Source organism: Hetaerina americana, unplaced genomic scaffold (genome assembly GCF_022747635.1).
Source record: "Hetaerina americana unplaced genomic scaffold, ioHetAmer1.1.p SCAF_4, whole genome shotgun sequence".
NCBI lineage: Eukaryota > Metazoa > Arthropoda > Insecta > Odonata > Calopterygidae > Hetaerina > Hetaerina americana.
The window spans coordinates 19,008,600-19,122,468 of NW_027286985.1; the positions used below are offsets into that span (position 1 = coordinate 19,008,600).

The 113,869-nt window shown below is 36.0% G+C and overlaps 5 protein-coding genes across 13 annotated transcripts; 3 read left to right on the plus strand and 2 right to left on the minus strand.

Annotated features, from left to right (window-relative positions):
- Positions 1-4,981: 4,981 nt before the first annotated feature.
- Positions 4,982-41,710, plus strand: APP-BP1 (Nedd8-activating enzyme E1 regulatory subunit APP-BP1). 3 transcript variants are annotated; one of them, XM_071590545.1, is made up of 11 exons: positions 4,982-5,062; positions 5,315-5,479; positions 5,614-5,796; positions 5,901-6,247; positions 9,977-10,128; positions 18,958-19,091; positions 22,049-22,251; positions 25,323-25,459; positions 29,958-30,075; positions 40,124-40,138; positions 41,493-41,604. In XM_071590545.1, the coding sequence occupies exons 1-10, from the start codon at positions 4,995-4,997 to the stop codon at positions 40,132-40,134; spliced, it is 1,518 nt and encodes a 505-aa protein (XP_071446646.1). In that variant the 5' UTR covers positions 4,982-4,994; the 3' UTR covers positions 40,135-40,138; positions 41,493-41,604. The 3 variants fall into 3 exon arrangements, with proteins under 3 accessions (XP_071446646.1, XP_071446645.1, XP_071446647.1); XM_071590544.1 differs by lacking the exon at positions 40,124-40,138 and having other exon boundaries at positions 41,493-41,710; XM_071590546.1 differs by lacking the exons at positions 40,124-40,138; positions 41,493-41,604 and adding an exon at positions 31,692-31,862.
- Positions 41,711-41,713: 3 nt separating this feature from the next.
- On the minus strand, positions 41,714-45,719 carry Vap33 (VAMP-associated protein 33kDa). The gene is made up of 6 exons (XM_071590548.1): positions 45,064-45,719; positions 44,422-44,574; positions 44,244-44,347; positions 43,997-44,161; positions 43,820-43,918; positions 41,714-43,738 (listed from the first exon to the last, which is right to left on the minus strand). Exons 1-6 carry the CDS (start codon positions 45,119-45,121, stop codon positions 43,571-43,573), a joined length of 747 nt encoding a protein of 248 aa, XP_071446649.1. The 5' UTR covers positions 45,122-45,719; the 3' UTR covers positions 41,714-43,570.
- Positions 45,720-45,837: 118 nt separating this feature from the next.
- On the plus strand, positions 45,838-69,765 carry Vps4 (vacuolar protein sorting 4). Of its 2 annotated transcripts, none has more exons than XM_071589699.1 (9): positions 45,838-46,094; positions 46,324-46,367; positions 46,467-46,578; positions 49,377-49,515; positions 49,604-49,838; positions 49,951-50,218; positions 59,300-59,513; positions 64,991-65,219; positions 67,258-69,765. In XM_071589699.1, the coding sequence occupies exons 2-9, from the start codon at positions 46,344-46,346 to the stop codon at positions 67,357-67,359; spliced, it is 1,323 nt and encodes a 440-aa protein (XP_071445800.1). In that variant the 5' UTR covers positions 45,838-46,094; positions 46,324-46,343; the 3' UTR covers positions 67,360-69,765. The 2 variants fall into 2 exon arrangements, with proteins under 2 accessions (XP_071445800.1, XP_071445801.1); XM_071589700.1 differs by lacking the exon at positions 45,838-46,094 and adding an exon at positions 46,128-46,218.
- Positions 69,766-73,851: 4,086 nt separating this feature from the next.
- Pdp (pyruvate dehydrogenase [acetyl-transferring]-phosphatase 1-like protein, mitochondrial) lies at positions 73,852-76,542 on the minus strand. Its single transcript, XM_071590845.1, has 3 exons — positions 75,910-76,542; positions 75,664-75,805; positions 73,852-75,583 (listed from the first exon to the last, which is right to left on the minus strand). Exons 1-3 carry the CDS (start codon positions 76,138-76,140, stop codon positions 74,421-74,423), a joined length of 1,536 nt encoding a protein of 511 aa, XP_071446946.1. The 5' UTR covers positions 76,141-76,542; the 3' UTR covers positions 73,852-74,420.
- Positions 76,543-76,598: 56 nt separating this feature from the next.
- DEF8 (differentially expressed in FDCP 8 homolog) lies at positions 76,599-99,471 on the plus strand. Of its 6 annotated transcripts, none has more exons than XM_071590846.1 (7): positions 76,599-77,105; positions 77,441-77,756; positions 88,367-88,531; positions 92,303-92,347; positions 93,513-93,751; positions 96,999-97,220; positions 99,067-99,471. In XM_071590846.1, exons 1-7 carry the CDS (start codon positions 76,890-76,892, stop codon positions 99,274-99,276), a joined length of 1,413 nt encoding a protein of 470 aa, XP_071446947.1. In that variant the 5' UTR covers positions 76,599-76,889; the 3' UTR covers positions 99,277-99,471. The 6 variants fall into 6 exon arrangements, with proteins under 6 accessions (XP_071446947.1, XP_071446949.1, XP_071446948.1 ...); XM_071590848.1 differs by having other exon boundaries at positions 93,516-93,751; XM_071590847.1 differs by having other exon boundaries at positions 92,306-92,347.
- Positions 99,472-113,869: the final 14,398 nt, after the last annotated feature.

Below are 113,869 nucleotides of genomic sequence, written 5' to 3' on the forward strand. Positions count from 1 at the left end.
AGTCTTGGAGGAGAGCGACGGTTTGGTGGGCAACATGTGAGTGAGCGTTGTCGTGGAGAATGCATACGCCCTTGCTCAACATTCCTCTTCTTTGGTTCTGAATTGCCCGTCTGAGTTTTTTCAATCTTTCACAGCACCTGTCAGCATTTATTGTGGTGCCAGCAGGCTTGACGTTGACCAACAATACCCCCCTACGATCCCAAAACACAGTTGCTATGACTTTACCGGCAGACTGTGTTAGTTTGAATTTTTGTGACATGGGCGAAGAGGGATCACCACTCATGTGATTGTCGTTTGATCTCAGGTGTGAAGGGGAATGCCCAGGTTTCATCACCCACGACATTCGAGTCCAAAAATCTATTCTTTTCACCCGCATAGCAGCGAAGAAATTCTCGTGAAGAATCAACTCGTTCATGGCAGGGAGCTGGTACGACATGGGCATACAAAAACTGTCACAGCATTTACAGAAATGCATCGACTGGAATTGCGATTATGTAGAAAATTAGATAATTGATCAATCTTTAAAATGATGTATATATCATAGAAAATAAATAGTTTTTTTTATTTCTAAAAAATTGTAGACCTTACTTTTGCAATTACTCTTGTAGTTTATTCCTTAATGCAAAAACAAGTGCATGATATTCATTAATGACCTAAATTTAGTCAGGCCATTTCAATTCTCAATTACACGATAATTGCCATGCCACCCACTTTAATTTCCAGCTCAAAAACTTTCCATACCACCTTAATTTACTCAGTAAATATATTGAAAAGTACATATGCACTATGAATAATTAGGAGCCCTGTTTCAGTCACCTGTGTATAACTGCTTATACCAGCCCTCCCTCCTATTTCCATTATCTGTGTCATCTGATAAGCATACTAATTGCAAAGAATCTCCTCTCCCTCCAATCTAGTTCTCAAATTTCCCGTCAACATCTACTTGATTGAATGTCTTCACAATATCCACAAAGCATACACAAACATCACGAATATATTTGTTTCCTTTTCCTGATGTCATCATCACTTTAATGACAACAAGGTGTACCTCTTTTTTTTTAAAGCAAAACTGATCACCACCAAGTTTGCATTGTTTGTAATGTTTGCATTATTCTGTTAACTTCTGATCATCCTCAGGACTGCCTTCGCTGGATGTGAAATTTAACTTATAATTTTAGAGTCAATGCATTCCACCACTTTACTCTTTTTCAGAATGTGGATCAAAATTGATCCAATGAACTCCTCAGGCAAAATTCCTTCCACCCAAATATTCTTTAGTACAAAGAATCTCTTAATTTCATTTTGCCATGAAATCTTTAATTATTCTCAGTTATTTTATATATTCCTGGTGAGTTTATTGGCTTAATTTCCCTTTTCACCTTTTTCTATCTCACTATCTAGTATTCCTGACCCCATGTCATTCTTGACTACATAGTTTTCTCTTTTTACCACTCAACAGGACTATGGCTTGGCCTAATATCTTTACTGCAATACTATTCTCCATATTCTTTCAACCTTCCCTGAATCTTTTCTGTCTCCATTAACACATTGCCTCTCCATTGTCTTATCTCACATAGTTGGTTTAGTTCTTCCCTTGCTATATCCTGATAATTCCCTTTCCTTTTCATGTGGTGTTTCTCCTTTTCCATATCCTTGCCCTGGTTGTTCCACCATTTTACCTTGGCCTTATTAATTTCTTGACTAAGTTTATTAATTAGCTACCCATATTTTCTTATTTCCATTTCTTCAGTTATCCTTTAATAATTTCTTCCTTGATAAAATTAGGAGAAACTCAAATTTGTAGAGTGTTTTAATGACCGGTTCTCCATGCATTTCTTATTTCTCCTTAACATTCTAATTCTCACAGTCATGAAAATTCTACATATGAAACTAATATTTACAGAAGGTACTAGTAGCTTCAATCTTCATACCATTTCATATTTAGTCTTTTGTGTCTGTATTTTGTTCTTCTTTGGGTAAGATGAATTTAATTAACTGTGACTATATGTTTTACCAAATTTAAGGAACACTAACATCTTAGTTTCATATACTGCATTTTTATTACTTCCCAAGGATCCATTACTGATTGATGGAGGCTGAGAGTCTTAATTATTTGGTAATAATGCTCACAGCAGGATAAAAAATAAAGTTTAAAGGGGTGGTTCTTCAGCTGCATCCCAGAGTGAAGTTATTAAGATTGCCCCAAATATCAGTCCATATATTGAGATTTGAAGAAGCCCAGAGTATATTGTCTCAAAATCTTGATGACAAAACATTATTTTTGAAATTATATCATCTAGGTCATTTTTCAGATATTATATGTATCTGGAAGAGTATGTTACAAATTCATCAGATCTTGAAATAGCTTTCATCATGATTTATCTAGCGTAGATTATATATCCAAGTATTCCTTTCAGTCATCCAGCACTGCAAGTCTTTCAGCTTCCAGCAAGCCCAAATGCTGCTGATTCATCATTGGCCTAACTAGACATAATAAGGCTATCCTCTTCCTTTCCATTTCTCAATTGCCCAATGTACTCCCCTCTATCACAGTCTTCAACATTCCATTCCCATTCAAAATGTTCTGCATCCATATTTCCTGTCACATTGTGATTTTTCCAATCAATCTTCTCTCCTCCCTCTCCATGCTTAATACTTCATCATTCGTTTTCCATCCAGTCCAGTTCACCTTTTCCATCATTATCCACACACACATTTCAAAAGCCTCCAAGCTATGCCCATAATCCTGCTTCAAAGGTAATATTTCTTTTCCCTACGAAATCTCGCACCATATCAAAATGTTAACGAACCTTTCCTAGGCATCCCCACTAAACGTCTAAGGGGGCTAGAGAGTGGAGTCACCCCGTCAGGGGGGGTTTACTACTGCCATAAAAGAAACTCCGCTTGCTGTTCATATGAATGCAGGGCCGGAAGACTCGCCAGCCGTCACTGTGTTTACTTAGGGGCCAGAGTTTTATTGGTAACCGGAAGCTTTGTATATATGAAAATTATAGCGTTCATACGGTCAAAAATAACATAACCCAATGGTGATTAACAGTTCAAGTTGCAGACGAAATCTTCTACAGAAGCTATTAAATAATTACTTACATGCATAATAATTATTTATTATGTAAAAATGAAGAACGTGACTACGAATACCAAATTAACAAGTGTAAAATTATTGATCAACGGGCGTGGTGGAGAAGAGAGTAAAATGCATTGACTTCTTAGACGAGAAAATATAGACAACCATTGAATGCAGACGAAAGAACCAAATAAGCCAAACTTAACTAAGATCCCGCAACAGCAATTATCACTTATATGGTTCATAATATGAATTTCGCAAAGCGAATTTATCTGAAGGAAATAGATCGTTTTATGGAAGCTTATCTACTTCCGTTGATGCCGTGAATCAATAAAGACAAAAAATCAAGTACGGTTTATGAAAGATTACTTGGACTTACGGAAAGATTATTATGCACGTTTTTTCCTTATGATTCGATCAATCAATCACAAAATTTCGGGTCAATGATGAGATTAGGTCTTACGCAATGGTGTCGATTATTAATCCTTACTATGGTTTATTATTTTTCATGGTTAATTTATTTACGAATAAAGCACAAACATTTACATAATAGATATTAATAAGTGTTAAATAAATAAAACAGTGGAGACAAATACGAACCTAAATAGATACCCAAAAACATTCAGATATATAAGGCCGCATACTGAAAAAAGACAACCTTAAGTACATCGAGGTCACACATAGATCTCATGAAGGTTTCAAAGTAGACCTGTTGGAATAATGCAGAAGTTACTTTTTCGGTTTCAGTTATTCCCGTACTTCTTTTGCCTTTAATTCCCCATATGCATGGATGTTGAGAATCACAGGTAATAATGGACAAACCTTTATTACTCCTCTTCCCAACACTGCCCATTCGGACTCTCCATCTATCATTGCCACCTGAGCAGTCTGCGGCATGTAAAGGTTGCGAATAAGTCTCCTGACCATCCTATCTATTTTTATTTTCAGCGATATATTTATTAATTCTGCCTAATTCACTGTATCGAAATGCCTTTTGCCTATGCGTGAGTTCTAAGTTCCTGTCTATCAGTAATATCATTACAGTAATGAAATCACTAATGTCTCTCGCCTTCCTGAACCCAAATTTATCATCTCCTAAGTATTCATTTGTGCTTCTCTCTATCCTTCTGTTAATGATCCTGAGGACCACTTGAGGAGGACGTGAAATCAAACTTATTGTCCTGTAGTCTTCACATCTGACGAAATATTCTGGCCCATTTACTCGCTAAAAATACTTAGAATTAGTACAGAAAAACTATTTCTTACAGTTTTTCCTAAACCTTTCAATAATTCCTATGGAATGTTGCCGATGCCTAAGGCTATATTGCCTTTTAGGTTCCTCAATGCCCTTTCTATATCACCGTCGATTAAGCCTTGTAGATTTAATGCATATATTTTTATGTGTTGCAGAATTATTTATTGTTGTGACCATACAACAAAATATCTAAATAGAATATCATAATAGAGGCTAAGAGATTCGCAAAACGGATAAAATATTTCCCTCTAAAGTATGGTGTATGTTGCAAAACAATTGGCTGTTATTAGTGATTTAATAGTGAGAGTAAAAATTACTTTAAATATTACCCAGATTAATTCTCATTTATAATAATAATCCTCTAAAATAGGTAATGTGTTGGCTTTCTTCGCCCTGTAGCCCACGGTAAAATATATTAGGTCACGGCAGTGAGGATCATATCTACCTGTCTACAACGGCTAACTTTGTATTTAACTTAATGAAGAAAACATGTATCTCAAATGTAACAGAGAGGTCACACTTAGAGGCTTAGATGTATTTCTATATTTACATGGCAAGGTTGAGGCAGTTTACGCATGCTTAAAATGTCCGCCATGATTGCCGTAATTATTTTCGCATCTTCATTGTTCGTTGCTAACGTAAAGAATATAAAGCATGGCGTCTCCCTCCCCGAAATCTCCCGAGCAATCGGAAAAGGCCAAGAAATATGATCGCCAGCTTAGGTTTGTGGTATTTGAGATTTAATTACTAAATTTCTATGTAGCCGTTACAAGTTCGCAATTTAGTGAAACTAGTGAGGAATTTCATTTAATTCCTCTGAAGGGATCCTGGGTCTAAATTTATAGTTTTTAAGAGTTTAATGTTGTTAAAATAGTGTCACTGCGGAAAGTGAAAACATAATAAGAAATAAATTTGACAACGTATCCTTCTTAGAATGCTGTATAAATTAATACAAAGCTTGTTTTCGAGTATAGGCTTTGGGGTGATCATGGTCAGGCAGCTCTTGAAGCCGGGCATGTATGTTTAGTTAATGCTACTGGCCTTGGTACTGAAATTCTCAAGTCATTGGTACTTCCAGGAGTCGGATTCTTCACGATTATTGATGGAGCTAAAGTTACTGACGAAGACTTGAGTACCAAGTAGGTGTTACTTAAATTTGTACAGTGACTGAAAAGTTTGTTTAGAATTTTTTCTGCTGGTTAATTTGTGTATTTGTTGTGGTTCTTGGTTTTTAAATATATAGTACACCTAAGTTTTACTATATATTGCATAGCTTTTTTGTAGAACCAGAAAATATAGGGAAATCTCGAGCTGAAGCCACCACACAGCTCTTACTGGAGCTGAATCCTGATGTTAAGGGAGATTACGTTGATGAAGATGTGGAGCAGCTCCTGGAAAATTCACCAGACTTTTTCAATAATTTCTCCGTCGTAATTGCGACTTCATTAACAGAAAGGTGTGCTGCTTACTGAATTTTTTTTTATTCAAGGGAGTATCCACTTAAAAAGTATTTGAGAATTAAATGAAGAGTGATTGCCAAATAGCATTTTTTATTTTCAGGAAGTTGCTTCCTCTGGCAAAAAAGTTGTGGGAAGCAGGTGTTCCGCTGTTATATTGTCGAAGTTATGGAATGGCCTGCTGTATTCGAGTGCAAGTTCCCGAGCATACTGTTGCAGAGACTCATCCTGATAATATAGTGCCTGATTTGAGAATAGATCGGCCATTCCCTGGACTTATGTCACATTTTGAATCCATTGACTTTGAATCTCTTGATCAGAAGGACAAAGCACATGTACCCTATGTTATAATTTTGCTTCATTATCTCAAGAAATGGAAAGAGATGCATTCAGATACTCTGCCGTCAACTTATGATGAAAAGAAGATTTTCAGGTCTATGATAAAGGAAGGTGAAGTCAATTTTAAATTTTCATTAAGAATAAGCTTTTTGAATATTTTCTCCATATCACGCAAATATTATATTACTGAGTTACTGATCTTATTAAATATTAACAGATTTGGGAGGATTTTACGCGTATAATTATGTATTACACTCATTACTGTGATTCGCAGTAAGGTGGGTTTGACATTTATCCACTCAGTTGGTGTCATTTCTGAGTAATCAATTCAAATTGGTTAGCTCCCAGCCATCCATACTTGACCCCCTACTAATTTTCTGGTTTATTAATGATCTGCCTGGATATTTCAATAGAAGTTCATCTCTATTATATGCTGGTGACACTTACAGCCTAATATATACTTGTAAAAATTCTAATTCTAGCAATTTATGTGGCTACAGCATATGATGAGATGCTGAAGTGATGTGGGTCTAATTACACCATTTCAAACAATTATAACACTTCCTGTATTCATTTTCATGCTAACATGGCTAATCCTTTGGACGATTGAACTATTCGTGGGCCTTTCTGGGTATCAAGTTCTGTAAAAGTTCTTGGGATCAATTTACATGAAACAATGCATGGGTTTATTCATGTGTCAGAAAAGGCTAAGAAACTGGCTGTCAGTATCTTCATAATCAAAGAGTTTGCTCTTTTTGTGTCTGTGGTGCACTTAAATGTATTTTATAATGCTTAAGTTCATGCTCACCTGGAGTATGACAGACTGAGACATTTAATTGGGAAAGCCAGAAAACTCTTTCATAATTATTTATACTATTCACATTTTCTGGTTTGATATGGTGGAAAGATTCAAAATAAATTCTAAAATGCTTATTTATTTTATTGATATATGGATGTGGTAGCTATCAACAATTAATATTCAATTGTTCCTGGCTCAACTTTGTGGGAAGTCATGTTAATTAAATGAAGAATACAATGTATCCTTCAACTGTCCTTTATTCACGTACAACTAGTTTCAACGCTCAAGCGTCATCATCAGGTACAAATTAATCAAGTCCCAGTCCATTTATATACCATTCATGAGGGAGAGGAGGGGTGGGTGAAGTAGGGGAAAGAAAGTGGGGTTGCGATCGGCGTTGATGGGGAGGGGTGTTAAGCATCAGGAAAGGTGATTGGTTGGTTTACAGTGGGGTGGGGGGTGTGTCGGGTCTATCGGTGAAGGAAAGGGATACTTCCAGGATTGGGGAGAGGAATTCAAACGATAAATCGTTAACCTAATGACCCGTTTTTAAATTCTTCCTGATTTCAAGCTCTTCTCACTTGTCCATCCTCATTCCTTTTTCCATCTGGTGTAAGAGTTCCGGGTTGAAATCACTCCCATGATTTTTTTCCCATAGATACTTGGCGAAGTGTGATTGGTTGAGGTCACAGTTCCTGAAACAGCGTTAGTGTTCCTCCGCCCGTATTTTTAATGATCTCTCCGTTTGACCTATATATATAGCACTACAGTTCCCACAAGTTAACTTATAAACGCCACTTTTATTTTGTGTACGTATTTTGTCTTTTGTAGTATTCAAGAATGATTTTAAGTTATTCGTATGGTAAATAAATGAAAGGACTAACTTTGTAGTTCCACACGATAACGATTTATTCACACGACCCGGGTTTCGAAGTAAAACTTCATCATCAGGTGAGCTCTCTACATTTGCAGCCCTTCTTATATATACAGCCAGGGCGGGGGTGGGGTGGAGATAATCAGGAAGGTTTGGGAGGGGTAAAGTCAGGATTGGTTTGAGTGCCGGAGGGGAGGGCAGTTTGGCGTCCCCTCCGCGATGTTGATGGAATGTAGAGCGGGAGGGAGAAGTCTACATTGTAGAGCTCTCATGAGTCAGGGGATTAGAGAGGGTTAGATGAAGGGGAGGGGGGGTGTCATCGGCCACCGTGAGGATTGGGACTTTAAGGAGGGGAGAGTGGGAGGCATACAGAAATTCGTTAACAATATTTTCATTTAAACAAACACTATTTAAAATTTCTAAATGTTCTAAGGCGTCTAATCTATAGCCTTTGCTTTCAACATGTAAAATTTCGAAATAAAAATCACTTTTGTGAAAAAAATTTTGTGAAATTTCACAAAAAGTATGTAAGAAACTTCCAAAATGTAGAATTAAGATACCCCATTATAACAAATCAAGCCTCAGGGGCCTGCTCTCCCACACAAAGGACAGAATCCCATGTAAGGAAAAGAGTGCAGTATATAAGCTAAAGTGCGATTGCGGGGCAATATACCTCGGACAGACAGGGAGGAAATTCCAAGAACGAGTGAAGGAGCATCAAGCATGTGCAAGAAATAAAGAGATGAACTCTCAATTCGCAAAGCATTTGATTGATAATAACCATAAAAGTGATTTTGATTTCAAAATTTTACATGTTGAAAGCAAAGGCTATAGATTAGACGCCTTAGAACATTTAGAAATTTTAAATAGTGTTTGTTTAAATGAAAATATTGTTAACGAATTTCTGTATGCCTCCCACTCTCCCCTCCTTAAAGTCCCAATCCTCACGGTGGCCGATGACACCCCCCCTCCCCTTCATCTAACCCTCTCTAATCCCCTGACTCACGAGAGCTCTACAATGTAGACTTCTCCCTCCCGCTCCACATTCCATCAACATCGCGGAGGGGACGCCAAACTGCCCTCCCATCCGGCACGCAAACCAATCCTGACTTTACCCCTCCCAAACCTTCCTGATTATCTCCACCCCACCCCCGCCCTGGCTGTATATATAAGAAGGGCTGCAAATGTAGAGAGCTCACCTGATGATGAAGTTTTACTTCGAAACCCGGGTCGTGTGAATAAATCGTTATCGTGTGGAACTACAAAGTTAGTCCTTCCATTTATTTATAATGAATCAGTTCCATAAAGTTACGCCAGAAACCATTAATTATTCGTATTGTAAAAAGCTATTCGAAATTTCTCCCTAGGAAAAAGGCTGGCTAACTTTGGTGAAATCAATTCATAATACAGGAGTTTGCATCATTTGTAACCTATTTCCTCCACATTAATTGGTTTGAACAAAAGATTGTATGCTTTGAAGGAACATTTTCTTTGCAGTATTTTGTCAGTTAAATTTTCTTTGTAGCCATTTTTCATTGCTAATCCTTCAATCGTTTTGAGTTCTTTAACAAAATTAATATTGGAAAGTGGAATGGCCAGCAGTCTGTTTAGTTTTAACAAAATTACTTTTGGAAAGAGGAATGGCCGACAAAATGGCATTACAAATGGTGCAAACTCCTGTATTATGGATGTGCACTCAGGATGTTTACTTAGGAAAATTATTTCATTTTGACTTATTCATATTTAAAAGTAAACTTCTATTTGCCAATCAGGAGTGTAATCATTTTTCACATTTACTGAAATGTCCATAATTTAATGCATTACCCTTTCGGTGCTTTAAAAGATATACTCTATATTTACTCTGTATTAAAAATGAAAGAGTTAATAGTAACCTTGTGTTTTATGGTAGTAATTAATATAATTTTGGTCTGGAAGCAAAATGAGTTTTGGAAAGTTCCAAGAATGTTTTATGATGTTATGCTCTTCAGCATGAAAGTCTCGGAATATATAGGTATGTTCATTCTGAAGTTTTAAGCCAGTATAGACATACTGTGGTACTCATGAATTTTAATAGAATTAATTTAAGTATGGGTAATCAACAGTTGGCATCTGTTATGAAAAGCTGTTTTCTTAAATATAATAACTATGATTTACCTTACCCTGGCAGGCTGTGGTGAAAATGATGAAGGAGTGAAACTTCTAGAGGCTAACCATGATGAAGCAATGAAAGCAGTTAACTATGCTCTCTGTCCGACGACCATTCCTCAAGTTGTTCAAGAAATTCTCGATGATGACGCATGTATCAACTTGACATCCAAGGTAATTTTTTTCATTCCATTTAACAATTCAGTCTGAAAATTTAATTTTTAATTCGAGTAGGGCCTCTGGGCATGAACTAATTTAATGGCTTGGCATCATTATGGTGTGATTCAGAGTTCCCAAGCTAAACACATCATTTTTGTGGTTGATATTGCAATATATAATGATGTGTATATGCATATTTTATACATTATTAACATCATGTTTATATACATAGATGGAAATGTGCATGTATGTGTATGTAATTGGCATGAGATTGTTAGTTTTATGCTAAAATTTTCTTTTGGGAATGATTTGCATTGTAAAAGAGGTATTGAAAAATGTCACAACTTTCAGTTATACTTGTCATCATGCACTAATAAGTAAGCATTTATTGGTCTCAAGGACATGCTGTTTGCAAGTTTAGGGAAAGATATATGCCAACATTATGTACTACTTATCAGTAAAATGTTGGGGACTTTTTACAATCTGCAGCTGATAATAATTTTTAACCCTTTCTCTGCAGCTCTCTCTCTCTGGAAACTTGCTCCTCACATGCAGAAAAAAGGGGGGTTATAATGTCTCCAAAAGCTTTATCTTTCTCGAAATGATAAAATAATCTCAATAATAAAAATATGGATTTGATAACATTAATAATCTAAATTCACTGTCTATTTAATGGTAAATTTTGCACTCCACAGAAAGTTGAAAAGGCACATTCACAGCAGCCTATCATGCAAACGTAATAGGTACATTCACAGCAGTGGTAGGGTTAAAATATTCAAAATGTCATTTTCTTTTGTCTTTAGATTATAACTTAACATATAATGTTAATCCCATAGGAAGGACTTTGGGATCACTTTGTAATTGGCTGTGATTAGAATAACATGACACCAACACATTGTATAGGTCTCTTTAGATATAAGTTTAGATGATATTATTTTGGGTCTCTGGATTAAATTTTAATCTAGATGCAGAGATCTATTTTTAATACCCAAAGCGTAGGAGTAATGTAAGGGATAAATATGTAAACTGTTCTTCATAGACATGTCTGCAGCTGTTGCTTGACGAATTTTGCCAGGGTTCTTACTGCCTGTTTTTGCTATCTGAATTGTTACCCTTATCATTCCTGAGCTTTAAAAACTTAGTGGGAATATCCTAAAAAAACTCTATTTTGGATTTTTTATGTGTACATTGCTTCACATTTGTGCTATTCAAAATTAGAAAAAATTTGTCCTTGTCCTCATATTTGTGTATTACTTTTTATGCCTGTGATAGTGATTTTTGACTGCCTCTGTAATGTTTGCTCATTTTATTTTATGCTACCTTATAATCTCTGATTTTGATATTACTCCAGGAATTACTCACTATTACTTGGAATTATTTTAATGCCTGACAAACTGGAGTGTTGAACACACAAAACTAAAATAAATGGATTTCTGAAGTTTTTCATCTTACAAGTCTTTGAGTCCCAAGTCTTCCTTTTCAGTATGAAATGAGAATAATTATAAGGTCACTGAATTAGAGATTGTATGAATACAGGTGACCTCAGAGCAAGAGCAGCTTAATGGATGGCCTCCAATGTAGTTACTGTGTTACTTTGGAGTTACATTTCTCGGGAGACTAGAGATGAATGTGTAAATCAATTAGTTTGTTATGATAATAAAATGATAAATAAATACATAAATAATTAATTGTGGGTTTAGGAAAATTATATTTTCTACTTTCATAAATTAAATTATTTAGTTCACATTAATCCGAAAACAGTGCTTCAGCATTACAGTGGGTGTTTAATGATAATATAATGGTAGACAATTACAAGCACCCGAGCCCTAGATGGAGAATAACCAACCTAGGCGGGAATTGAACCCGTGCCCTCTGTGTTGGAAGGCGAGCACGTTACCCCACCACCACTGAAAATCTCACAATGTTGAGAATTACTCACTAGGTTATGACAAAACATAGAATATAAATCCACCATTTGTTTAAACAAGCAGTGGCAATGAATTAGCTAATAAAGGCCAAATTCCAAAAAAAATGCGGGTATACCTTATCATATAGGAGTTATTATTATTAACAGTAGTCAGCTAGCTTAGGGAAGGTTTTTGATAGATCATTGAAAGAAAAAGGGATCAGTGTTAGAGATAGGTAAAGGTAGCAATACCATTTGTTCGTCATTGTGTTATTCAATAATGATAATATATACTAATGATAAATTCCAAGGCAATAAGAACTCCCATTGTTAGAGCAAATTTGTATGTGGTAATTTTTCACCTTCACTTGTCCTGTTACATATCTATTAGGATCCAACAGATCTTTGATATTATTTAATGGCTTAGCTGCTTTCAAAGCCTGTGTAAATAGCTATGTAATGTGTAAAGCAAAGTTCATGGTTATTGATTTAACTGTGTTCTTTTCTATATTTAAGATTTGAAGCATGATTGATCAACTTTGTCAAGTTTTCTGTATTCGCTCATGATTACCCCTTGAAGAAGTTTCCATATCTGCTTCTTCAAAGTATTTATTTTCTGTTATCCTTTTTAAGAATGAAAGAAAATGAAAACTGATGTCTTGCCCCAATGGTGGCGGGGTTACATCCTCGTCTGCCAATCCTGAGGTTGCAGGTGTGATTCCCGCCGAGGTGGTTTTTCCTCCACCTAGGGCTTGGCTGTATGTAATGGTCAAATTGTTGTATCAATGTTCAAAGTCCGATGTAATGGTCAAAGTGCTGTTTTCTGATTAATGCAAGATAAATAAATAAAGGGAATGTTGAAATGAAATGTATCTAACTGCCATCTGTTAATGTCTGTGATTTTTTTAAAGTGGTATAAAAAACCACTCACCCATTGAAGCAAAAGGATAATATGCATTTCATGCTACCATGCTGTCAGAGAACAGATCTGATGATTACATTTGAAATTTAATAATATATGCTTTTGGTGGGTCGCGGTAGTCCAGTGGGTAGAGTGTTGGGCTGCTGACCGGAGGGTCCCGGGTTCGATTCCGGGGCAAGGCACTCTGGGCACCTGCAGCTCCACCCAAGCTAAAGTGATTTTTCGGGTACCAGATCTTCCTGGGAAACCATAACCGGCACAGGGAAAGGAACTGGCCCCCCTACCCTGATTTGTGAATTTCACATGCCGTCGGGCTTAATACTGGGTGAACTCTACCATCACCTACTAAACCGACCTTCGGGTTGATTACTGTGTTTATGGTTTTTATATGCTTTAATAACCAGACTATTAGCAATAACCAATTTTGATGAACTAATGTTTACTTTAAGCATAAACACCAGGAAAAAATGCTGTTAAATTTTCTCATCATCTGCATGGAGAAATGAGATTTTATTATTATTATTATTATTAAAAATACACATGTGCTAATAGACATTGTCAGGTGGCACACAAGTCCCAAATAATTGCAAAAGATAATACATAAAACCAGACAAACACAAATCTTTTTAACAAAACAAGTGAATCCTCATCCCATTTACAACCATTAATCAGCAAGAAAAAAAAGATACGTAAAAAAAATTAAGCTATAACATATAATACCATACACCACACATAAATCAAATTTTGACATATATACCTTACATCTATTCTTAAAAGTATACACTCTGTTAGGAAAGGGCTCGAATATTTTTGCAGGTAAGGTGTTCCACTCAACAATTGTTCTATTTAGAAAAGAAAATTTTTTTTTATTTGTCCTCTGTGCCCGGCATTTTATCGTAAATTTGTGATCATTTCTGCCTATAAAATTTGGGTTCCCCGCCTCTTTCCTAAGATCTGCCCAAGCTTTCTCCCCCTTCAAAATTCGGAACATTCCACAAAGTCTGCTTACTTTTCTTCTAGATTCTAGAGGTTCCCAGCCCAGCATTTTTAGCATGTCAGACACACTCTCCATCCTCCTATGCTTCCCCAGTACATATCGGGCAGCCTTTCTTTGCACCTTTTCCAGTTTTTTAATATGACCTTCTTCATGAGGGTCCCATACAAGAGAAGCGTACTCTAAAATTGGTCTTACTAGGGTCTGATAAGCCTTCTCCTTGGTTGCTCTAACGCTCCCTTTGAGGTTTCTCATTACCCAATGAAGAGTTTTGAAAGCTTTCTTATAGATGTACTCCACATTTAGCCCCCACCCTAAGTCCTTAGTTAAATATACACCTAAGTATTTGACAGTATCACTTCCAGGAATGACATTTTCTGAGAATTTATATTCCCTATTGTTTCCATTTACCTTATTGCTAAAAGTGATGGATTTGCATTTGTTAACATTAATATCCATCCCATTTTTTGTCACCCAATCTGCCATTTTATTAATGTCCCTCTGAAGTTTGTCGCAGTCTCTGTCATTTTCGACTTTCCTGTAGGTAATACAGTCGTCTGCAAAAAGTCTTATCTGAGAATTAATATTTATTGGGAGATCATTTATATATATTAAAAACAATAGCGGGCCAAGTACGCTTCCTTGTGGGACTCCCGATGTTACCCTTGCTTTTTCAGAATACACTTCTCCTAATTTGACCCTTTGTGTTCGACCTTCCATGAAATTTCTGACCCAAGAGATTACTCTTCCATCTGTGTGTAGTGGCAATTGGCCCATCTTAAGCATTAAGCGATCGTGGTCTACTTTGTCAAAGGCTTTTGACAGGTCGACTATGATAGCATCCACCTCTATTCCCGCATCCATAGAGTCGAACATTTCTTGGCAGAACCCTAATAGCTGAGTTTCACAAGAGTGTCCTTTTCTAAAACCGTATTGGCAACTATACAACCAATTCTCACTCTCCCACAGGTCCCAGAGATAATCAGCCATTATCTTTTCTAATAGCTTGCATACCACTGATGTCAAGCTTACCGGTCTATAATTATCAACTAGTGCCTTATCTCCTCCTTTGAAAATTGGCGTAACATATGCCTCCTTCCAAGCATTTGGCAGGGCATTATTGTTTAACGTAACATTGAATAAATGATTTATATAATTTGAAACTACACTACCGCCCAATTTAAGGAAGTCAATTGAGATACCATCTGGCCCTTTTGATTTATTTGCCCTCATTTTCATAATTTTTTTATAAATTTCTGCGCTCGTCGTTTTAATACTTTTGGTATTTAATATTTTTTCGCCTCCTTGTTGACTCAGAGATGAATCTACAGGATCCTTTTTATTTACCATAACCTTAAATACACTAGCATACCAATTATTAAACGTATTAGCCTTTTCCTTATCATCAACGATTAGTGTCCCATCCTCTTTTTTTAAAGCTGTTATGTTTTCCCTGTTGTCTTTCCTCCTCCGGAGGTACTTGTAAAATTTATTTCCATTATCTATCCCGATTATTTTCTGTAGAAAACTATCTTTGGCTATTTTCTTTTCTCTATTCAATTCACAAACTAATTTTTTGTAAATTATGAGCCATTCCGAGCTCTCGTTCCGTTTTTTGTGAATCACTCTCAGTTTTTTCTTCAAGGATCTAATTTTGCGGTTGTAGAACTCTGGATTAGTATTTTCTTTAAGAATTTTTTTCGGGACAAATTTATTTAATCCCTCCTCCATTATCCCCTTAAATGTTTTCCAGATTTCTTCTACATTCTGCCCACCACTTACCCATTGCGAATACTTTTCCCTTAAAAAGGTCTGGAACCCTTCCCTATCACCCCGTTTATATTGCCAAACTATCTTTTTGTTTACTAGCCCCTTATACTGAGCCCTCTCCCAGTTTAGATATATACGCACAGCTGAATGGTCACTTATTCCTGGAAGGACATCGACTTCCCCTACCCACTTTTTCGGTCTCACAAGTATGACGTCGAGGATTTTTCCCCCGCTCGTGGGTTTTTCCACCATCTGTACAAAACCCTCTTCGTTTATAAGACAACTAACGATTTCTTGGGACTTCCCACCCCCCACCGTGACCTCGTCTGCCGACCATTGAATACCTGGAAGGTTCAAGTCCCCCGCTATGAGGGTGTGATCCTCAGGGTTAGCCGAGTATATGTCTGCTAATACCTCGACTGCGTACATCCCTTCGTTGGGGCTTCTGTACCGTGAATCTAAGCTAATGAATGTGAAGTTGATGTTTTATTTGCATTGATTTTCATCTATAGAGAGCAGATCAGTTTGTAAAAAAATATGTTAATTTAAGTTATGCAAATTAGGTTTCACTGTACTTGGAATATGTAGTTGGAGGGATGCTGTATGTGATTTATGTTGATATGTAATTTAAATAAAAATTGTTATTTAATAATAAATATTTTTGAATTTGGTTCCAATTTTTTAAGTGATTCTATTAGGCTTTGAAATTATAGGTTCAGTATTAAATACATAAAAATGACTGATAACTTTCTGTTTTGTTACTGTGTTGAATTTTGCACCGATAATGAGCAATTTTTCTTCCTTTGACAATTTAGACAACATGGATTCTTAAAAAGTCTCTTTTTGGGAGGTAATTGCCAGAGCTCAAATTGTTAAATGTAAAAGTGTTCAAATAGGTAAATTTGGGAACAGCATGATCAATGCGGACTGTTTCCTGGGAAGAACCAGATTCAGATCTCAATTTATTTAGTTGGAAATAGAATTGGATTTAGTAAATTTAAAGAGTAGTATCTGATTCGGAGAGATAAAAGGGAAGACAGTTTAGGAAATGAATTGTAAAAGCAATAATATGATCAAAAAGGAAGGAGTGTCAGCTGGCTGTAGAGAAAATAGTGAGTTTGGAGAGAGTTGGGTGCTGTAAAGGAAAAATGGGGACATGAAAAAAAGGATATGGAAAGCTACCAAAGAAACTATAGGAATATTAAATAGGGAAAGGGCAAAGAAACCATGGATTACAAATGAGTTGATTAGAAAGATGATAGATGGACATGGAAGAATGTAAATACAGAGTTAGGTAGAAAGAAGTACAAAGATTTAAATAGTAAATTAAGATGGGTAACAAATAAAGCAAAAGAAGGGTGGTGGAGGCATAGTGTGAGGGTATAGAAAGTTTGCAGAGAAAGGGTTAAATTGGTGCGATATAGGAGAAGATTAAAACACTTCGGGAAGTAAAAAGGGAAAAGAATTGCAAACAATCAATGGTAACTATAAACACATTAATCAACCTGAGGGTCGGTTTGGTAGGTGATGGTAGGGGTCACCCAGTACCAAGCCCAATGGAATGTGAAATTCACACATCAGGATAAGGGGAAGGGGGGGGGGGGCAGTTCCTTACCCCAATCAAAGGTAAGCCAGGAAAAACATTAGTTGAATCAAAAAAGATCCAGAGAGAAGGAAGGAATGTAAAATAAGGATGTGGGGGTATGCAATATTCCCATAGATGTTTGTTTTAAGGGTGGGAGGAAGAGTTTTATGGACTAATTCATAGCATTTATGAGGTAGGGATTTGCTGGAAGACTGTCATCAGTTTTAGTTTCTATCTAAAAAAATGGAAAAGGCTTAATATTTGAGGAATGCAAAAATATAAGTTTCATTTTACACGCAGTTAAAATGTTTCTCAAATCATGAATAAGAGGATGGAGGACAGGGTAAATGAATACCTGAGGGATAATCACTTAGGGTTCAGGAAGGGGAGAGGTGCATGTAATGGCATAGCGGTAATGAGATCACTAGTAGAGAGAAACAGAGGATTCATTCAGGGTGTATTTGTCTGTTTTGTAGATTTCAAGAAAGCGAATGGAGTGAATTGGGAGGAACTAATAAATGTGTTGCAGAAAGTAGGAATTGATTGGAAGAGCAGTAGATTTATCTGCAATCTGTACTAGTCACAGACTGCACAGTTGTGAGTTGTAAATGGAGTGACTGGATGGGCAGAGTTAAAAGGACTAAAGTAGGGGTTTCCATTATCACCTGTGGTTTTCAAAGTATTGTGGAGGCAATGGTAAATGATGCATGGGAAGAACTGAGGGTAGGGCTGAAAAATGGTGGGGATTTAATACACCGGGCTTGCCAAGTCAGTCAGTCAGCCAAAAGGTTGCAAACTCAGCTGAGTACATTGAAAGGTCAGCACGATAGGTATGGACATTGAGTGGTGATATAAATGGGCCGGGATGTTGATTAGTAATGGGATGAAAAGTCTCGTTAAAACTTTGATACAGGACACAGTTTTGTATAGTGCGAAAAGATGGTAATGGAAGCAGGATGATAGGGATAAATTGGATGCTTTTGGAATGTGGGTGTGTTGAGTGTTGGGAAAGGTGAAGTGGGCTGAAAGGAAAACAAACGAGGAAGTGCTAGGTATAATTAGAGAGGAGAGTGGATTGTTGGGAGAAATCAAAAGTAGGCAGGAAATGATGTAGAGCATTTTGATAAGGAATGGGATGTTGAAGATTGTGATCAAGGGGGAAAAGCATTGGGCAATTAAGGAAGGGGAAGGAATAGAATAGGCATGATGGATTGAACGAAAGGAGGAAAGAAGCATGTGGAATTTAAGAGGGACTTAGCGTAGTGTTCAATCAGGTTGTTTTTATTGTTAGTAGAGGCAAGTGAATGTTTTTTTGTACAATTGTACAGGTTGTGTCCATACGAAACCTACCTTAACCAGTAGGATACATATAGAAACGTAAGCTGTAGTGTGGAGATAGAGTAAAGAATGATATCCAAACCTACCTAAGGGATTACTTCATGGTATTAAAGATTAATTAGAATGTTTTTCAAATATATTTTAATAAAAGAATTTTTTATGATTATGTTAACATTGTTTTAATTGTAAATTATATTATGAATATTATATAATTTATATTGCATGTAGTTATATTTCATATGAATGTGATGCATTTATTATTTCCTGCTTGTTGATATTTCTTATGTAACAAGTTGATCAATGTCTATTTCCCTTAAATTTTTTGGTAGAGTAAACCATTTTGGATAATGGCTAAGGCTGTTCGAGACTTTGTGGAGAATGAGGGAGGAGGATGTCTTCCACTTTGTGGCACTCTTCCTGACATGACAGCGCAGACATCCAAATATGTTGCCCTTCAACAAGTGTAAGTTTTGGTGCATCCTCTATGAGAAACTGACTGTATTTATCTTTGAGCATAACAGAGGTGCCCTGCCATCAAGGGGTGATTGAAGTGTTTTGGAAGTGCAAAATCAGAATTAATATCCTTAAATGGCTTCATTGAAATTATGAAACATTTAAATTATTTCTCCCTGAATTTTTAAATGAAAGTTAAAATAATTGTGACTGAATTCCAATGTTTTTAGCATATAAATAGCTGTTTATACTCAGGAAAACATGTTTAACAAGATTAAAAATAGAGTGAAGGAAAAACAGGCCATTATCACTCACGCTTTCAATGGTTATGTGGAGGAATTGCATAAAGAGGCATGAAAAGAGCTAGAAATGATAGTCTGAGAAATTTGTGACTTTGTTACAAGGGAGCTTCAGTTAGCCAGTCAGTCTATGGGTTGCATTCATGCTCAGCACATTGAAAAATCATTGTGATAGTTATGGTATGAGAATCAATTTAAACAAAATGAAGTGATAGGGTTTTTGAGAAAGAGAAGGCTAATGTAAATGTAATTAGAAGGCATAGACCAGAGCTGTTGGAACAGTTGACCCATCTTCAATGTATTTTAGACTAAAATGGTCAAAGTAGTAAGATCATCAGGAGAAAAATTGCATTAGGCGAAGGAGCTTTCACAATGGGGGTGGTGCTGATGCCAGGGACATTGAGAAAAGATTAGGGAAAGTTTTTATAAGGCATCAAAGCTTGTTCATTAAAGCAAAATGATATGCGTGCTTTTGAGTCTTTTGAGATGTGGGTGTAAAGCAAGATAAGCAAGATTGAAAAGGTTCAATAAATGGAAAGGGAATGAACTGAAGAGGCTAGACATAGAGAGGGGAGAGGAAAGAGAGGATTGTTGAGATAAATACAAAGGAGGTAGGAATAGTAGATGCAGAGCATTTTGATTAGTCATGGAATGATGGAGACTAGGGTGAAAGGGGAACATTTGGCAATTTGAGGTAGGGGGTAAAATATTAGGCAGATTGGATGGAATAAAGGGTGGTGATGCCAGGTAGGATGCAGGATTGCCCACTGGCAAGGATTATGGATGGTGGGGAAAAAGAGGTTTGCTGAGAGAAATGTAAAGGAGATGGTCAAGTTGGATGCAGAGCATATTGATTGCCATTGGAGTGTACAGGGTATAATATTAAGCAATCGAACTAGGGAAAGGAAAAGGATAGGGATGTTGGATGGAGTAGTAGTAGTAGTTTTGAGGGGAGGTGACCGACAGCTAAGATCATTTGCGCCATAGGGGATGGACAGGAAAGGATGAAGGGTGGAGAGAAACCCGGCGTCGGCATTAGCCTACTCTTTACGAAAGGCGCCAAGGGGTCCGCAGTTCAACGTCCCATCCGACAGACGGTGTACTCACTCAAAGTGCCCTCCACAAAGCACCTCAAGTAGGGATCGAGATACCTCTGAAAAATATTCAACACTGCTGGGATTTGAACCCGTGCCCTCAGGGTGGGAAGCCAGTACGTTAGCCACCGCAACATCTCGATCCCCCATGTTGGATGGAATGAAGGGAAGTGGAATGTATGCAAAATTGAAATAGAGCTTTTAGTGTGGGTTGCATTGTTGAGGTTCAATTGTTAAGGATGAGATATGTATGGGTAGCTAATTTTTTTGTCAATCCAAAAGCTGCTTTAAATGATAGACAACCTAATGATAATAATATATTTTGAGGATCAGTGGCACAGACATGTTAGTTAAAAAAGAAACTTTTAATTTGTTTCTTTGCTAAGAAATACATGACCATAATAGTATATTATTTACTTTCATTTTGTCTCTCTTGTGTGTATTTAAATTGTAAATATAGAAGAGACTGCCTTGGGTGGTGGTTTATTGGTTGAGTTAGAAACAACATCTTTCATTGATCATCAAACTAAATGGCATATTCAAACTAATCATCAAACTAAATAGAACTAAAGGGTACATATATTGCTAGTATGTATCTGGGTCACGGTAGTCCAGGGGGTAGGACTACCAGAGGGTCCCAGGTTCGATTCCCGGGCAAGGCACTCTGGGCACCTGCAGCTCCACCCAAGCTATGTGATTTTTTGAGTACCAGGTCTTCCTGGGAAACCATAACTGGCACATGGAAAGGAACTGGCCCCCCTACCCTGATGTGTGAATTTCACATGCCGTCGGGCTTAGTACTGGGTGAACTCTACCATTACCTACTAAACAGATCTTCGGGTTGATTACTGTGTTTATGGTTTTTTTTATATTTGTATCGTTAAGTACATAGGTACTTTAAATGGATGTACCAAGCACTATTTGATATGTCAAAGCCACATCTCTCCTCTCAGCCTATAAGGTAGAGTAAAATACATCAGTTAAATTGAGAATGTACGTATGTAAAATCAACCCAAAGGAATTTCCTGTTGTGTTATATTTTAGAGTTTTTGTAGCATTTAACAAGGTTTTTCTTTAGCCCGAACCAGAAGGATGTAGTCCAAAAGTACGGTTTGCAACACTTAAAATCATTGTCTGTAGTTTTCATGATTTTAATAATCTTGAAAAATACAGTAAGATATGGGTGCAGAAGTTTGTGACCAAATTTTCACAAATAAATTTTTTTTCTGCATCGATAACTTAATTAATCGTGATTAAAAATTGTTATTGTTTCTGTAGTGATACCTTAAAAAATTAATTTTATGTTTTCTCTATTGTCTGAAGCTCGTTTTAAGTAAAGTGTTAAGTAAGCATTCCATGATATTTATCAATGGTGTACTTAACTGTTATTACTTTTTGTATTTCTCATGCTATCACTAAATTCTTTCAAATCGTTACTCGTAGTTATATTAAGGTAATGTTTTGACATTGCCTATCAGAAAATTGTTTGCAAGTCACCATTTCAAAAAAATAGTTTGCTTAAAAGCTGGAAAGACATTTTTGGTTAATTTTTTCACATAGTGTATTTCTTCCAGGTATCAGGAACAAGCTGCCAAGGATGTAGAAATTGTATATCGTAGAGTCCAGCAGTTATTGCATCAGTTGAATCAACCATCTGACACCATCCTTGAAAAAGATGTAAAACTTTTCTGCAAAGAATCCAGAAATTTATATGTTGTTAGAGGAAGGCCAATTTCAGATGAATATGATCCTAAAACTGCCAATGTTCAGGAAATATGTAAGTAATTGCAATTATAATTAGAGTAAATTTTTTATGTATGGAATGGAGAATTATGTAGAATATATATTTTTATATAGAGAATAGGGAGAAATCATAGCAACCAAGCAACAAACTATTCATTTCAGGTAAACTACATTTGTTAGGATATACAGGGTACGGAGCTTATATCCAGACATTCGTTGAAACTTACGTTTGAAAGCAAATTAATTTAAAGAAATGCAAGTCAAAATCAAAATCCTTTTGTATGCAAGTTGTGATACCTGTAAAGAGTAACTCAATTTAACCCCTTTCGGTTGCAATGACCGCCTCCAATCTTGTCTTGAATTGATCGCGCACACTCTTTCAAACAGCGCTGTTAATATTTGCAAATGCTGCTACGATAGCGGGTTTTAGAGATGTGATATTAGGGTACCTCATTTAATTGGTAACTCTTTCGACTATGCTGCGAACATAATAGTCGAGGGGGTTCAAGTCCGGGCTATTCAGGGGCCAGAACTCCTATACCCAGAACATGTCAATGTAATCTAAGAGTCAGTTTTGGACTAAATGACTCATATGAGCTGCTGCATCGTCCTGTCGAAAGACATATTGTTTCCCCAAGGCCACAGTTAACGTCCACGGTTTCGCAACATTCTTCAAAATCTGCGGATAGACTTCTTTTGTGATAGTTTGTTCCTTTTTAAAGAAATTTGGTGGCATAATATCACCCTCACTGGAAACAACACCTAGGATGTGCACACTAGTCAGAAATTTTGTTCGAGCAACAATCTCAGCTTCATTTATTAAAGAACACAATAGCAGGTTGCAGGGAGCAATCCACTTTGTTCTGGCAGCCGCATACAGCATGTGTCGCACCTTTATTGTGTACCACTTGTATCATAGGTCCTTCTCTGCCATCCAATGCATTGTTCGCTCGCTAACATTCAACTCTGACCCCAGTTTCTTCAGCGATCGCCCTGGGTCCTCTGAAATGAGTGCCTAAGCCCTCTCCATGACTGCCTCAGTTTATGACACGCATTTCCTCGAATGAAGTTTCTTCGCCATGTTAGTGAAACCCTCCCCAGACTTCTCCAATACATCATACTTTGCCACAATATAATAAACAGGGTACCCGAAGAATCGAACTATTTCACTGGGTGAACGCCCAGAGCGAACACTTTCCATAATAGCAGCTCTTCGATTGCCCTCCACACTTGTACATAATATCTCGGCCATTTTGAGGTAATGACTGTTAACTAGATGCCTTTAGATTTCAAGAATGCCAATTGTGACCTTCAGTGGAATTACAATATGGCAGGAAATTCAAATTGAAATTTGTCCAGAGATGACCGCCGCACCCTGCCGGTGCATTAACCATATCATCAGCGACATTATAGCTACATTACTGTCAGTTATTAGTCACAAATATTATGGAAAATTAATAAAATAACTACATTCTTCTTAAACTGTGTAGGTATGCTTTATTGATCATAATTTTTTGTTATTATTTGTTCATGCTGAATCTTCATGCTGGCTTTCGGTAATGGTTGCTGAAATAGTCAACTTGCTAATTGACCTTAAATTATGTTATTTCAATATGATGTTCATGCTGGGAAGTGACATAAGTCAAGCATATATGCATGACTTTTCTGTTCAGTTTTCAAGAAGGGCAAAAAATTCCCTATTCGCTCCAATATTTCTAGCCAGCCATTTAGTAATTATTTCTCTTCTTATTTTTTTCATAGTGATTGTGTAAGCACATTCTAGCCCTAATCTACTGTTATTCCTTTTTTACAAAATTGCCCCAGTGAAATGTATGCATGGCCTTCCATTTGAAGCTATTACTGCGTGTATCCTATACTATGTGTACAATTTTTTTGTATGATGCAGTCTCTGGACAAATAAAAATAATAATTATTATTATTATTATTATCAATGGGTCTTTCCCATGAGCTACATATTTTCAAGAGGAGGCAGCAAAGTTTCAGCAAGGGTCAGGGAGGGAGAGAGTGATATTTGAGTCAGCAAACATCTCGCATGACCCCCTCTTTCTCTAGCTTCCAAGAAGAAGGGCTAGAAGGAGAATGATTTTAGCAGGTCATCAGTCATTTACTCTGTAACTTCAGTCATCATTCTGCCGCCTTCACTGAAACTATTTCTGATGTTAAATTAGTTCCCTCATCTCTATCTCATGGATGAAGTTGTTTGTTTGTGCAGCAGAATTTAAAGACCTTTTCACAGAATTTTCAAATGTACTCACCATTTATTTTTTCATTCCATCCAAATTGTTCAAAGTTATCAGTTCAGTAGAGCATGGCCAGAGAGGGTCAATGTTCAAAGGAAAAGTCTAAATCATAGGTCATGCTCAGTAACTTGGCCATGCACAGTTAGTGTCAGTTGGGTTTCTCACTGACAGTGTGCATAGTGTTATGTTCCAAACTTGTTTTTCTACTGCTGCTTAAATTCTTTCATATATCCCCTGCACCAAACACAGCCTCTTCTTGGGTAGTTTTGAGATCATGCTTCTCTAGGTCTTCAATCTGTATATCCTACTTTGCTGTGCTTTAGTGCAGCACTGCGATTACATTACTTGTGGTCATAATCATCCGCACCCCCCCTTCCAATATTGTGGTCAGATTTTACTAACTAAATGGAATTACTGAAACATCAAGTCTTGGGATATGCTTAAAGACATGTGGTCAGAATCTCTTGAACCTAGGTAACTGTAAATTCTAGTACAAGTATTCATGTAAAAATTTGTTGAATGAATAAACTGTTGTGCAAGCATCTCTAACATAATTCAGGGATTTCATGTTTCAAGTGCTCAATCATTGTAAAATGCCCACTACTAATTTTGACTCAGAATTAGTTCTCTTTATATTTTTCATTTTTTTTATTGTTCCACTATGTAATGGGTGTGATTTCAGGTAATCTCTTCATCTCTACCGGTATTTATGCTTCAGAGTATTTGCATCATGCCGCCTAGGGACTGCATTATTTATGTATTTAGGAATGAAGCGTGGTTACAATATTGCAGCATGATTCTGAATTTCAACTGCAATGACAATAACAACAACCTCTTGTTTCAGTGTCCAACCTTGAAGATCCAGATAGTATTATGGTATATTATGTATTGTTTCGTGGCGTGGATAGATTTTATAGCGAATACAATGCTTACCCAGGAGAGCTGGATGACCAGGTGGAACCAGACATTGTCAAATTGAAAGTAAGTGAACAATCACACCAGCTCTGTCTGAAATTTAGGATTAATAATTAAAATAATAAACGTTCAATATGTTTTGTAGGAAGATATTTTTTCATGAAACATATTTGTCGTTGATTTATTTCAATTTTTAAAAAATCTTTTGATGTTGAATGTTATGGTGTGAATTGAAAATGAACATACCTATGACTGTGAAATAATGGAAAATGAAATAGCCGAGGCCGTAAACTTGATTGGCATCAGGTTTGTTTATGGGGAGGAGGTAAAAACAAAGTTACAAGTAAGGGGAAGATAGTAAACACACACCTAGGTCTCTTGGGTGTGTTTGGGAAACAGTGACCCATGTGTACCGCAATCACCCACAAACAATGCAAAATTAATAAAGAAGGAAAAAATAATAAAAGGAAAGTTGTGTGTTTGCTTTAATCTTTTTTGGGATGAAATTAATACTGACATAATGATGTGTTATGGCCAAATTTCTTCATCTTAAATATAATAAGCACATGAAAACTTTTCATTGCATATCTCCCTAAGCCATAGAGTAGCTTTGCAGGGATGTTATCAAAACTTCACAGCCTTGTTTCAAATTTTTTCCTTAAATGTCTTCTCAATAACTTAACAAAAACAATTTGAGTTGCAGTAAGTAACTTTTAAGGTGTGCAAAGTGATAACTTCCATGGTATAAAATCATGGCAATTTTATTAAAATTATAAGACAACTAATTTTTCTGAAAAGAAAACCTGGATAGGAAATTCTTTATTTTATTATTTGTGGTATTTTCAATTATGGTAGTTTCAAGCGCAAATGGTCTCTGCGACATAATTCAACTTTAAATGAGTTGGTAATTTTCCACAGACTTTATTTCACAGTACAATGCATTTAACCGACTTGCGGCATCATCAGGTACAAGTTACACGCACAGCTGTTGAATATATATTAATAGAGACATAAAAAAATTCTGCGAAGTGAATCCTGAAAGTTTAAAGTATATTTAAATGATTCTTTCAATAATACCATGAGTCAACCAGAAAACTTATTGCAGTGTATGACAATCCAAATATAAAGGCATTGAGCACTGTAGCATATGCTTGTGTTTTGAAGAGGAAATATAATCATTTATTGATAAGAGATGAACAAAACTTTCCTGCATGTAGTGAAATAATAAGATTCCATAATTGCCAACCTACATTTAAAATAAAAGGGGGAGGAGAAGACAGACCTTAAGAGTTAGAATAAATTGTATTGATTAGATATAATTGACCCATCATAGCTTGCACAAATTACTATTCACAATTCGACCAAATTTCATAGGTACTGCAAGAGGTCAGTATGTTCCTCCTCACTCTTGTGTTCAAACCTGACCACAGATGTCTGGTAGGCTGGTCAGTAGTCCAATGATCTACCCCTGGATTACTGCAATCCACGTTAGAATGAGTTGTAGTGCTGATGTACTCCAGAGGAGTGAAGAGAGAAGCCTGTCATAGGCACTTTTGGAAGGAAGATTGAAATTAATTGAACATATCTTGTGGCAAATAGCTTAATAAAGACCATAATTGAAGGAAACATGAAGGTGAAGAATTATAGAGAGGGGTAAGGATGAACTATAAGAAGCAATGAAAGGGCTGAAAAATATTGGTGCAAGAAGCTATGAGGGAATGAAAAGATTGGCACGGAAGTTTGGAGAGCTATCCTTGAATCAATTGTCAAATTGATAACCCATGGTGTCATTGTTCAAGTATACATGCCCCTAAGCAATCATATGGAGGAAGAAGGCGATAGGATATACAATCACGTGGCACGAGGACAATGACGTGTGTTCCTGAAGGAAAACATTTGGTAGTGATGGGGGGGATGGAATGTGATGGTAGCTGAAGAAAGAGATGGCGATGAGGTGGGGGACTACAGTTATGAGGAATGATCGCAGGGATAAAGCAATTGAATCCTGCTGGAGACAGGGGTAAGCCATCACAAACCCTTGGTTGAGACCTCACAAAAAGCATAAGTATGCATGGAAAATGCTGGGTGACTCAGAAAGGTATCAGTAAGATTATATTATGATTAGGCTTTGATTTAGAAATAGCGTCATAAATTTGCACAGTTTTCCGGAATGGGATGCAGACTCTGATCACAATAGCTCATTATGTGTAGCATTTGTTTAAAAAATAAATATCAGCAGGCTGTAGAGAAAATCATGGACGAGGGAAAAGGGCTGAGTACCATCGAGGAAAAATGGAGATATAATAAAAAGGGGTACTGAAAGCCGAAAAAGGAACTATGGGAACTCTGCATGGGAAAAGGACAAAGAAACCATGGATTATGGATGAAATGATTAGAAAGATGGATGAGAGAAGGAAATGGAAGAATGTAAACACAGAGTAGGGCAGAAGTACAAAGAGTTAAATAGCTTAGGCTGAGGCATATTCAACGTTGAGATGAAATTAAATAAGGCCGTGAGGTTAGACAATTAGCACAGTGTGAATTTAGGAAGGTTAGAGGCACAGGCAATGCCTCTAATATAGATTACAATGAGGACATATTTGCCTATTTTGTAGATATCAAAAAGGCACTTAAGAGAGTCAATTGGGAAAAATTGACGAGTATATTGCAGAGAATAGGAATAGATTGGAGGGAGAGGCTAATCCGCAACCTGTACATGTCACACACTGCTCAGGTGGGAGTGGGGAATGGAGAGTCTGGATGGGCTGTGTTAGGAAGAGGTGTAAGGCAGGGTTTTCCATTGGCACCGGTGCTGTTCAACGTACATGTGGAGGAAATGATTGAAGAGGCATGGGAACCACTGGAGGTAGGAATGAAAGTTTGTGGGAAATTCATAAAATCAGTTAGGTTTGCTGATGACCAAGCTCTAGTTTGTCAGTCAGCCAAGGGGTTGCAAGCATTGCTGAGTGAATTGGAAATTCAGTGCAAGAGGTATGGCATGAGAATCAATATTAACAAAACAAAAGTTATGCGATTTTCTAGAAAGAAAAAGGCTAAGCTTAACATTAAAATAGGAGGGCAAAAATTAGAGCAGGTAGAACAGTTCACGTATCTCGGAATTGTTTTGGATCAACACGGTCAAAGTAGTAGGGACCTAAGGAGAAGAATTGCACTAGGCAAAGAGGCTTTCACAAAGAGGAGTGAGTTGATGACAGGGGCGTTGAGCAAGGAATTAAGAAAAGACTCATCAAAACTTTGATATGGAGCGTAGCTATGTATGGTGCAGAAACATGGTCATTCAAGTAGGAGGATTGACGTAGATTGGAGGCTTTTGAAATGTGGGTGTGGGGAAGAAGGGGAAGATGAAATGGACCGAGAAGAAAACAAATGAAGTACTTGGTATGGTAGGCGATGAGAGGGGTTTGTTGGGAGAAATCCTATCGAGGCAGGAAAAGTGGATGAAGGGGTTATTGATTGGCTTTGGGATGTTGAAGATTGTGATAGAGGGGAGAATGTTTGGCAAACGAGGAAAGGGCAGGAACAGGATAGGGATGTTGGACAGGATGAAGGGAAGAAGAAAGTACTCAGAGATGAAAAGGGACGTGATGTAGAGTAGGATGCTGGCTTTTGTGTTTTTTGTGGAGTCACAAAATATTTATTTGGTAGTTGTGTCCATCCAAAATCTACCTTAACCGGTAGATTACCTCATGATAATAAAACCGATGGTGATGATAACGGCCATAAAATATATCTTTGAAAGTGTTGAATCTCTCAATATATTGGTGACCACTGTGGTTGGAATCAATAATCCTTGCTATTAAATCTACTGTAGGATCATAAAGAAATAAACTTAATTGTGGTCATTACTCATTATTTTGAGGGGGATTGAGATGGTTTGGTGGCTAGTGTACTGGCTTCCCACCATGAGGGCCCGTGTTTGAATCCTGGAGACAGCAGATCTATTTCAGTGGCATCCTGATCTCTTCTTGAGGTGTTTTGTGAAGAGCCCTTTAAGTGAGTACGCAGTCCATCAGATGGGATGTTTAGCTGCGAGCCCCTTGCCATCTTTCGATAAAATTAGTCTAATGGTGACTCCAAAGTTCTCCACACCCCTTCTCCTTTCTCATCTAATGCCACAGGCGACCTCAGCAGTCAGTAGCCTCCCCTAAATCTACCGCTACTCTACTTGTTATATTTAGATTCTCATTTTTTGCTTTACTGATTGGATGAGGCTGTCATTGTACCTCTACTAAATTGATCCATTAGCTGAGAATGCAGAAATTTAAGTATACATTCATTGACCCATACATGTGTTTGATAATGGAAATAAACTAGAATATTTCATTGTGCACACCATTTATTTTGTGTCATCTTGAGAAAATTCATGTTTCCATAAATGAAAGAAAGTTGGAAACATGATTTAAACCGAAGTAAGAAAGTCTTTAATGCACCTTTAGCTTATTATCAAGAAGCTTGGCGCATATCTGTTATTTTTAACAATTATTTGACTGTTTGTTTTTCTGATTAATAAGAAAAATTATTCCCTGATTTCTGTTCGTTTCAGGCTTGCATATCCAAATTGCTTTCTGAATGGGGCTGTGGAACTCTTGCCAAAGATGACTATGTGCATGAAATATGTCGGTGTGGAGGAAGTGAATTCCACACTATATCAGCGTTTATAGGTAAGATGTTCTACTTAAAATAGTACATGCGATTTTGAGCTTTCAAGAGTGAAAAGTGATTTAATGGTCCTTATAAGGTATGAAATAATGTAATAACTACACAAGGGGAAAATAATGGTTGTTTAAATTGTGATGGAGTGTTAAATGCTTTCTTCAACTGAAGTGAGGTCATGTGCATGCAGGTTCATAGTTTCTATGAATGTAAATTTTAGTGGAGATGTTATCCCAAACAATTACAAATAAACACTGTCAAAGGTATTTAATACTGGCTATCCCACCTAAGACAGTTTTTCTCAAGGTTATAGACCTTCCGATAGAAGTCATACCAAATTCTATTCTTCAAGATGTACCACTAACCACTTGCATTTTTTTTATTGCATTGCATTGAGTCTTTCCGTCGTAAATCTGATACACACTTAATGATCACTCATACACCTCAGTAAGTAGAAAGTAGGACTTAAATTGAATATAGCTAACAGTTACTCCAGCTCCCTGCTTTCCTCTGTCACATATCGTAAAGTGCACTAAACACTTCAATATTCATTCTCTTTTGCCTCTTGTAACAATTGTATTACAGTTGTAGAAGAAATGTGCTGGGTGAAATTGTTAAGAAGGGTAATCACTTAGTTCACAATACTATTCTTACATTAAGGATACCAGGAAGCTCACATAATTACTCACTGTTCGTGAATGCTCAAGATAACCAATCTTTGACATTGAATTAATTTAGGAAATGTACAATGAGGAAATATGTTGCTGCAGTTGAAAACCTGTACCAGTAATCTCGTTTCTGGCACAGATAAAAAATGATGTTTTAGAATTTCTTCCATAGAGTGTGCACTTGAGATAGGAGTAGTAGTTAACTAGTAACTGAAAACCATGAAAGACATACAAGAGCCAAGTGTAGTTCAGTTTATTTACTGCTTTTTCACGTCATCTGTTTTATAAGCCTAGGATTTTAAGCATGAACTTTTTATTCAATTGATTTATTTTTAAAAAAGTTGTTAATTATAACTGGAAAGAACATTTTTAGAATAAGGAGGCAAAAAAAATCTAATATTGTTTTGGAAGGTTAAAAAATGAATGTGGTTATATCAAGCTTAAAATTCTTTCACACTTAAGCCAAGTTTATTATTGGAGGGAGCCTTAACTTCAATTTCAACCCATTATTTATTATAAACATTCCTATGGGGAGGTACATGTATGATTACAGAAAGGTCAACCATGTTAGTCAATCATCAACTTCAAAGTTCAACTGGCCTAAACCTTCATTTTTATGGTTGATGGCATCATATGCATGCCAAGTGTCTTGATTATTGGGCAATGTACTTGGGGCTGTACAACTGAACATCAATGACAATAGATAATGATTGCTGATATTGACAACCCACATTTTGGTTGATCAGTTGTAAACTATAACCATGTATGTGAATTTTGGTTTCAATGCAAGTTTTGGTTGACATTCCAAATTAATGTCCACCATAAACCTGGATGTCGATTGCAGTTATGAGTCAGTTTTGTTAAGAGTGTCTTAAGGAGATGTTTATTTATTTCAAATACATGATGGCATGCTAAACTAAAAATTATTCTGATATTAAATATTGTTATATTTTCAGCCTAAATGAAGGAACTGATAATAATTTAGGAGATGCATATGTTGTGGGTGGTAGGAAATATAGAAGAGAATAGTAATTAACAATCTCCCTACACCTGATTATTTTGCTTGTACAGTTATTGATACCTGATTGGTGGGGCCTACAAGTGTAGTCTGAAAAGTTTCTGGCCTAACAAATAAACTTAATCATTCTTTCTATTAATTTATTTTTCAATGTTGTAATCTTTTAAGTCTATATGCTTTTCAGTGATGCTCTTAACTTTTTTAACCCTTCCAAATAGAAGTCGATGTCTGCCTCCACAAAATAAGCATTAATGTATTCAATAATCTCCTTGTTTGATGAAAATCTGCCCTCAATGCAAAACTTTAAGGTTAAGGAAGAGGAAAAAGTTGCTGGGGGCTAGATCTGGTGAATACGGTTAGTGGTCAACCAATTTGAAGTGCAATTCATGAATTTTAGCCATGGTGACCATGGAAGTCTGAGAAGATGCATTGTCCTGATGGAAAAGCACTTTCTTCACCTTGAATGTGGTCATTGTTTTCCAATTTGTCTTCAGCTCGTCAAGTGTTGATGTGTAATACCCTCCTGTCATAGTTTTACAGAGCAGGTTCACCAGTTGCAATCCACTTTTGACTGTTCTCTCATCTCAGGAGTGTAGTGTTAGATCCAAGTTTCGTCTACAGTCATGAATCAATGCAAATAATCTGACTCGCTTCGCTTAAACCGCTCCAATTAAACTGTGGTAATGTTCACTCGAATGTATTTTTGGTCAAAGGTGAGTATACGTGGATCACAATGCATAGATAGCTCATTCATGTTCGATTCATCTTCAGTAATATACAACAAACTCATGGGTAAATTCAGCTTCCCAAAATTTCAGTCATAAAGAATGCTACAGCATCCCCATACACAGCATCCAAATTTTCTTCGAATCACCCTGGCGTATTGCCTTTCAGAAACAGATATTTAATGACAATTTGATTCTCAATATTTTCCATTTACTTAAAGACCATCACAATGGCTCACTTAAACGATTTTCAAGCAACAGCTTAGTGACTAAAATGGCTGAAATTTTGGTGAGTACCTTTCTATGACTGTGCAAGCATGTCCCCTACTTTTGTTGAAGAGTGCTTCCATCTTCATATTGAGGTTGGAAACTTTTCCGGCAACTCTTGTGCATTGTGTATGTTGTGCTGGTATGAAATATTTATAAAATTGGAGGCATTTGAAAAAAGTATGTTTATGCAATAAGCGAGCCTTTTAATATGTTATTAAGGAAGTTCAAAATAAGAAATCCTTATCCATGAAAACTTTTGAAGAAGGAAGGGCAAATTTTATTGGCAGTGTTCTCTAAGGTTTTTGTAAATTTTGTAAAAATTTCATTACTCATCAACTTTTCAGCATAATAAGGTATTTGTTGATTATGATGAAATTTCATTTAAGAAAATATAGAGCCTCAATTGGCAATTTTTCCATAGTAAAGTGTTTGAAACAAGTTAACCGCAGCAAGAATTGATCTCCACTAGCTGAAATAGTGCTATTTCAACTATTTAGTTAGTTTGCAATATCTGAATGTAAGGATGCCTTCAGGGTTTAAAGATGATTCTGCTGGAAATTTAAGCCTATAAATATACCATTTACCAATTTCAAGTTTTGCTATAAATGAAAGGGGATAGCTGGGGGAATTCTTTTCATAGACAAGCAAGAGTTTTCATGTGTGTGCAGTTCTGATGTAATTTTACAAATCAGGGGAAGGAACTTGACATCTTTTTATAAGTGGTTAAATTTAAAAGAGGTTTAAAGGAGTTTACCTTTTCCTGCTTGGAAAAACAAAATTGCCATCAAGTGCGTTTTAGTACTCCACCATGAAGGTAGAACTCCTAAAAAATTAACTTAGAAACCTTCACAAGAGAGATTGGTTTTCACATCATGTTTCATTCATCTTTATATCTCGTTTAAAGGTGTTTATAATTCAACTGTCCATTTTAATGAACTTTGAAGCCTCAAATTCTAAATAGTAAACTGTTAAGTCAACCATCATCATCAAGTGATGATGTAGGATGGTTGATTATCTTATTGTGTATGATTTGAAAATCTCCATCAACTATGAGCAATCTAACTCCAAAAGACCAGTCATGATCTCTGATTTTTATTGAAAAAATAAAATAATGTTCTACAATAATAAAATAATGTTAAAATAATGCATTCTACTGGTGGATATGATCAATGCAATATGGAAGAATTGGGAGAGACAAAGCCATGGTTATAGTGCTTGAGGAGAGAAGGAAATTTCTTATAAGTCTTGCTTGAAAGCACTTAAAGTTAACTTTTAATGGGATTACTATAAATGATGGCTAGAATATAAATATTTCTATCCACTAGGTGCATATATTAGTCCTCCCATTTTCTATTACCTTATTTTTTGATTTTTAAAACTGCCCATGATATGTGGCATGCATACATATGTCTATTATTACCTGTGCTTTTTAAGGGGTAAATGACCAACTCATGAGTCATACCCTGAACACTTTCTTTAAAGTATTATTGATCAATTTTTGGTTTCGTATTATTAAAATGTGTGCAGAAGTGGATTTTATTTCATTTCTCTTTCAAAAATGTTTAATCTTCCCTTTTGATCCAACCCGTACGTGCCCGACTAATCCTCCTTCCAAAAATCAAAAGCATGCCATGATCTTATTTTCCTATTCCCGAATCGTCTGAGTATTTGTCCGGCTTGGTCGAAAACAAATTGTTCTGATTTACAATATTTATATGTCTTTCGAAAGTATTTCAAATTAATTAAATATTCTGTAATTTCTATTTACCTATGTTCCCAGTAATGTTTTACAATTAATTAAAGCCAAAGATACACATGCCGCGTAAAAAACATGTAACTTCGCCGGCCGTTAATCGAATATTTTTTATCCAAAGGAATTTATTCTCAAGTCAATACACTGGAGTCTCATGCAAATGATTTAAAATAACACCAATTTGTCGTAATAGCCTCGGAAAACGAAATAAAGCGTCTCAAAAAATGAAGGGAAATATGATGACATTTTCACGTGGCCTAAAACTTTCCTCGTGGGAATGACTTGGTAAAAAGCGATTGAATGTTCGGAAAGGTTGAAATTTATTTTTAAAACATACGGTCGCGGTATTCTCGCTGAAACTCGTAATATGAAATAATACTTCAATAGCGGGAATCGCTCTATGTTCTACGCTCGCGACCCAGCCCACTGTTTTGTCCTTGGTGTGGTGCGTTTAGACTAGAGACTTAAAACTTCTAGAAAATATACCTGAGACTATTTAGTAAATTTTAATAATTTTATCACCCTTGATAATTATATTGACCCGAAAAAGTGATTGCCTTTCAGGGCCCTTTTAAAAGCATAAAATTCGCCATCATTAAATGATAAAATTCGATACAATGCTACGATTAGCATTGTAATCCACCGTTTTCCTGCAGGAATGAGAGGATTACTTTCATCATCAGGAAGGTGCAACCTTGCCTGACTTCTCTGTAAAAAGGTATCACGGAAATAGGACAAGCTCTATGTGCTGAATGGCGTGATTCATCGGCGACGGGCTGGATTTATTCTTTCGCTACGCCGTGCATTTGGTTTCCTTCTTAGCTCTTTGTTATAGCGCATAGGGTGAAATATGTCTGTTTTTCTGAAGATGATAGGGATATTTTTGCGATTGCGAAAGCAGATTATTTCTTTCCGTATCCAGGTTTCGCTAATCTCCGTTGTTAAGCGATATATTTTGCTTTGTCTACGTTTTGGAAATTCCAGAAATTGTTTTGTGACAAGGTGCTGCGGCTTGGGATATATCAAAATGAAAGTAAAGCCGTACGATGCCTGCTTAATATTGCCCTCCTTATCACCTGTATACGTTAACTAGGCATTTCATCACAAAATAGTTATTATGACAGTGCAGTGTTATCATTTTCTCATTTAGCTTGCAAGTGTCCACCGGCTGCGTTTCAGCCTGGCGTCGGGACACTTTTCTTATATCTTGTCAATTCGGTTGAATGGCATGTTTTCGTAATATTTCGGGTTAAAATAACTTTTTTGATATTTTTTTTGGAGTACTTGTGTTGTTTGATGTTCCTATTTTATTCACGAATTGTGTGAGTAAACACCAAAAGTCTTTACATTTTAAGAGGTTTTATTATTGCTTACATCTTTCATGTCTGGATTGACTTCAAACCTAGATTTTCTAGCATAACCATCAAACTTCTTTCTTAATTTTACCTAGTTATTGAATTTTCACTAACTTCAATACTTTCCTATCAACTGAGCTCTCCCTAAGAGGTTTGGAGGTAAGAGTGACACTGAAGTACCATCTTAACTTGTTTCTTGTAACTCATTTTGTTACTTCTATTTGATATGGAAATTTATGTTCAAAGGACCTAAATTTTATCCGTATGGAAGGATGTTTTCCAAGAGAGTTTTAATGATCAAATGGTGAAGAGAAGATAGATGAAAAGGGAGATAAGAGAGGGGTGAAGATCAAGAAGACAACAGATGACTCATGGAGTAAAATCGCTAGCTGGAGAATCACTTGTCTTTTAACACCTGAGTTTCTTGGGTAAATAAGCAAAAATGGGGAAAATATTGAGCCCATGAAAAGTTAAAGGGCATAATAAAAAGAAGAATATTAAGTAGGGTTCATGAAGCTTGGTATTTAGACAGCATCAAGACAGGAATGGTTACAGTGAATGCAGTGCACACAAAAGAAAGTTTGATGCATAAAAAACAGTAATTGTTAGGCAGCATCCAAAACTTACATTTCATGGGTTATTATTTGTTCATGCTATGGTAATTATTAATTGGTATTTATTATTATGCTAATAATTATTGCTTAATGAAGAAAAGAGATCTGCACTGATCAAATCTTAGGATTAAAATACTGATGATGTTAATAATCAAGCAATATTTATTCATTTGCTAGATTAATTGGTATGATTTTCAATAATTGAAATATATAGATAATTTGATATATAGACTTGGATATTGAAATATAAATATATATATATATATATATATTTATATTTATATATTTATTTATTTATTTCCCCCCCTAACATTTGTTTAAGTTGTGGTGACTTTTTAAGGAAAGATTATTCCAGTAATGTAATGAATCTACATACTTAATCTCACAGTTGTTTCCTTAATTTTCAATGCCAAAAATGTGATGCGCGATAAACAGTTAGAAATTGATTTGTGCCAATTACCCATATCCATGCCAATTTTCAGAATGAAATAAAATACAAATTTCATAGAAGTGGAAGCTACTGAATTGAGAAAAAATCAACATGTACAGCAGGTTAGGGTGATCCCACATTGACTAGGCATAATCAAGATTCACTGCCATTCAGTGGATAAGACCTTAACTGGATCTTACAGATGTGGTGTAAACACATCACAGATGACCATGGTGGCTTTGAAGGAAAACAAGTTTTAGTTTATTATCAACACTCCTAAGATTAGTTTTGCCCAGCTCTCCATACCACTGCAATTGCTCACAAAATATATATATATACATATATATACATATATATACATATATATACATATATATATATATATATATATATACATACATATATATACATACATATATATATATATATACATATATATATATATATACATATATATATATATACATATATATATATACATATATATATATATACATATATATACATACATATATATATATCTTCGAAATGGAACACTCTTCGGCGACACACAAATATATAAAAAACACAGATGTAGATTTTTAGAATATAGAGACACAAAGAAAGGACACTCACAATTTGTTATTTTACGTTTCGACAGCACGGCTGTCGTCTTCAGAACCAATGTCAGTCTTCTTTGTGTCTCTATATTCTAAAAATCTACATCTGTGTTTTTTATATATTTATATATATATATATATATATATATATATATATATATATATATATATATATATATATATATATATATATATATATATAAGCTCGAAGCCAAAGAGTTTGGAACAAAGTGACTTTGGTTCATCAACAGTAATAACATCAGCATTTAAAATAAGATGATTACTGTTGAGAAATTCTTATAGAAGTGGAATGTTACCATTTTCAGTTGACTCCAAATAATTAATGCAAGTTAATATTTTTAAATATCTTTTGAATTACTATTTTTTACTACTCATTGTACACCAAAAGGTACCAGTCTACGTTTATCCTCTTGCCTCAAAGATTGCTTAGACATCCAGAGCTAGAGCTCCATAATAAAGTTTTTAGTGATCTTTCCTTCACGTCTTTACTTCTGTGTACATATCATCAATTATCGTTTGGTAATGCTTCTTTTACTAATGTAATTCTTATCCTAATGTCCCTGCTGTAACGCATATTTTCCTTGGAAATACTGCCCAAATATGTCCGAGTCTTCATACTTCTTGAGAATATCACGACTTGCATTTTCTTGAGGTTAATCTTATCCTATACCACTTGAGTTGCTTCTGTAAAGCACTCTACTGTACTTATGTAACTGCCATCCTTGGGCTGTGTGACTAATTTTTGGTTTGTTCATCTTCCACTTTCATTTCCAATGCAAGGCCTTCCCATTCCACCCTTAATGTTTTCTCATCATGATTACTGAGAAGCACGGATCATTATGGGCAACCCTATCTCCTTCGCCTTCCTACCACTGTTGATTCCAGTCCTCTCTCATTTTCCTTATCTGTGCAGTCTGATTCATGTACTTGTTTTCCAAAAAGGACCTCATCCCTCCAATCTATTTCTATATTTCACATCAACATTGTCCACTCTCCTTGGTCTAATGCTTTTACAAAATCCAATAACCGCGCACAATCATTCTGATTATATTCTGTTTCTTTCTACTGATATTCTTCTGAAGGCTTCCACAGTTGTATAGATTACACAAGAGTTTTTGGCATGTTTGGTTTCATGTTGTGTTTTCTGGCTGGACAATGGCTTTGCTGATGTTGCAGTCAACATCTTCAGGTCCAAATAAGCTAACTTCAACAACTATGAAACCATCATTCAGCCAGATGACACCTTAGTAACCTGGAAACCCTGCTTTCATATGTATGTTTCATATGTCGTATGTTTTCATTACTAAAAGTGGATCATGTGTGCCTCTCACCTCCCCAAACTCATCACCTAGGTAGATGTTTTCATTAATCTGTTACCTTCTATTTCACTTAGATAGACTAATCATTTAGTATTACTGATATAAGTCCTAAGAACCTCTTCCATTTTATCCTTAACTCATTTGTAATCCCGTACGGATATAATGTATTTGTAGTGCCTTGATTGACTTCATTTCCATTTCCACGTGTTTATCTCACTATCTAATATTCCCTAGCTATTTATATCCAGATTATATTCCCTTTTTATTATCAAGCTGGCTGGTGAGATATGTTTAAAATTAAGCTATTCTACAATTGTTTCCACCTTCCATGGATAGCCTTCCTGTCTTATCACCAACGATCAGTATAGTTTTTCCCTTGCGACATTCTATTTCTCTCGACTGATATAGCACTCCTACTTGTTGCTGTCTCCGAAATTACTCCATATCCTCTTGTTCCATTTCCATATTTTCTGTTACAATTATATTTCTATCACCTAGTTTCTTGTTTAAGTTTATTATAGGTAGATGTTTTCATTAATCAGTAACTTTCTATTAGTCTCATAATAGGCTATATAAATAAATATACTCTGTATATTTGTCTCATTTGTGTTAGCATTCTTCAGTGTCCTTCTTAATCTAATATTCCTTGGATTTTGAAATCTCTAAAGTGTGAAGCATTCCTATTGTTTCTTTTGCTGCTATTTCCATTCCATTTTTAAGATATGCCTATCTTTTCCCTAAAAGTTGAATTCACCAACCTTTGTTTAGACATTTTCCCCAACATTCCTACCTTTTTACTTTGGTTGAAGCTTCAACTCATCACTTAGTCATCTCCCACTCTTGTTGGATCTCATAGCACTTAATAGCAAATAAATTATGAATTGCATTTGCCCCTGGCAAGATGTATGTTGACGATGCTGTTCCTAAATCTGTCTAACCATGACATAATCTAACTGGTATCTACATTGGCACGGCTACCTGGAAGCTAACAATGAGGTATGTGATAGGATGTGTACCAGTTTTCCCTGAATTTTTCCATTTGTCCCTATGCCTATAATGATTTTTAAACTAAGCGTTTAATATTTTATAACCCTCTACCCCTGAGAACTTGATTTCTTTCTGTGGCCATTCTTAAGACTTAATCTTTTACTGTCATCCCTCCCTTTGCCTACCACTGCATTCCAGTCGGTACTTTCTCACATGTACCCTATTATTTCTTCTAATTGATTGTACTAACTGTCTACTTCTTCCTCCTGGTGATTACTTGTGGACATGTACACCTAGATCAGCAATAGATTGGTTGGTTCTGCTTTCATTCTCACAATAGAATTATATCACTTGCTTACTATGTAATCGCTCCTCAGTTTACTATTTAGTACTTCAGTCACTCCATTGAGCTCAGATGTCGTGTGACGACCATAGAGGCCAGCCAGTCCAGTTGTTGCCGAGATTCATTTTTTCTGTTTTTGTCCATGCTATCATGAGCAGACATTTGAGGTGGTTTCCCATTACCCTCTCACATGTTTTTAACATGGCAATGTTGCTTTATGACTGATAGGCTTTAATCTAGTATACTCTAATGCGGCCACCCTACAGAAGAGCATTTTTATTATTGCCCCTGCTATGTAAAGCTCTCGCAAAAACAAACAAAGAGTCCTTCCACAAATGTCAAGGTGCTAATGTGAGAGAGGTATCATGAAAATACATTAACATTTTCTCTAAAATCATGAAATCTTTTGCAAGTGATTAATGCTAAATATAATGATTGATAGGAGTCCCGTGTGTTGCAAAATAAAGGTTTTCAAACTTCTTTTGAACACAGTATTTCAGACTTCTTGTCCGTGAATATTAATACCCTCAGTGGCTGCGATAGTTTATTTTTAAAACTTCCATGCACCATAAACCTCTTCTATTGGAATGTTAATAGATGCCAACAGATAATTGTCACAACTTCAAGTGGTAGGATATATGAGCAGGGAAATGCAGGCAGGTTAATGAAATTGAAATCCTATTGTTACTTAAAGGCCAGGTTTGGTATGATAGATTGGACTGAACACTATTATTTGGTTGGGAGCAGCTTTTCTTGACTGGCTATTTGTAATAGTGTTGGTAGTTATGTGTTGACAAAGTGTTATTATATTAAAAATATACTTGTTACTGTGACTAATTATACTTGTAGAGTGAGTGAGAACCTTGGCTTTTATGGGGTTGCAAGAAATTCGATATCAATTGATTAGGCTCAGCAATTATGTATTTCACTCTTTCTTTGAGTTTCTTTTATCAAACTTGAAATTGGCTGTGATTGGTGTAGTATCTTACCAGAAGAGGTAGGAGTGACTATTTCCATGGAATTTCCAATTCTTTTTTATAGTTAAAATTTCTTAAGATCCCTAACTATATAGTTTGGGAGGCTTTAAATCTTACCTCCATCCTGTATCATCCTTAAATTTATATTTGTTACTTATGTCACTTCATAGTAGACATTGGTTCTAATTGACTTTGTTACTTTTACATATTTAAATATTACACCAAATTGCTATGCTAACTGTTAGAGATCATATAATGATATCCAGATTTGATACTGTGATGCACTTGAAAGAAAGTATTATTTTCACACCACCTGTCTAATAATATTTTTCTGTTTTACTTCAAGGTGGCTGTGCTGCTCAAGAAGCAATTAAGTTTCTTACTTGCCAGTACAAACCTGTGAACAACACCTTTATTTATGATTCCATTTTCTGCAAGTCAGCAACTTATGTTTTGTGAGCTTATGGGGTATTAATCTCCTTTTGTAAAAATTTTTCACTTGTAAATGTCAGAATCCATAATTGTAACGATCGTCGTTGACTTGAAAATGAATTTGATACTCAGGTGCCCAATTGATTTATTTATTCCATACAAGGCTTTCTATGTTATTACAGCATATAGGAAATATCAACCAACAAGTAAAAATGGTAAATCAATTTCCGGACTTTCCAGATTACAAAATTTTTTTAAGGTAAATTCGAATGCATTAAAAACTTGGACCACAAACTTCATAACCATGGGTACCTTCAACAACATATCGGTAGATATTTTGAACAGTTAAATAAAATCCTAGGAATCAACATACTTAGGGTTAAATAAAATACAAACAATGTAAACTGTACCATCTGGGAAAGAAAAGCTAAAAATTCTGAGATTCACCATGGAATTTAAAACAATATTGATACCCTAATGTTTTTTCGACATTATTGTGTACAAAATGAAATGACTGGTCAATTGTTCTCAAAAGTGTTTTAACAAACCATTATTAGGTTAGATTTGTGTTAGCTGTAACTAATTTATATCCTTATATAAGCACCGCTAGGGTACAGAAAATTCTTGTAGACATCAATAGTCACTTTTATATTAAAAATAGTAACTGAATGACAGCTGCCAAAATTGTCAAATAATTCACGTGATCCATAAGCTGAAAATTCCATGCTGTGAATCTTGAATACATGTTACTCATTGATTGCCTTACAAAGGTAAAAGTTTTTTTCTAAGATTTTATTACAGAAAGTGGTGATCATTGTGGTAACATGGTAATTAGCTCATTTAATGAATCACCAAAAGTTTTTACAACACTAGGCATCCATCAATCTTGTTATTTGGGAACATTCCATTCACCAATTGGTAATAAAACCATAACTCCACTCAAGAATGATTAATACAAAAAGCATCTGAACACTACTCATGATTCAGACATTCCTACTGAACTTCAGTGAATCAATTCCTGCTGACTTCTTAAAAATGTTCTGCCATAAGCTAGTTATAGGTCACACTAAACAGTTTTTTTACATTAATATCAATTTGTGAAGAATTACACTTGCCACAATGAACAAAATTTTATCATTCCCGATGTACAAAATAAATATCATGGCCACTTACTCTAAATATGTAGATTCATTCACAGGAAATTGCAATACAAGCTGTAGTATTTTCTTCTAAGCCAAATGGGACAGCAGAAGTTTGTCTTATCAACATTCCATCTCACTATTTCTTGGTATAAATTAAAAATTTGGGAGGGGGACAACTGCATGTTGGGAAATGCAAAACAACTCAAGATAGCAGAGTCTATCAAATTCAGTCTCTTAACACGTGGTTAATGGAAACAGACCTTAAGTGGTGTCTGTACAAAAGAATTGAAGTATGACCTTTGTGGCTTTTAAGCTTGGAACAAATACGCCTGGCCTTGTAGGTTCAATATCAATAACAGGCCTAATAACAAATGGTGCACCGTTTTTTATAATAACTTTAAACATCACATGCTAATTGAAGTTGTTCCTGCTTACTATTCATGAACAACGCACTATTTACAAACATTGGTAAGCCATTCAATGTGAGTCGCCTACGCAAATTCGTCTGACCATACGGTCAGTTTGGACAACTTCAATAGAACAGTCTCTGCTGTGGAAATCATGTACTTCAGCATTGCATGTATGCATTATAATTTCCTCCTCCAATACCCCGTAAGTAAAAATGTCACAAAAATTACAAAAGGGATGTGCAACAGCACCATGAAGACTAAATGTTATAGGTTCAAGGGGTTTATCAGATGTACAAGTGAGAGAGAAGAAATGAATATGAAACATAGTAGTACGTTTGTGTAACTTCCAAGAGCAGGACTCAATAACCTATTCAATACCCTTGTGAGGATTTGGGGACAAGAGGAGCTGCACACAAACTCACACTTAGCAGAAACTGAGTTCACAGAATGAACTTCCCAACGATGACTCCAAAGAACACAGCCCCCAAAGCAATTATCAAGTAATACATTGGGATGGTACCTGTAGAGGGAGCGGCGGTGTTAACTAATGGTGCAGGGGCAGAAGTACCAGATGAAGCAGCTGAACGGCGCAATCTCAAAATTTCCTCCTATAAAGATCAGTACTCATAATTATCATGCATTCCATTTGAGCCTAACAAGAACTGACATAATACTGATTTTTACAATACCTTTAATTGAATATTTTCCTGGCGAAGAGAGCTTTCTTCTTCTCTCAAAAATCTAACTTCTGTGGCAGCTTTTGCCAGCTCCCCTTGGTATGCTGAAGTCTACGGAAAAAATCAGTAGGATTACAGCGTAATTTGAAGTCATGAATATGGAAAAGTCAAATATTTGTCTTCACTTACATTTTGGCCAGCAAAAAGAATTTCCCTGAATGCAGAGCCTGTCCTTTTGGGTTTTTCCTCATTAACGCTACAATTGGGGTCCTGATTATTTTCTGGCGGTGGTGGAAGTTCGAATACACATTTTAGTTTTGAGTCCATAAATTTCTCGGGTTTCGCATCTTTCCACTGGTAAAAAAGAATATTACTCATTCTTGCGTTCAAATAGAAATAAGTATGCGGTTATCGAATAAGTCGATATGATTCTTACCAAAGAATCCATGTTAATGTCACCATCGGGTGCAAACATTGTTTGTACCATAAATTTATGCTTGTTCTTTTCATTTGGATCATATTCAAATGGTTGCAGGCAAACTGAAAGAAAGGAATAAAACAATGCCGGCAATTTTTTCATCAGTCAATTACTCCTGATTAATATTATAAGTTACCTGCAATATCAACCGAAGATTTCGGATCCAATATTCCTGAATTGGGTCGTACACAGTACTTCTTAGGGGCCGTTGTTTTTATTTTGAAGCACACTCTTTGATCAGACGGATTTATTAGTTTCATAAAAGAAGTCACTGGTGAACAAAACGGACCTAATGGAAAAATTAATACTAGGTTATAACAAAAAGAGTTTCAAATAAGAAAATGCAATTGGACCAATAATTTTCTTAATTATGCACTTAAAACTTATGTAAGGGGAAAAATTTGGCACGAGTAATTCTAAATTGAGGTATGAATTGATAAGGTTATTAGTCAGTATACCAAGCACCACGTAGAGTAAAAACTGGTATTCCTCATGGGGCGAGTAACAATCAGCTACTCTATTTACTTCATTGCAATGGTTATGGATTAAACGATTTACATTAATACTACAAACGGTAGTTTATCTATTGAATATACTTGATCGGAGGAGAATGAGAGCAAATATTAAGTGCATGTCAGGATGATTTATTGCAATGGAATGGCATGTAATTGCATAGTCACTGGATTATGATTTGCAAATGTGTCTATTCAAAGGACATGGATGGTGCCCCGCAGATTTGTCCCCTTTTGCCAGAGTGCCAATGGGCAGAAACACTCACCAACAAATTTGAGTTCATTCTGTGGCTCTATTATTAAGATCTGCTCTTGCTTAGACATAACTGGAAATTGACTAGACGTTAACCACAATTAGATATTAAAATCACTTTTCTTCTTACAAATGGCTTCAATTCTAATCCCGGTACCCTATTCAGGTTTTCCAACAAATACGCATGCGTCACGACGTGAATATGGCCGATATGGCTGACTGTTATGACGTCATATATTACGAATATCTTGTTGTGTTGTGGATCGCGGCCTGTCAGGCACTTTAAGGTTTTAAATATATTAAATTGAAAAGCAGATGACTTTATAAAACGCTGTTTATATTCCAAAATTTAAAAGGCTACCTCCACAGGTGCTATAAACAAATCCACGATGTAACTTGCCACGCCTACGTGGTTTTCAAATACGTGCAGACAGAATGTGGTCAACAAATGTTGACTCGGTCTAACTAAATGACTAAAATGATCCTTGAGGTTATCCAATATAAAGCATGAAGCACAGACGGCTTTATCATGTCGAGAAATAGCGATGAGAATCAATCAATTTTGAATCTTTCTCAATTTGTAAATTAGTATCTTTCACAGTTTCAAAAGTTAAAATTATACAGCTAATACATTTCACTAGCTGAGCCGCATTAAACGAAATCACTGTAATCAAATTAATGTCAGATAACGTTCTTAACGCTTTATTAGCTTCCCTATTTGCAACGTTGAAAATGAATATCGCGTGTCGACTGTTTTATTGACATGCTTCATCATTGGACCCACAGATGTCAGTGAATGAGTAGTAATAAAAATTAAATGTGGTCCTACTCTGATATCCTATAAATATTTTCTTTTGAATGGAATGTAACGGGCATAGATAAAAAATATTGGGGAGAATTGTGAAAGCCTTCGTTTAATCCTTTGGTTAACATTTTGGCGTGTGTAAGGTGGATGTCGTTGCGTAAAACATAGTTTTACTTGGATGACAATATACTTATTTGAGATCTTTAAATTTCTTTCTGAAATTCGATGTTATAAGTTTGGTAAGTTGCTTTCCACATGTGCTCTCAGTATATTTTTCAAATGTATTGGAAAGCATGTGTACGTATTTTGCCGTCATGAATGAAGTAATCCAATGTGACAGATGACGGTTATCCATCATTCAATGTATTACACTCCTATTTGCGCGTTCTGTTACCTTATTTTTTACTGTCATTTATATTATGGATGCACATGTTTCATTTTTTTAACGATCCCAATCTTAATTTGCAGTCTGATTTTACATCACCATAATGGCTTCTGGAACAGCTCTTCAAGTAAGTAGTAGTCATGTGATTCACGGGAATGATTTTATTTTCTCCATAGTGAGAATTCTCATTGAACTGTGTGTTATACCTGGTCTTTCACTATTACAGAAGGCCATTGATCTAGTGAATAAAGCAACGGATGAAGACCGAAAAAAAAATTATGAAGAAGCCCTCCATCTTTATGAGAATGCCGTGAAATACTTCCTGCACGCAATAAAGTGTATGTAGTAATTTAACTAAAATTTATAGACACAAAAAATTAGAGATACAGCTCTGTTTATTCCTTGGCTGCCCATTTAGTAATGTAATAATGAATGGCCTTAAGAATGTTCACCTAGACTGGTGTTCGACCCTCAATATTAATATTATTTATTATATTAATCTCTCGGGCAGGCATGTGGCATAGAACTTGGTCGTAAAGAAATAGAGATAATATAATTTAGAAAGATTTAAGAGTACACTATTGAAATACAGCAGCCAACCCAAAATAAAATTTAGAGAAGTACGCCGATACACTACAAATACACCCTTACATCTAACAAGGCGTCAATCATATTTTACAACTCACGACCTCAAACACACTCTTACGGCCCTTGATTAGCAGTATCCTCTTTAATTTCAGTTTCAAGCATATTTGGAATGGGTTTAGTTTTTTTGTATTTTTTGGCAGTTAGTTAGAAATAATTGAGACTAAGTGATGGTTAACCATCTTAGATACAGCGGAAGACTGTTGAATTAAATGTGTATTACGCACGCACATTGAAAGGGTTGACTGTACACAACTCCTTTCAAGTTTGAAAAAAAATCTACTATAGCTCACAGTGAAATGGACAAGGAAGAAAACAAATGAGGTAGTTGTACCTGTAAATACCTATAAAGTACTTGGTATGGTGGGCGAAGAGAGGGGATTGTTGGGAGAAATCCTATGGAGGCAGGAAAAGTGGATGAAGAGTGTATTGACCGGCAGTGGGATGTTGAAGACTGTAATAGAGGGGAGAATTTTAGGCAAACAAGGAAAGGGAAGGAACAGGATAGGGATGTTGGACGGTATGAAGGGAGGAAGAAAGTACTCAGAGATGAAGAGGGACCTGATGTAGAGCAGGATACTGGATTTTGTGTTTTGTTAGGAGTCACAAAATATTAATTTAGTAACTGTGTCCATCCGAAAACCTACTTTAACCGGTAGATTACCTAATAATAATATAGCTCACAATCAGTAGGGTTTTGGGAAAGATAGGTCAACAAAATAGTAGTCTATAATGCAATAGTTTTAATAAGGTCATCTGCTAACTATAAAGAGAAAACTCCGGAGATGTTCTTTGACTTTTTTAAAGCTTTTGATTATGTTAACCGTCCTTGCCTTTTGAATAAAATATACAAATTAGGGATCAGACATATCCCATATAATTGGATTACATCTTAATTTTTCGACTAAACCAAGTTTGGTCCCTTATCAGTGAATGATAGAAATATTGATTATGCCTGAGGATTACCTCATTAGGTGTAACCCTGGGATCCATATTATGAGTTGTGCTATTCTTAATTCATATTGTCTTCAAATGTCACTAGTGCTTCCGGTACAAACTTGTTGTATGCAGATGACACCAACATGGTGCTCACCTCTCAAAGAAGCAATGCTATAATATATTATGCTAACAGGATCACTCAGCCATCCAAATTGTACCTGGAGAAACATTTTAATTTATGTACTCACACCAGCATGGTGCTCACCTCTCAAAGAAGCAATGCTATAATATATTATGCTAACAGGATCACTCAGCCATCCAAATTGTACCTGGAGAAACATTTTAATTTATGTACTCACAAATCCTTGGTAATTCCATTTTCTGACGCTGGAATTGATTTTTTGAAAGTTTTGCGTGTAAAAATATCAATGGAAAGGTCAATTTAATAAATTCTTGAAATCATTTAAAGTGCAAACTTTTCATGGGAACTCCACATTATTTCCTTCATGTCCCGCTTAATTTTATGAATGGTTAAAACTAGTTTTAATAATTAATGATGAAATGTCCTGTTGCTATTTTGACATATCTTATACAGTGTATACATTATACTTGTGTTGAGGCAAATAAAGATTTTATGTATGTATATTTATTTATATATGTATATATTTATTGTGTGTTATTTGATATAAAATATTTTCAAGTATTTGTAGCTTTATGTAAAATATACAGGGTTCATCCGGAAAATAAGTGTACCGACTCTTGGGCTGGGCGCGCCGCTCCAGGCGCGCCCAGCACCGCTCTAACGGGCTGCGATTGGAGGGGGGCATGTTGGCAAGCGACGCTGAAAAAGGCAGTCGGCTCTGAGCTGTGGTGTAGTGAGGAGCTCTGTTAACGCGAACCTCCACGCTCGACCCACGTCATGGAACGCGATGCCGAAGTTTTTGGAGCAGCGTTATTCCATCAAATTTGCGGTAAAGCTTGGGAAATCGTCTACCGAAACTGTCGGTATGATTAACCAGGCTTACGGGGAGTCAGCCATGTCCAGAAACATGATCTTTCGGTGGCACAAGATGTTCGTGGAGGGCAGAGAAGAGGTCGACGACGAGTCTTCGAGAGGTTCCCGATGATGCCTTCGCGGGAGCGTTCCAGGAATGGGAACGCCGCTGGAACAAGTGTATCGACTCACAAGGGTCCTATTTTGAGGAATATTAGCTTAAGATAGGTAAAAGTGAAATAAATTTTTTTTCCTGAGCTCAGTACACTTATTTTCTGGACGAACCCTGTATTTCGCTGATGTATGATAGACACTTAGGCCAGCCAAAACGATTTATGAGTATTGTTAGGACTTGCCTTACTTCATGGATGATCTGGTGCAATGTTGCTTGTGATTTAGAAGAAAATAGTGTTTTTTAATTGTGTAATTGTATTACTGTTTTTAACTGTTTTAATTGTGTCAGTAATTTTTATTTGATGAACACTTTTGATTAAAATTATGTGACCGCCATCATTATTCATTTTTATTGTAAAAAATTTCCGTTTTGTAACTTGACAGATGAAACTCATAGTGAAAGAGCTAAGGAAAGCTTAAGGTTAAAATGCTCCCAGTATTTGGATAGAGCTGATAAATTGAAGGAATACCTAAACAAAGGAAAAAAGAAAAAACCAGTGAAAGATGGGGAAAGTAATTCCAAGTGAGTACCAATTCAAATAAAATTTGACTTGGGGTTGAAATACCAGTAGTGCATTTTAGCATGTATTATTTTTCTTTTTGCCGTTAAGGAGTGAAGACAAGAAGTGTGACAGTGATAGTGACTCTGATGATCCAGAGAAGAAAAAACTCTTTTCCAAATTGGAGGGGGCTATAGTGGTTGAGAAGCCTAAAGTTAAGTGGTCAGATGTGGCTGGGCTGGAAGGAGCAAAAGAAGCCCTAAAGGAAGCTGTCATTCTACCCATTAAATTTCCACATTTGTTTACTGGCAAAAGAATTCCATGGAAAGGGATTTTACTGTTTGGGGTGAGTAAACACAATTTTCTCTGCATTTCCACTCCTATACTGTTGCTTCACATCCTGATTTCATGTCATCAACCTGCAGTTTGTTTTAAGTTCTTTTCCATTTTTTTTTCAGCCTCCTGGTACTGGTAAATCATATTTAGCCAAAGCTGTGGCCACAGAGGCTAATAATTCAACATTTTTCTCAGTTTCATCCTCTGATTTAGTTTCTAAGTGGCTTGGTGAATCTGAGAAGTTGGTCAAGTCCCTTTTTGAATTGGCAAGACAACAAAAACCCAGTATAATATTTATAGATGAAGTCGATTCTCTTTGTTCATCTCGATCAGACAATGAATCAGAATCAGCAAGAAGAATTAAGACTGAATTTCTGGTTCAAATGCAAGGTATTTATATTTCTCACAGTATTATTTTCAAGTGTAGATGCAGAGCTTCTTTGTTAAGCATATTGACTCAATTATATTTTGTTATCTGCATGGTAATTTTTTTATATTTTCTATCTTTTTTACTTCGCTTGAAGCAATCAATCAATTTATTTTGTCCAAGGATTTGTTGTACAAATATAGGACACGTTAAAGAAAATTATACAGCTGCAAATTATAGTTGCTGATATTCATTGACAAGGGTAGAACGTATGCTTGAATAGATATTTGCTAAGCTTTTTCTTTAAATGGTGACATTTTATTTAGATTCCACAAATTGTCAGGTAACTTATTAAAAAGAATGAGGCCCAAGTGCTGCATTTTTAGTTCTTACAAATTATTGGTGCAGGTTTTTAAAGGTTCTGATATTAGAAGTATAACAATTTTCATTGCAATTGTAGAATTGGATGTTGCACTTAACCGTAATGATTTTTGTATGTACGTACTTGCATGGAAGAGGCAGAATGTGAAGAATTTTTAAGAAGGGGTGGCAGGGTGCATTAAAAGCTGCATTGCCCATTATTCGAACAGCCCTCTTTTGTATTTTTAATATTATACTGGCTCTTGGTGAGGAACCCCAGCAAATGACGCTACACTGTGCATAGAAATAGCCATAATACACAGCTGATATGACATCATTACTACTGGCGTGCCAGATCACTGATGAAAAAACAAATGAAGCTTAATTTATAATATAAGTTATTAATATGATCATCCGAAGATAATTTACTTGCTATTTCAATGCCCAAAACTGGTATTTTGTGGAATCAATTTCCCATCTATATTGATAGTGATTTTAGCTGTTGGCTAATTTTCTTTACTTAAATACGGGTATTGAGATGGTGGCTATCATACTGGCTTCCCACTCAGAGGGCCTGGGTTCGAATTCCAGTGGTATCAAATATTTTTCAGTGGTTTCTTGATCCCTACTTGCGGAGGTGCGTTGTGGAGGGCACTTGGGGTGAGTAAGCCATCCGTCGGATGGGACGTTAAGCTGTGGACCCCTTGGCACCTTTCGTTAAGAGTGGGCTAATGCAAATGCCGGGTTTCTCTCCATTCTTTCATCATTTCCTGTCCATCCCTAATGGTGCAAATGACCTTAGCTGTTGGTAGCCTCCCATAAAAACCCCTGCCTTAATTCAGCATCATGGATACGAAAATAATGATTTACAGTCATTAAAAATTGGTGGGACCTTGTTATGATTAAGATTTACTGCTGTTTGCTGGAAGAGATAAAAGTCATTCAGTCCAGAAACCATATGCAAACTATTATTAAGAATGTTATCCCTGGAATCCATCATTTTGAGATCAGATATTACATTCTTGGAAGTATTTGATTCATTTACAATTTCGCAGATTTCTTTAGTTTTATTTTTGGCAATTGAGATTTATGGTTATTGAAAGGCGTTTTGGCATTTGGCAGGGAGCACCTATTGTTTTTTTAAAGTCTGAATATTCTCACTGATCTCTAGGGGCCAATTTATTTTCATTCTAAGCAGTTGCATTTTTCATGAAACTGCTTATGTTTTCATGCAGCATGCTTCATATATGACCCAGGGTTTCTTATTCTTAAATGCAGACCATTACCTTAACTTTCTAGGGATGAGGAAGAAACAGACATCAACATAATATAGATAGGTGGAGCTAAAGTAATTAAAGCCTTCATCAAATGAATTAGTTCAAAAAGCACTTGTCCAATCATGGGAATTTAGCTGTTCATAAAAATGATTAGATAAACACCTCATGTACTGTGTTTCATTATTGTGAATTGAATGAGCTACCACTGAGGAAAGTACTGGGGAATGCTCTGAGATATGAAAATTAATAACCTTGGCTGTTTTTAGTCCTGAATCAATGTTGGTCAAAATATTATTAATGAAGGTTGCAGAGGAAGGATGACTTCTTATGGGTTCAGCTGTGGTGGTATGCAGGTTGAAAAAGGATAGTAAATCATGGAATCCATATTTTGATCTGCAATTTTTAAGAAGATCACAGTTATAGTCACCAGTTATGATTAATAGAAGACATTGAACAGAATTTTGAATTATTTCCAATAGTTCAGTCATTTTAGTAAGGAATAATTCAAAGTTACTTGAGGGAGAATGGTAAATATTAATGACAATGAAGTCACAGTCCTTCAGATGAATCTGCCCTATGCCAAATTCGAACGCTAGTTCTTCAGGAAATGGCATGAGAAATCAACTGGGCAGTGATGTAAGCTCTCTGGCACTAAGATTAAAACTCCACTTTTATGCACTGATCGGCAGAATGCATTGGCGATAACATAGCTTGGTTGATTAAAAACACAATTCATACGAAATAAGCCAGTGTTCATTTACATAAATTATGCCAAGTTTATAATCACTCACATGGATTACTAGTGGCACCATTTTGTTGTGTGCATACTAAATGTTTACATAAAGAACTTTTAAGTGATGCATTATCCTGCTTTGGTTAGTAGGCATAGTCTCGGAAAAAAATAAATATTTTTGGGCCAGAGATCGGGATGCAATATTTTATCACAAAGATCTTCATTGGTCATGATGTGTAAGGAGGTCTTATTGTCACAAGTCAGCATTAATTTTTCAATTTCAGCTATCGAGTATTTAACTTCCAGAAATTGTTCCTTCAGATGTGCCATTACTTCTTTCATTGTTTCCAGAGTGAAGTTCCAGACATGTAGATTCGATTTTCAAAGTACCACAGTAAGAGAGCACTTCTTAACTAAGGAGCCTGTTGCTGGACGAGGACGTCTGCGTCAACGATGAACAAAAGTCAATTCCTAGTTTTCAATGTCAGGAATGCTCTCATGTGAATTTCCTGTGGTTTCATCTGTAGAAGTCTCAGAAATCTTTTGGCAGTCAGGAGCAGGGCAGAGATTATCCGATATATCAGGTGTTAGATGAGCAGAAGCCTTACCTGGGTACTTTGAGCTCCAAGTAATTGGTAGTTTATAATCTGTTGCAGTAGGTGAAGATATCTTAGCTGTTATGGGAACATGTTGTATTATATCTTTACTTGGTTTTGTGATAAGTTTCACATGGTTGGCAAAAGAAACAACTTGTTTGGGATTCACTGGCATTGAAAAGTGTGCTTATTTTAGAAAAACCACCTCACGCTTGAGAAATTCAATGTTGCCATGTTTAATATTTTAAAGTTAAGCACTGACAAGAAAAGCACTTCTACATTAAATCTTGGCATTCAAGTAACCCTTATTGAGAGAGATCATTAAGACCTGAACATTTTGAATGGAAGTTAAGTGAGCAAAGATCAGAGGAGATAAATTTACCCTTCAGATATATAACAGTTTTATAGAAGCCACACGGAGGCATGTTATCATTAGACATCATTATCTAAAGTTCCATGTACTGTCCAATTATACATACAGTCCAATCCCTTTTTGTATGCTTTCATTTCACCTAGGGAATAGTTGCATTGTTATAATGGTGTAAAGGAATTCTTTTCATTGATTTCATGATGTAATATTATCTCAGCCATCAGTGCTCATTGAAAACATAATCACTTCTTCCACACATATCAGTTTTAAATTGAAAGCTGTAGGCTATATACATTTGTTAGCCTACTTTGAAATTAGTGTGGTCACTAAAGATTGTGTAGGTCTTATGTTGTTCATAATTTTGAATGGTGTCAACTGTCAAAATTCATTGAATTTTGTTATTCCTTTATTTATGAGGAGTTTTACTAAATATGTATGCTGTTCATTTAAAAAGTATATTTTCTTCCATAGTTGTAAATATTTCAGTCAAAATTTAGGCGTTAACAGTCAGAGTAGGTCTCTGCAAAAACTCAATAAATCTCAAACTCATGATCAAATCTCAGAAGTTACGTGGTATTATCTGAATTTTTTGATTTAAAGAGATTAATGATGTAATTTAAAACAGCTGTTAAATGTTACAATTCATGATAAAGCTAATCATCTGCTCAATCAGTTAAGAAACTGTTGGTGCAAATTTATTTTGTTTGTTTTTTATTACATGCTCTACTATTGTCTTATTATTTTGTTCCTTAAGACTTGAACGGAGGGACCTGCCTATTAGAACTGTCAAGAGACAACTGTAGAACTATTGAAGAGGTAGTATTATCCCAAGGGTTTATCCTCCCAAATGCATGGGATGTATTAATTGAAGGAAAAGTTATGCTTCAAGTTCTTCAGCTATCAACTAAATGCTTTATTATGAGTAGGCGGTTTGTAGGACATAAGTGCATGAGTTTCTAAATACATCAAAAGTCAGATAGTCCCTTTTGAAATTCTGATAGACTCCCATCCTGCATGAAAAAGATGAAGAGGGAATCAAGCAATGCCTAACTGGCTACAGGAAAAAATAAGTACAGTCCCCATAATTAGGTCACTCGAAGGATTTATTATGCTGAATTAACACTTACTATTACTATTGTGATCTTCAAGTGAGAAAGTTCTCACATCAGGACACAAACTACAGATAGTAAAAATAGACTCAATTAACTTTTTTTCTTGTTCTATGGCAAATTCCTATAATTAATGAACTCCTAGTCTGCAGTGACCTTGCATACAGCCCAGAATTAATCTTATTTACTTGATTTCCCACAAAATTCTTCAACCTTTTTAGTGCTCCCTTACTCAAGCGGTACCAGTGAGAATTGCAAGGTGTATTTTAGTAAAATGAATCCACTTAGGAAAAATAATATCCTGGTTTAGAGATTGATGAAGTTTTTTTAATTGGATATACGTTGAATTATTTAAAAATAATGCTATTGTTTTGGTTCATTTGAAAAATTTATTTATTTATTTCAAGGTTATAAATTTGAAAAAAAAAATTGCGACATTATTTTAACTTTTGGACAGAACAGGAATATAATTTTTTTAACATTTAGAAATAAAACTATTCTGGTTTCGTTGAAGAAATGACAAAAAACAAATGTGAAAAAAATTATAAATACATATATAAGCAAATGCTAGCGAATGGCATAATGTTTTGTCAGCCTCTACATAGTCCCACTTTTTCTGATCTTACAGTTAACCTCTGTGTAATATTAGGGCTTCTCTCATTATACTTGGGCAATTCATTTAGCCCCTATGGTGGATCAAACAAATACTTTGCACACCTTTTTTAAATTTACCTCTTGCCATGATTTTTATCATGAATGACACAATTTTCAGTATAATGGTAATGAATCCTATCAAGATTCTGCCGGTTTAAATGACAAGATCAATTTGCAACTGTCTCACTTGGTCTTGGGGATAATGTTTCATGGGTGGCTAGGAACTGTGCGGAATATCTGTCGGTTTCATATGTAAACTGATTCTATGTTCTATATATATATACTGATTCAATGTTCTATATATGTTTTATATTCATTCAATGTTCAGTTTTCCTCTGGCTCCCTCTGATGATAGAATGCATAAGGGTGTTTCTTCATATTGGGGATCAAGAAAAAGTCAAGTGGGGCTTGGTTTCAGCTATAGGGAGAATGTAGGACATGTTTCATGTTGATTCAAAAAAATATATATTAAGCAACAACATTAGGCGCAGCATTAACATGCATTATTGTGGCACAGTATCCAGTCTGTTTCTTTGAAATGTGGAAATGAAAATTTTCAGGGAATCCTTATTATATGCTCCATTTACAGTTGTGTGTCCTGGTATGCCATGCAAATATGATACTAAATAGTGAAAAGGTGAATGCCATATGCATGGGAAAATCAGGGATAAACCTAACACTGACATACAAAAAGAACGTTCTTAAATGACTTGCCTGAAAAGTTTCTCTTTTCATTGAATTTAATTCACCATGACATTCATGGAGTATTAAATGCCCTCCTCTAATTGGAGGAAAAAAGGCATGTGTCTCAACAGACTAGAACAAATGGAGAACATTATGCTTGGCCAAAAAGATGGAAATTTGACTAACAGTATCCTCTTCCATAAAAAATCCCTTCTGATTATTCCAATATCTTTTCCCTCTCTTCCTTACCCGACCACCTCACATAACTCCCCTCCCCCTTTGTCCATACCACACCACTCATTCCCCCATGATATACAGCTGCTCCGAATTTGATTTTTATGCAATTTTACCTTATGCCTTAATGGGTAGAGCTAGTTGTACTCTACCCTTATTAAATTGGCCTGTAGTTACTACTAAAATATATAGTATTTCAATTTTATAAAAATGTCCTGTATCCACCAAGGAATTGTTTGTCACTGCTGGTGTGAACTTTATCGAAAATGATATGACCACGACTTGACCAATGTGAGGGTGGCACCAGTTAAAATTTCAATATAGTGCTCTTAATTTAATTTTATTATCTTGTCCTCCCTCTTTAAACATTTTTAATCATCTTCTAGTTTTGCTTGAAGGAAGAATAAAATCTCCATAAGTCTCTTGCAGCTTTACATAAGCCATAGCTGTTAATTTGTTCAAGGAAAAGCCAAATTTCTATGCAGGATATTGCTTGTCGCCTGTCACCTCCATCGTTGCTGTAGACAAACTAGATATGTTTCAAGTTGCTATGGCTGCCACTGGTGCAGTGCTAGAGTGGAATCAATGATACTGTACCACATATGCAGTACACATTAGACTTACAATATAAAAATTAAAATTTTCCTCGGTAAATTATGCAAATAAAAATTATGATCCCTCTTTATTGAACAGCCTCAATAAAATGGAATGTACAGGCCAAAGTTTTGAAGACACTTCCACTATGTATCCACATGCCATTTGGTACACCATGTCAACTCCACATGTGTGGTGTTATTCTGTCACCATATCTTTCAATGTTTCAAAATATTCAAAGTGTCATATATTTCCATGTTTTGAAAATGTTTCAATTGAATGTTGAGCCAAGTTTTACAGCAACAAAACAGGATTTTTGCTTTGCGTAGTTTCATAACCATGGAAGAAGCATGTGTCCATTACTTCACACCTGAGACCAAAGAACAATCGCAACAATGGATTCAAAAGGGAGAACTGCCTCCAAAGAAAGTAAAGACCATTTCATTTGCTGGCAAGGTCATGGGGTGGTTTTTTGAGATGCACATAGGATAATTTTCATTGACTATCTTGAAAAAGGAAAAACTATCAACAGAGAGTAGTATGCGAACTTATTGCAACGTTTGAGTGAAGAAATCAAGCAAAAGTGGCCGCATTTGGCTAACAAGAAAGTGTTGCTTTATCAAGACAATGCACTAGCTCACAAATGTGTTATTGATGGCCAAAATTCATGAATTAAAAGTTTGAATTGCTATCTCATGCACCCTATTCTCCAGATTTAGCCCCCTCGGATTATTTTCTGTTCACAAACTTGAAAACATGGCTCAGACATCAAAGATTTTCCAACCGTGAAGAAGTGATGTCGGCAGTTAATGGCTATTTTGAGGAGCGGGACAGTTCCAATAAAAAAAAGGAAATCGATCTTACATTTCAGGGATAGCAACCATTCAAGAGCCCCAACTGCAAGGAGTACTACTCAGGAAAGGTGCCAGTCAACAAATACTAATATAAAGGAAAATATTTTATGATTCTATACATTATGTATTAACAGCAACTGTTTGCGTGTTTCTATAAATTTAATACTTTGATAATATTCAAAATAAATTTTATGAATTTTATTAAAAAATACAAATATTATTGAGTTAGTAGTGGCAGGGTAGTGGTTGATTGAAAATTTAAAATGATCAAGAGAGATGGAAAAATATGTAGAGCAACTAATGGTAAAGTTAAGGCCAGCAAGCTTAGGCATAGAAAGAAAATGTGATGTAGATGGGGTTTGGTCCATGGTCTTTGGGTCCAGGAGTACTTGATGGGAAGATAAAAAGGGCATTGAAGGAATTGAAATCAAATGAGGTCTTATTTAATGAAGCAAAAATCAATATTTTTAAAACTGTAATATTAATGAATTTATGGTAAATAGCATAATCGAATAGTCTGTATTTTTTCTTCACTATTTTAGCGTGTTATTCATTTGCAAATTATATTAATTGTACTGTGATTCTACGAGGGTCATCCGGAAAGTAGTACCCGTTCGTGCTGCATGAAGTGCTGACGACGCGAGTAGCCGCTGGACGAGGTCAGATAGCTTCAGTGGCTTGTCTGCCTTCTCTGAGCCAAGTTGCGTGACGCTAGCATTGCCTGTGTTGTTTCTGTGATTGTTTACAATGTTTAAAAAAATTGAGAACGCCGCCAGTTGTGAAGTGAGGGCAGTGATTAAATTCCTCAATGCAAGAAACGTTCGCCCATGTGATATTCATCGCCAATTAAAGGAGGTGTATGGAGACAATGTAATGGACGAGTCGTCTGTTCGGCGGTGGTGTCGCAACTTCAACATGGGGAGGGGGAACACACACGACGATGAGCGTTCGGGGAGACCGTCTGTCATTACAGACCAACTGGTGAGCTCAGTTGACGAATTCGTGAGGAACGATCGGCGCGTCACAATTGATGACATCTGTGAGCATTTTCCCAATGTTTCTCGAACAATTGTTCATGAAATTGTTAAACACCATCTGCATTATGCAAAAATTTGTGCAAGATGGGTCCCTCGCGTATCTCAATGAGCTGGCGGCGAAGGACTATGCAGCAGGAATACAGAAACTTGTCACACGTTATGACAAATGCCTTAATTTGCTTGGAGATTATGTTGAGAAGTAGTTTAAAGTATCCTCTTTCAAATAAAATTTTTTATGTTTGTTAATATTTACTTTTGTGTCTTTATTTCACGAACGGGTACTACTTTCCGGATGACCCTCGTATATTCCTTAGTTTTTAATGTTTTGTTTTCCTTCCATGACCTTATGCAAATGTTTTTTTCCTGGATAGTAGTGTTATTATTAACATTATAAGAAGTTAATTGCATGAATAACTAACTTGATTTGTAGTTCTCTATTTTTACAAAGGACTCCTTTGAATTTCTCTATCCATTTATAATGGTAACTTTCAAGTAGACTATTGATTAAGTTACTATTCTACGCAATTGTGTTACTTTCCATCCTGTTTTTATTACTCTTCTGAAGTAAATTAATTAACTGCATATTTTTCTCTTATTTACAGGTGTTGGCAATGATACTGATGGTATTCTTGTGTTGGGAGCAACCAATATTCCCTGGGTTTTAGATGCTGCTATAAGGAGGAGGTTTGAAAAAAGAATATACATTCCGCTTCCAGAGGAGCATGCCAGACTCCTGATGTTTAAATTACATCTTGGAAACACCAAACACAACCTAACCGAGGCTGATTTGAAAACACTAGCTAAAAAAACAGAAGGGTGAGTGTCACAACCATCCATTGCCATTATTCTCTTGATGGGTTTTTACATAAATTTTGGCCATTCTACGCTATATTCTGAAGCAGCTTAAACCAATGCTATTATCATTTCACTTGAGAAGTGCTTTAGATCCATAAAGACCCATCTGTGTATGAAAAATATGAAGGTCAAATGTGTAAAAATAGTATAAAATAAATATTCACTGGGAGAATAAAACACAATGACATAGTTGCATTATATACTGTAAAATCCTCCCTATGGCCAGGAGTAAAAAATCCCATATGGATAAAAATTAATGAAAATGGCTCTGGGAGTCTCATTTAATTTGTTGCATCAACAAGGTTGGCCACAAAATAGAAAAGCAACTGCAGAGAGAAACTTACAGCTGTGTAATGGATAAAATCTGGAATCTTTTGGGTGACTCCAAGGACAAGAGGGATCCCTTGGAACTCTCAATGGTGAAAATATTATTATGTAAGGAATCTAGTACCAGGTATATTGGTCAAATTCAAACTTGGAGAAATTACAATTTTAGAGCCAATGAACACCTGGTTTTTCATAGTTCCCAATTAGATGCCTGATTTCACCAAATATAGTGAAACAATGTTTTCCAAATGAAGTAATGTAAAATACGGTAATGCGTTCCATGCCAAAAAAATTACATATGTTGTTTAGGGTCATGAATCATCTCCATATTTTCTTCTATCATGGAATGAACTATCCAGGAATACAAACTCCATTTGTATGAACAGAAATTAATTTTGAAATAATAAGTTAATTATTTATAAAACAATCCTGATTCTTTTTTACCAGAAAGCAGTGAAGAGACGTTTGTTTTTGCCAGTGCTTCACAATTTTGTGTAAATGCAACTCAGCATAATCATTAAATAAATTTCTAGTATGTACAGCCACTGCCTTATTAGGGCAATGCTTCATATGCATATTACGATACAACAGTTTCCCATGAACTCCACATCACATTTAGCCTGTTCTTCTAGAGTACACTTCTTGAAGGATAGTAGAGTTTCTGAATGGTATTCATGTATATCAGTTCAAAGCGGCTGATTCAACATCCCAAAATAGGCATATTAAAGTGTGGATGAAATTTAGGTTGGGCAGTTAATTCAGTTATTAGGTAATGTAGGTATTATTATTATCATAAGTATTCGACCACTTAAGGTAGGTTTTGGGAGGACAGAGGCCTATACAATTGTGCAACAATACATTTACTTACCCCTCCTAACAAAAACCACGACCTGTTATTGGACACAGCAGTAAGTCCGCCTACAAAGCACATCATTCTTTTGTCCCTTCATTCCATCCAACATGTCTATCCTATTTCTTCCTCCTCATTTGCCCAACATTCTCCCCTCTATGACAGACTTCAACATCTCATTGTAAAACCATTCCATTGCTTAGGATCCATTTTTCCTGCCTCCTGTAGATTTCCCCTGTCAATCCCCTTTCCTCTCCCACCCATGCCTAGCACTTCCTCGTTTGTTGTCCACTTCACCTGCTCCATCCTCCTCCAGACCCACATTTCTAAAGCCTTCAATCTAAGCCTGTCATTCTACTTCAATGACTATATTTTCATGCCATACATAACAACATTGTTTATCAAAGTTTTAATAAACCTTTTCTGTTTGTCCATACTCAACATCCCTGTCATCAATTTACTCTTCCATAGGAAAACATAGATAGATAGATTTATTCGCCATAGAACAATACATTATTGTATGGGCTTTGTTAAGATTCAATTACATTTATAGGTGCATTAACATATGTAGAAATTCATAGGAATAATAATGGACATGAAATATAGGAGCATTAAAGATTTAAAAAACAGAATTCCCTACATTGGTGCTTTCTATGTACTCTTGGATGGTATAAAAAACATTATTGACCCAAAAAATCTTTTAACATTTTTTTGAATTTGTTTTCTTGGGGGAGTATTCGTTTTAACTCTTCAGGAAGTCAATTAAACAGCAGTCTTCCTGAAACTTCTGGGGGTTTTTGTAGTACTGCTACTCTGCAATGGCCATTATGAAGATTATCCTTACCCCTGGTGTCGTACTTGTGAACATCCCTATTTCTGACCAGTGAAGGGGCTTTGGTGCAGGCATGAATCACATTATACATATATAAAGGGAATAGTCATGATTTTGTGATATTGGAAATACTCCCTCCAGGATTTTCTTGCCTTTAGTTTAAACATAAACCTTAATGCACATTTTTGAAGTGTGAATATTGTATTGATGTTTCCATCTTTGCATAATGCAATTCTTCTCCTTATGTCAATACTAGTTTTCCCATTTTAATGTTTAATTTCATTCTTTTTCTGGAAAACTGCATATCCTTTGTTTTATAAATATTTATTCTCATCCCAAACCTATCGCACTTACTTTCCAATGCACTCAGCAGAGTTTGCAACCCCTCAGCTAACTGGCGAACAAATCTTTATCAAGAGCAAACCTAACTGAATTTATAACTTCCCCACCAACTTTCATTCCCATCTCCAGTTCTTCCCATGTCTCTTTTTTCATTTCATTCAAGTATGTGTTCGGCAGCACCGGTGATCACAGACACCAATTAATTACTCCTCTTCCTAACAGTGCCCATCCAGACTCCCTTTTTCCACACTCACACCTGAGCAGTCTGTGACATGTACAGGTTATGGATTAGCCTCCTTTTCCTCGAATCATCAATTTTGTCCAATGCATTCATTAAACCACCCAGTTCATTCTATAAAACACCTTTTTGAAATCTACAAAACAGGTAAATACATCCTGATTGTATTCAATGTTCCTCTCTATTACTTACCTCATTACATCTATGGTATCATGGATTCCTCACCCCTTCCTTATCCCAATTAATCATCCCCAAGTAATAATTTGCCTTTTCTCTCATTGATGATCCTGAGAACCTTTTAAGCTGCGTGTAAAATCAAGCTTATTGTTCTGTAGTTCTCACATGTTGCAGCTTTTACCTTTTTTGGAATAGAAACTAAAACCAATCTGATAAAGTCTTCTGGCCAAATTCCTCTCTCAAATACTACCAATAAAAAAACCATACACACAGTAATCAACCCAAAGGTCAGTTTAGTTGGTGATGGTAGAGATCCCCCAGTACTAAGCCCTATACGGCATGTGAAAATTCACTCATCATGGTAGGGGGGCCAGTTCCTTTCCCTGTGCCGGTTATGGTTTCCCAGGAAGACCTGGTACCCGAAAAATCACTTCAGCTTGGGTGGAGCTGCAGGTGCCCAGAGTACCTTGCCCGGGAATCAAACCCGGGAACCTCTGGTCAGCAGTCCAACGCTCTGCCCACTGGACTACCACGACCCACAAATACTACCAAGACCCACAAGTACTACCAATATTAGTCTATAAAAACTATTCCTTCCACTTTTTCCTAACCTTTAAGTCTCTAAGTACAGGGTGCAGTAGCATAACTTCCTTGTTTATGAAGCAAAACCCCTTTAATGAAGGTAGTTATGTTGTCGCACCCTGCAGTTCCACGGGAATGTTAACTCTCCCCATTGTTATATTTGTTTTCTATTCATTAAATGCCCTTTCTACCTCACCATCAAGTCAGCCTCGACCTAAACTATCCTCATCTATGTCATGTTCTCTTTCTATATATTTCTAACCTTGCTGCTCTTAATTTCTATAGTGTAAAGTTTTTCTCTATATTCCTTCTCTTGTCTCTCTTGGATCTTTTCCGGTTCAACAGATATTTTCATTGTTAACCCAGATTTTCCCTTCTTACTTCCTGATAGTGTTTTAACCTTCTAGTATAGAGCACTGATTTCATCCATCCTCGGCAAACTTTGCGTCCTTGCGTGGCATCTTCCACCATACTTCTTTTGCTCTATTTGTAACACACCACAATTTATTATTTAACTCTTTATACTTCCTTCTACATAACTCTGTATTTAATTTTTTTCATTTTCTTCTTTCATCTAACTTTCAAGCATCTTGTCCATAATCCATGGTTTCCTTGTTCTTTTCCTGTTAATAGCTCCCGTAGGGTGTTTTATGGCTTTCGATATCCCTTTAATGTTTTATACCCATTTTTTATCAACAGTACCCTGCTCCCTTTTCTCACAAATGATTGTCTCCACAACCTGCTGATACTTTTTTGTTGTCAATCCAATGAATGCTTCTATGTTCCATTTCCTGAACTGCCTACCCTACTATATCAATTTGAATTGAACACTACTTCCTAATTACATAAGTCCGCATCTGCTTTGGGAAAACTGCTCGAAAACTGATCATGCTGTTCCTAAATCTATGAAACATCTCCAATTATGCCCCCTATCAGATCATATACCTGATCGTCTCCTTCCGTGCTATGATTGCTTGGTGGCTTGTGTACCTGAACAATGACCAAGTTCGCCGGTTCTGCTTTTATTTCTACCAGTTATATTCTATTAGTCACTTGCTTAATGTTTACTTTGCTTCTTCCTACCTTTTGGTTGAATATTGTTGCCACTCATTGCTGTCTCTTATCCTCTCCGCTGTATATTACTCAAAAAGTGTCACTTCAGTAATCCCTGCCATCTTTCCATCGTACCTTGCACAGATGTAAAACATCTATATTTCCTCTTTCAATCTCTCGCTTTATATTCTCTAATTTTCCTGTCTAAAATTACAATCATTAAGGTAATTTAAGGCTTAGAAACTTCGGCCAACCCCGGTGGAGGCGGGGTAACGTCCTTGTCTGCCATTCCAAGTGTCGCGGGTTCGATTCCCGCCTGAGTGAGTTTTCCTCCACCTAGGGCTTGGGTGTTTGTAAATGTGACCATTGTTATCGATGTTAATAGTTTGATGTAAAGGCCCAAATGTGCTGTTTTCGAACTAATACTGAATAAATAAATAAATATACTCTTAAGAAATACAAGTTTGGAATTTCTCCACCTCCTTTAATGCCTTTAATTTAGAACTAAAATCAAAAATTTATCAATAGTGTTTGATGTGTAATATAAAATATTTCTTTAATTTCCAATTTTTCCCATTATCATTTCCCTTGAATTCTTGAACCCTGAGAATTCCATTTTCTACTTTAAGTCTAGCAAATATAGTTTTACTTTGCAGCCAAAAATCTAAACTGCATTATTTAAATTGGTATCATATGAATCTATATCAGTGATCATTTGTCAATTAACACCCTTTGTTTGATGTTATTTTTTCCTGGCTACGTGATTAGTTTATAATTGTGATAAAATATCTGATATTAATTAATCCTAGTTCTGTGTTCTTGTATCGCTATAATTCCACCCGTAGTAAAAATGGATGAAAAACAGGACAAAATTATCCTTTTCACTGCCAAAAAACTCTAATTAAAAGGAGTGTTAATATGTCTCCCAGCAACCATGGTTCTACTTCTATGTTCAAATGGAAATATGGAGCAATTGTAAAATCTTCAAGTACATGCATCAGTGTTAAGAAGTTTAATATGTTTGAATTCTTTTCTAGGTACTCTGGAGCTGATATTAGCATAGTTGTACGTGATGCTCTTATGCAACCAGTACGCAAAGTCCAGTCTGCTACACATTTCTGTCGGGTGAGAGGTCCCTCAAATAGTGACCCAAATGTGATGGTAGATGACCTCCTTTCACCTTGCTCTCCTGGTTACCCTGGTGCCATGGAGATGACATGGGTTGATGTCCCTGGAGAAAAATTGTTGGAGCCTCCAGTGACAATGGTGAGATGAGACTCTAGTTTGAAGCAAAACCACTAATTTTCATAAAATAACTTTCATCGTGAACTCAAGATAGCATGGAAAATCATTTGTCAATATTTTTTCATTCAGCAATCATTATTGCAAATAAACATTCTTATTATTTACCAGAACATTTTTATTTTTATAAATAAATAGGGTGTTTATTGATAAAGTTTATAATGCCTTAGGAAGAATGTTCATAAACATAATACAGCTGATCAGGATTTGGATCAAGGTGAATTGTGGTTAGCAAACTGGCTTCCCACCCAGAGTGCCTGGGTTCGACTCCTAGAGAAGGCAGTTTTTTTCAGTGGTATTTTGATCCGTACTTGAAATGCTTTGTGGATAGCACTTCAAGTGAGTATGCCATCCGTTGAATGGGACGTTAAAGTGCAGACCCCTTGGCACCTTTTGTAAAGAGTAGGCCAATGCCAGGTTTCTCTCCAACTTCTTCAATCCCCATCCATTCCTAATGGCATAAGTAACCTTAGCTGTCGATAGCTGCCCCTAAAGCTATATCTATTTTTGCTAATCTGGACACCCACGTAATCCAGAAAGTCTGGCCATGTAATGCAGGTTGCTATTAATGGGGTCACAAGGTGGCTGCATTGTAGTACTAAATCAACTGTGGGAGTTGCCAGCTTCTTATATTGACCAAACACCCAGAAACATTCTTACTAGATTTAAGGAACACTAATCCCACTACAAACACAATAAACCAGATAAATCCAGTATGGCACAACATTTAATTGAAACAGGACACCAAATGACAAAAGACTAAAATCTAATGTCTAAATTTCTGAAACAAACTACAAATAATTTACTTGTTGCTCATGAGAGCATTTTGATGTTTAAAGACAGAGGTAATCTCTTAAACAGCGACACATGACCTATCTCTTATTCCTCATTATCCTCCCTTTTAAATTTTAAATAGCCTAATTTGTTTATTTTGAACCCATAGTCTCTTCAACGTTTGTGCTTCTTATCCCTTCACTTCCCCCCTTTTCTTTTTCCCAAACGGTCAATTCCCCGATTGTGAGATATTCCCTTCATTCTGTGAAAAATTCTTCCCCCTACCTCCTTCCTCAATGGCCATTTTTCCATTGGTTGCCTTTCACTTTTTCCCCCACTAACTTACACTCAACGTTTGTGCGAAGCTTCCCCTTGACTTCTCCCCCCACTTCTCCGATGGTCGTTTTCTCGATCGTGCAGCTCCCCCTCCCCTTCACAACATACCTGATCTTCTCAAACTCCTAAACTGTCAGTTCAGTCTATTGGCCCCGTCTTTTTCACCCTCCCCCCCCCTACATTTCACACTATATATTCTTCGGATGCCTTTAACCCGTTCTCACTGCAACTTGTGTTTTTGTGAAGATTCACCTTCATTGTGCTGAAGAGGGCTACTTGGTAGCCGAAATACGCATATTCATATTTGCTTTTCTCATCCCTTTCCTCTTTTACCCTTTACCCCATCCTTTGACTTATGGCGTTATCCAGCTAATCTCATTTATACTTTGTTTTGAAGTGTAAACTGTTTATGGCTATTGGAGGTTTTTCATTTATTGAATACTACTAGCCGAAAGAGTTCAGTTCAATCAATATAATATCATATCTGTTGATGCAAACTATATTCTATTCGCATTAACATTGTGCCAAAACAATATTTACGTAGCTGAAATATAGAAATTTTCCTTGTGCTAATTTCAATAATTAATTCCCTTCTCATAAATACCAGCATACGTGCGGTTATTTTTAGAGTGGTGGTTGAACTAAAATTTGGAGACATAATTTAGCATAATATTATAATTAGGTATAGTAACAACACTTCATGGCAATTTCTGAATTATGTTCAACTAAAGTGATTTGAGCTGGAGCATCAAGTTCATTTATGACATAATAATTTAACATATATTGTAAACAGTATAATTTTGCTGAATTTTACCCTTATCATTGGACTAAAAGATCATTATGGATGGCTGACATTGGTTTCACGTGGCATTTCATTTTATTTTGTTTCCAGAGTGACATGCTGCGATCCCTAGCAACATCGAAGCCAACAGTTAATGATGAAGATATGGTAAAGTTAAATAAATTTAAAGAAGATTTTGGACAAGAAGGTTAATTACTGAAACACAGTATGTGGACACTTTGTTGTTTTTTAAGTCATGATTTTGCTTTGTATAGCTACAAATATTATTGTGAGGCTTGGCCATTTTAATCTTGTATGTATATAAAGGGTGTTTAAGTCCTATAGTATTTCTTTAAAAGAGTGGTTACTGTGCCTCTTACAAATGAGTAAATATTATGATGATAAGGCCCTATTATTATTATTGTTAAATTTAGAAAACCGTATGCTTTATGTATATATAAAGTTTTATCAGTCCAGAAAAGAGAAAATTTCTCATTTGGCAAGAGTTTTGGGGAAAATTAAATCATCGTTGATATGTCGTAAAAGGATATATTTATTTATATTAAAATAAGTTATTACATCCCTTAGAATCATTAATTGTAGTATTTTATCGTTTTAGCCTAAGTATACTAAAATATTTCCTAAGATTGAAGATATGGAGTCAAGTCAAAAGATATATATATAAACTTCATGGAATGTGTAGTTACAGTCTGAAAATTTTGAAACACTTTGTCAATCATTAGATAACATTGCATGGTTACAGGTCCTGATACTGGGACCATACAAGTTCTGTCATTGGATTCGAAATTTGATTTTACTATGAATCTCATTTGAGATATCCGTCCCTTAATAAATAATTTTTTGGGTAACAATTGTAATTGACTTCAATAACTTCAACAAAAATAATCTTTCCCAACATAGGTTACTTACTAAATATTTAAATTAATGTTCAATGATAGTAATGGTTTGAAATTGTGATCTGCAATTTTCTAGTAGGCTTATTGATATTAAATAAAAGAGACTGTAAATGGTCCTAAAAATACTGATCTTAAGAAGAATATTATTTCAATAATGTGTAAGTAATCCTTTAAAAACATGCTGAATCTTTTCTGGAAGTTATTATTTAATAGAGATCCATGCTGTAGTTTTGCTGAAGACCTTATTATTAAAGAGCTTCTAGAATAAAGAGGGCAGTTCATCATTGCTCTCAAGTAAAAATATTAAAATGGCAAGTCCCTGTTGAAAAAGAATATTTATGCCATTATGCATTGAATTGGCTATGAAGGAAACACTAACCCTGTGTTCATTTTATTGACCACATAATATAATTAATATTTTTTTACATGCCATGTTTAATATATCGCCGTACTTAGCAGTTAAGCGAATATAGGTTCATAGCTTCGGTTTGTTAATGGTGACATATTTATTAGCTGAGCTCTAAATGTTATGATTTATGAATGTTCATATTTTTTTATCCATAAGGTTTTTTTTGCTTATAGCCTCCCATTAATGATGAATTCTCTCTTTAGTGGATTACTGAGCGACATAAAACTGCCTCCAGTTAAAAAAAAAAAGATTCACATCTAAGAAATAAAGTGTGCTTGTTCGATTTGGATAATTTTTAAATAATATTGCATTAAAAACTACCTATAATGATGGAACATCAGGAAATAGCATCATATAGTATTTCTAGTTTTGCTTCTTTTTCAGATTATGAGACACTCTAAATGTGCTTTTTTATAAAGTGATAGTACTCCTTCCTTTACTTTTAGTGTGACACTTGCTCTACCCTTAAAATATTTCACTGTTTCTTAATGTATAATATTCACATGTAAATTACTAACTTTGCCATATGAATATTCACGAGTACAATGCCAACATAGCTATATGAACACTCAATGCTTTGATGCGTGTAATTCCCTTCCCTTCTGATTTTGTGTGTACATTGAAATGAAATATTTTTTAAAAGATTCTGTAGCAGTGACCCATCGATTATATTTTTAATACAACAAAATTTTGGTGATCCAATATGATCTATAATTGAGTGTATCAAGTGTGGTGACAGTACTTATTCATTTGCATAAAGTGGAACTAGTTATCTAATTGAAATCTCTTTTGCAAAGTTATACTTTCCTTGTAGGATGACCGGCAGTAACTTAATTAATACTTTTTGAAAGTAGAGAACTACTCGACTGTGTTGGCAAGTATGCCATGAATCAATTTCACTCAGGATGCATTAAGCTATATTAGTTTTGAAACATCAATACTGCAACCATTAGCCAATAAATTCACATAAGTGTATATTGTGAAAAAATGCATAATTTGTAAAGGATAATCTTGGGCACCAAGCGGAAGAGAAGTCATGGTATGGGCTTGAATTAATACATAGTATGTATATTGTAAATCGTTACTTGCATTTCTAATGTCTAAACCTTCTTTGTAGGCATGCAATAAACACATTGGCATGCATAACGAATTCAGGTATCAACTCTTGTACAGTGATTGGAAAAGTCTTGGAGATTGTACCTGTCTGCCTTCTAATGATTTCTTATTTCATTATTGTACTTGTACCATTATATTTTTGCACAATGGTCAATAAATGAGAATTGACTCCTGTAATTTTCTATCATCATTTCCTCATTTTATGTTGACCTCATTCTATTTGCCAGTTTATTTATTTATATGTAAGGATAAGTGATAGTAAAATAACTTCATTTTCTATGCTGAATCCAAACAAGTCCATTTCATTCATCCGTTTGCCCTTCAATTCTGGGATTGATTGACTGAAAACCTCCCTTCCCTATCCAATGTCCATATATTTCTCTCGTGCACATGGACAGGTATACGTGGTCTGTGCAATAAATACGCGAACTGGTGCAATCTGGTGGCCATGACATGGACTATTGCACCACCCCTTTGCGGCACTAGTTGCCTGAGACCCAAATAGCCATCTGTGCTTGGTGAATCGTTAAGCTGTGCATATGGTGCCAGTTATGTTAGTTTCTGTTGTCCTTATTTTTACTATTTGTTGAAAATGGAAATTGAAGAAATCATGGAGCAACGAATCAACATCAAGTATTTTGGTGAAGTGCTGAAAAGGTATCAAGAAATTACTGAAATGTTGAGAGCTGTTTACTGTGATAATGCTTGAAAGAAAACCATTTTCAAGTGGATTAATTGCCGTAAAGATGGCCGACAAGACACCACGGATGATGCAAGGCCTGGATTACCTTCAAACCACCTGTGTTGATGACAGCATACAGGGTTCGTCCGGAAAATAAGTGTACTGACTCCTGGATTGGGCGCGCCGCTTCAGGCGCGCCCAGCACCGCTGTGGTGGGCTGTGATTGGAGGGGGGTATGTTGGCAAGCGACGCTGAAAAAGGCAGTCGGCTCTGAGTTGTGGTGTAGTGAGGAGCTCTGTTAACGCGAACCTCCACGCTCGACCCACGTCACGGAATGCGATGCCGAAGTTTTTGGAGCAGCGTTATTCCATCAAATTTGCGGTGAAGCTTGGGAAATCGTCTACCGAAACTGTCGGTATGATTAACCAGGCTTACGGGGAGTCAGCCATGTCCAGAAACATGATCTTTCGGTGGCACAAGATGTTCGTGGAGGGCAGAGAAGAGGTCGACGACGAGTCTTCGAGAGGTTCCCGATGATGCCTTCGCGGGAGCGTTCCAGGAATGGGAACGCCGCTGGAACAAGTTTATTGACTCACAAGGGTCCTATTTTGAGGAATATTAGCTTAAGATATGTAAAAGTGTAATAAATTTTTTTTCCTGAGCTCAGTACACTTATTTTCCGGACGAACCCTGTAGATCATGTACGGTCCGTTGTCATTACGGATCATCGAAAAACTGTCTGAATGATAGCTGATGAACTTAATTTAGGAAAATCAAATGTGCACACTGTTATAATCGAACATGATGGATGGATCCTTCAACATGACAATGCACCTGCACTTCCAGCATTGATTGTTCGCCAGTTTCTGGCAAAAAAGTCAATAACCATCCTTAATCATCCTCCTTATTCACCAGATCTTGCCCCCTGCAACTTTTTCCTAATCCCTGAATGCAAAAAGGTGATGATGGGACATCACTAGGAAGATGTGGACTCAATAAAGCAAGACACAACGAGAAAATTAAAAGGCCTAACTGCCAAGGACTTCCAAGGGTGCTGTAAACAATGGAAAAGAAGATGGAATAAGTGCATAGCAACGAATGGAGATTACTTTGAAGGGGAAAAAAACAATGAAGACTAAATTTTGCAAAATAAATTTTTTATGGCCTCAGTGTGCGTATTTATTAGACAGACCTCGTATATGAGTAACTTAAAATAACACTTCCCTCTTTATTTGATTAATTTTTCTTTTTGCTTTACCTTTTATTGTGTTCCTAACAGATGCATCATGTCTTATCTATATTTTCCATTTAATAATACATCTCTCTTTGTGGCCTTGAACAGGATGTACTCCAGGTGGCCTTTTCTTCTATCCTTCCTTATACATACATGTTTTGCATCAGTCTATTCGATCTTTAACATTCACCTACAGCACGTTTTTTTTTTTTTGAAAGATTTCTATGCTTCACTTTTGCAGGCCTCTATGTCACAATTATTTGAATGATATAATGTGCTATTTCCTTGTGTGTAACCAATTTTTTCGGGAGTGCAGTAGTTTTCCTTAAATCAAAGTTCATTCAGAATCCTTATTTTCTGCTCTTTTTCTCGTGAATTTTGTCCACTCCAGGTTATTCAGCTCCCAGTATAAGTGAGCGAGTCCACTTATTCCATTTACTCTACTTATTCTCTTCTCATTCCTGAATCTTATGTACGATCTCTTACTCTTCATTCTGGGATGATAGTACACGGAGTTACAAATTTAGACCACAAATTGATGTTCATATTTTACCATGCTAGTATATGTACCGTGTAGTACTTAACACAATGCATTCTAGGATGCCAGGTTGTCTTCTTATTTCTTTAAATAACATAATTTGTACTAAAATGTTAATTTTCCTGCAAGACGGAGCTTGTTAAATTCTACTCTTGGCTTATTCTCCCTAATTATTTAGCCCTTACAGCCCACTAGAATTGTCCAAATGATCTTAGCAGCAACATGCCTATTATAACCACCTATATTACCCATCAAATGGGATGCAATATTTTTTTGGTCTAACAGTTGATTGATAGCAATATGTATTTTTACAAAAATCTGTGCACCCCATTTTAATGTTTGAAAAATATCCTAAGTATGTAATGGGAAGTGGAGTCATGCTGGATGGACAACACTGGAGCTCTTCCCTTCTCATGTTAAAGTGCCTGTAACAACTTCGTTTGTACTCACTTTACTGATAGAGAAACTGTTAGCAAGTGTGCTGTATTAAGATATCAAAGAGTTAGTATATCTTGCTAAAATGTCAGAGTTTTCCATTGTAGAGGCATTTATCATCAAGCTGCCATGGGGAAAACCAGATTTATACTGTATAAGGCTCTTCTGAGTTGAAATTGGTGGTAATATTCTGGAAGAGGATGAAGTCCTCTTCGGATTGAAATGTTGATAAATGAAAATTCAAGTAGTTCAGTACTCGTACCAAGAACAAACGGCCAGAATTTGACTCAACATCTGGTCTTAATTTACTTTGTTAATAAAATATGAACAGAGTTTTAAGCTGCCTCACACAGTACAATCCAAGAATATATGACAGGATGCTTGCACTACCTCCCATCATTGACCCTGGGATTTTTCAATCAGCACTCACACTACAGGTAGCAACAATTAGATCCCTCTCCCATCCTTAAGATGAGAAAGTAATTTTGAAGAAACGGAATATGATGGAAGTTAATGTGGTAAAGTGTATTTTATTCTAAAGAAGAAATTTGGTAACACCATATTTCCATTGCGACTGTCTTAAAGTAGTTTGTTGGCTTGACATGGTATTGGGTGCAATGCAGGTTTTTCTCAATGTCTGTCAATGAGATTGCGCTCTTAGCTTTATGCTACAAATTTTCTTTATGTATTTGAGTAAATAACTCCTGTTCTTAAAATATAGAACCTTGCATGCGGTATCGTCAGCATAAGTCCATTCTCATCAAAAACCATCCTCTGGTAAGTTGCTATTTACATTTTTTTTCATTTCAAACTACATTCAATGAAAAAAATGACTTACCTACCAAGGACCACATGGGGTTAAATTAATTCTTTAACAGAGGCTAGTATCAGAAAAAATTATCATTTGGGGAAAAAGTTGCAATTCTTGACCAACAATGTTTTCCAAGCCAATGCACGTTAGCAGCTCCGAAGTGCAGATGAAAACTACCCTGCGGAGAAATATACCTAAAGCTAAGTGCCAATTGATTTTTCCAATTTGTTATTGCTAGACTTCGATGGTCAGCCCAGTTATCCTTGTGCAGGGCACTGTACTAAAATGTGGTCACCACAACTCAGCACCTCTTTTCTTCCATACCCCAAACTGCATTCCTTGCACCCATACTACAATTTTAATATTTTCATAAGGGATGTGAATATTTGATTTTATTGATGCTAATTTGACTAAAACATGCCAACTCTGTACGTTTTATTGTAGGTGGCCGAGGTCATCTATACCACATACATATTTACTTTATATAGGCAGAACTCCTTGTTCAGTAAGTCCCATGGCCATTGTATTGGTTAATATTTGAATCAGTATCAACAGCTAATGAATTAAATTTCAGTGATAACTTTCAATAGTGTCAGACACCAAAAATATAATTTATAACAATTATTAACACTTCATTCAAAGAGATTCACAACCTTTCAAATCAACAAACATCTCTCCTCAGCAACTATAAAACCTTTAACAAAGTTTTGGGTTTGAATAAATAGGGTTGTAAAAAATGACACGGAAACAAGCATATTTTGCCTAACACATTTTGTTTCTACATTACCAAGCAGGTATGAGTTTTTATGCATAAAAAGTCCATCATTTCTTCGGATGACAATAAATTAGTTTGTATGAGAAGTAAAATTATGATGTTGTAAAAGGTTAACACTGATTATTTCCTTTTTATTTTAAGATTTGCCAGAACTGAAATATCCTTGTAACTAGCAAACCTGTAGTGTGACAAATAGCTTAAACTTATTACAGACTTAAATGAAGTCAAGTGGCAGGTTTATTCCACCACTGAGTTCGCTATTTCAAACAGCCACTATTACATCTCAAAAGGTTTCTTTTTTCTACATGGGTAAAATGATTTTTGAATCTGTACAAATGATGTAGGTAGTTAGCTTGTTTAGTGAGGACAATGCCTTAAATAATCTGAGTCAAAGTAAATGACTAGAACAGTTATGTCATCACGAAATACGCGCACCATTTCATCTGGCATGGTTAATAACTGGGACAATTTACCATGGTCAACACCATACTCTGTGCCACCTAGAGCATTTCGAATGAGATGTGTTGCAGCATTTGTATCTATGGGTTTCATACTAAGGCCTTCTCTCCTAGTAAGTAGCATTGAATGAATTTCTCCTAATTTCATGTCTCTTCTGGGTAAACGAAATGGACTAAGAGTGACTTTTCCACTAGCATGCTCCCCGACTAATCTAACTACTTGAAGGGGAGATATGAGATCCCAAAGGCCATCAGATGCTATAACTAGAAATCGATCTCGAGGTGTAAGGCGATGATGTGTAACATCTGGCAAGGCAGTTAAATATGGTGGTGTGTAATAGTTTGGGGGAAGAACATGTTCCCCAAACCGAGGCACCAAAATGGAGTCTAAAACGTCTTTCTTCCACTTGTACTTGAAATCTCCAAAAGCTCGCAAAGGAGCTAGCTGCCCTAATAAGCGATCCATTTTTATGACAGTATCCCTTTCATTTTGAGGATGTTCTGACAAAATCCTCTCAACTTCTGGCCTGTTATCTGAATTATGTTCCAGTGTTAATTTTCTAGCAGTCCAAGTATTTAGTTCAGTTAATACTCCCAACACTGCTTGGCAATCACCTACATTGGCAATGTGTAAATGAGGGCCATCCACATGTGCAACACAGGCTACAGCGCCTGACATTGCCACTCCAAGAGTTTTGGAATTTACTTCACCTTTTGCATCAGGCAATGCTTCTTTACACAAGTCATTATCAAGACGAAGGAACACTCTGGTCAGTGCCTCACTCATGACAAATTCTTTACGGTTGTCACTTTCCTGGAGTAACTCTGTCACAAAACCTTTAAAATGATTTAGATATAGTTTTTTCAATTCGTCAACAAATTCTACTTTGTCATTGTAACTTTCTATAAGTTCTGCCATTTCTGAGGTCTCTAGTGAGTGAAGGTATTGCTTAAGTAGGTCCGGGGGTAATAGACAGGCAGCAATGTAATGGAAAAGCCTCTTGGCGACAACTTGTGCACATGATCCTCCTCCATGGCCATCAAATACTCCGAATAACATTCCTACAAAGAATGAATGGGTTAAATGCAGAATATTTTACAATTGTACTAAATAATCAATGAAACTCAAAATTTATTTTCACCTGTAGTAAATAAACATCTTGCTTCTGATCGTGTGTCTTCAATAGGATTGTTGGATGCTAGTTGGTTGGAATCATAAGACTTAACTGATCCGGTTATGCTAAAATCTTGAGTATACTCGTTAGCTCTCAAAACTGTGGTAACCTTAAAATTCAATCATAAGTCATAATTTACATAATACAATATTATACACAATCAGTTCCATTCTCGCCTAGTCTCATCCGAAACATATCACGCTTATGATGTACCTCTTGTGGTGTAAGTCGAGCAAATACGCTGCATTTCGAAGATGTTTTTAACGTCCTCTGAGGCAGACATAGTTGGATTGATTCTTCTCCTTTGCAAAAAAATATACCCTTGTTGTTCTTTGGCTTGACCGGTACATTGCAAACAGTCCTGACTAGTATGCTCAATTTACCGGAAACACTTCGGCTCGATCCAGAGTTAAGAATTTTATGGGCTTTTGTGCCCAAACCCATTTCAACTTATAATGCAAACCAATGCTGCTTGGGTAGTTCCAGTACACAAGTGCGCAAATTCCTTACACATAGGTGAGTGAAATTGAATCACCAACACCACGTATTATTGTTCAAGCCAGAAGAAAAGTCTCTCTCTTATTATGGGAGGTCAAAGGTGTTAATTGGATCCTTTCATACGAACAAAATAAGTACAAAATGCCTAGAAATCACTAATCAGTGAAAGTATCCAAAGTGATAAAGGCAAGAGTTATACCTGAAGGGCAACACCAAAACTCATTTCACTGATTTAAGAGGGATATACTTTATAAATAAACGTTATTCAATCCGCTTCGTTATGTATCTTTGCATTTGCTTCTGCCTACCGAGTTCCACTGACACCTTTTCTTTGTTGAACTGACTTCAAGGGTGGAAATTATCGGCACTCATTTGTAAAACGTAATTATGCGAATTTTTCAGCTGCTAGCGCTGTGAGACGATATTGCACGAAGCTTCATACATGTAGTTTTTCCAACCTAGAGTTTATCGGATATGTTGACGAAGTGCGCCCATTTTTTGATTTACCTACATTTAAATTTTCTAGAATTGAGCTGACTAAATATCTCGTTGCGAGTCAACTGATCGTGAGCAATGGTTTCTGTTAAGCCTAAGAAAAACTATCCCTTCAAGAACTGTATGTTGTACATAAAAATTCTCTAGGAATTTGAGAATGGGGTACTGACACAAGCAAAACATCAAAGAAATAATTCAGGATGGATTCCTCCAAACAATCTGGTGTTCGTGAAGGAATCAAGGACGTTTTGACTAATTCAAGCAACCCTGGAACATCGAGCCAAAATGTGAATTTGTCTTCTTCCTCTACTTCTGGATATGTGTCTGGACAAGATGAAGATGTGGGCAGAGGGTGCGGTAAAGATTATGTCCCCGACAGCATATTTTCGTCTGATAACCCCTTCTTTTCATCTGAGGTAATTTTTTGTTGCGACAAAATTTTTGTAAATGTATTTAGTACACTTTGCATAATGAGGAACAACGATACGATAATAAATGTAATTTGCAGTCTTCTAATGTGTAAGCTTGTTGTCGAAATCCTCATTGCATATAAAGAAAGATTAAATAATGTTTAGCGTATTTATATTGTTGTAATTGCAGTTGTGCCTGTATAATGTAATATCGGAAAAGAATGGAAAGATCAAGTAATACTTTGCCTTGCTTTTAATAGAACTAGTGTTTGTATTGTTAACATTGAATTCATTTTTTCATGTATGCTTACCCAAGTTCCTTCATTGTTTGTTGAATCTAGAACGCTGCTGCGATATCAACAGTAGAAGACTTAAATTCGGCGGTTGAGCGATGCAAAATAAGAGTTTTTGAAAGCCCAGAATGCTCAGAAGAACGGAAGTGGTTAGTGAGGAACTTGATAGAGCTCCAGATTATTTTGCAAGAAAAAAAGGAAGTGGAAAAAACAAACACAGACCCGACAAACTCTTCATATGGGAAAATGAGAATAGTTTTGGGACATCACTTCATCCTCCAGAAGCAGATAAATGCAAAACATTATTGTGAGAGATGTTCTGGTGTAATTTGGGGCATGGTCCATTCGTGGTATCAGTGCAGAGGTAAAAATTTATTAACTTAAGCTCTTATTTTTATTTACTCTTATCCTTGTCAGTGAAGAGTCAGTCATCCACCTTTTATATTTATTCCTTTCACTGTTCAGAGTAAGAAATGCTGTTTATCTTGTTGTTCGACTCGGGTTTCCATTAGTATCAAATGCAAGTTGAAAATAATATTGCATTTTTCTGTTTTAAATTAGAATCCGTACATGCTGTGTAATATTTTCTACTTTCTGCATATGTAATTCATGCTAATGATCAGGAACTCTGTCCTGCTTGAACTTGGATATCATCATTGCCCCAAGTTATTTATCTGGGGGTTTGTTTGCAGATATCCTCTTAAGTTTCTCTCCTGCTAATTGCCTCTTTTCAGTTTTCTAATAACTTTGTTGATATTATTAATTATTTTATATTTTAATGACTATTAACAGTTGTGACCTTTACAGCAAATATATGGCTTTTGAACAGTCAGAATGTTTACAGCATGGAAAGGAAATAAAGTTTCAATAGAGGTTTTAGATGTTGATTGGAAATAGGGCTCACTGTATGAGAGATCAAGTAAACGGTTGTCCTTCAAAATGGACTAGGCAGTATTGATGCAGTCCATTCACATCAACCTGGCCAGTGAAATTATGCAAAAAAGGAAATAAGATTAGGAGAGGGTGAGTTGGAAAGGGATGTGAAAACTAGGAATTGTGTACAGTGCCTGAGTTTGATTAGCATGAGCCTGAGCTTAGAATTCTGCTCAGGGGGTGCATTTTGTAGGCACATGGTCATTTATAATCATGCTTCTCCTTCTTGTGCGGAGGAAAGGAAGCTGTTCTTCCTAATCTCTCCATTCATTCACACTTTCACCTCTTAATTGCTGTCAGCTTGCGTCTTACCTCTGAGTAAGTACTTCTTTCTCTATTATCCAAGATGGAAACTACTGAAGTACTTCTTGGATTTTCTGGTCTGTTATTTAAGTTAAGAATAATACTTAAAACCATATCTCCATAACTGGTGTTATTATGTCTTCAAGCAACTTACGGACTGGCCATATGTACATGCTTGGAACCATTCAGGTGGCTACATTATCAGGTGTACTTCCAAGAGTTGAATCTTCAGCTCAAAGTTGCCACATGCATTCTATTTTGAATGTGGTTGGGAATTACCTCTCAAATTTGTAATTTCTAACATTCCATGTAAATGGGAGTTCTCATGAGGTTACAGTTGTGTAGCTCAAATGAAGAGTCCGTTACAGTTGATCTGGCAACTGCAGCACAGTATTCATTTTGTCATGATCATGTAACATTTGGAAGGCTTGCCCATTGGGTTATCATTATTTTCACAATGGGAGCTTATCATAGCAATGAAAGCTGGTCTTTATGGGCTTAGAGTAATGCAGAGAAGTTAACTTCATAATTCTCAAGTGAATATTTGAAAAAAAAAGTAATATTAACCTTTCTTTGCTACATAATGATTAAAAGAAATATTTTAATCATGCTGTGAGCTAACCGGGTTGATTTTGCTCAAAATAGCACAAATATTCTAGGCACAAATTTATCCTCATAATTTTTTAGATGTTACATGATAAGCCCTTAAAGAAATAAATGACTGATGAACAAGGAGACAAGAAATGTATTACAAAAATGAGGGAAGGGGAAGGAAATGCTAGTGCGAAAAAGCAGAGGAACCATGTAAAACAGAAAAAAATAATAAAATATGATAAGAGTATAACTGATATTCATGCTAATGTAGATCTGGGAACAAAGGAATTTTCAAGATGCCTAAACCTACATGCTGCATCCTAGTTGGCCCTTGCAACAAATCAGGTACTTTTTTCCATCCAACCCTCTTTCCCTTTCCCCCTAAATAACTCAAGCCACTTTCATTGTCGAAGATATTTTACATACAGGCAAAATGGAACAGCAAGTCACAGAATGGCTTGTTTAGTTGTATCATATTTCCCACCAATACCCTCAAGTGAGTATAGCCTCTCTAGTTACTCATTTATTTTAATTCTAGTTGATTTTCCTTAGGGTTTTCTTTGACCTATCTTCCTATTATTTTGATGATTATTGGAGTGAGTATTTTTTATTTGTGAGATATCTGGCTCAATGTGCTATGTTCTTGGTTTCTTTGGTATTGCATTCATCACACTCTTCCTGAATACTCCGGTAGTTTTCTGCTGTTGTATCTATCTTTGACTATTCCAAATAGAGTATCCTTAGCTTTGACCGTGAGTGCCCCGATTATGTCAGTTTATTTTGTCAACTCCTGGTGTGTTGTTGTTCCTAAGGTCTTTCACGTCAGCATTGAATTAACTTCTCAATATTTCCAGTCCCTGTTTGTCTTCATCTATCAAGATTTATTCTTTAATTAAGGGTTTCCTTCAATTGGTTTGGACCCTTGGTAGCATTCTTCAGTGTATTACTTCCCTCTCTTCCCATTGTCTTCATTTTCTATTTGTATCTTTCATTCAGTATCTCAGACATTGTAAGATTTTGTTTTTCTTTCTACAAATTGTCTCTTATTGAAATGTAATGAAATAATTGACTTTGTAATTCCACACACTTTATTAAAAAAAAACACTGCTTGTTTTTTTTAAATAAAGTGTGTGGAACTACAAAGTCAATTATTTCATTACATTTCAATATGTTATGCTAATTCCATAAAGTTACGCCTGAGACAACAAATTGTCTCTTTACCAGCTTTTAAGCCATTTCTGCTTCCTTCTTTATGTTGCCATTGGTTTCCCTGCTGGCAGTTTCCATCCATTCTTTCTAGGCCTTCCTGCATTATTGTTTGAAATGGTAGTAGTTTTTAGGGGAGGCGACCAACAGCTGAGGTCGTTTGTGCCATTGGGGATGGATAGGAAAGGATGAAGGGTAGAGAGAAACCCGGCATCGGCAATAGCCTACCCTTAACAAAAGGCACCAAGGTGTCCGCACCTTAACGTCCCATCCGATGGATGGTGTACTCACTCAAGTGCCCCCCACGTAGCACCTCAAGCAGGGATCGGGACACCACTAAAAAATGTATGTTGCTGCCAGGATTCGAACCCAGGCCTTCGGGTGGGAAGCCAGTACATTAGCCACCATACCATCCCCCTCCCCATATGAATTGGTTCTGACACTTTTTATAAAGGTTTTCCTCAGAATCATATCTTATGTTTTTTTCTTGCCCAAATGAGTTTTTTTTATTTTATGTTAGCTGTTATTTCCAGCCACTTAGATTTTGCAGCTTTAATCACAAGTTGCCCACTTGCTAATTTGGTTTTTGTATTCTTTTTTCCCTCCATTGTCCTATGCCACTGCCATTTATTCCTTCATTTTTTCTGGAGCTTATGGTGAACTTTTTCTTACTTTTTCTTCAGTATCCTGGTGTTCCATCTGGGATCCTGTGTCATTTTCTTCTTCTTCCTCCATACAGTCAGCTGTCAATGACCACCAGGATGTGATCACTATTTATATGCCATATATATTTTATTGCTTCTCTTTGTTCTTTTATCTTGTTCTGACAATGATATGGTCAAATAGGTATCATTCCTTGCCCTGTGGCATCTTCCATTCATATTTTACTTTTGGATGTTCTTGAAAGAGGTTGTTTGACACTATGTTATTCTCGTTACAGAATTCTGTCAGTGTTTTGTCCTCCCAAAACAAACTGAGAAACTGCTTCCCATTCAGCCCTCTCCGGCCACAGAGTCACTTTTTCCCATCACGATTATCTTTTCTTTCCCTTTTACTGCTCCTAGAATCTCTTCCATTTGTTGTATACTTTTGTCTGTAGGCTCTACCTCTAATTTAATCATCAGAATACTCTTATTTTACTGCCATAAGGATTTTATAATTCTCTCCCATTCCTTCTTGAGGATGATGCTCACTCTTAGAAACTGTAGACTAAGTGAAAGAATGCAAGATTTTCTTCTAAAATTTTCTTTAGCCAGTTTTCATCTCAAATATTTTTAGTTTTTTTTTAAATAAAAGATGTCACAGTTTTTTGCTTTGGTAGCAACACTTTTCTTAATAAATTCTTTTAAAGGATAAATAACAGAGGTCACCTATCATTTATTTGTTACTCCCCAACCCATGTAAAACCCCTTAAAAGATTATCTAAAAAAGCTGAGACACAGCAATAAATATAGGCCTTATTTAATTAAAGAGCTAAATGCTTAAACCAAAAAAGAGGAATTAATGTTGAAAATTTATTCATTTTATGATTTGCTCATTGCCTCCGCAAAGGTGCATGATAAATTATGATTGTGAAGGAAAGGAAAAATTTTCCCAGTTGGCCTCCAGCATAGAGAAACAACTTTTTTGATCAAAGAAAATTTTTTTTAAATACCTCGGGATAATGCTAGAAAACTAATTCCAAAGATACTGTGGCAGATGCCGCAACAGTAACTATTAACGGAGTCATCAGCTAAAGTGCATTTCAATGCAACAATTTCAGAATGTAAAAATCATTCGCCTTGACCGGGATTCTAACCCAGATCCCTCAATGTCCGGTCGAGTGCTTTAGCCAGTTAAGCTATCGAGGCACCCTCCTAAACTCTGAAATTTTGATAGATTAACTGACTAAAGTACTCGACCGGACATTGAGGGGTGTGGGTTTGAATCCGGTCAAGGCGAATGATTTTTACATTCTGAAATTGTTGCATTGAAATGCACATTAGCGGATGGCTCCGTTAAAAGTTACTGTTGCGGCATCTCCCGCAGTTTCTTTGGAATTTGTCAAGGTATAAACAGCCTTTTTTATTAGGTAATCTACCAGTTAAGGTAGGTTCTGGATGGACACAACTACCAATTAAATACCATGTTTCTCCAAACAAAACACAAGCCAGCATCCAACTCTATTGTCGGCCCCTCTTCATCTCTTATACTGCCTTACTCCCTCCCTGCATTCCTTCCAGCATCCGTTTCCCACCGGGTGCATTCCGAAAGTAATGCATTAGAATTTTCGTGCTTTTCCTATTGGTTAGCGTGGGATCAAACAACTTATAGAGTAGGTGGAGGGATCCTAAGCTTTGCCGTAAAATCGGTCTCAATGCTCTCTAAGCTGTGGAAGGGGCTGTGTGTCAGTTATTGTAAACCTCCGCTGACCAACCATGTCACAAAAAAATGGAATTGATGATCGAGCAACGTTACAGAATTAGGTTTTGTGCTGAACTGAAAGAAATCCCTTGAGGAGACTAACAAAATGATTCGTGAGGCTTACAAGGCCTCCTCTCTGTCCTACTCACTAGTTCTGAGGTGGTTTAAGCCCTTTAAGGAGGGCCAGGAAGAGGTTCACAACGAACAATGCTCTGGGCGGCCATCAACCAGCAAAACCGACAACAATGTGGCTCGTGCTCGACAGGTGTTGGACCGTGACCGTCAATTGAGTATCAAGATGATTGTCAATGAATTGAACATGTTGTCTACTGTTGTGTTTCGCATTGGTACTGAAGATTTAGCGATGAGGAAATTGTACGCCAAGCTCGGTTGTCAGATGACCAAAAGACGAACCGAGCAGAAGTTTCAAGTGAACTTTTGCAATGTATTGGAAATGAACCTGATTATTTGGAGAATGTCATCACTGGTGATGAAACCAGGGTTTTTGAATATGACCCAGAAACAAAATGCCGAAGCTCTGAGTGGCACACCAACCAGTACTCCAAGCCCAAAAAGGCAAGAATGAGCAAACCAAATGTGAAAACAATGCTCATTGTCTTTTTCAATAATAGTTTGTTTCTCAAGGAATGACAGTTAACGCTGCCTAATTCATGGATGTGCTGGAAAGAATCCAAAAAAGGGTCCTCAGGACAAGAAAAGACTACCAGGCAACTCCATCACATCAGCATGCCTTGCCACAATGCGCTACAAGTCTGCGAGCTCTTGGCCAAACACCAGGTGCCAACGCTGCCCCACCCCCCTATAGTCCTGACGTTACCCCAGCAGTCTTCTTTTGGTTCACTTGGATTAAGGCAGCTTTGAAAGGAACCTGTTTTTCCTCCATAGAAGAGATCCAATCAGCTGTTAGGAAGACTTTGCAAGAGGTCCCCGAAGACACCTTCCAGGTATGTACCTGTCATGGTAGAGTCTCTGGAAAAAAATTTGTGGAGGCCAAAGGACAGTACTTTGAAGAATTTACAGTGTTTGTGCAAATATATTTGATAAATTACTTTTAAAGAAATTGCATTAGTTTCGGAATGTTTCCTGTGTTCCTGCCCCTTTCTTGTTTGCCCAATATTCTCCCCTCCATCAGTCTTCAGCATCCCACTGCCAGTCGATATGCTTTTCATTAATTTTTCCTGCCTCCTTATAATATCTCCTAACATACCCTCTCCTCCCTCAACAAACCCACCACTTCCTTATGTTTTCATTTCTTTCCACTTCACCTTCTCCATCCTTCCCCAAACCCACATTTCAAAAGCGTCATATCTATGCCTAACATCCTCTTTCAATGACCATGTTTCGGCAGAGTACATAACAACAGCCCATATCAAAGTATTAACGAGCCATCTTAACATCCTTACTCAATGTCTTTGTCATCAATTCTCTCCTCCTAGTGAAAGCTTCTTTGTTTATTAAAATTCTTCTCCTTGTGTCCATACTATGTTCACCTTTTTGTTCCAAACTTGCAAGATGTGTTAATTGTTCTTCCTGCTCTCGTTTTTATCCTCCTATTTTGATGTAAAGCTGGGCCCTTCTCTCTCTAAAAAACTACATTACTTATGATTTACTTATATTGATTCTCATCCTGTATCTATAGCACTGAATTTCCAATTCCCTAAGCAATGCTTGCAACCCCTTGGCCGACTGACTAACTAGAGCTTGGTCATCAGCAAACCTAACTGATTTTGCAATTCCCTGGCAACTTTCATTCCTATCTTTAGTATTGCCTCTAACCATTTCCTCCGCTTATACATTGTTTAAAATCTAAGAATCTCTATAGCCTTATAAATTAGGATATTTAATGAAAAGTCCTATAGACATAATAAGTTAGCACCACTCATCTCGCAATGAAAAGAAATTGTGGATCTCTTTTTCCATTGGCTTTTCCACAACTTAAAGGCTCCCTGGAAGGTCCTTAAGGGTACATGTGCAAGCTTCTTTGATGACGTGTAGGGTCCCATGGTGGTGTCCTTTGACTGAGGGATTACACTTTTGAGAATTAGAAATAGTCTGCTGGTGTCAAGTCAAGACTGAAAGGGGTTGGGGAATCGTCACAATGCCGTTGCAGAAGATCTTTGCTAGCAGACACTCGACTCTGCTTTTGGTTGTCCACCAAGTCCTTCAGGATGAGTTTGTATCACCAAATTTTCAAGTGATAATGGTGTGTACTTTCATCTTATCAATTCCAATACGATCTGCAAGTATGCACCCACTTAACCAACAGTCTGAATTCAGCACTTCATGCACACGCCAGGAAAATATATGCAACTGGTACTTTTTATGCAAACCTTGAACGTTGAACAGCACCTATGATAATGGACAGCCCTTCCTTACTCCTCTTCCTGCCACTCAGACTCTCCGTCCCCCACTCGCAACTGAGCAGTCTATGTTGTGGGTTAACCCCCTATCCCTCATATCTATTCCTATTTTCTGTGATATATTCATTAGTTTTTACCAATTAACTCTAACTGAAGCTTTTTCAAAGTATACAAAACAGGCAAATACATCCTAAATTCTTTTTTCTATTCATTGTATTCTATATTCCTCTCTATTAGCAATCTTATTACTGCAATGGCATCACACATGCCTCTCCCCTTCTTGAACCATAACTAATCATCCTGTAAGTAATCATTTACTCTGCTCTCCATCTTTAGTTGATGATCCTGAGAATCACTTTAGCTGTGTGCAAAACCAACTAATTGTTCTGTATTCCTCAAATGAAGTAGCCTTTTCCTTTTTCAGAATAGGAACTAACACTGATCTGAAGAAGTCTTTTGGCCAGATTCTTTCCTCATAGATTCTACGAATTAGTCCATGTAGACTTCCTCTCGCATTAGCTTAAACCTTTCAGTAGTTCCATTGAAATGTTGTCAACCCTGATGGCTTTATTTGATTTCATCTCCCTTAATGCTCCATCTATCTCATCATCAAGTATGCCTGTACCTAAGCTATCGTCATCTTTCATATTCTCTTTTTATGTCTAACCTTGTTGGCCTAATTTCTTTGCCATACAGTTCCTCTATATATTCCTTCCATCTCTCGTGGATCTTTTGTGTCAACCATTATCTAACCCAACTTATCTCTAACTGTTAGCGTAGATCTTCCCTTCTTACTTCCTGATAGTGATATAACCTTGCTTTGTAGCGCACCAATGTCACCCTTCTTCTGGAAACTTTCTATAGTCTCGCACTCTCTTCCACCATGCTTCTTTTGCTTATCATTTGTTAACTGTCTCAATTTATTATTTAACTCTTTGTACTTCCTTTTGCTTTACTCTGTTTACCTTCTGCCATTTCCTTCTCTCATCTATCTTTATAATCATCTCATTCATGATCCATGGTTTCCTCGTCATTTTCCCATTAACAGTTCCTATGGTGTCTTTTCCTGCTTTCAATATCATTTTTTTTTATTATTGTCAGTTCTTTAATGTAGCGTAGGCCTCGGATTTTTCCTTGATGATACCTGTGAAATAGTGCAGTTAATACCTTTATATTAGTTTTAATCTAGCTTTGGGTCATTTCTTTAGTAGCTCCCAACCAAATTTTTAGAAAGTATTACCTTTATCTTTCATAGCTACTTTTCACAAAGCAGGCGACTTTTCTCAATTTTTGGACCCTGTTTTCTGTAATGGATCCCTAAAATATCACTGCTTATTTTATGGCTGACTAGCAAGGCATTTCATTTGTCCTTTACTTCTTCACTGTTCTATTTGTCAAATATTTATTTCACGAATGTTGCCTTTTTTTAAACAGCACTAAGTGTCTTACTTACCTATGTATACTTTTCCCTAAGTGTGTTGAGATGTGATGGTAACTAACAACCAAAGTATATTATGCATTCAATAGTGCTCATTTAAATTCCACCAAGTGTGTTAGTAGATCACTTTTGTTCCTTTTTAAAAATTATTTTTCTATGCATTTTTTTGGTTGTCAGTTCTAGACCCCATCTCATTTCAGATCTTTCAGATGTGATATATGTAAATAGCCAAATATCAATACCATTCTGAGGCACTATAATTTACTGAAGGCCACAATTGAAGAAAACATGCAGGGGAAGAATTACAGAGTAAGACCAAGGATGAATTATGAGAAGGAAGTAATGGAAAATGTTGTTGCAAGGAACTATGAGGGATTGGGGAGGTTGAGAGGGAACAGGATAGTTTGGAGACCTGCTAAAAATCAACCCTCTTATTTTAAACCTATGATGATGTACAAATCAGGATAATGTAGGATTATTATGGCTCAACTAATGCCCTTGGGCTTCTTCAACTGTGTCCACAAATTGGTGTTATGGTGTCATGAAATCAGTTAAACCAGAGGACCAATTTTTGAACATTAATTTTCCACAAATGTGTCTAGGCATTGATTTAAGTTCTTTTTCTTATTTAATTTTAAATTGCAACTCATTTCCAAGTTAAGTTATATAATGTGTCAAACACTGAAAAATTTTCTCAGTTTTCATGTAATTTTGGCATCGGAAACAATTCAGAATATTGTTGAGTTAGCACATGCTACTTAGTTAGTTCAGCAATGACGTAGGACAGCCTTTATCATATATTCTTCCTGTGATTTTCTTAGTATCAGATTCATCTTGACATCATAGGTGGCCCAGGAAAATGACTTGTCCCCTTTCCCATGGTGCGTGATAACTTATGTTTGGGGGTAAGTCAATAAATAAGTCTCAAACGTCAGCAAGATGAGCGCAGGAGCTGTGATGATCATTTCATTGGGAATGCTTGGAAGTTCCACTGTATAGTTCCAACCTAGCCTACAGGTATTTTCATCTGTTCAGGCTCCTAAAAAGATCATTTGGGTGACCAACATTTTGAAAATTATGCTGTAGTCCAAGAGTTAACTTGTTGGCTGCGACAGCAAATGAAAGACTTCTTTGCTGCCTACTATCGAGGGCCATTAAAGAGATAGGATAAACATCTGAATATACATGGTGTATATGTACGAGGTTGTCAAAAAAGTAACTTACGTTTTGGCCTAGCGTGTTGGTGGGTAGGATAGTGTAGGTACCATCTTGGTGTCTAAACGTCCCTACACACAGTGCACATCCGGCTGTGGTAGTGTGCGGACTGTGGTTCTTCTGCTTTGCTCACAGCAAACTTTTAAAGTGTCCGCTAAAATAGAAAATCCTGTCAGTTGACAGTGAGAGAAAAGTGATAAATTTTATTATGATTACTTCTATCCAGTTTTATGAGTTATTGATTGACCAATCCTCATACCAATGATTATCCTGCTACAGTAAAGTTGCTATAATACTCTGCAAAATATATAATTCATCAGATTATTTCTACCTTGTGGTTGAAATTGCAAATTTTATGTTGCAGTGAAATTCCTTTGATGAAATGATTTAATTTATTTGTACTTTTCTTATAATTTATGTGAGACTTTTCCATATTTATGGTATCATATAATGCAGTCGTCTTTACCAAATTCAAATGTTTTTGCTTCCTTCTCTTCACAGATTGTTCTTATTGCTGCCACCTGAAATGTGTGAGCAATGTGTGTCGAATATGTGCCCACGTAAAAGCATCAGAAGATCCTGTTTACATTGAGACCATTTGTCCAGAAGTTGGGTTGTCAGTGCAGTCCTACAGATGTGCTGAGTGTAAAACTCTAATTACTTTTGGTAATAACAAAATTATATTTCTGGTTTGAAATATGCTTGGCTTATGTCCTAACATGTCTCTGTTGTTTTTAATTAGATGTCAATAATGCATTCATGATCTCCCTTGTGGTCTTTTGGGGATCCAAATGGTGCGGTGGCTAACGTACAGGCTTCCCACCAAAAGGGCCTGGGTTCAAAACCTGGAGAAAACAAATATTTTTCAGCAGTTTCCTGATCCCTACTTGAGGTGCTTTGTGGAGAGCACTTTGAGTGAGTACAACGTCCGTCAGATGGGACGTTAAACTGCGGACCCCTTGGCATCAAACGACGCCAAGGGGTCTGCAAGTCCGCCAAGAGTAGGCTAATGCTGACGCCAGGTTTCTCTCCACCATATCCTTTCCCATTCATTCCTAATGGTGCAAATGTCTTCAGCTGTTGGTCGCCTCCCATAAAAACTACGACTTGTGGTCTTTTTGCATAATTACTTGTAAATGTGTAGTTGCCATCAAGGTTAGTCATATGGGTGATGTCCCTACCTGCTAACTGAAAGGTCATTGATTTGAGTCCCACTTCAGGGTTGGGGGATGTGTCATCTCTTGTGGTTGCAGTGAAATGTCAAATTTACGTAATAGAAGGGACCTGTGAAATATATCTAAAACAGAGGTTGGGGGAAAAATATTTTACAATCATCTGCTTACACACTTAGTGAATTAAATTAACACACTGATCAATGTGAGGGGTAAATTCTTCTTTAGGAAGCTTTCCTATATTTTTCCATGTAGTATCCTATATTATCTTGCAGAATTCAAGCTCCTTCTTGATTGATTTTCAATGTTTTTAATTTGTTTCAATCTGTTCATAGCAATGTGAATTAATATTAAAATTGAATAACATGTATTTCAGGTCATCTACCAGTAATGGAATCCTTTGGGACTAAGATATTTTGAATGATTTAAAAAATCACTCCTGTCTTAAAGAAGCATAAGAATATTGTTTCATGCTGTTCACATTACCACAGAATACTCTGAATATTTTTTAAATGGATGAAAATACTCCAGTAATAACCAATTTCCTAGAAAATTAATTTTAATGAACCAGTGCATAATATAAATGTAAAAACTTACAGTTGTGAACAAAACCTGTATAAATGATTTAATAAAATATGCTCACAAATCTCCCCGGGGAACATAACTAATTATTTCAGGAATATAAATTTGCAGTTTTGATTGCATTGATTTATTGGAGAGCTGTCCAAACCATGAAAAATGTTTGTAAAATCAAGGGTTGTAATAGTTGCTAGAGTTTTCTCTGTAATTAGAAGCTACTTTTTTAGATTTCCGTAGTTTTCACAATTTTGGAAAGAAATAATTGATTAAATCAGTGATTTGTAAAAATGGTCATGAAAGAGCTGTGTCCTCAGTTACTATTTCCTTTATTCTTATGAAATGAAACCATTATTCTTTATAGAAAAATATATGTAATCCCTTATTCGTCATAAGTCAAAGTAATGTTTTTTGCGTAAGGTCCCTAAGTTTTCCATTATTGGTGGTTCCTTTTAGAGCAGATTAATAGTCACCCCCAATGGCATGTGGCTTGAGTGATGAAGTATTTTAATATAGTGAAAATTGTTATTTTCAATCTTGTCTATCATTGGAATAGTTATTGTAGGATTTGTATGTTGACAGTTGACGCCGTGTAATTGCAGTTAATACAACATTTTAAAAGGCCTCAATATAAGAAAATGTTAAACTTGAATAGGCAATCAACATATTGATTATATGGTAACCACCCTCAGTCAATTATAATCATTACAATCCGTCCAAAAAACAACCTACGCGGAGACATCCCGAGAATGGAGAATCATTATGCTGTATTGTTAACTTAATTTGTAATGTATATGTGGTACAAATTTAATTGATTTGACTATAGAATTGCATCAACTGCAGCTGTTGTTAATCGAAATATTTTTAGTTCACCATTGGATGGAGGTTATCTTGCAAATGCTACCACTGATACAATACCAGAGTCAAATCATTGGAACCTGTACCACTTATGCATTAGATATTTAGCTAAAATACGACATAAAATTAAATTTTTGCATGATAATTAATGTGGTGAAACAATGCATGATTATTCTTTATTGAACTACTCTTTAATATGTGTGAAGATTATTGAATCCAAGCTGCCCAATAATCTAATCATCAAATTAAAATTTTATTTGGTAGTTTAACGTGTTGAGGTAGATTTTTGGATGGACTCACTGTACTATTTTGCCTTTTTAAGTCTTGTGTAGTAAGACAAAATCTGACACCCTACGCTACAATAAATTGTTTTTCGATTCCATATCCATCTCTCTTCATTCTTTCGAACATCCATATCCTTTTCCTGCCCCTAATGATGATGGACAAAGTAATTATGTAATTGGAACAATTAGGGGTTCTTTCTCATTATAAGTGACTTGTAGTCCTTGTTTCTTATAATTTGTTGGCATGCTGCTGCTTGACAAATATTCAGAAAATGGATAGTTTGTAAGTGATAAGTTCATGAGAAGGGTAACATCTGAGTGGGGTTCAGAGCTTAATATATTTAGGTTAAGGACCATGTGACTATGATTAATTTAAGGCAGACTCAACTTGGCAGATTCTACTAGCCTATATTTTTTATGAACATTGCTTGTCAGAAGGCAACATCATCAGGTAGAATAAAAATTCTAGCATAATCTGCCAAGTTAGTTTTTCTTCATTTATGCCTAGTATCAATACTGCCAACAAGTAAGACCTTAATGGTATCTTACATGAACATGTGGCTGATTTATTTGTTGTCATTTAATTCAGTTTTGGTGATGTTGACAGGCATAAGCACATTTGTTGGCAATGTATGAAAGGTAGTAATTAATAATTTTATGATTATGAGATGATTTGTTATTTAATAGTGTTCATTTTGAAATAGTTTGGAAGGAGACTAAGAGATAAGTTAGGAGCATTATGTGACAATGGTTTAGATAAGTAAAGAAAATACAGAAAAGGAAAAAAAGTAAATTTAAGAGTTCAAAGGATGCAAATCGGAAGGAAAAGTAGTGTTTCAGAGGTGAATACACTGCCAAAGAAACTGCAGGAGATGCCACAACAGTAACTTTTAACAGAGTGATCCGCTAATGTGCATTTCAATGCAATTATTTCAGAGTGTAAAAATCATTTGTGGTTCCGGGAAATTTGGCATCCCAGTCAAGGGGAATGATTTTTGCACTCTCAAATAATTGCAGTGAATAAACTGGGTTAAGCAAAATTTTAATCTTTCTACAATTTATCTAGCTCTTCAAAGAGTCAGTATACCTAACGATTGGAACAAGAGGCACAAAATAGATGCTATAAAAGAGTAACAAGCTTTCTTGCTCTGAGTACTGATGCATTTTACCTCCTGTCCTTGCTCCCAAGATGTTGACTGATGAATTTTATTACAATAGTGAATATATGTATTTCATGGCTAAAATTACCATAGATAAAAGAGGCTAAGACTAGAGTTTGACTTCAATTGACATTAAAATATGCAACATGCTTGTCTTTGTAACTCTGTCAGGTAGCACCTATCCAATGTGCCCTATTCCCCCAGTACTTAGCTTTTCACTGGTTCAAGTAGTGTGGTGCATATTCTTCAAATATCCTCAAAATTCCATACCTTGATGTGTTCTGTTCATCCAAAACTAATCATAGTTATTCAACAAATATATTAAAACTCTTTAAGTATTTTTAAGGAATTTAAGCCATTAATGATTTCATTACTCTTTCACTTTAGCAGTTCCCAAAGGATTGTCATGCTTTGGGCGACCTTTCACCTCAGGTACTCTATCTTACATGAATTTTAGCATTACCACTTAGGTTTTATACAAGAATTTGGGATTTATTTTAACTTCTTTTTGTATACTATTCTTTAGAGTGGGAATATGTTGCTTTTTTTGCTGTCATGTAAGCTTATTATGTTTTGTATGGCTTTGTGTAACATATATTTGCTGCTATTTCATATGCTGTAATACTCCACCCTTTTCCATATCCATCCCCGCATGGTGTATGAAGTGACTAAACTTTTATAATAGTTGTTTGCAGGGTAACTCATATAACTAGTAAGAAGAATAGCTAATCACTTTTTCACATAATTTTGATAGCACACATTTAGGCCAAAGATAATTAAAAAGGTGAAGTACTAGGGGAGGGAATGGAATTAGAAGGGAATTACTGTATTTGGTTAATGAATATTTATAAAACTTCCTTAGTAGGTTTGAAAATTGGATTTACCTGTGAATGGAAGTATTTATGTTTGAGGAAAGAAACACCAGCCTGCTAATTATAGTCTAAGTCCACTCACTGCTCTTTTCTATTTAATTGGAAATAAAATTTTGATTGGCTCAGTGTAACCGAAGTTAGTTTATCCACAAATTAGTGTGTTCAGCAAAATAAAATTACATGTATGTTGTAAAATAATGTCTTGAGTCCACCTGATCATTTCAACTCTCAAAAAGATAATGGTTATGCCGCCCCTTAACTTTCCCATTTAAATATGATATGGTATAATCTTTAATCTGGGTCTGAGATCTTGGAAGTGGAAATAGTTAGGAGACTTACTTTTTTCCTTGAAAGTTTAGGTGGAGAATTGGAACAAACAAAAAACATAAAATGCAGAAGTTCTCTGCCAAAAAAGCACAGTGATGGTTTTAATGTTTCTCAAAAATACTGTGGCACATCATGAATACACTAGGTTCCCAGAAATGGTCGAAAGACTAATCTATAAAAAAAACACAAGTAAATATTATTAGTGAAAAGGGAATTGAAAACCCTGTGAAAGGGAGAGTGTAATATTCTGGAACTTATAAAGAAAATAAGCTGTGTGCTAACAAAATTGTGTATAAATATCATAAGGTTTTCACATTGCCATTTAATGATTGCAAAGCATTGTTCTTTTAATTTAAGTGTAATACATGAGACTACATTTATAAGCTTTCATGTTTCAGAAGGCTGCATTGAGCCAAGGAGATGTGATTATGATGGTAAATATTATTGCCACTCATGCCACTGGAATGCTCTCTCTATCATTCCTGCCAGAGTAATTCACAACTGGGATTTTGAAGAGCGAAAAGTATGTCAGTCCTCAAAGCAGTTTCTTATTCTGATGGCTAAAAGACCAGTTCTGAAACTACAGGAATTAAATCCTTTACTCTTTAATTTTGTTGGAGAACTTAGCGATGTAAAGGTAAGATCATAATGTTAGTCAAGGTTTCATTAATGTAAAATTTAAATCACACAACTGATGAATATACTTGTTAAAATATCTGCATCAGATCTCTCACATTTGTACTTTTATTAATCAACAGTAGCAAATTAAAAATGGGACTGTACTTTTGTATGTTGTTCATGATTATGTATATCTTTATGTGACTCTTTCAAAAACCAAACATTTTATCTGTAGGAATATGTTCAAAATGCTGCCTTAAATCAGGTCAAATTGTTGCCATACAATGTTGTTGAAGAGAGTATAGTCATTGGAATGTGATCATATCAGCATAAATATTCACCTGAACCTCTAGCAAATGTGCGATTCAGTCCCTCTTCACAGCATTAATGGTTCATTTGTGACTAAATCACTTGTATACTTGATTTTTACATATAAATTAATGCCCTCACCATTTACATTAAGGAATAGTTGACAGGTTGACTCGATTAAGTAAATTTAAGACTGATAGTTCTCTGACATACAGCGCATATTGAAACCTCAACACTCTTCTGGAAGACAAGACTCATACTAGAAATATTATTGTAGGTTAGGTCTAATTAATTTTTTACTCTGTTTGCATGATCTCTCTCTTAATGGTTATGTCCTCTCCACAAATTCAACTTATGCAATTTTGCACCCATATAATACATGCACCCCATTTCAGGCATCAGACCAAAGGAAAATATCCAAAATAACCAAATATGGATTAAAATGATAATTTCCTTTGAGACCCACTATGTAGCCATATTGTCATATATCTCTATTCACTCAAATAGCTAATGTTCAATAATGGAATAGGTGGTAGATTTTCCTCTAGAGGCTCTACTGTCACTGAGGTACCATCACACTTACCTTAGGCTGTGTTACCAAGAAATGCTACTGTGTTCTTCTTCCATTTTCGTAGGCTTGAGTATGGCCAATTGTATCTTGGAACTGCTGTGTGATTTTTTCTTTATTTTTCATCTTGGATATCTGTCAGTTTTTCACTTTCTATTAAAGCTTGATTATTTTTGCACCTATTTGTTTTAGGTATTATACTGAACTATGCAAATGACCGTATACAAGGTCCGTACAATAAGTTTCGTGGCTTGTTCGCTGTAGCCTCAATGGAGTGGTGCATGGGGTCCGACCGGTTGGCTCAGTAAAGGGGTACCCCACCACTCAGATGCACTTAAGTTCAATCGCCTCCGGGCACGCGTTGAGACAGGAGGTGGATTTTTGTGACATGTGGTGTTGTCGTGCCAGCATAGAGTGCACCATCAAGCAATGCTACGCTGTGAAGTTTTGCGTTAAATTCGGGAAATCCACATCGGAGACCTTGAACTCATTGAACATGCTTATGGGGATGATGCCTTAATCCGCTTAAGAGTTTTTGAGTGGCACAAAATGTTTAAGGAAGGCCGGGAGTTCGTCAAAGACGAGCACTGCATCGGACGCCCAACGACCGCTCGATCCAATGCCCAGGTGGTCAAAGTGAAAAAGGTTTTGGACTCTGACAGGCATTTAACCATCGCCCTTATCAGTGAGGACACTGGTCTTTCAGTCGGAACCGTCCACACCATTGTAACAGAGGATCTTGCAATGAGGAAAGTGTGTGGAAAGCTGGTGCCGTAAGTCTTGAGCGAGGAACTAAAACTGTCACGGGTGGAAATTTTGCAAGAAATTTTGGGCTGCGTCCAGGAAGATAAAGATTTTCTAGACAACGTTATTACCTCAAAGGATAGCTCAAAAGTAGTTCAAAGGATATCGGTTCGATTCCATCGAGGCGGTTCAAGCAGCGATGACAAAGGCTCTCAACAGTATTCCGGAAACCAACTTCTAGCGGGCTTTTGACGAGGGGCAGATGCACCGAACTAAGTGAATCGATGCAGGAGGAATGTATTTTGAAGATTATTAATTAATTGTAATGATAGCTGCAATAAAACTATATTTTTGAAACCAGGCCCGATCCTTATTGTACAGACTCTGTAGCTGATTTGGAAACTTTACTTAGCCACTAAAAAACATGTACGTATGAAGCAGACATGACACATTGGTAAAAGACTGTTGGAAAGTGCTAGCTAGCACCTAGTGGCCTTCAATGGCTAGAAAGCTAAATTCTTTCCCTCCCTGATATCTTGCTGCGTTTCAGGGCTCAGGTTTTCAGGCTCAGGGCATAGGAGGACTTGAATTTTCTACTTCAGAGACTTCAGAGAATGGCAGAGAGATAAGGGAAGGATTTGAACTCATGAAATATGTGCACCCTCTTTTTAATGGCAATTTCTTCAAAGATATGCATAGTTTATATGTAAATACTTCACAGGAGGCTCTAAATTTCATAATAGTAGTAAATATTACTAAATTAAAGCAAAATAATTGCTTTATTAATCTTAATGATTATAGTAACCATATTGACTTGCAATAATTGGAAGCAACTGGTTTTGAACTCTAGAAAATTATCCTGCATACAATATTACAATTCTCTGCCCGACGAATAGAAGTATATTCTCTTTCATCATTTCTAATTCTCACCAATTTAGCTTATGAAATTCATACACTATGTTTCAAGTTATACATCGTTTTTAGTTTAATGTCTTTCCTCTCATCTATTCTTCCCCTGATTCCACTAAAATGGTACGTGTGATACTGTGGATATTTTATAAAAAAATTGTGCCTCCCTGCAAGGGAAATCAAATGTGCATGACATCATGCAACATTTAGAGAAATGACCGAGACATAAGGGAAGGTCCAATTCAGCACTCTTCATTCCATTCTCTTTCAACCTAGGAGATTCAGAATTCCATCCTTAAAAAACTGCTGATACCTGCCCTCCTCTCGTTTACTTTGAGACCAACGTGGAAATAGCATCTTAAACACCAAGCACTGCATAGGGCTTATGTGTCCTTCAAATTTTTCATCTGAAGGCCGTACCAGGAAGTCATTCTAGTACATTTGCTAGGTAGTAGTAATATCATTAATGTTTGAAGCTAGGTTTAGAATATATGTAGTTCTAATTTTCTAATAAAAATAACACAAGTTTGCTTCATTTCAAGTGGTTAGGCATGTAATAGAGTTATAGAAGTCACAATTTTCCATTATTAACACATAAATTATGCTTTTAAACTAAAAACTTAGTAAGTGTTTTAGACAGTGAAATATTGATTTGTATTTTCATAATTCACAATTTTTGCAGTTGATAACTAATAATTATTTTGTGTCTATAATTAATGTAATGTCTTATTTCTAGAAAATTAGGGAAGATATCTTGCTGATGAAGAAGTATTTTGTATCATGTAAGGATGCCATTGAAAATCGAATGCTTTGGAAGTTACAAGAACGTCTACATTTTACTGAAAATATAGATACATATAGTTTACAAGATCTCATTGATTTAAATTCTGGAGCACTCCTCAAGTATCTTCAAGATATACAAACAATATTTGTGAAGCACATAAAAGAAGATTGCCTGGCAAGTAATTTTAAAATTTACAATTCTATACATTTTTCTTGTACATTACTTTTAAGAGTTTAGACAATATTACATGAGTATATTTTAAGAATAGTTGTTATTGCAAACAAAAGTTTCAGAATTTCTCCCTTCAGAAACAGAAGGGATAAATTCACTTGGCACATATGCACTTTTAATTCTAATTTTTGTTTAGATAAATTATGAATTAGTTTTGCATAAGCACATTACAAGATATAGTTTAGCAGCCCATTAATAATGAGTAAATGAGGTCTGTTCAAATGTAAAGTGACTTTTCTAATTTCACGGGCAAAATACATTTTGTTTTCGATATTTTTGTTTTATTGTGTTGGTACACATTTCCCAAATAGTTTTTTACAGTTTCAACCATATAGCATCTATAGTTTGTTATTGGCAGATACAAATGTCAGACGTGTTTTGGTGTGCTCGGCACTTTTCTGCTATAAAAAAAATGGATCAAAGAATTTGCATCAAAGTTTAAGTAGAAATTGGAATTAAGTATTCCAAAACGCTTGAAATATTGATAGTGGCAGTGAGTCTGCTCTGAGTAAAAAAAATGTTGAAGCTCTTCCAAGATGGTGGAGAAGATGCCAATGATGAACCTCGCTCTGGATGCCCAAGCATGTCAACAACAGATGAAAACGTTTAAGCAGTGAAGAAAATTGTTTTGAAAAGTTGTAAAATAACTATTGGAGAAGTTGCTGAGGATGTTGGCATATCAGTTGGCTGGTGCCATGCAAATTTTTCGGATGTTTTTGGGCATGAGACGTGAGTCAGCGAAGTTCATTCCATTACTACTTAATTTTGACCAGAAGAACTGTCGCATGAGCATTGCTTAGGAGCTGTTGAATGACGTCAATGATGATCATGATTTGCTCAAAAGGATCATAACTGGTGACGAATCATGGGTATATGGTTATGATATTGAAACCAAATCCCAAATGTTCCAATGGAAGAAGAACCCAGGAGAACCAAGATTGATAAAAGCAAGCAAAGTTTGATTGAATATCAAAGTTTTGCTCGCTGTTATCCTTGATTACCGTGGCGTAGTACATCAGGAGTTCTTACCACAAGGTCGTATGGCCAATAAGGAGTATTACCTTGGAGTTATGCACCAATTTGCAAGAAGCAATAGGAATGAACTTCCAGAATTGTGGAAAAAGAATTCATGGATTTGCATCATGGAAATGCACCTGCTCACTCATCTCTGCTTGTGAGACATTTTTTGGCCAAAATTAACGCCGCAATCATGCCTCAGCCACCATATTCACCAGATTTGGCCCCCTGTGACTTTTTCCTGTTCCCAAAACTGAAGAGACCTAAGAAAGGAGAGAGATTTTCAACAATTGAGGAGTTAAAGATTGCATTGCTTGAAGAGCTCAAGGCTACACCAAAAAGTTCTTATCAGAATTGCTTCGAGGATTGGAAAAAGCGTTAATAGAATTGTATTTCATCTGGGGGGGATTACTTTGAAGGGGAGAACTTGAGCGTTGAAGAATAAATAAAAATTTTTTCATAGAAATATAGTCGCCTTACTTTTGGAATACTCGAATATCAATGTGACTACTTTTTAATTATGTCACCAGGTTGAAAGAATCTATTTATCTTTCTATTGTGTCTATTTATTAATTCAGGGTTTTCCCAAATGGTTTCCATTTTTTTGAAAGTATAATTTTTATTATTCTTACTATTTTACTGTGCCTATATTTAAGGTATTACGCTAGTAATGGAGAGAAGTTTATTGTTTGCTCTGCGCATCCATTTTCACAATGTTTTTATACAAAGTCATCACTAAAATCGCTAATTTAATGTTTGTTATTTCTTTCAGTCATGTTATGGCAAAGGTTATATCTGTGAATTTTGTAAAGAAAAAACTGTTATTTTTCCATTTGATACGTGTGCCATAAGTTGTCAGAAATGCCATTCAGTTTATCATAAATTCTGCTGGACTAACAAAAATCAACAGTGCCCAAAATGTGAGCGTGTGCTTAAGAGAAACCATGGGAATATGGAAAACTTATCCATTGAAGATGGCTAACTCTAATCAGATTGACTGATTCCTGGAATACATTTGAAGATGGTGCTGTATTTCACTTTTTATGTTCCTTCGTACTCAGTTCATACTTCTTTTGTGTTCTGCAAACTGAAGAGCTGGAGACGCTATGTTTTGTTATTATGTGAGTTTGACTAATGCTTCATTTGTTGAAGCATGCCTTTGTATATATATATATTATAAAAGATTTTTACTACTTGCTTGTTTTATTAATATAATTTAATTTTAATCACTCTTCATAATGCACCTAAAAATTTTTAATTTGTGTGTGAAATAGTCTATTAAGTTTCTTTAGAAGAAAATTGTAATAAGTACTGTATTTCATCCATCAAAGCATAACTAATTCTCTTCAAACTTGGTAAATATTATTGCTGTTGATAATTAGCACAGCCTGGGATCATCATCCTGCAGTGGGTCCCATCTGCCTTTGGTGTAAAATTCAGTTTGCAAATTGAGTTTTCTTTGATACATACCAGGAAATTCTAAAGGCTGTGTTGAATACCCATAGTCAAAAGACGAAAGAACAGAAACTGGTTTCTTTCTTTCCTGAAATAATCATCATTATTTTATAATTAGAAATTGAAATCATGCTGTTTCCTCCACATTGATTGTATAATTTCTAACATAAATAATGAAGATATTGAAAAGATTTTTATCATTAATTTAACTATATCATACCCCAATGGTCAGCTGTAAACTATCTCCGATTTTAAATCCCCCATCTAAAAAAGTTATTCCGGAAATTTCTCCAGTAATAATTTCTGTGCATTTCTAGGAGAAATAATTAAAATCTCCTTGAACACCTTATTGGATGGTTATAATTACCTATATCAGTCACCTATATTCCTTTAAAACTGATATTCCTGAACCCATGGGTTGCAATGAAAAGTGTCATAAAATCTTGTGGTAGTAGTTTCTGAACTCAAGGATTAAAGTAGTGGTTCCTAAAGTAGGCGTTACCGCCCCCCATAGGGTGGTGCCCTAGTCTCTGGGGGCAAAAAAAGGCAAGGTAGCTCCATGATGCATTTGCCTGATACCTAAAGAAGAGATTCTGTACTATAGCCACCTTCTAAAACAATAATTATTGTGGGATCGATGGCATTACAGTCAAGGTAATAAAAAGGTGTATTGATGTTATAACCCAAAATACAATTGATTAATTATTGCTTCCCAAATGGCATCTTTCCAGATAAATCTCATAATAGCCAAAATAAAACCAATATAACAGTATTAAAATATTAATAGGAGTAATAATAATTACTCCTAGTAGGGTCATCACATCTGGCTCCTAAACTTTGACCAGATAGGTGAAAAGTTAGGAGCCAGACAAAAGGCAGTCAAAGCAGCATCTGTTCCTCAATGAGGCAGCTGCAAAGGCATGTGACCCCAGCGGGATGGCCATTGAGTGATGGTGTCACATTAAAAAAACTATTGAGAAAGGCAACGGGAAACCACCTCAACTATCATTCCCAAGATTAAAATGACGGACACTACAGAGAAAATGAGTCCTGGCGACTACGGGACTCGGCCCAATCAGCTGTGTGTCATTGCTGGCAGCGGGGGAGGCAAGGCTTCTGCGGTCGTCATCCCACTAAATCCGTGCCAGGGAAAACCGACAGCAGCAGGACAGAAGACACACGAGAAGAAGACAAAAGTAGTTGGAATTGGAACTTGGAATGCTAGGACAATGTTGAGGACAGGAAAATTAGAGAATATTAAGCAAAAGATGGAAAGGGGAAATATAAATATTTTAGGTCTATGTGAGGAGAGATGGAAGGATGGCAGGGATTACTGGAGTGACAATAATATACTGTGGCAGGGAAGAAAGCCAACGAGGGGTTGCCATAATATCAAATGAAGAGGTAGGAAGAAGCATAGTCAACATAGAAAAAGCAACAGATAGAATATTACTAGTAGAGATAAAAGCAGAACTGACAAACTTGGTCATTGTTCAGGTATACATGCCATCGAGTAGCCATAAGGAGGAAGAAGTCAATAGGATATACGATCAGGTAGAGGACATAATCGCGTGTGTTCCTGCAGGGAAACATTTGATAGTGATGGGGGATTAGAATGCAATGGTAGGCAAAGGAAGAGATGGTGATGGGGTGGGGGACTACGGTTTGGGCACGAGAAATGACCGCAGGGAGAAAGTAGTTGAGTTTGGCAGGAGACAGGGGTTAGTCATCAAGTCATCACCAACACTTGGTTTAGACACCACAAAAGGTGCAGGTATACATGGAAAATGCCAGGTGACTCAAAAAGGTATCATTTGGATTATATTCTGGTTAGACACAGGTTTAGGAATAGTGTGATAAATCCACACAGCTTCCCGGGAGCAGATGTGGACTCTGACCACAATTTAGTTGTTATGAAATGTAGCGACCATTTCAAAAAGACAGCAAGGTAAGGGCAGCAGGTTAGAAAATGGGATGTAGAAGAATGAAATTGATTGACAAGGAAGGAATGCCAGCAGGCTGTAGAGAAAATCATGGAGGATGGTAAAGAGCTGAGTACTATCGAAGAAAAATGGGAATTATCAAGAAAGAGATATCGAAAGCTGCAAAACACACATTAGAACTGTTAATGCGAAAAGAACTAGGAAACCATGGATCACAGATGAGATGATTACAAAGATGGATGAGAGGAGAAAATGGAAGATTGTAAAACAAGGGAATGTAAACACATAGTTAGGCAAAATGAAGAACAAAGAGTTAAATAATAAATTGAGGCGGGCAACAAATAAAGCACAAGAAGCATGGTGGAAAACACAGTGCGAGCATATGGACGTTTTCAGAGGAGTTTTAAATATTTATTGGGAAGTAAGAAGGGAAGAGCTATGCTAACAGTTAGAGATAAGGCGGGTAAGATAATAGCTGACACAGGAAATACCCAAGAGAGATGGAAGGGATATATAGAAGAACTGTAATTTAAAGAACTTAGACGAACAATGTTAGACATAGAAGAGGAACATGGTGTTGAGGAAGATAGCATAGGTCCAGGCATACTCGACGATGAGATAGATAGGGCATTAAGGGAGATTAAACTAAAGATGGCCGTGGGGGGGGGGTGATAACATTCCTGCGGAATTACTAAAAGGTTTAGGAAAGTGTGGGAGGAAGAGAGGCTATATGGGCTGATTTGTAGTATCTATGAGGAAGGAATATGGCCGGAAGACTTTGTGAGATAAGTGTTAGTTCCTATTCCAAAAAGGTAAAGGCTACATCATGCGAGGACTACAGGACAATAAGTTTGATATTTTACGCAGCTAAAGTTGTTCTCGGGATCATAAACAAAAGGATAGAGAGTAGGGTAAATGATTACTTAGGGGATGATCAGTTTGGGTTTAGGAAGGGGAGATGTGCATGTGATGCCATTGCAGTAATGAGATCACTAATCGAGAGGAATATAGAATACAATCAGGAAGTATTTGCCTCTTTTGCAGATGTCAAAAAAGCGTTTGATAGAGTGAATTTGGAAATCTAATGAGTATATATGCAGAAAATAGGAATAGATTGGAGGGATAGGAAGCTAATCCATAACCTGTACATATCTCAGACTGCTCAGGTGTGAGTGGGGAATGGGCAGTGCGGATGGGCAGTGTTAGGAAGAGGTGTAAGGCAGGATTGCCTAATATCACCGTTACTGTTAAACGTATATGTGGGGAAAATGATTAAAGAAGCATTGGGAGAACTTGAGGAAGGAATGAAAGTCAGCAGGGAATTCGTAAAATTAGGTAGGTTTACTGATGACCAAGCTTTAGTTTGTCAGTCAGCCAAGGGGTTGCAAGCAATGCTGAGTGAATTGGAAATTCAGTGCGACAGGTATGGGATGAAAATCAATATTAATAAAACAAAGGTTTTGTGATTTTCTAGAAAGAAAAAGGTTAAGCTAAACATTAAAATAGGAGGGCATAAACTAGTTTATGTATCTCAGAAATGTTTTGGATCAACACGGTCAAAGTAGTAGGGATGTAAGGAGAAGAATTGCACCAGGCAAAGAGGGTTTCACAAGGAGGAGGGTGTTGCTGACAGGGACGTTGAGTAAGGATGCTAAGAAAAGACTCTTAAAAACTTTGATATGGAGCGTAGCTATGTATGGTGCAAAAACGTGGTCATTGAAGCAGGAGGGTAGACGTAGATTGGAGGTTTTTGAAATGCGGGTGTGAAGAAGAATGGAGAAGGTGAAATGGACTGAGAGGATAACAAATGAGGAAGTATGGTGGGCAAAGAGAGAGGTTTGTTGGGAGAAATCCTATGGAGGCAGGAAAAATGGATGAAGGGCGTATTGTTCAGTAGTGGGATGTTGAAGACTGTAATAGAGGGGAGAATGTTTGGCAAACAAGGAAAGGGCAGGAACAGGATAGGGATGTTGGACAGGATCAAGGGAGGAAGGAAGTACTCAGAGATGAAGAGGGACTTAATGTAGAGTAGGTTGCTGATTTTTGTATTTCTTTTAGGAGTCACAAAATATTTATTTGGTAGTTGTGTCCATCCAAAAATGTACGTTAACCAGTCGATTACCTAATAATAATAATAGCCATCTAGGGATCATCCGCAGCTCACAAAAATACTTTTATATTGCGGTAAAACATAAATGCAACTCATGGAAAGACTGTCCACCAAACTTTCTGAGCCTTGAGATATAATTATAATAATTCCTTCCTTATCAGCTGTGCCTTTTGTACCAACCATAATTAATCTTAGAGCTCCTATCTTCTTTATTTCGATCATGACTTCTCTAGCCAATTAAATTATGCTACTTGTTTTTATCAATGAAATACCCTCCAAATTTTTTCCTGATTTTGCTATCATTAAAACCCCAGCTCTTTCCAAATTTTCTTTTTTTTTCCTCTGTAACCTTTGCCTAAGTGTTGTCTTGGTATTTGTCCCAAAATTCTGCAGTCCTTTTCTCATGAACTCTCCACATCTGCCAACTAGTGGTTTACTTAACATGATCCAGCTTCTTAGATTCTCCTTTCTCTTTTTTATTGGTAAATTAATCCACTCCCTTTCCTTTCCATCTCATTATGGCTACACTTTGGCTAAAATCCAGATGTAGTCACTGATCATCAATCAGCACATTGTCCATCTTGAAATATGTATTTTTGCAGATTTTTTTTATCTTCAAACTCAATGATAGCGTATTGTGTATCAGGATGTTCAGTGGCTTTATTCCAGATGACCACACAACTTTTAATTACACCAAAACAACCAAATATGTTTTCCAAATCTTCATCTTTAAAGAATAGATTCAACTTGCAGACAAAAATAATGTTCTCTGTGGGTGTTAAATCCACATTTGGGACATTTCCAACAATGGGCTTCTCTTTTCTGCACCATTTCCTCAACTTCTTCAACAATTTCCTCTTTAGTATCATCAACTTCTTCATCAGGAGCAATGCATCCATTCTTGAGCCTTTCTTTGGTTGGCTCTGTAGTGCTGTCATGAAATGTCATACTTGTTCAATCATCAAATGGGTTCTCTTTATGTCTATTTGAGTGATCCTGATGTATTTGAAAGCTGGTGCGCTTCATTACAAATCACTACCTTCAGTTGAATAAGGACATTAAACCCTTCAGTAACTTCTCCAAAAACACAGTGCTCACTGTCCAATGAATGTAACTCATCTCCTAAAGTGAAGAAGAATTGAGATCTTAGCATGTTCTATCCACGGTTCACCATTGACACCAGGCCTACTCTGTAATGATTGATTTTAGGCAGGAGTTCTGCTTTGTAGAGCTTGGCTTTTTCATGACAAGCCATTCTAAATGTGGATTCCCCACCTTTCCCTGTGCCAGTTAGGTCACCAATTTGAGTGATAAAGTTGTTTTTAATGGAATGGAAGTGACAAAAATTGTAGTATTTAATCTTACACAATTTTGGGAAGTTAGTGTATGTAATTTGCCTTTCCTCAACAAAGAGATCCATTGTTGAACAATGCATTGTAGTTTTAATTACTGCAGCCATCCTAATTTTTTGAGTATGGTGCCATCATATTTTAGTGTTATGTTAGCTTCCATACCTCAGAGACCACTGAGAGTCGACTATGCTTGATCACATTTCTTGATTGTAAAAAATTATACTCAATGGAACATAATAAAACAATTGAAGTTATTCTCAGAGTGGCTTTTTTCCACTTAATATTATGGAGAACAACATCACTATTTATGACAGCCATTCATATTTTATGAGAAAAAACATTCAACTGCAATTTCGAAGATTATACTGGTATTCATTAGCCTCATGGTGCTCATTGTTGCTGCTGTCAATTCAAGGAGGATGAAATCATCTTTTTTCTACTGCCAACACTACATAAAATAAAGTATAGAACTGTGGGGGTGAACTTGTATTCATTAGTAATACTTTATAAACATCTTATATTGTGTTATGCACAGCAGTAATCAAGGGCTCAAAATATTGAATTTTCATCCAAACAGTTGACATAAAAATTAAAGCTTGTGAAGCACATTACTGCAAAATATCATGGATGCGCATAATAATAATAAATGTACATTATGATAATGTGATGCATCTTGAGTGGTTCAAACATTAATGAGATTAATGAAATCTAGATTTCCCTTCTACAACTTTCTTGAGAAAATATGTCTCCAATGTACTCCAAGAACTTGCTAGTCGGCAACTTTTTAAATAAACATTAAAATTACCAAAATGGTGTCATCCCGTTTGGAAGCTACTTCCCTAGATTTCAAATACTGGTTTTGGTATTTCTCTGTGGTATTTTTTTTCTTTATGAAGTTTATAATGTTCTCAGCACATGGGTATTGATGCTAATACCATGTCCATGCAGATAAATACTGGTATTAGTTGTTAAAAAATACATTCAGCATTATTTCGGCTTCATGATGTTTTTTGCAGCCCCAGGCACATTGGCAGAGAGCACTCAGAATTTTACTTATTGCTAAAAACCCATTACACAGTTACATTACAGATACATCATCTACTTGGGTCTTTCTCTCACCAACTTCATTTAAAATGTTCAAGTAAGTGATGATTTTTTAAGGCTGATGGTCCCAAATTCATAAGTTGAGAAAAGTCAGGAAAATAATTTAGCGATGCCTATTTACACTTGCCTCATTAAAAATTCCTTCATCAATTTTTCTCCAGTTGCCTCTATCACATCGAGGCATACTCTGATCATACCCCTCAGTGGGGTGGAAGAGGCTGTCATACATACATACCTCCTTGTGAGTTTTATTATTATTGAAGAATGACATTGATTTATAAGGTTTGAACACCTGTTAATTACAAAAGTGAGATGGGTTACTTTCACTGTCACAAATAAAAATTATTTGAAATTCTGAGATTGGTTAGTTCATTAAATGAAGAACACAATCTATATTTCCACTGTTCTCTACTTACGTACAACTAGTTTCAATGCTTAGGCGTCATCATCAGGTACAAATTAATCAAGCCGCGGCGGTCCATTTATATACCATGCCTGAGGGAGAGGGTGAGAGAGGAGGGGAGCAGTGGAAATATACATTGTGTTCTTCATTTAATGAACATCTAATTCCACAAAGTTGACCCATGAACAATTGAATATAGTGTTTAGTTTAATGGGATTTAATTTCCTATTTGCATTTTTTTTTACTGGCTTTAGTGGTGCAACCACAGGGAGGAACACAAGTCTACCAGCCTGTTACTCTATAAGGAAGGGCTGAATATAAGGCACATGGCTATGTGAACCTTTATGCTAATGTCCTGCTTGTATTAATGTACATCACATATTAATGCACATCAATGGAAGTACTATACTCGTTAAATGAATCACCACAAGGTTTAAGACCTTGGAATTGTCCAGTTTCCATTTATCATGAAATTTATATTGTAATTGGAATAAGTAGCGTATATGTTGACCAAGTATGGTGTCACCTATTGACTGAGAAACTACTAATGGTAATACATTATGATGAGAGCCAATAATGGGATCTATTTCATATGAGCTAAGCTATTGCATTTTCTAACATCAGCCCCTATCAGAGAAACCTGAAGGCCTCAGGGTTAGATAACAAGAACCCAAAGGAGGGGAAACTTCAGACTGATTGACTTTGTTTAAAGCTGAAAGTAAATCAAAATAATTGACTTGACACTGGGATGCTTATGTCCACCAAATTGTTAGTTCCTTATTTTTTCCTATCTTCTGCTTATTTCCTTTTAATCACATAACTTATATGTTCAGTCACTTTTTAAAAAGTGACTGAACTGAAAAAAAGTTCAGTCACCTTTTATCATTTTGTTTTCAATGTATGAGCCCCTCAGCCATAGATTTGCTGAGAAATCTGCACCTTCACCTTGAATGCCCAACTCCATCAATTTGGCAAAATCACTTTTTCATGTTTTTTCTCAAATTTTTTAAATCTTTGTAGGATGATTTTTTTACAGAAAGCCATTGTTTTCATTATGTTGACAATGAAATAGGGATGTATTTTGAAATAAATTTAACCATACAATGAAATATTTGTATAATCAAAAAATAATAATGTCCAAATGGTAACACCTTTTCATTCCAATATCTAGCGGAAAGATGTTATCGTTTGTTTCTCATTGTTCAAATTCCACCATATCATGCCTGAATCTATGCAATTTGATCATAAATTAGTTCGCATAGAGAAAAGGATAGAGAGGAAGTGCAGTGAAACATTGATATTGGGGAAATTCAAAGGAAGAGAAAGTGGTTGGAAGAGATATTGAGAGTTACTGGGTTATAGACATGTTAGAAGGAAGGTGGGTGAGCTTCCCTACTATAGCAAGCAGGAGGAAGGTAACTTAGGAACAGGCTTTGTAATTGGGAGATAGATTGTGGAACTATACCAGTGAAGTCTATGATTAAAGTTTTGTACAGAGGAAACATTGAAAATTCTTTACGTATTCCATTGATAAGAGGTAGAACAGCTAATCATTATTCATGGTATATTCAATATTGTTAAAAAAAATCTCAGGAAATGATACCAATCAGTGAATCCGAATGATTATGCCTTGTCCATTTTACAATGTACCGTAAGAAACAAATAATTTCATACGTACATTCCCTTGTTTCTTACGGTACATTGTAAAATGGACAAGGCATAATCATTCGGATTCACTGATTGTCATCATTTCCTGAGATTTTTTTAATAAACCGTCTCCCAAAATGTCAACTAGTTATTTCACTCTTCTAAGTGGAAGCCTTGGTTACACAATAAAACATGGCTGTGGCACTACAGGCAAATGACATGACTCATCACAAAATTTCATCGGAATCACTCATTTAATCCATGATAGTAGAGAAATCAAAACTATTCACAGTAAAGCATTCTGGAGGGTGACTACCATGTCTTGGTGGCACATCCTTAGATGCTTAGGAAATAATTTCTATAATTCAGAATATTGATGAGGATGTCTGCAAATTTGAAATTAAAGAAATTTTTAGTGAATGTATCACTTTAGTGTAATACAATTTGATGATGCCGAGTGGTATTGGGCCTTCGATGGGATGAGCTGTTTCAACAATTAAACAAATACCTTGAATGCCCGCAAAACAAATCCTATAAATTTAAAAAAAGAAGATAATATGACTAATAAGTGCTGGTATGAACATATGATACTAAAAATTACATTAAATGTAGCAGAAACACACACACACACATTAATGTAGCATACACACAAATATTCATTAAAAATCACGGAGCATTAATATAAACTAGACTAATAGCATTGCTACAAACTAAAAGTATGGAATCAAAGATCAGGAATGTTGTCGAGATATAGACGTCAACTGAGTAGAACATGTTACATTTTAGATATCTTTTTAACTTAATTTTGAATATAGTAGTTCCCTTAGTATCCTTTACACTTCTGGGTAATTTTTTACAGTATATAATCTGATGCCCATTTCCTTGGAGCCTAATTTTAATGCTTTGTTTCTAATATTGCCATAATGGATGTTGTGCCTTCCTCTGGGGTAATGATGATAATATTCAGAGTTAAGGGAATAGTTGCTGATGTTGTTTTTTTATACAGAGTCAAAAACATTATATAAATGCACGGGAGTAGAAGCAAATTTAATTCCTGAAATATAGGCCTCGATAGTGCATTAAAAGGTTCCCCAGTGATTATTCTGATGGCTTTCTTTTGCATTTTAAAGATGGTTTGAGAAATGGCAGCTGAGCCCCAAATATTATACTAAAAGTTATATTTGAATACATTTATCCATAGTATAAATTAAGTGGAACTTTTTTGCTTGTAATCTCATGCAGGTGTCTTAATAAATAGCAAGTGGAACTGAATTTATGCTGAAGGACTTTTACATGTGTATCCTAAGAAATATTTGCAGACAAAGAAATACCTAAAAATTTACATTCTGTCCCTTGCTTAATTGATCAGTGATCATGTTGCAACAGCAGACTGTCACATTCTTATTGTGTGATAAGTACACCATTTACTTTTATTTAAGTCTAGAGTGTAATCTGTACGACACCTGCTTATTGCAAGTGTAACAGACCTTGATATTTTCACAAGGCTGGGACGAGTGTCTGTTCATAATATTACATTAGTGTCATTAGCATACAAAACTGGTATTATTCCTTCATAATCCTTAAGGCGGTTAGGTAGATCATTAGTATATACTAGAAAGGGAGTGGCTGCAGGGTTTAACTTTGTGGTGCGCATTTGGAAATTTGGAATACTTTGGATGAATGTGTTGACCCATCTACTGACCACACTACCTTCTGAGTACGATTGTGGATATAGAACCTCATCGAATGTAGAGGAATACCTCTCATTCCAATTCTAAAGAGTTTAATTAGAAGTCTATTGTGGTTTACATGATGAAAAGCCTTTGACAAATCAAAAACCAGTCCATGAGTTTTTTGTTTAGCATCTATGCTGTCGATTGCCTAATATATGGCAGTCATAGTAGATCTTTTAGATCTATACACATGCTGACAATGGGAAAATAGGCAATATTTCCAAGATAAGACACTATTTGCATATACAGGGCCTTTTCAAATATCTAAGCTGATGTATTTTGGATGGTTATCGGTGTGTAGTTGTTTAAAAGGACGGAATGACAATCTTATGTCTTAACATGCATGTTTTCAATGCAAAATACATTCAAATTGGACGATGGGTCTAGAAATTCCACTTCTTTTGAAATGATTTTGCAATAAACTTCAGAAGTGAAATTATTAACACCGTCACAGTTTTTGTGCACAGGCACCACTTTTGATTATTTTGATTGGGATGGGAAAATCCCTTGCATCATAGATTCATTAATTCAAAATATTTTTACTATAACTGTTCTCCACATGGCTCAAGGATTGCATCAGATACCACTGAAAAATTCTGCCATCCCTGGGATGTAAACCAAAGCCCTCAGGGATGGGAAGTCCCCATCACTGCACAAACCAATCTTTGCTGGAAAATAGCTCCACCATGCCATTTGCTCAAAAAATTCAGAACATTCAATGATTTTCCAGGGCATTCTGAGTCTCTCAGATGTGTTGACGCCCTAATTTGGTATTAATGAAATTAAGTTTCCAGTAAATTATCACTCAATGAGTTTCTTTTGCCTTCCCTTAGTTATAGGTTTAAAAAATATTGCATATTCAAAAAGTGTATTTGTGCATGATACTAAACCAATGGAAGTATAGAAACATAAATAAGTATTTCAAGAAAAGTTTTTTCAACAATATTCTTTTATGGATATGAACATGCATACAAGTTCATTACACTAATCATTTAATAAATTGGCAATGAGGTGGCACAATGAGGATGGACATCCTACTGTTTGTTTGTGGGTATTCCAATTTTACATTTATTCAGGGTATATTTTAATGGTATTAGAGGAATATTAATAAATGAGCAAATTAGCATTTTTATAGATAAGCTATATTTAAAACTACTCAAAGTGATTTCAATTAGGATTATTACTCTTTCCCCATTCTTTATATATGAACTTACATTATGTCTTTCTTTAAACTTTCCACTATGTGTTTGTTTTTTTCCGCTGCTATTTCTAAGGACGGTGGAGTGTTACATTACATTGTGTTCATCATTTAATGATCATTTAATTAATATAAACTTTCACAAATTTGAGCTGGTAACCTTCCAATACATACACTATCCCTCCCCTAGACCACTAATAGGTTGCTGCACCTAAACTCAACTTACGCCCTCTCCCTTACTCCCCCTACCTTACCCCCTCTCCTCTCCCTCACTCCCCTCTTGGAACCAGACTATATAAGTTGAAAAAATGTTGATGTATATTATCTGATGATGATGCACAGCATCGAAACCATGGTGGTGAAATATTAAATCTTTATTGTGGAATTGTAAAGTTTCCTTTTTACCCTTATAATATAGTAATTGAAATGAAGAAGTAGGAGGCAGGGTGGGGGAGGAGCAATTATTGTTGGAAGAAATAGAAAGAAGGCAGGAAAGATTAAAGCAGAGCTGTGTGATGGAATGCTGAAGATTGTGATGGTAAAGAGGATATAAGGCAAGCAAGGTAGGGGTAAGAAAGGTATAAGGGCAATGGATATAATGAAGGGAGGCAGAATGTACGCATATTTGAAGACCAGTTTATTGTAGGGTGGATATCAGGTATTTCCACTTAGACAAGGTGAAGAAATGTAAGAGTGTAAAGATTATGTCCCAATTTAAACCTACCTTAAATGGTAGATTAGTAAATAATAATAATACATTCAAACTCAAGGTCTCTGTCATCAACTCTCTCCTCATTATAAAATCTCTGTATACCCGCATGTATTTGTGTAATTTTAATGGAGAAAAAAATGCAATAATAATATATACTTACTCAAGGTCATTAACTCCTAATCACAAAAGCTCAGAGTATAATACACTGTCTTGGTCATTAATAGGTTGGGCAAGATGATATTGCCATATGATGAAACTATGGTAGTGAAATATAAAAATTCTTGAGGAATCTGACAAGTTATACTTCCTTCATTTATGCCTAGTAAAAGCTTTATGCTCTGTAAGCATATATTTGGGCAATTTTAATTGAGGAGAGGAGTTGGGCTTCATTACGTTTGCAACATTTCTAGAAACATGTCAACAAATATTGCAACACATCTCTAAAAATTTTTAAATCTCCATAATGTAATCTAAAACACCTTTTGGCATTCATTTTCTCCCATTTCTTTACACTGATGATAATCCAGTGATCTCTTATCACTGTCTGTGACTAAAACTGATATTGTATATCTGCCGATGCAGAATTGAGTATATAAAAGATATAAAATAACTCAAATTGAGATACTATTTCACAGGCCAATAGCTGGAAAAGGCAAAATTTTAAACTATATGATTATGTTACTACATTGATTTGGATGATATATTTGAATTTATATGGTTGGGTAATGCAATGTTGAAGACTGATAAAGGGGAGATTTTTGGACATGTGATGAAGGGGCAGGAATAGGATAGGGATGCTAGAAGGAATGGAGGAAGGCAGTATGTAGAACTGAAGAGGGGCTTATATAGTGTTGGATGTGGCATTACATTTGCTAAGAGAGGTAAGAAATTTTCATGGTACTGTTTGGTAGCTTGGGTCCATTCAAAACCTATCTTAACCGGTAGATTGCCGACAATAATTTGGATTTGGTTACAGTGATGTAGATTACAAATTATTTCTTAGCGCAATAATGTTAAGATAAACAGCTCCAGGATTGAAGAAGTGGAGGGAATCCATAATAAGGTAAAGATATAGCACCTTTCCACAAAATAAAACTTTATTGCATGATATGCATTTTGACTCATAGAGTCATCATCAGGTACAAGATGAATATACATCCATAAGGGGAGTCAGAGGGGAGAGAAAATAGGGGGTGCAGAATTGGGCCGTTGAAAGATAAGTAGAGGCAAGAGGAAGAAGTTAGTAGCAAAAAAGGCGGGGGGGGGGGGGAGGAGGAGGATACTGTGGGTGGAAGTACAGGGTTAGTGGCAGGGAAGCTAGGGGGGAAGGAGAGGGGGGAAAGAAAAGAAATGCATGAAGTTAATGATTCAGGAGAGGTCAGGCAAGAAGGAGGGACAATGGTTCATGAACACTTGGTTTTTTATTATACTTTTGAGCAATGATGTACAATTATCAATTGTTTAAGAATGTCCAATCTGGAGCACTTTCCTTCATGATGAACTTTTGCTTGAAAGTTACACATACGTGAGGTCTCAATGAGGTGGGCTTAACTTGTGTGAACATTTGAAATTAGCTGTACAACATAAACATAACACATAGAACTGCTTACTAATAGGTATATACTATGCACCCAAAACGTTGTAAAAATTATAAAAATATTTATTATTAAAAATAGGGCAGAAGCAGGAAGGCAGTGTGATACTTAGGGCATAATAATTTCAGAATCTATACAAACAGTTCCAACCTTAACTGATAAACTTCCTCCTACTTGTCTTAGGTTGATTAAATTTCACCACTCTGGAGGGTCAGCGAAAATGTTCGGCAAAAATGGACAGGATTTGGGTAATGGCAAAAAGTTAAAACCAGTTGCCAAACTAGAGGCTTAGCACCAATAAAATCTGACCTAGTTGCCAAAAG

Coding starts and splice junctions, on each gene's coding strand:
- APP-BP1 (XM_071590544.1), top strand. CDS start 4,995: ATGGCGTCTCCCTCCCCGAAATCTCCCGAGCAATCGGAAAAGGCCAAG. Junction 6,248..9,976: donor CAGGTCTATGATAAAGGAAG/GTGAAGTCAATT, acceptor TTACCCTGGCAG/GCTGTGGTGAAAATGATGAA. Junction 30,076..41,492: donor CACTATATCAGCGTTTATAG/GTAAGATGTTCT, acceptor TTTTACTTCAAG/GTGGCTGTGCTGCTCAAGAA.
- Vap33 (XM_071590548.1), bottom strand. CDS start 45,121: ATGTCTAAGCAAGAGCAGATCTTAATAATAGAGCCACAGAATGAACTC. Junction 44,575..45,063: donor GAATGAACTCAAATTTGTTG/GTGAGTGTTTCT, acceptor TTTTTCCATTAG/GTCCGTTTTGTTCACCAGTG. Junction 43,919..43,996: donor TTCTTTTTGCTGGCCAAAAT/GTAAGTGAAGAC, acceptor TTTTTTCCGTAG/ACTTCAGCATACCAAGGGGA.
- Vps4 (XM_071589699.1), top strand. CDS start 46,344: ATGGCTTCTGGAACAGCTCTTCAA. Junction 46,579..49,376: donor CTTCCTGCACGCAATAAAGT/GTATGTAGTAAT, acceptor GTAACTTGACAG/ATGAAACTCATAGTGAAAGA. Junction 50,219..59,299: donor ATTTCTGGTTCAAATGCAAG/GTATTTATATTT, acceptor TCTTATTTACAG/GTGTTGGCAATGATACTGAT.
- Pdp (XM_071590845.1), bottom strand. CDS start 76,140: ATGGGTTTGGGCACAAAAGCCCATAAAATTCTTAACTCTGGATCGAGC. Junction 75,806..75,909: donor CTCGACTTACACCACAAGAG/GTACATCATAAG, acceptor TTGAATTTTAAG/GTTACCACAGTTTTGAGAGC. Junction 75,584..75,663: donor AAGATGTTTATTTACTACAG/GTGAAAATAAAT, acceptor CATTCTTTGTAG/GAATGTTATTCGGAGTATTT.
- DEF8 (XM_071590846.1), top strand. CDS start 76,890: ATGGATTCCTCCAAACAATCTGGTGTTCGTGAAGGAATCAAGGACGTT. Junction 77,757..88,366: donor TTCGTGGTATCAGTGCAGAG/GTAAAAATTTAT, acceptor TTCTCTTCACAG/ATTGTTCTTATTGCTGCCAC. Junction 88,532..92,302: donor TAAAACTCTAATTACTTTTG/GTAATAACAAAA, acceptor CTTTCACTTTAG/CAGTTCCCAAAGGATTGTCA.